At 36.4% G+C, this 144,179-nt stretch overlaps 4 protein-coding genes and 1 long non-coding RNA gene across 5 annotated transcripts; 3 read left to right on the forward strand and 2 right to left on the reverse strand.

Moving 5' to 3' along the window:
- Positions 1-19,133: 19,133 nt before the first annotated feature.
- LOC129281007 (poly(U)-specific endoribonuclease-A-like) lies at positions 19,134-41,848 on the reverse strand. Its single transcript, XM_054916995.2, has 7 exons — positions 41,741-41,848; positions 35,752-35,803; positions 34,599-34,804; positions 33,166-33,278; positions 31,502-31,623; positions 30,001-30,154; positions 19,134-25,702 (listed from the first exon to the last, which is right to left on the reverse strand). The coding sequence occupies exons 2-7, from the start codon at positions 35,766-35,768 to the stop codon at positions 25,442-25,444; spliced, it is 873 nt and encodes a 290-aa protein (XP_054772970.2). The 5' UTR covers positions 35,769-35,803; positions 41,741-41,848; the 3' UTR covers positions 19,134-25,441.
- A 240-nt stretch (positions 41,849-42,088) lies between these two features.
- LOC135157147 (uncharacterized) lies at positions 42,089-46,074 on the forward strand. The gene is made up of 4 exons (XR_010296177.1): positions 42,089-42,173; positions 43,638-43,734; positions 44,129-44,248; positions 44,722-46,074. It is a non-coding gene; the product is annotated as an uncharacterized LOC135157147 (long non-coding RNA).
- Positions 46,075-56,909: 10,835 nt separating this feature from the next.
- LOC129280755 (ethanolaminephosphotransferase 1-like) lies at positions 56,910-92,620 on the forward strand. The gene is made up of 9 exons (XM_064111782.1): positions 56,910-57,131; positions 66,984-67,052; positions 67,747-67,939; positions 68,183-68,451; positions 70,238-70,346; positions 75,218-75,266; positions 76,552-76,732; positions 83,332-83,514; positions 85,528-92,620. Exons 1-9 carry the CDS (start codon positions 57,078-57,080, stop codon positions 85,606-85,608), a joined length of 1,188 nt encoding a protein of 395 aa, XP_063967852.1. The 5' UTR covers positions 56,910-57,077; the 3' UTR covers positions 85,609-92,620.
- Positions 92,621-93,602: 982 nt separating this feature from the next.
- On the forward strand, positions 93,603-98,695 carry LOC135157327 (uncharacterized). Its single transcript, XM_064112502.1, has 2 exons — positions 93,603-94,309; positions 97,124-98,695. Exons 1-2 carry the CDS (start codon positions 94,177-94,179, stop codon positions 97,672-97,674), a joined length of 684 nt encoding a protein of 227 aa, XP_063968572.1. The 5' UTR covers positions 93,603-94,176; the 3' UTR covers positions 97,675-98,695.
- A 7,001-nt stretch (positions 98,696-105,696) lies between these two features.
- On the reverse strand, positions 105,697-120,913 carry LOC129281067 (nuclear inhibitor of protein phosphatase 1-like). Its single transcript, XM_054917057.2, has 7 exons — positions 120,583-120,913; positions 115,626-115,686; positions 114,456-114,609; positions 112,654-112,883; positions 111,061-111,202; positions 109,850-109,914; positions 105,697-107,476 (listed from the first exon to the last, which is right to left on the reverse strand). The coding sequence occupies exons 1-7, from the start codon at positions 120,606-120,608 to the stop codon at positions 107,126-107,128; spliced, it is 1,029 nt and encodes a 342-aa protein (XP_054773032.2). The 5' UTR covers positions 120,609-120,913; the 3' UTR covers positions 105,697-107,125.
- Positions 120,914-144,179: the final 23,266 nt, after the last annotated feature.

The raw sequence follows: 144,179 nt of genomic DNA on the forward strand, positions 1-144,179 counted from the left end.
CACGAGTCATAATCAGGCCCAAAAATGGGCGTTTTATGCTATTTTCAAAGTGCCCCCAATAAGTTCAGTCAACTTTAAAGAAGCTGAAACTCAAGGGATCCCTTCTTCGAATAAATACTAAGCGATACTGGGGAGACAAAAATTTCTAATGAAAGGGTTAATTGACAGGCGTCCATTAAAGCCCCATGCTAATTACGGCACACGAGTCATTATCAGGCCAAAAAAGGGGTGTTTTATGCTATTTTCAAAGTGCCCCCAATAAGTTCAGTCAACTTTATAGAAGCTGAAACTGAAGGGATATCTTCTTCGAATAAATACTAAGCGATACTGGGGAGACAAAAATTTCTAATGAAAGGGTTAATTGACAGGCGTCCATTAAAGACCCATACTAATTACGACACACGAGTCATAATCAGGCCAAAAAAATAGGCGTTTTATGCTATTTTCAAAGTGCCCCCAATAAGTTCAGTCAACTTTAAAGAAGCTGAAACTGAAGGGATCCCTTCTTCGAATAAATACTAAGCGATACTGGGGAGACAAAAATTTCTTTTGAAAGGGTTAATTGACAGGCGTCCATTAAAGACCCATACTAATTACGACACACGAGTCATAATCAGGCCCAAAAATGGGCGTTTTATGCTATTTTCAAAGTGCCCCCAATAAGTTCAGTCAACTTTAAAGAAGCTGAAACTCAAGGGATCCCTTCTTCGAATAAATACTAAGCGATACTGGGGAGACAAAATTTCTTTTGAAAGGGTTAATTGACAGGCGTCCATTAAAGACCCATGCTAATTACGGCACACGAGTCATAATCAGGCCAAAAAGGGGTGTTTTATGCTATTTTCAAAGTGCCCCCAATAAGTTCAGTCAACTTTAAAGAAGCTGAAACTGAAGGGATATCTTCTTCGAATAAATACTAAGCGATACTGGGGAGACAAAAATTTCTAATGAAAGGGTTAATTGACAGGCGTCCATTAAAGCCCCATGCTAATTACGGCACACGAGTCATAATCAGGCCCAAAAAAAAGGGGTGTTTTATGCTATTTTCAAAGTGCCCCCAATAAGTTCAGTCAACTTTATAGAAGCTGAAACTGAAGGGATCCCTTCTTCAAATAAATACTAAGCGATACTGGGGAGACACAAATTTTTAATGAAAGGGTTAATTGACAGGCGTCTATTAAAGACCCATGCTAATTACGGCACACGAGTCATTATCAGGCCAAAAAAGGGGTGTTTTATGCTATTTTCAAAGTGCCCCCAATAAGTTCAGTCAACTTTAAAGAAGCTGAAACTCAAGGGATCCCTTCTTCGAATAAATACTAAGCGATACTGGGGAGACAAAAATTTCTAATGAAAGGGTTAATTGACAGGCGTCCATTAAAGCCCCATGCTAATTACGGCACACGAGTCATAATCAGGCCCAAAAAAAAGGGGTGTTTTATGCTATTTTCAAAGTGCCCCCAATAAGTTCAGTCAACTTTATAGAAGCTGAAACTGAAGGGATCCCTTTTTCGAATAAATACTAAGCGATACTGGGGAGACAAAAATTTTTAATGAAAGGGTTAATTGACAGGCGTCTATTAAAGACCCATGCTAATTACGGCACACGAGTCATTATCAGGCCAAAAAAGGGGTGTTTTATGCTATTTTCAAAGTGCCCCCAATAAGTTCAGTCAACTTTAAAGAAGCTGAAACTCAAGGGATCCCTTCTTCGAATAAATACTAAGCGATACTGGGGAGACAAAAATTTCTAATGAAAGGGTTAATTGACAGGCGTCCATTAAAGCCCCATGCTAATTACGGCACACGAGTCATTATCAGGCCAAAAAAGGGGTGTTTTATGCTATTTTCAAAGTGCCCCCAATAAGTTCAGTCAACTTTAAAGAAGCTGAAACTGAAGGGATCCCTTCTTCGAATAAATACTAAGCGATACTGGGGAGACAAAAATTTCTAATGAAAGGGTTAATTGACAGGCGTCCATTAAAGACCCATACTAATTACGACACACGAGTCATAATCAGGCCAAAAAAATAGGCGTTTTATGCTATTTTCAAAGTGCCCCCAATAAGTTCAGTCAACTTTAAAGAAGCTGAAACTCAAGAGATCCCTTCTTCGAATAAATACTAAGCGATACTGGGGAGACAAAAATTTCTTTTGAAAGGGTTAATTGACAGGCGTCCATTAAAGACCCATACTAATTACGACACACGAGTCATAATCAGGCCCAAAAATGGGCGTTTCATGCTATTTTCAAAGTGCCCCCAATAAGTTCAGTCAACTTTAAAGAAGCTGAAACTCAAGGGATCCCTTCTTCGAATAAATACTAAGCGATACTGGGGAGACAAAAATTTCTTTTGAAAGGGTTAATTGACAGGCGTCCATTAAAGACCCATACTAATTACGACACACGAGTCATAATCAGGCCAAAAAAATAGGCGTTTTATGCTATTTTCAAAGTGCCCCCAATAAGTTCAGTCAACTTTAAAGAAGCTGAAACTCAAGAGATCCCTTCTTCGAATAAATACTAAGCGATACTGGGGAGACAAAAATTTCTTTTGAAAGGGTTAATTGACAGGCGTCCATTAAAGACCCATACTAATTACGACACACGAGTCATAATCAGGCCCAAAAATGGGCGTTTTATGCTATTTTCAAAGTGCCCCCAATAAGTTCAGTCAACTTTAAAGAAGCTGAAACTCAAGGGATCCCTTCTTCGAATAAATACTAAGCGATACTGGGGAGACAAAAATTTCTTTTGAAAGGGTTAATTGACAGGCGTCCATTAAAGACCCATGCTAATTACGGCACACGAGTCATAATCAGGCCAAAAAGGGGTGTTTTATGCTATTTTCAAAGTGCCCCCAATAAGTTCAGTCAACTTTAAAGAAGCTGAAACTGAAGGGATATCTTCTTCGAATAAATACTAAGCGATACTGGGGAGACAAAAATTTCTAATGAAAGGGTTAATTGACAGGCGTCCATTAAAGCCCCATGCTAATTACGGCACACGAGTCATAATCAGGCCCAAAAAAAAAGGGGTGTTTTATGCTATTTTCAAAGTGCCCCCAATAAGTTCAGTCAACTTTATAGAAGCTGAAACTGAAGGGATCCCTTCTTCAAATAAATACTAAGCGATACTGGGGAGACACAAATTTTTAATGAAAGGGTTAATTGATAGGCGTCTATTAAAGACCCATGCTAATTACGGCACACGAGTCATTATCAGGCCAAAAAAGGGGTGTTTTATGCTATTTTCAAAGTGCCCCCAATAAGTTCAGTCAACTTTAAAGAAGCTGAAACTCAAGGGATCCCTTCTTCGAATAAATACTAAGCGATACTGGGGAGACAAAAATTTCTAATGAAAGGGTTAATTGACAGGCGTCCATTAAAGCCCCATGCTAATTACGGCACACGAGTCATTATCAGGCCAAAAAAGGGGTGTTTTATGCTATTTTCAAAGTGCCCCCAATAAGTTCAGTCAACTTTAAAGAAGCTGAAACTGAAGGGATCCCTTCTTCGAATAAATACTAAGCGATACTGGGGAGACAAAAATTTCTAATGAAAGGGTTAATTGACAGGCGTCCATTAAAGCCCCATGCTAATTACGGCACACGAGTCATAATCAGGCCAAAAAAAAAATGGGCGATTTACGCTATTTTCAAAGTGCCCCCAATAAGTTCAGTCAACTTTAAAGAAGCTGAAACTGAAGGGATCCCTTCTTCGAATAAATACTAAGCGATACTGGGGAGACAAAAATTTCTAATGAAAGGGTTATTGACAGGCGTCCGTTAAAGCCCCAGGCTAATAATTATCCAATGTTGATTTTTCCAATCATTTTAGGTACGGGTCTATAGGAGATTGGGTCTAGAGGGGATTCCCGAAATTCTTGGATCCCTCAGTGGCGTACTTCCTATAACATATGAGGAGTGTACGTAGACGGCGGTATTCCACAATGGAGCTACCACGGAAATTACAATGCCAGGAGCAAAATACCACAATCGCGTAAAAAAAACTAAAAAAGGGTATTTTTAATGGAAACGTGAAAAATAATACCATTATGATAATGCAAGGGCGTGTCCGGATTTTCTTCACCCATAAGATTATTTTCCCCGATCTGCCATTCAAAGTTAACTTTGGTTTGTTTCTTTTAAGGTGTTGTCTTAGTAGTGTAATGAGCCAAAAATTTTGAGGGGACTCGAAATGGAATATTGCCTAAATTTGATAAAAAGTTGCGAGCCAACGCAGCGAGAGAGCAAAATTTTGAAATTTTAATCACAAAATCAAAGTTTGTGATAGACTTTCATGTAACATTAATAGGCCTATATTTTTTTACTTACCGGGTATTCCTTTTCTTTTCTCCACATTTTCTGGGGGGGGGGGGGGGGGGCAAAACGCTGATGTCATAAGAGTAATTTCTTAGCTTTGTTCTTAGAAAACAACTTTTAAAAAGATGTAATAATCTCATAGCCCTATTTAAAAAGTGCGAGCACGAAGCGTGAGCTGAACATTTTTTTAACTTCATGTATGTTGTTCTCAAAATTGAATATTCTGGGCAATGTTTGTGAACCTGAAGAACATGCTTATGTAGAAAGATAATTACTGTGAAGCGCAAGCAGACATTATTTGATATGGGTTCTGGCTTGATCGAAAAGGGACCTGTGAAGGACGATTTGCAGTTAGTCACAAGACGATACATATTTCAACTTTTATTTAAAAATTTTGACATTCTGACCTAAAAAATTGACATTCTAAGCACTTTTCGAAATAAACGGTCAATTAGGTAAAAAACTAAAACAATTGATGTGAGCGCGAAAACTTTGTGATTTCAGATCTAAAAAGGGGACACTTTCTTCATGTTTGTTAAATCATGAAAAGGGATGTGTACTTTGGTATCTTCGGGGGGGGGGGGGGGCTCGGCTCTCCTCGCCCCTAAGATCCGCCTATGAAAATTGTGCAACTATACGGGACAATTAAAGTAATGAGTTTACGTTACTTTATTATTACTTATTAGTTTTATTGCAATTACAATCACAAGCATAATCACAATTTTGAAATCAGGTATCAATAATTAGAAGGGATGGTAATTGGGCCTTCCATTATTCATATCATTTTCCTGGGTAGGTCCAATTAATTCGTATTACATACACATTTCAATAGCACATTCTATTCTTTACATTTTTAAAATCTTTTCTTATCTACCAAATAACAGTCAAAGAAAATCCTGCTTTATCCGCATTTACATATTTATCAGTATTATAAGGGTTGAGATTTTAACACATTTCCCCATTGACGGCATATTTTCTTAAATGCTAACAGCCTCAGTTTTACACTAAAATTAATAATCTAACTACGATGCTTTTATCAAAGTATGCAATTTTTTGTGAATTCTATAAACAGATCAATCTTAAATCACGAAGAGTTCCCAAGAGCTAGGCATCCATTCATTGCTTCTTCTTTCACGGCAAAATGTTTCTTCTTCCTGAAGGTATTTCGCCGACAAGCCATGTTCGGTTGTTCGGATGGATGTTTGAATCTGTAATGAAAGGAAAAAAAGATAGCAACTATCAATATTGATATTTCAACAGTTACCAAATAACTTAACAACTCTGAAAGACGAAAAAGACATCTGAATAAGGGTTAAGAGACAACGTCAATTGAAAATAGAAATAAGGGTCTGCGAAAGAGAGACTACACGTCATTACGACGGGGAAATCGCCGTGTGTTCACATCGGCGGAAATTGGACAATCTGTGATATCGCGATATCAAAGTGTCCGCTGAGTCTGTCCGCTCGCTTCAGGTTGGTAAAAAAACTCCTCGAAACAGACGGCTGCCAGCTGTCTAACTCGATTGTACCCCGCACCCGTCCCGTACCCGGCGCGGCACGGCCGGTGTCATAGGTTTTTTGGCCCGGGTACCGGCGGTCCAAAACGGCTAGTTGATTAGTACCGCCAGTACAAAACGACTAGTCGATCAGGCCCCCCGGATCCAAATGACTGGTTGAAATTTTTGCCGAAACGACAGGAGAGCCGCCGTTTGGTTCCGTATTCGTCAGAATGTAGTAAATGTAGTAAATATGGCATACTCGTGATATAGGCCCCGCTCGAGAAAAAAATTGTAATCGATCATACCTCAATATCTAGGTTGCTAACTTCAGCTCACTATATATACTCGTGATATAGGCCCCGCTGCTGTGTTGAATGGCTCAGAATGTCCGTTCGCGGGGCCTGTTTCACGAGTATAATACTATAATCGTTATATAGGCCCCGCACTACGGCACTTCAGGCACTCCAACACAGTAGCGGGGCCTATATCACGAGTATATTATTAAGCTTGCATCCTAAGATAATCGCGAAACTGGCCCCGTCCAATGCGCTTTTCCCAGCATTCGCACGTGTGTGGGGCTCTGATGACGGCTATTAGTATACTCGTTATCGAGGCCCCTTGCACTGTTATATCATGGAAAATAACGTGGTCGTGGGGCTTGTTTCCCCGGCCGGTGGGAATTATCATGGGCGGCGCTGGAGTGGGGGGGGGGGGGGGGGGGGCCTCCAATTTATTTTCCAAATAAACAATTAGGAGACAGAATAATAAAATGTGTATGAATTTACTTCTTCAGAAATACATTTGTCGATACTTATATATTAATACAGTTATTAACTTATTTATTTATCAATCTATTTATATTGATTAATTAATGTATTTTATTCATTTAATTTATTCGTTTTCAGTTTTTTTTTCTTTTGTGATATAGAGAGTCAGAGGTATCATTTATTTCATCTATTTTAATTGATTAATTAATCATTTAATTTATTTGTTTTCAGTTTGTTTTTCTTTTGTGAGATAGAGATCGAGTATAAGAGGTATCATTCGTTTTTAATTATTTTTATGTGTGGAAGTTCACTTATTTCAATCTATTTTAATTGATTAATTATATTGATTAATTAATGTATTTATATTTATTTATTCATTAATCATTTAATTTATTTGTTTTCAGTTTTTTTGTAATGTCCAATGCGCTTGTCCCAGCATTCGCCGTGTGTGGGGCTCGGATGACGGCTATTAGTATACTCGTTATCGAGGCCCCTTACACTTGTTATATCATGGAAAATAGTATAAAAACTCTGCATGACAATGGAGTAGGATGATCCATATGGGCGACTTCTTTTAGGCATGATGTTATCCTTCCAGTTTTCAGAGAAAAATCAACCAGGCCCCTCACAACCTGACGCCGCCCTCGTGTTGCTAATATTTTGCTTTTAAAGATCTGCTCTCTGAATAACTTTTGATAAATCCGTGAATGATTCATTCATTTGCTTTTTTTTTTATAGTGTTTTCGATGTAACGTTAGGCCTATATAGTTATTTTTGTTCCATTATCCATCGTTATTTGTATTTGCTAGTTATTTGATAACCTCGTTTTATTCAGCATTTCATTTGAATTATTTTTTTTTGCGGGGAGGGAGGTGTCATTAATAATCAAATTATATAGATCTTGTATAATTTTCCCCAATCTTTCACTTGACGTACTGCTGCGAATGAATCCATTTATTCATTCATGTATCATAATCTATTTATAATCACCTGGATGTAAGAAGTCAATATACATTTTTTCAAATCGGCTTTCTTCTCTTATTCAATATTGAATCATTCATCTGGCTTCCTGCGTATTATCAATTTGTATTTTTTCATTCCTTTCATAAACCCCCCCCCCGCTTTTCATCCATTTAAGTTCAGAAAAGAAAACGAATAGGCATATTCATTCGGGGAAAATGTATTAATTTTCTTTTGGTCAATTTTATTATTGCTTGAGGGATATCTATATACGCTATAATTAACTTAATCTATATTTTACTGAGACTTATCCCCCTCCCGGCCCCCACAATTGGGGATAGGCCTATCATTATCTATATTATCTAAGTACGTTAAGTACGTTTTCTCTTTTACCTAAACATCAATTTATTAATCTTTTATTTTTTAAAAAGCTTACTAATACCGTTCATTGATATCCCAGTATTTCTTCAGCTAATTACCTATCAACTTAAATTATTTTCTCATCCTGCTTTCATTTTAATCAATCCACTTGAAGATTGTTTGTTACTGTATTTGATGGCATGGTTTTAAAAATGATGGATTTCGATTGTTCGCTGGTATAATGTACATGGTAGTAGGCCTGAAATAACGGCATATCGCATCAACAAATTATTAAAAAAAAACATTTATTGATCGATCGTCATTTCATTAATTCACCATCCAAATATTGCATTTTTTTTCCGCCTATATGGTATTCATTTATTTACTAATTCATACACCCTCCCCCCGATATTATTAAAAGATTTAATAATTTCGGAAAAGTGTCTCAATGTGTTCTTATAATTTATTTTCATGCACGAATTATTCTACTATTTCCTTATCTGTGATATTTTATTTCAGGAGTTTAATGTGTCCCCCAGATCAGAGATTTCGTAGCGGGGGGGGGGGGGGGCGCAAATTTGAGAAGACAGTAATGTTGGTGGCGCATAGGTCTGTCTGGTTGAATGCGTCAGAAAAAAATATACACACAGGTACGGGTTCAGTATTTTTAAAGGGGCGGGGGTACAGCCGTACAGGCCGGTTGGACACATTGCCATTCATGAAATCCCTGGTCGGCCACTCAAAGAGGAAAAGGTAAGTGTTTTTTTTTGTTTGTTTGGGGGGGGGGGGGGGCGTTGTGATATGGAAGTTTATGTACATTTTACTTTAATATTTACCAACAAAATAGGCCTACCATGACTATACGGCCGAACTAAACGAGACCGCTAACTGTGAAAAAAAAATTAATTATAATCCATGTGTTAAAAGCTATATGAATGGAGCACACTAAGTTCTTATTAACCCTAAACAACAAACGTTTATTTAATATTTTAATTACTGAACTGAAAATGGGAAAAGGACTTTACAGTGACGCATGAACAGGATATGAAAGAGGAGCGCGAGCTGATTTTTATTTCACACTTGAAAATAGGATGCGAATGCAATCGAAGTTCGAGATGAATTTTGTTGATATATATCGACACGAAAAGGTTATGTTTTTAAACACTGCTGACATGTAGGAGTGAGAGAGGAGGGGGGGGGGGGCATCTTGTTCAACACTTAACTTTCCTTGTTGAATTTGATCCATTACAAAGGATAATAATGCATTTTAAATGATTTTAGTATAATTGACGTTTTCCTTGAACCGTTGTGTTCTTTGAATTGATGGGAGCATAAAATTATAGGTCTATAATCGATTGTAATTCTTTTTTATTTGGGAGCAATAATTTTTACCAAAATCCCCATCATCTTGGAGCGTAATGTTTTTTCTTCTTTTTTGCCATTTTTTCAAACAAAACCCACAGCACCCCCTACTAAAAATCGTTCCCAGTGCCCTGCTTGATCGTTTATCGAACATGATTTGCGTGGATATTTTTTTATTTCTCTATATTTGAGATTTACATAATTCTTGATTTAATAATCAGATCATGCTTCATAAACTTCTTTGTAAAATTATATTTCTTGAAGACGAAATGATATGACTGTTGTGTTTAAGTGACATTTGTTACCTTGTCAGTTTCGTCTAATAGTTTCTGGAGGGTAAGAAATTAGCTTTATTTGATTAGCATTATATTTAGGATATATAACCAAAATGATATTGCTTGGTCATATTGGATTCATCTGTAAATATCAATATTTTACATCGTTTTACATGTAGTTTAATTACCACTAACATAGTATCCTGTTGCTAGGCGACATCCAACAATTCTATAGGCGCTGTTTTTCATGCAGTTGCATCATACATATACTTAGTTGACAGTGAGGTCACGAATCGTGGCATGTTCTGATATTTTTTATATATATATAAAAACACTAATTTAGAATGAGAAATCAGATAAAGCACAAAAGTTTTTTTAATTTAATTTTTCTGTTTTTTTATATACAAAAACCAAATCACAACACGTTATTCTCGTTGTGATTTCGTTTTTGTGTTTTCAAAATCCCAAACTAAGGGGCTGATTTTCGTTTTCGCTTCTTCATGATTGGAACAGAAAAACAAATTATCCATTAGTACCTTTATTGTGCAGGTTACTGGGCAGGTGAAAGTGACATTACAATTGATCTTAGCAAGTCATTCATTAAATTAATGAGTAGAGTACAATTTAATATAATAAACACTAATTAAAGTGTGAGAATGGAAATATTTGATTAGAGAATAGCGAACTTCTTAACCGACATGCGTGGCAATTAAAAAATATTTTTTCAGCAAACCTTTAAGAATATTTTTTCTAGTTTCTGCTTTAATTATCATCAACTTTACGTCAGGGTATACTGCCCCCTCTCGGGGTAGGCCTATCGTGTCAATTAATAGACAACATTTTTCCCCAAAACAGCACAAACATGAACGAATAAATGAATAAACCAGGAAATGAATAAGTGAAGCAATACGAAGGAGAACTTGAAATAGTAATGTATTAGGCCCCCCCTCTCTCTCGCTCTCTCTCTCTCTCTCTCTCTCTCTCTCTCTCTCTCTCTCTCTCTATATATATATATAAACGTTTCACGTATTGGCTTCAGTGGTATTATAAGGTAACAAAATATAGTTTGTTATATATATAATAATATACGGTATAGAGAGAGAGATCAAATCCATACACAAAAAAGAGAAATTAACGATAATTGTTGGTCTAACATCAAATAAAACAAAAAGTTTAATACAAACAAATACATGAATGAAAAAAATAATTTAAAGGACAAGTCCACCCCAAAAAATTTGATTTGAATAAAAAGAGGAAAATCGAACGATCATAACGCTGAAAATTTCATAAAAATCGGATGCAAAATAAGAAAGTTATAACATTTCGAAGTTTAGTTTAATTCAAAATAATAGATATATATGCACATCCAGGTCGGTATGCAAATGAGGAAACTGATGACGCCACCCACTCACTATTTCTTTAGTATTTTATTAAATGAAATATATTTTCCAATTTTCTACTCATTGTCAATTGAAACAATGATTAATTCCTCCCTGAACATGTGGAATATATGGTTCAGTCACGTTGGCCCTTATTGTAAAATCTGTGAAAATTGAAATATTGTATAATTCAAACAATAAAAAAACAAAAGAAATAGCGAGGGACATCATCAACTGTATCATTTGCAAGCAAATGAGTTGTGCATATCACTGTTTTGTGAAAAATAAGCGAAACTTTAAAATTTCACAACTTTTTTATTTTACATCCGATTTTGATGAAATTTCCAGCGTTATGCGAGTTTGATTTTTCTCTATTCAAATCAACATTTTTCTGGGGTGAACTTGACCTTTAAATAAAATATATATTCCTTTTATGTAACGAAAAAATGAGGTTATAACACCCTTCAACTACGACTTATTAAGAAAAGGTAAACGATTATTTTTAAATTTAGATTGTATATCTATCAGTCTATACTTTCTTCAAATTGTTAAAGTCATTCATGCCTGAATGATCGAGGAATCTTCTGAGGATACCAGGTGAAAGAGTAAATATTCTGAGCTTTACAATGATTGCCGTCATCATTTTGTATCAGTATCCACAAGAACTTACAGAATGAATAAAAATAAATGAAATGTACGAGCCTGTATCAACATAAGACCTAGGCCTACGCACGCCTCTCAGATAACAAAAATATATATATATATATGATAAATAAATATATAGATAATAAATAAATAAATAAATGAACTTCCACACATAAAAAGAATTAAAAACGAATGATACCTCTGACTCTCTATATCACAAAAGAAAAAAAAATAATACAAATAACTTAAATGATTAATGAATAAATATAAATATATTAATCAATTAATATAGATTGATAAATAAATAAATGAACTTCCACACATAAAAATAATTAAAAACGAATGAGACTTCTGACTCTCTATACATCACAAAAGACAAAAAACTGAAAACAAATAAATTAAATGATTAATGAATAAATATAAAAACATTAATTAATCAATATAAATACATTAATCAATCAATTATAATAGATTGATAAATAAATAAATAAATGAACTTCCACACATAAACATTATTAAAAACGAATAATACCTCTGACTCTCTACATCACAAAAGACAAAATAACTGAAAACAAATAAATTAAATGATTAATGTATAAATATAAATACATTATTAATCAATTAAAATAGATTGAAATGAGTGAACTTCCACACAGAAATAATCAAAAACGAATGATACCTCTCACTCTCTATATCACAAAAGAAAAAAAAAACTGAAAACAAATAAATTAGATGATTAATTAATCTATTAAAATAGATTGAAATAAATGATACCTCTGACTCTCTATATCACAAAAGAAAAAAAAATGAAAACAAATAAATTAAATGATGAATAAAATACATTAATTAATCAATAGAAAGAGATTGATAAATAAGTTAATAACTATATTAATATATAAGTAAATTGACAAATAAATTTCTGAAGAAGTAAATACATACACATTTTTATTATTCTCTTTCCTTGTTTATTTGGAAAATAAATTGGAGGCCCTCCCCCCCCCCCCCCTCCAGCGCCGCCCATGATAATTCTCACCGGCCGGGGAAACAAGCCCCACGACCACGTTATTTTCCATGATATAACAGTGCAAGGGGCCTCGATAACGAGTATACTAATAGCCGTCATCAGAGCCCCACACACGTGCGAATGCTGGGAAAAGCGCATTGGACGGGGCCAGTTTCGCGATTATCTTACGTTATGTAGCTAGCCTATACCGGTACCTTTTTTGGGGCACGTGCAGCGCAGCGCTGCACTGCTTGAACAGTTGACATCGGATACGACGCGGCCCGGTAGCGCACTGTACCACGTCTCCTTTTGGAGAAGGGTCTACCCTAACGACGTTATACCGGTATTTGTTTTTAATCTTTTTTATTGTAAAATATGTTTCGTGATTTTGTTTCTCAATGCGAGGATATCTCGCATTGGTTAAAGCAGGCTGGTACTAAAGCGAAGAGATTCCTAACCTTCCTAACACATCAAAATCTATACATCACAAATTATATATTTTTTTAATTAAACAGTCAAAATTTTGCTCGCAGCTTTAAAAAAAAATGCGTTGTACGCCATGTCTGGCCCAAACTTTTGCCTCATTGCGCCACTGGGGTAGATAGTATACTATTTTTTTAATTGTTCTTCATATTTAAGTGCGCTTTTTGCCTTTTTCCCCTGTGACCCTGCACTTTAAATTTGCCCCCCCCCCCCGCCTGATTATTTTCCTCTGTCTTCATATTTCTATATTTTTGGTAAAATATATAGCGTGAGAAATGACTTGCGGACAGAACGTCGCTGGTGTTTCATAATAAAAAAAAAATATTTAAGGTTTTTAAACGGAAAAACAAAGGAGCAGAGTGTGCATGATATTCACTACCTGTACATATACGTAAAGCCTTATTTTGTAACTTAAACAAAATGCCAAGTTTACCTTGAGCTGAATTTCCCCATACACCTATACAGTAACTCAAATATGGCAATATAAGAGAGTTGTATACAGTAAATAATATAGACAATGGCACATTAAACTTTAATTTATACATAATACCAATTGACTTTGAGACTTTCTTTGTTATGAAATCTATATGCGCATCTACGTATATGGTACTTTCGACTTTTTTTTTGGCTCTCAAACGTTGGGAGGCATGAGCCGGGTGTGCCCTCCGCCCCCCTGGATCCGCGCCAAAGCACCCCCTCCCTCGAGCTTAAGGACGTTCCACAGTTATGTTTGTGCGCATTATGATCTGCGCATAGTTTACACTCTGCGCGCTGACGTCACAATGAATGCACAGGTGATTAATTAGCTGCAGGTTTGAGCTGATTTTTCTCATCTTCTGCACTTTAACTGCAGATCCTATGTGTTATTTCATGAAACTAAAAAATTGAATTATTCCATGGACCATTCAAAAAAATTTCTCTACAATTTCAAAATACTTTACTCTGCAGTGCTGCCAAGAATCACGAATATTACCCCGAGTTTGAATAAATGGTAGAGTGGTTTTGATTTTTTCTTCACATAGATACAAAGCATTCGGCGCATTTTTGGTGTTTTAAAAAGCACATTTGCTCTAATAAAAATGCTGATAGTTTAAAAACAAGCACATGAACCCCTACTTTTTAATGTTTGTACCTCTTAGGTATACCTTTCTCTACAACTCTGCAAATTTTTGTGAAAATGACATGGATTTTGAATAAAGTGCAGCATATATTGTACGTTTGTAGTTTGTTACTGAAATTTCACATTTTTTAGATTGGGATTTTGTTATCTTTTACGCCATTTTTAAGAACTTGCCGTGCTGTTAAACTTAAAATTGCAAACAAATAGCACTATAAATATATTCTCCATTCTAATGATACAATTATTAACTCTCTTGCGAAATTTGATGACTTTTTCATGTATTTTGACTGAGTAATAGAGGTTTAAACTCATTGTAGTAATCTTGGGCGGTCTAAAAATGCCAAATTCTTTTGAATGCGCAATTCTTAAGAACATCAATTTGGGTGAACTTTGAAGCTCTGTAGCAAAAAATCAAGCACATGGACCTATGTTAATTTTTGCATATTTCGAATATTAAGGTTCTAAAATATCTATGAGCAAAGTTTGGTGAAAATGACATGGATTTCACTTTAACTGTGGAACGTCCTTAAGGTCAGTTTGGTGGCGCGCCCATGCACGCTATTTTATTACTATTATTATTTCATCTCCCCCTCTTTTCCCCCTTCATTTCCCCCCCTTATTCCCTCTTCCTTCTTTCCTTTTCTCATATACTTTTCCCCACTTTTTGTGATCTCTTCTCCCTACGTTTTTTTCTCTCCCTTTTATTTTCATATAATTATTTCCTCCTTTTTTGACTACCCGGGTCCCGTGCCCCATCCCCCCCCCAAAAAAAAAAATTAAAAAAATATATACGCGCATAGTGTGTGTCTCAATGAGGTGTCACTGAGAGTTCCCTGTGTTTTTGGCAGCCTTATTGTTGGACTTAGTTTTCTTGTATTGATACATTAATTTTGATTTCTACTTGATTACTTTGGGGGTTCGAAGAGCATGCATCAGTGTTTACCCCCCCCCCCCCCATCACCATAGCGCGCCAATCTCATCCTATTTCTTGCTTGTTTATGAAGACCAAGACAAACCAGCAATATTGGTGGATATAAGTTCACACCCCCGAATAGCACAGGCGCACAAAGGGAGCACGCAATGTGAATAGGGCTTCATGTCTCCACAAAGCAGCCGTCCCTGAATGTTTAATTACATGTAATTGGAAGAGTGCTAAAAAATGTATACGACTCCCTAAATAACTTTAGATTCTCAAATCGGCAACTGTATCTGTTCTTTGGGTGTGTTTGACTTGGAGGAGCCAATTGGTTGAAAAGGACTGGAATATCACATTCTTGCTGTAGGGGTGATAATGGTGCATGAACAGCGTATCGGAACAAATCGCCTGGTCGGAACAAATCGACTATGACGATCGCATCACACAACAAAATCCGGTACTAATCGACGGGTACAAGAGCCGTCGATTAGTACCTCCGGCCCTGATCGACTGGCCGGTCCAAATCGCCTATGACACCGGCCGGGTTGGGCTTCACATGCACACATATCGTTCAACTACACGGTCGTGTGTTGCTGCCCTCTACGTTTGAAGATGTAACAGCACGATATGGTGGTCTTAAAATCCAAGATGGCGGTTGGCTAAAGCCGTTGACTGATGATAACGATGTCCAAAAAACCCCAAAATTATCGATGAAATATCATTTCACCGTGAAATAATGCTAATAATGTGAAAGGTGAGGATGTATGCATGCTAAATGGGTTTGTAAAAGGGTCAATCCATATCAAATCAACCGATGCTTGTCACCCGACCCCCTCCGATTTTCTTTAAACTCGCACCAAATGTGCCCCCAAGTGTCTGAGCTGACGGAAAATTCTGGAATATTTTGCCCCAAGGTCAAACGGTTGCTAAGTTACGGCCTCCCTTAGCAACCAATGTCTGGCCAAACAATAAAGTTTAAATAAAATTAGCTATTTTTGATTGACTGCTGGAGCCAAGTTTGATGACGCAGTGTTCTAATTTCTGTAAATTGGAAGAACTTTTTAGTCTTAACACACACAATATAATTTGACATGGATCTGACCAGCCATTATTGCGCACAAGGTCACCGAACATGGTGTTAAGCGTCCAAGTCAATGTTTTTGGGTGCATGTTTGGAGGCACATAACTTCTAAATTCAATTAGCTTAGAACCCAATATTATGCATATTTGAAGACTATGACTTGCTCAACAGACCTACAAAAAATTGGCCCTACCATGCGTGTCAATTTCTTGTAGGGCGCCCTCAAAGTTGGATTTTTTCTAAAAGTTGCCAAGTTCAAGGTCACAAAGCACCCCTCGTCCCATCCAAGTGCGACCCCAATTTCTGTATACTGATAGACATTTACCTATATTTTCATGGGATACTTAACATTTTTTGTGACCGAAATGTTTAATAGCTGGTTTACGCATTCGAAAATGGTCGTAAACACCCCAAAATCGATGTAAAACGACACATACAAGTTTTCAGCACATTTCAAATTAGGATAAATCCAAAATGAAAAGGGAGCAATCACTGGTATTGTCTGTAATGGTAGTCTGTAATGAGTACTAAAAGGATATGCATCACAAATAGTTTGTCTTAATTGCAATGCCCTTGAAAAACACAGCTGAAAATCATCAAAAACAATAAATCGGGTCAATTTTCCGTAATATGATAGGGCGTTAAAATGTGTTTACACCCACTTTCACTTGTTGGTCATTTCAATACTAATGGTGACTTTAAGCTGATAATTGCAAATCATGTTCCTTTCTGGTTCTATTTTAAGCTCCAAATAATATATAAAGTCATATCTTTATCTTTTGACCTTGACATTGATCTAAAAATAGCTATAAATGCCCTAACATTAGCATATTCACAACATGTGAGCTTTACAACACATTTCAAAATTGATTTTCTCACAGACTAAATGCCTGATCATATGGATATTTGCAGTATTGGTAGTCCATAATGAGTACTTGGAAGATTTAGTATTAATTAATTGTTCTTACATGACAATGACCTTGAAAATACAGGTGAAATCCACACAAAAATTCAATAATCCGCCGATATCCCATTATTATAGGTTGTTTACACCCACTTTCACTTGTGTGTCATTTCAATACTAATGGTGACTTTAAGCTGATAATTGCAAATCGTGTTCCTTTCTGGTTCTATTTTAGGCTCCAAATAATACATAAAGTCATATCATATCATTACCACCATCATCAGTTGTCATCATCACCAATCAATCATTACCACCATCATCAATCAGTCGTCATCACCAATCAATCATTACCACCATCATCAATCAGTCATCACCACCAATCAATCATTACCACCATCATCAATCAGTCACCATCACCAATCATTACCACCATCACCAATCATTACCACCATCACCAATCAATCATTACCACCATCATCAATCAGTCATCACCACCAATCAATCATTACCACCATCATCAATCAGTCATCACCAATCAATCATTACCACCATCATCAATCAGTCGATCACCATCACCAATCAATCATTACCACCATCATCAATCAGTCATCATCACCAATCTAATCATTACCATCATCACCAATCAATCATTACCACCATTATCAATCAGTCATCATCACCACCAATCAATCATTACTACCATCATCAATCAGTCATCACCAATCAATCATTACCACCATCACCAATCAATCATCACCAATCAATCATTACCACCATCATCAATCAGTCGTCCTCACCAATCAATCATTACCACCATCATCAATCAGTCGTCATCACCAATCAATCATTACCACCATCATCAATCAGTCGTCATCACCAATCAATCATTACCACCATCATCAATCAGTCATTACCACCATCATCAATCAGTCGTCATCACCAATCAATCATTACCACCATCATCAATCAGTCATCACCAATCAATCATTACCACCATCATCAATCAGTCATCACCAATCAATCATTACCACCATCATCAATCAGTCACCATCATCAATCAGTCATTACCACCATCATCAATCAGTCATCACCAATCAATCATTACCACCATCATCAATCAGTCACCATCACCAATCAATCATTACCACCATCATCAATCAGTCGTCATCACCAATCAATCATTACCACCATCATCAATCAGTCATCACCACCAATCAATCATTACCACCATCATCAATCAGTCACCATCACCAATCATTACCACCATCATCAATCAGTCATCACCAATCAATCATTACCACCATCATCAATCAGTCATCACCACCAATCAATCATTACCACCATCATCAATCAGTCATCACCAATCAATCATTACCACCATCATCAATCAGTCGTCATCACCAATCAATCATTACCACCATCATCAATCAGTCATTACCACCATCATCAATCAGTCGTCATCACCAATCAATCATTACCACCATCATCAATCAGTCATCACCAATCAATCATTACCACCATCATCAATCAGTCATCACCAATCAATCATTACCACCATCATCAATCAGTCACCATCACCAATCAATCATTACCACCATCATCAATCAGTCGTCATCACCAATCAATCATTACCACCATCATCAATCAGTCATCATCACCAATCAAATCATTACCACCATCAATCAGTCATCACCAATCAATCATTACCACCATCATCAATCAATCAGTCATCACCAATCAATCATTACCACCATCATCAATCAGTCATCACCAATCAATCATTACCACCATCATCAATCAGTCATCATCAATCATCACCACCAATCAATCATTATCACCATCAATCAATCATCATCATCAATCAGTCATCATCATCACCAATCAATCAGTCATCATCACCATCAATCAATCATCATCATCAATCATTACCACCACCATCATCACTGCCACCACCACCACTACTATCAACATCAATCAGCATAAGTGTATTACATTTCTTTTTGTAAGATTACTCCATACTCAAGACCAAATGCAGTACTCTAATATCAAAATAGTTCGTATTTCTCAAAAACTTACGTGAAATTTATTAATTACATCATTTCATGATCGAATACCAGACAAGTCATTACATTTTAATAGAAAACTAAATTTCATTTCACAATTTTAAATGTTATTGCATTATATGACTAAACTATACATATAATACCCTGCACCACTATAATATAAAGAAATAAATGACTTCTCTCATTCATCTGCATGTATAAGTTATTTATATCCATTCCCCCCCCTTTGACCATTATAATAATAATAATGATGTGTTTAGAGGTAGATTTGGGCCCTATCATGGAGTGTCTTTGATCCAACAAACCTGTCGTACTCCTTTGTATACGTACGACAGGACCCTGATATTCCAAATCAAAGACCAACAATGCTCAATAGCTGTTTACAAAGACTTCTGGGGCCCGTTGCACAAAAACTTTTTACCTGAGAAAACGCAGGTAGTTTTTACCAGAGTTTTTGCCCTGTGTTAAAGTCAATGGCAGAAATAAGACTAACCTTAGTTTTCGGTTTTTACCAGAGTTTTCTCAGGTACAAAATTTTATGGAACAGGCCCCTGGTGAGATGCATAATTAATGCATGTGACTTAGCATGCCTTAGGTATACATGATGTCGGTACATGCTTGTACTGTGTTCATGTTGCATAGATATACATGTACATGTAGAACCCTGATATAGAGAAACATTATGGCAAGTCTGCACAGTTCCCCTTGTCTGCGCATAAATGCGTATCTGCACGATTCTCGTAAAAGAAGATACGCTACGACCACAGACTATACACATGCAATACATAGAAAGATATTCATTAAAAAATCTGACTCAAAATGGTGGAAAAATAATGAATTTTGGGCATTTCATGTGAAGACCTCAAAATGCAGCTTTTTTCATCAAATCCTGAATCGCGTGCAAAGTGAATGGGTTTCATAACCTTTCATATCTCAAGATAATTTCAAATGCAGGATTTCTGGCAAGTACACATGTGTATATATATAGCCACCTTAGCAGCCTCATTTGAGGTTGCAACTCATTGTTTATCATCATCATATTGCTTCTTTGTTGTAAACAAGTGGAACGCCTCTGGCAGTCTCGCCTGCATTACGCAATTTAATATAGCAGCAGTGCTAACTTTGAAAACTACTATAAAATAATCATTCACAAAAACATCATTCATATAATGACATAATACCACGTTCATTGACCATAAATGACATTTGAACGGAGACTTAAGACTGTCAACTACACCCATGTCTACATTTCATTCACTCTATCCATAAACTTTCAAAGTTAAGATGGCACTTCAACAATTACCCCAACATGGCCTAAGTTTATTGACCTTAACTGACCTTTGACTTGGTTTTGTGACCTGAAACTCACAGGGGATGTTCAGTGATGCTTGATTACTCTTATATCCCAAGTTTTATGAACTAGATCCATAAACTTTCACAATTAGGATGGTAATTTATTTATTTAAAAACGGTTTAATTCAACAAGGGTGTCTATAGCGGCTGAAAAGCCGAATTGCATTACCCTTTACAATCATTTACATAAAAAATACAATCAATATCAAACAAAGAACAACTGAATTTACACAAATTCTACATCTTAAATACACTTATATCACGATATAAATTAAATTAAATAATAAATTGATACTGATAGTACATGCATTTGTTGTAAAATGTAAAAAAAAAATAAAAAATAAAAATCGTACAGATTAATTAAAAATTCACATCTGAATGGCAAGACTCGTTTTTTTCTTTCCCGTAATAACCTGATTAAAAATGTTATAATGAAATAATATGTTTCATCATCTTAAGTTGTTTACTCAAAGCAAAGGACAGAGAGAATTACAATAGGAATTAGAAAGAGGGAAATTGAGCGAAAATAAAAGAGAGAGAAATGAAGGGAAAGAGGGAGAGAGGAAGGAGAAAAGCAACGAGGTGAATTGAGATAGTAAAAAAAAAGACAGATTGTCATAAAGAGAGATTGCGAGTGTACAACAGATGGATACGTTATTAATTGATTGCACTTCCTATATAAAATTTGAGAATTTACAAAACAACGTAACTCCAGTCATGTAAATGAACCTAATGTACAGCTACAGAGGCCTGTGAAATGGATCCTGTAACCAAGGGCAAGACAAAAGGACGTAAAACAGTCTTAACATATGAATTCAACAAATACCCCCAACACGGCCAAAGTTCATTGACCTTTGACCATGGTCATGTGACCTGAAACTCGTACAGGATGTTCAGTGATACTTGATTACTCTTATGTCCAAGTTTTATGAACTAGATCCATAAACTTTCAGAGCTAGGATGGTAATTTAACATATACCCCCAACACGGCCAAAGTTCATTGACCTTAAATGACCATTGACCATGGTCATGTGACCTGAAACTCGCACAGGATATTCAGTGGTACTTGATTAACCTAATGTCCAAGTTTCATGAACTAAATCCATAAATTTTCAAAGTTATGATGGTAATTCAACAAATACCCCCAACTTGGCCAAAGTTCATTGACCCTAAATGACCTTTGACCTTGGTCATGTGACCTGAAACTCAGGCAGGATGTTCACTAATACTTGATTAACCTTATGTCCAAGTTTCATGGACTAGATCCATAAATTTTCAAAGTTATGATAGTAATTCAACAAATACCCCCAACTTGACCAAAGTTCATTGACCCTAAATGACCTTTGACCTTGGTCACGTGACCTGAAACTCGAGCAGGATGTTTACTAATACTTGATTAACCTTATGCCCAAGTTTCATGAACTAGGTTCATATACTTTCTAAGTTATGATGTCATTTCAAAAACTTAACCTTCGGTTAAGATTTTGAAAATAATTTTCCCAACATGGTCTAAGTTCATTGACCCTAAATGACCTTTGACCTTGGCCATGTGACCTGAAACTCAGGCAGGATGTTCAGTAATACTTGATTAACCTTATGTCCAAGTTTCATGAACTAGGTCCATATTCTTTCTAAGTTATGATGTCATTTCAAAAACTTAACCTTAGGTTAAGATTTGATGTTGACGCCGCCGCCGCCGTCGGAAAAGCGGCGCCTATAGTCTCGCTCTGCTATGCAGGCGAGACAAAAACTACACCTACATGATTCCCAAAACTATAATCAGGTAATACAGAAATATATGTATTTGTTTGAAATGCTACAATTACATGTCCATGAATTATTATACATAAAGAGAATACATGTACATCAAATTATCATCAATTTTAATACAAATTTATTTTTTGAATCAGTTGAGATTTGAAAGTTAGAAATGTTTGCATTGGATTTCAGTCACTTATTGAAAATTAATGTACATGATATCAAGAATACAGTCAACAGCTGATTTTTTAGAAAGCTGTTATTAAGTTCTGCATGACTTCATGAGCTGGAATATGAAGTGGAATATAAAGCCTAATGTTTTTTTTTTCAGACACTTTTGTTCACGTATACAGGTCCGACTTTACAACCATTTTTCTGACATGACTCAATGTCCAGTATATACATCTACTCATTATTCCAAAAACTAGTTATTCCAATATATGAATTGAGTCCATTATTATTGTTTTTAAACAGTCATTTGGTCCAATGATATCTTGTCATAAACTATCAATTTCATGAACAGAAAGTCCATTATAATCATGATTGGTAACTGCCCATGAAAGTCATTATAAACTTGTTGAATATCCAGGGGAGGCGATCTTAAAGTAAAATTATCCCTTGGAATAAGTAAAAAAAAAATGTCAGGTCCAAATATCAATATATTTCAAATATTTTTCTGATTTCTCCCCGTGTCACTTTACTCGAAAACTAAGAATATCAATTCAATCACTAAGACCCTATTACACCAAGGTTTGTGATCAATTCTAACAGTATTTCTGATTTGCTACTGGCCAATCTCTTGAACAAGTTGAGATGCAACACTGACCTTCATTGGTCAGTTTTATTTTGGGATCAATCACAAACCAGTGTGTGTTACTAGACCCACATTGCTTTGAAGTCAGAAGCACAATGAACATGGGTCTTAGCATGAAGTTGTGATATTTCAGCATAACTCAATACTAATTATACTACACATTGTTTGAAGACTGTACATTTCTTACTTAGACAATACATTTACTTGAAACTTTGTGCTGTTTATAAATACGGTACTCATTTTTATGAAGATATTGAGCAAAACAGTGTATAATGCCGTTACCAGAGCTTCCAAGTCTCCCGGATCCTGCGGGAGAATACTGGATTGCGATCCAATCTCCCGTTCTCCCGACCCCATGCCAAAATCTCCCGGATAATCAGGATTTTTAGCTGTTAAATTGTAAAATTCATACAAACGACTGTTTAACGAGTCTAGCATGTTCAACTCCCTAACACCCACGTGGAACCTCCTTATCACATTTTCATTTTACCCAGTAACTTCTACCAGTTTTTGTATAATCGTACATTGATTTCCCATGTAAATGAAGATAATTTTACTGAACGACTGGTGAAGTAGTCTAACAAGTCATTTTATTTCCGGGTTGTGCAATGTGTGTGATGAAAACTCTTCAGCGGTACTCCATGCACATGGCCCCCGATGCGCCCCGGCGCGGCTCCAGCCGGCCGCGCTGCGCCAGGAAGCTCCGAGAATTAAAGTTCACGAGCACTGCGAGGGATTTTTCGTAAGCTTGCGTGCGCCTTATTCGAGCTGAAACTGTGGATCAACGATGGGATTAACAAGTGGATTACTTTTACACCTCGACTTTCAATTTCAGGAATAATTTTATTGACAATCCTGAAGAATTAGAAGCAAAGTGGAGATTTTTTCGCCTACTTTCACTTGGGTTGATCGGATTCGAACATTTTCTCTTTCGTGACTGAGCTAGCCTGGCGCTGGCTGGCTGAGCTGTGCGAAGCACGCCCCATCCCGATTCATCCACACTACAATCGCATCGCCAGTGACCATGGAGATCATGGAGATGGAGTCATCCAAGACCAAGACGACAAAATACTTGTCGAAGTATAAAGATAATTTTCAAGCAGAATGGGACCGTGTGACAATTTTCACAGGAATCCCTCAGAGTCAGAGACTTTAAACAGTCCACATACTGTATAAAGCTCATTTACCATGTTTACCACTTCTGCAGCCCCTTCCCCCTCTGGCCAATTAAAGGTATTTTCATGTTGAATGTATTCTTTTATGAATTATTCAAAAAATCTACTGTATTGCCTGAAGTGTATATTTAGTCAATGACAAATCATGAATTCTCTCTAATGTGCATTAATTTTTTAATCTATCAGAATATTTTTTTATCTTTATGGTTTAGACAGCTGTCGGTTACTATCAAATGTTGTTTCTTAATGTGTTTTGCTACCCAAAACTCCCATCCGTGGGACAACGTTCCGCCGCTCCCTCACAAAATCATACCTCCGCGAAATCTACTGGATTCTATCATCCCAATGTTGGCAGCTCTGCGTTACATGGCCAGGACACAGTGTCCATGTAGCATCAGGATACATGCATTTGGTCCAACAATCAAATTATGGCAATTACACTTGATACAATATGCATGTAAAGTACAATTAGTACCGAGTTACGTATGCTGAAATGTCAATTTGTGTCCCAACTTCATGGAAGGACCCACATACATGATAAGATACATATAATATATTTAGTGTAAACCTTAGTCATCCCATCCTAAAGGTTTTATAATTCAAAACAAACATGGCTGCCCATCTTTGACAAAAGGGAGCAGGTGGCAATCAAAATTTGAGTGTCTTTTTCTTTATACTGTCATATTTCAAATTCAAGCTCTTACTCTAGGCAAAGTTTTATACAACAGGGTTCCCAGCTTTTCAAGAAAAATTCCCTGATAATTATTTACACACATTCCCAGTTTCACATGTTTTGTGAAAAATAAGCGAAACTTTAAAATGTCATAACTTTCTTATTTTATATTTGATTTTGATGAAATTTTTAGCGTTATGCTACATGTATGTTGATTTTTCTCTATTTCTCCAATAAACGTTTTTCTTGGGTGGACTTGACCTTTAAAGACATCACTTTATAGGAAGACTGTACAATGAATCAAAATAAAGCAAACTATAGAATGATATCATGCCATACCATCAGGCCAGTCAGTATTCCATGCATGCATGACTACTCAAACTCAACGTAGTATTTATTGACAACTCGGTCGTAATTTCGTATTGCAGTCTGAAATTCATTTAAGAATTCATATGAATTTGTTTCAATGGTTGATATTTACCTGCTTTCTTTTTATCAAACGAGGGCAGCATACATGTTTGCCCTTCTAAACCTGACTCAGAGCTACGGGATACGAACTACCCAATTTATTACCCATGAAGTGAACGACGATCTCAACATCGTAGTCCTCGATCTCCAATTGGTTTGCTCCATTCTTGCCGATGAAGTAGAGTATGGTGTATAGCGCCATCTCAAACTCTGGACTCGTACCGATGAAGGAACTACCCACTGGTTTGACTGTATCCTTCCATTTGAACTGGAGCGTGACCAGCTGAGCGCTGTTATCAGCAACAGCTTTTCCCTTTCCCTATTCACAAAAAAATAATAATAAGATTGGTATTATGGTCGCCTTGACTAATTTTTCTCAATTTGTTCAAATAAGCTTGATGTTAGAATGGTAATTGCTTTTACATGGTTCAATGTACAAAGATATACACTGTATGCAGGGCTCGACACTAGCGCCGGTCCGACGGTCCCAGACCAGTAACAAGTGGAATGCCTCTGGCCGTCTCACCTGCATCACGCGATTCAATATAGCAGCAGTGCTGATTTTGAAAACTACTATAACTCGCACAAGATGTTCAGTGATACTTGGTTACTCTTATTTCCATGTTTTATGAACTAGACCAATACACTTATAGAGATATGATGGCAATTCAACAAATACCCCCAACGTGGCCAAAGTTCTTTGACCTTACATGACCTTTGACCTTGATCATGTGACCTGAAACTCGCACAGGATGTTCAGTGATACTTGATTACTATTATGTCCAAGTTTTATGAACTAGACCAACACACTTATAGAGATATGATGGCAATTCAACAAATACCCCCAACGTGGCCAAAGTTCTTTGACCTTACATGACCTTTGACCTTGATCATGTGACCTGAAACTCGCACAGGATGTTCAGTGATACTTGATTACTATTATGTCCAAGTTTTATGAACTAGACCAACACACTTTCAAATTTATGGCTGTAATTCAACAAATACCCCAATTTGGCCAAAGTTCATTGACCCTAAATGACCTTTGACCTTGATCATGTGACCTGAAACTTGCACAGGATGTTTGATAATACTTGATTACTATTATGTCCAAGTTTCATGAATCAGATCCATAAACTTTCAAAGTTATGATGGTAATTCAACAGATACCCCCAATTCGGCCAAAGTTCATTGACCCTAAATGACCTTTGACCTTGGTCATGTGATGTGAAACTCATGCAGGATGTTCAGTGATACTTGATTAACCTTATGTATAAGTTTCATGAACTAGGTCCATATATTTTCTAAGTTATGATGACATTTCAAAAACTTAACCTTAGGTTAAGATTTTGATGTTGATTCCCCCAACATGGTCTAAGTTCATTGACCCTAAATGACCTTTGACCTTGGTCATGTGACATGAAACTCAGGCAGGATGTTCAGTAATACTTGATTAACCTTATGGCCAAGTTTCATGAACTAGGTCCATATACTTTCTAAGTTATGCTGTCATTTCAAAAACTTAACCTCAGGTTAAGATTTGGTGTTGACGCCGCCGTCGCCGCCGCCGTCGCCGTCGGAAAAGCGGCGCCTATAGTCTCACTCTGCTATGCAGGTGAGACAAAAATCACTGTCGGGCCAGTAGATTTTCAGAAATAGGAAGATTTACTGGTCCGACATGACCAGTAAAAAATATCATTGTCTGGCCAGTAATTTTTCCAAAAATAGCAAGATTTAAGGGTCCGACATGACCAGTAATAAAATCCATTGTTGGGCCAATAACTTTTCCAGAAATGGTCAAATTCACTGCAAACCATTCCCCCCCGTTAAATTCTATCATTCACACACAGAATACACACACTAGAGTAGCATACAGTGTATGTAGCCAGCCACACAACCCACGTGGTAAATTCTCTACTGGCTGCGCGAACGAAGCTTGGCTAAACTCTGGCAGAAATCTCTCACAGAACTGTCAAAATTCACGGTTCATACTCATGAAAGGCTCTTATAATGTCCACATTTCCTAAAAATTGGAGTAACTCTGTCATTTGTAAGCAGTAAAAGGAGAAATTTTCACTTCTGTTTTGGTTCAAACAGATCGGGTTTCGGGTGATATCGTCTGAATACATAATAGCCCCACATATGCATTTATGTGTGTGTTGATACACTTGGTTTCTGACTTTCTTTCGTAGCTATTTTAATTGAGCCAAAAAGAAACTGATAAATTATTTGATAGTTTTAGCTTTCTTCCTCTGTTTTCTTCCTATCTTTCTTTCCTTCTTTCTTTTCAATCTTTCTTTGTTTCTCCCCTCTCTTCTTTCATTTTTTTTGTTACTGTCTTTCTTTTTTAATTTCCCTTTTTTCTTTAATTTGTTCTTTCATTCTTTCTCTCCTTTAAAAAAATATTTTTCTCTTTTTCTTTTCTTTCTTTCTTTCTTTCTTTCTTTCTTTCTTTCTTTCTTTCTTTCTTTCTTTCTTTCTTCGTTCGTTTCTGTCTTGCTTTCTTTTTGTCCTTCATTCCTTCATTTTATTTGGGGAGGGGGAACGAAAGGCTAGAAAAATAAACTTGCGCCTTTTTTTAATGTTTTCTTTATTTTTTGGGACCAGTAGATTTTAGGTTCGGACCAGTAAAAATTGGAAAAACTGGGTATCTACTGGTCCGACATGAATAGGTTTCTTTCTTTCTTCCTCCCTCCCTTCCTTCCTTCCTTCGATCCTTTCTTTCTTCCTTCCTTCCTTCTTTCCTTCCTTTCTTTTTGATATTTTTCTTTCTTTAATTCTTGAGTCCATCCATCCTATATTCATCTCTTCTCTCATTCCTTTCTTTCCTTCCTTCCTTTTACCCTTTTCTTTCCTTAATTGTTACTTTCTTTGTTTCTTTCTTCCTTTATCATTTATTTACCCTTTCTTGTTGTTTTTTATTTCTTCCTTCTTCCAACCCTTTCTCTCTTTCTTACATTCATTCCTTCCTTTCTTCTATCTGTCTTGTTCTTTCCTTTTTCCCTTTGTTAAATCTATCCTTTTACCTTTCCTTTTTTTTTTGACTGCTTGCTTCCTTTCTCTCCTTTATTCTTTCATTCCTTCCTTTCTTTGTCTCTCAGTCTTTCTTTTTTTCTTCCTTTCATCTATTCTTTTACCTTTTTTTTTTATATTGCTTGCTTCTTTCCTCCCTTCCGTCCTTTATTTATTTCTTTCCTTCTATCTATCATTTTACCTTTCCTTTATTCCTTTCTTTCAATCCTTCCTTCCTCTCTTTCTTTCTTTTGTCCTTCTTTCCATCTCTCCTTTTGTCCTTTCTTTTTTATTGCTTCTTCTTTCTTTCCTTTACTACTTACTGGATTTGTTCTTTCTTTCTGTATTGCTTGCTTCATTTCTTTCTTTCTTTCTTTCTTTCTTTCTTTCTTTCTCTCTTTCTTTCTTTTTGTTCCTTCTTTATTCCTTCCTTCCTTTCCTTTAGTTCTTTCTTTTTTTCCTTCCTTCACATCTATCCTTTCTTTACCTTTTCTTCCTTTCTTTCTTCCTTTCTTCCTTCCTTTCTTTCTTTCTTTCTTTCTTTCTTTCTTTCTTTCTTTCTTTCTTTCTTTCTTTCTTTCTTCGTTTCTTTCTTTTTGTCCTTCATTCCTTCATTTTATTTGGGGAGGGGGAACGAAAGGCTAGAAAAATAAACTTGCGCCTTTTTTTTATGTTTTCTTTATTTTTTGGGACCAGTAGATTTTAGGTTCGGACCAGTAAAAATTGGAAAAACTGGGTATCTACTGGTCCGACATGAATAGGTTGGACAAGTAGAAAAAATGGGTTAGTGTGGAGCCCTGCTGTATGTATTTATGGATGGTTTAAAAATTCTATGGTCGCATTGTGTATGTACAGTCGATTTGCCCCCCTCATATTTTTTTTGTTTTAAATTATTTTTTATTGATTTTTTCATTGACATTTAACTCTTTGTGCTCTGGGGCATAAACCCTCAGTGCGGATCATTTTCAAGGAGGGAAACAACGGATTGTTTGAGCGTGAAATGCGAAGTTCGCGCGGTACTGTGTGTGCATTGGTGCAAAATGCGCATGGAAACAGTTAAAACAGCAGTGAAATACAAACTGACAAATGACTTTATAAATAATACATCAAGCCAAGTACCACTAAAATAAATAAATCATAAACATATACATCAATTTCTATCTCAATGAAACTGGTCCATTCACTTTGAATTCACTTAAAGAAACTCAAGAAATACAGAAAATAAAGAAGAAAACCAAATCTGCACATCACACACACAAAAAATATAAATTCTTGTCCTTGTTGATGCATGTATACATCAATATAGTTGCTAAGCAACCCCCTCCCCCCTTGGAGTAAAGCAGATTGGCAGCACTGTGATTCTCCTATCAAAATTATACTAATAATACACATAAAAACTATATTGTTAAGGATTGCAAGCAAGAAGAATGATGGGAACAGTTTCAACACATTTGGACTGCACAAATGTAATGAGTGTACAAATGTAATGAGTGTACAAATGTAATGAGTGCACAAATGTAATGACACAAGAAAAATTGCAGCGTTACAAATGAAAGAAATAGCCCAAAGTGAAAAAAAAATGTCCTACTACTGAAAGACTGTACTTACCCTCCTTCTTGGTCGAATCCAACCAGTGTAGTCAACATTGCCCCTCTTCTCCTCAAGATAGAACTGAATCCAATTATGGAATCCAGTAACTTCCTTATTCTTCGTCTCTCCTACAAATACATGCTCAAAGCCTGAAGAATCGCATTCACCTTTCCTGAAAGCATCAATAAAATGAAAAAATAATATCAATAACTAAATCGACCTTGCTTTATTCTACCATCATTTATTAAGCAGCTGCTTCTTATATTCAATTTCTATATGATTTCAAAATATAGTTCACCTGACCCCGTAGCATAAAAGTTACTATTATGGTAACTTTACCATCCAATGTTAACTACATGTACCATGGTAACGCTAATCAACAGCCAATCAAAATCAAGGATTCCATGGAAGTTACCGCTACCGAGAAGGAGAGAATAAAGAGGGAAAGAGAAAAAGGGGAAAAAGAGTAGTGTTGAGAAAGAGTTTTAGTTAGTTAAATTAAGAAATAAAAGTATTAAAAAAAAACCTTTCATCTAAAATCACATCCATGCAAATTTACAACACACAAGTCTATGCGGTGTTTTAAAACACGTAAAAAAAAAAAGCCAGGTGTTTTAAAACAAGTTACGCGTTTCAAAACATGTTTTAAAACACACCATTTAAAATGTGCCAAACCTGGCATGCCATGATCAGATGACCGTGGTAATAATAATTACTGCCATGTTAATCGCCTAGAAAAATAATGTATTAAATGTACAAAGGTAATTACACCATTATTTTATAATGTCAAAATCTATCATGAAATTATTTTTTGTTTTACATGTACTCAAAATTTTTGCTCGCTCATACCTTTTATACATTTTGCCGTATGCCATGTCTGCCGCTGAAGCATTGTTGGCTCATTGTTCCAAGTATCGAAAGTTTTAAATGCCTTGGCCTTGGGTATTGAAGCCTTGGCCTTCTGTATTAAAGCCTTGGCCTTGGAGGTTTGAGCCTTGACTACAACACTGACATGTTCCAGTCATGTGTAAAGTTGTCCAAAACTTTACGAACAGCTTTATGAAACAAACACCGTAAGGCCAACATTGTAACACATGCAGAGGACTATGAGCCTGTGGTAATGCACATTAATATTGTAGGAACCTTGTAGGGTGACTGAATATTGTTGATTTACTTGATCTACTTATTAGGTTGGCATACCACCATTGTATGATTTTCATAGAGATTCTAAATCTTTACATGATTTTGCTTAGAGTGGAGTTGTACACATTCTTCATGATTGGGGTGAAGAGGGGGAACAGGGGGAAAATGAGAGGCAGGAGGGGAGGGTGAGGCTGAGGAGGAGCAGGGGAAGGTGGATGAGAAGGACAAAGAGGAGAACGAGAAGGGTAAGGAGCGGGGGTGGGAAGGGGATGAGGAGGGGAACAGGGGGAGATGAGGAGAAGTAGGAGGGAAATAGTGAGGAGGAAGAGTAGGAGGGCGAGGGGGAGGAAGGATTAGAAAAGGAAAAGCTACTTACTCCATGCCCTTTGTTCTTCTGTATAGTTTAAACCAGAGGTCATACAAGGCATGCTTGAAATCCCTTACTGTTCCAGATATCTCTCCCTTCTCTAGTAGCACTTTGTATGCATGCTGCATTACCTAATTATCATTGAAAAAAAAACCAAATAAAATACGATATTTAAGAAAAAAATCAACAAAAGGTTGACACAAAACAGTTGATATTGTTGACCCTAATACCACCAGACTGTCTCTAGTCCAGAGGCGGATCTGGGGGGGGGGGGGGGGGGCATATCAGGCCCTTGCCCCCCCCCCTTTTGAGTGCCATAATCAAAAGTTTTAATGTAAATATGCCATTTTTACCAAAATGTGCCCCCCCCCCTTGAAAGTGAGGACTTTTTTTCCTTGTCAAATTTTCATCGGGAAAATGTGCCCCCCCCCCATTGGAAGATCCTGGATCTGCCCCTGTTTACATATACCACACTGATGTGGGGCTATTATGAGCCCCCCCCCCTCCCTCAAGATTTTGTACCCCAACCGTGACTAAAGAAATTGGCATGAAAGCCACTATGTAATTTATATGGCTGCATATCATTTCTTTTAATAGAATTTATTAACAACTGTAAATTTCCATTTTGCATTTACATTAAGACATCAAATAATACATTTGCAATATGCCCAAATGATTCACAGGTAATAAAAAGTACTTTGAAATTAATTTCCCTCTTTGTTTTCTTTCACTTTGATAAATATCTCACAAAACACATGTCCTGTCTAACCCTGTCTTTATTTATTTAAAAATAATTTTCCCTCAAGGAACCCCACTGTGTATTAGATCCATCACACTGTAGAAAATGATAAAAAACACTTGCTCAATTAATTTTACACATACTAAATGACATATTTTTAATTTGGGTGTATGAAGCTGTGAAATATTTTGTAGCATTTCAGTAAATAAATTTAAAAGCCAAATTTGCATAGCTAAATTTCAGTAATCCTTCAATTTTACTTAATATCATTAATTACGCTAAAAATGAGCTGTTAGTCTTTGAATAAAGCCCCAAATCTGCAAACTTTTTGTTTACAGACTCTTATCAAGTGCAAGTTGAAACAAGTGGAGCACCTCTGGCAGTCTTACCTGCATTACACGATTCAATATAGCAGCAGTGCCGACTTTGAAAACTACTATAAAATAATTATTCACAAAATACACCATTCATATATTGATATGATACTATGTTCATTGACCCTAAATGACATTTGACCTTGATCATGTGACCTAAGACTTATCAGTGACACTTGATTATCCTTATAAATGCCCACATTTCATAAAATTTATCCATAAACTTTCAAAGTAATAATAGCAATTCAGCAACAATTACTCCAAACATGGCCAAAGCTCATTGACCTTAAATGACATTTGACTTTGGTCGTGTGACCTGAAACTTGCAGGGGATGTTCAGTGATATTAATTGATTTGTATCATCAACAATAAAATTAATTATATGCCCATAAACAGAATTGACCCCCCCCCCCATTAGGCATCAAAATACATGTGGCTTTTTAGAGTTAAATGGCACTATATGAGAAGTGTGCACAACTTTTCGTTTAAAAAACAAATGGGCCTTATTATATCCTAAATTTATAATACCAAAAGGGTTAAAAAGGGAAATAAAATCTCACCTTTGTTTCCATGATTCTGTCAATAAATATCTGGTTCTCTTTAATTTCTTCACTTGTTTCTTCTTCTGACACTCCTGTCTCGGATGTATAGTTGTCCAAAAGGCTGATAAAAGCTACAAAAAATGTACAGATACAGTGGTGATCAAAAGTTAGTGAACCCCACCAGAAAAATAATATATTTTATGTGTTCAAGTTCTGCCGTGTTTACATATATTGAATTGTAAAGTCAGGTGATTAAATATTACATTAAATAAAGTTTGTTTCTCTGTGCTCGCCGAACATTGTAATGTTGTTGTCTTTATTCAACACTCTGGATGAAGAAGTGCATTTTGTGAAGGGGTTCACTTACATGTACTTTTGAGTACAACTGTATGCATAACATTATACTTCATAAGAATACATGTGCTTGATTCTAATAACACATTACACATAGCTGATTGCTATTTGCTAAAAACTACTAAAAGCATAGGGGAAATAAGAAAAAATAGGGAGGAAACAACTAGAAGGTACATGTACTGTACCTACAATTCATGTTAGAAATTTAGCTAACTGGAAATAATTCAAGCGTTGAATAAGTATCTCTTAAGAGAAACTTTCTGGCCCGAATTCACAAAGGTGGTTTTTAAAACCATCTGTTGAACCCATGGTTTATGTCTAATGCTGTCACAGTGCGCCAAATTGACGCCTGTTGCCGTGTATCCAAGCTATTTTATTCATGAGTTCACTGTTTTGAATTAATGAGTTCACTCTTCAAACAGTGGATTCTTGAATAAAGTAGCATGGATAACCACTGCAACAGCTGTCAATTTGGCGCACTGTGACAAAAGCGTGCATCAGTATTGGGCATTTTCAATATACATGATAAATAAGCATAATTTATACAGGAAATCTGGATAAACCATGGCTTCAACTGATGGTTTTAAAAACCACCTTTGTGAAGTTACTTTGGTATCTCAGGAAGTGCATTCCAAAAAGCAGTGGAGGGGTATCTGACAGTTACCATAGTAATGTTCACTTCTTCTCAGCCAATCAAAATCAAAGAAGATCTGACAACTTGTCAGACAAAAAATTAGATGAAATGCTCCCCAAGTGGCAATTTACCATACTGGAAGAATTTTAAAACAAGTTAAGAGTGTAGTGGTTTCACGGTACAACACATATTCTTTCATGGGCATAAGATGGTCCTGAAAAGGACCACTCAATCTCGATGTTTCGGCAAGTGTATTCTTGACGTCTTCAGGGAAATGACATTCTATCATTTTCCAGAAGACGACAAGAACACATTTGCCGAAACATTGCGTTTGCGTGGTCCTTTTGAGGACCAACATATGCCCATGAAAGAAATCAAAGAATACCGGGTGTACCACTGCACCCTTCTTCTTCACCATGGAAACCTTCAGAAGTTACATTAAAATTAAAACAAGTTCATTTACCTTTAAAGGTTGGTTTCTGTAGTACTCCTTCATCCACTCTGGAAAACAGAGGATCCCTTGCTTGATCAACATTTCCTTTGTTACCGTAGTAAGTATAGCGCTGAAGATCGATCTCGTAGTCTACTCCCGGTTCCAGTCGGTTCTCATCTAGCTCCCACAGCTTGTTACAGATCGCTGACAGCTCAGCATCTGGAGTAAATTCTTGGCTGATTTTGGAGAATAATAGTAATTATATTTCTATCTAGTTAATAATGGCTTTTACGTAGGGCGATATCAATCTACGACTGCTCAACGCGGTTCACAATTATTATTACCCGGTCACTAGATTCATAACTTTTTAGCAGCCTGTTAGGCCTACAACCAAACACAATGACAGTTGTTTCCTACCAATACCCAATTAGCACCTGGGTGAGAGTGGCAAAGTGTGGATTGACAACTTGCCAGAGGATGCTAGGCCATGGTGGGATTCGAACACATGACCCTCTGATTACAAGGCAAAAGTCAGAACCGCCACACCATGGTGTTTCTACAATGCTCATAGCTCCCACAGTTTGTTAAAGACTGCTGACAGCTCAGGATCAGGAATAAATTCTTTGCTGTATTTGAAGAATAGTAATTATATCCCTCTTATGAATATTCATGAGTATTATAGATAAACGATTGGTAAATATTTTTTCTTGATCTGGTTCCAATCAGACCTCAGAAGAGGAAAAAGCTCAAACTAAAGGACTGATTCATTGTCAGTCTTTACTCTTTATCACTTTGAATTTCTGAAGTACAGGTATTTCTTTATTTCATCAGTAAACCAGCGAGGAGGAAATTGGATTTTCTGCATAGCTTTTGAAAATGAAATTTCAAACTCTTTCTCCTTGCTCATATATATATATACATATATATATATTTAAGCATCTTGATTTTCCACGTATTGACAAAAATTAAGACATTAGAAATGCGAAACAAATAACAATATACATGAGGAAAAAAAAGTAAATTTGATGAGAAGAAAGCTCTTCAATGCACAATTAGAGAAATTTTACTTGTTTTCAATATTTGATGTATCATAAAATCATACTGGAATAATAGGCCTATCTGGGAATCTTGGTTTCCATTTTTGCAAGCAGCAATTTCTACAATATATGTAACAGAAACCTACCTTCCTTTGCCGGCCATGTTATTACTAAGTCTGAGTTGGAAAGTGTTGAAATCTGAAAAAGGAAAAAAGAAAGAAAACAGAAATAAAATCATTAATAAACACTTGTTCCTGTGTACATAGGCCTACACAGATAGGAGGGTCACAAGGCTAAATCCAATACACTGTACACTATTCGCAAAAGAGAATTAAGGTATTGACCTGGGGTGGTATTCTGAGTTTTATAATGTATCTCAGATAAAATATTTTTAATCTGTTAAAATCAGTGAGAATTAGATGAAATATAGGCCTAGGCTTAAAATGTCTTCAAATTTGTATTCAAAGGACCATTTTTTCTTCATATCTGTACAAGACACGTTATGAACATGATGAAGCATTATCCAATGAGAAAGGCTGGTTTATAGCACTAACATTTCATCCAACAAATGAAAATTCTTTCCGCCACCAGGAGGTATGGCTAATGTGAGTTTGTGTCTAATGCGCTCTGTATAGCATATCTGCTAGGGCCTATAGTAGGGTAGATACATGTATGATCAAAATTATGGCATGACTGTAAAGTTGTGTATTTGTATGCAATTTTTTTGTTGAAAGTTGTACAATGTAGTATAGGGTGTCTACTTCAAGAATCCGATGGGTGCCACCTGGGCACCCTTGACCAATTTCTTTTATTAATGTCATAGGCCACGCCCACTTTTTCACATACCTCTTGAATATGAATTTCATATTTTATGGAATAAACAAGTCATGTTTGTTATCAAATTAAAGCTAATGAAAAATCAAATGCAAATCTATGGATAACTGGGCATGTTAATTATGCATAGGTCAACTAAAGGTAATTTAAGGTCATAGAAGGTCAAATTGCATTATAAATGTTAAGTAATACAAAATGCAGAACATCTTTTTAAATGTTTTAAATACAAACAAGGTACATGTAGGTATTATATGCAATTTTTGGTAAAAGGTTAAGTTGAGCATACATGTATGTATTAAGCATATGATGGGTGCTACCTTGGTATTTGAGGAATTCTACATGTATTATTCGACGTCATAAACCACACCAACTTTCTTATATTCCTCTTAAGACTTTACCATTGAGCGAAATAACCACATGTTTGGTATCAAATTAAAGCAAATGCAAAGTTAAATAAGGAGATATGAATCACTAGGCATCTAAAACGGGTCCAGTTTAAATAAGGTCACTGAAGATAAGGTCACTTAAGCCAAGGTCATAAAAGGTCAAATTGTGTCTCCAAATATAATACATGCAGAATATGTCTTGTTTGGAATACAAAACAAGTTGGGTATTATATTACGCATTTTTTGCTGAAAGATAAAGTTGACGGTGTGTATATATTAAGAGTATCTTACAGGTACCACATCCTCACCCTTTTTTCTAACATCATAAACAATGCCCACTTTTCACAGACCTATATGTAATTAAGACAGAATGTGGCAGTTTATAGAATAAACCTATCGTGTGTGGTATATAGTTTAAGCTTGTGGCAAGTGAAATGCGACCCGCGCACAATTCGCGTTCACCATTTTGGATTCGGAAGTGAATATGTGTGGGGAACTGGCTTCAAATCACCGATTTTGAGACGTTTACAAGAAAGGGCAATAGTCTGCTTCAAATCACCGATTTTGAGACGTTTACAAGAAAGGGCAATTCTGTGTCTGATAGTAAGTTTCAAAATGGGGAATTTTTCAATAAATAGGCAATAATGCAAAAGGGATGGGGTAATTTCGACAGCCTATCGGAGGGGGTAGGCTTTTATTTGCCAGCACTTTATATGTGGCTGATAAAGCAAAACCTATTCTTTCCTCCCTAAGTGGTTTCAAGGCAGTAAAAGCGGCAGAACTATATATCAGAAACGCCTTTTTGCCTAAATGGGGGCTTCAAAACGGTGAATTTTTCAATAAATATGCAATAATGCAAAAGGGATGGGGTGATTTCAACAGCATCCCGGAGGGGGTAGGCTTTTATTTGCCAGCACTTGTTTATATGTAGCTGATAGAGCAAAGCCTACTCTTTCTTCTCCAAGTCATTGCTTGAAAAAGCCTTGAAAATGAAATTGGCTGTACTATATAGAAGAAACGCCCTTTTGTCTCAATGGGTGATTCAAAATGGTGTAATTTCCAATGAATAAGCAATATACATAATAAAGAGGGGGAGGGGTTGACTTAGACAGCCCCTGGGAGGGGTAGGTTTTGATGTGCCAGCGCTTTTTAATAATATGTAGCTGATAGAGCAAAGCCTACGCTTTCCTCTCCAAGTAATTGCAAGAAAATAAAATTGGCTATATGATATATAGTAGAAATGCCCTTATGCCTCAATGGTTGACACAAAATGGTGAAATATCCAATAAATCGGTAATATACATATTATAGAGGGGGTTGACTTAGACAGCCCCTGAGAGGGCTAGGGTTCGATGTGCCAGCGCTTATTATGTAGCTGGTAGAACAAACCCTACTCTTTTCTCTCTAAGTGGTTTCAAATCAATAAAATGGGGTGTATAACAAAGCACAAACGCTTTCTGGCCTCAATGTTGTGTCCAAAATTGTGAATTTTAAAATAAATTGGCAATATTAAGCAAAGCCCCCCCCCCCCCCCCGAGAGGGGTAGGCTTCGATGTGCCACTTCTTTAGAAGTAGCTGGTAGAACAAAGCCTACTTTTTCCTCTCCAAGTAGTTTCAAAGCAATCAAAGTGGCTGTACTGTATATAGCAGATATGCCTGTTGCCTGAATGGGTGCTCCAAAAACAGTATTTTTTTCCAACAAATAGGCAATATACAACAACATGATATAGCCAAGGGCAGGGGGGTGACTTCGACACCCCCACCCCTATGAGGGTCAGACCTTGATGTGCCAACATTTTTTTTATGTAGCTGATAGAGAAAAGCCTACTCTTAACTCTCCAACTGGTTAAAAAACGGAGATAATTGCATTAAATTTTTAACTATACATTATACATACATGTATTATACATGTTATACGTATTAGTCTATGGAAACGCATACAAAAATTGGCATTTCTGAAAATGAAGTATTCAAGTTTGATACCTTATAATTTTGCTAAAAAGAATGATACAGAGTTGGAATTTCATCCACATAATAATAGTATATCAATAAAGTTTTCTGGAACATTTCAAGGTAATTGAATAATTTTTCTTAGAATTATGTAAAATCATGTATTTGCAAAATTTTCAATATTTGGGAAAAAATGGCAAAAAATGCAGTTTTCTACTTAAAGGAGAATGAAACCCTTGAAACCAGCTGAATCCATATCAAAGAGAAAAATCAAAGGAACACATTGTTCAAAGTTTGAGGAAGATTGAATGAATAATAAGAAAGTTATGAGCATTTGAATATTGAGATCACTAGTGCCATGTAGATCCTCCAAGATCTGTGATATCACACACGTACAACTCCCTCATTACTTTAGTACTTATTTCACTTATATTCTCACTTTTATAGAGTCTATCACAAGGTGAGGTGTTCTCTTTATGAGATGACAAGTACAGAGGTTTCACAACATTATATCATTGATGAATCGTTTGTCATATGATTAGAATGAGCAAAAAGAAATATTTTGGGGTATATTTTCAGTGTCCAAATGGGAGAGTTGTACGTGTGTGACATCACAGATCTTGGTCGCATTGCCAATGGGAGGATCTCCATAGCATTAGTGATCTCGACATTCAAATGCTCATAACTCTTTTATTGCTAGTCCTATTTTACTCAAACTTTTGTTGATCTTATTTTTTTATTTTTCTGCTTTCACAAAAGCTAACTTGCTCCAAGAGTTTCATTCTCCTTTAAAATCTCAGCCAAATGACCTACTTATCCCCTCTAAATAGTACCAAATTGTAGGAAATTTATTTGTCTTTCATATGACACTAATTTTGTGGCAATGGAATGTTTATGTCAAAATCTATGTACGAAAATACGAATGTTCTGAAAATTTGGCGGCCATTTTGAAAAAAGCGCCCTCACGGGTTAATTTTCAGGATACAGCCTGGTTACCTCATATATTCATATTCAGCGTAAAAAACTGGTCTAGATGCACTATATGAAAATTTCTCCTTTTCCGTGTGGCACCTTGCTCAATTATAACCCGGACTATATGGGCTAGAGGCTGTGTGCACATAACAATAGACCCAAACCCCCAAGCCCTGTGCATTCATCCATGCTTGGGTGCACAACTCAGGTCTCAGCATAGCTGCATAGTCAGGCCAGCCAAGGGATATGAACTTCACTTGAGAGTCGACCGGTGCGAGACGAGGACGTCTGTGATTAGAGAATATCTACACAAATCAACCTTTGCTTCGCCCTTTCGCCCTTCGAGTTTTAACTATACATCACGCCAATAGCCATCTACCGCAAGAATACTTCACACCAACATCTTACAAGTTACTTTGGGCCTGCTTTTTAGTTTGATATTCATTTCACCCCATGTCTTACACCAACTTTCGTCTGGTGAGTATCTCTAAATCTAAAGTTTCCTTCTGTTAACCCCCCTTTCCACCCTTTTCCCTCACAGGTGATTTATATACTAATATCCCTAAAATTACCACACTAGTATAGAGCCAGGTGTAAGAGACTAGCTAGAACTGTACGGGGGTAACTCTCATCATGGACCTAATACATGTAGGTCCATGCTCTCATAAGTGCTGCGCTGGCCGCGCCGGCGTGTGGGAGGATTGTTTTGTAAATCGCCTTTCATGGTCTTTATATATAGCTTAGGTCTCCTCAAATTTGCCCAAATTTGCACCCCTAAATGGCGTAATTTTCATAACCAAATTAGCAACCCTTAATGGCGTGAAGAAGGAAAAGGCTACCCTTATCAGCGATTTACGAGCGAATGGTGTTGAAATGCTACCCTTTTTGCCAAAGACGTCGACGCCGCCCGAAAACGGGACCCTTTTTGACGCTTTTTCTGGATGCGGGTGCGTAGCAGGCTATGTGGAGAGTGACCCCCCCGGGGCTGCCGTGTACAGGAAAATTGAAGGCACGGCGCATGCAAATTTGCAACAAACTCCCGCAAATATCATAAGAGGATTTACAGAATCAAGTCCTCCTACGAAACTTACTGAATGATGTGAAGTCTATTCCCCCTAATAGTAATATGATGAATATCCCTCAAATAGCCTGAGGGTTCAGGTAGGTGTAGCGGAGGGTAGTGGTAGTGAATAGTGTAGTCATGGTAGTGGATCCTACACGAACCATCGCCTGAGGGTTCTACTAGCTCACCAATGGGTGCATTACATGCCGCCGTGTACAGGAAAAATTGAAGGCACGACGCATGCAAAATTGCAACACTTCCATGGCCCTTACATGAATTTCAGAAAAGCTTTTTTAGTAATTGGGCCATGCACTATTGGCTTTGTTATAAAATTGTGAATATAAGCCTGATAGATAATTTTGAAAAGTCCGCGAAGTTTGGATACCCTATCATCATATACTAACCTCGCAATACTGTGATTGGGTTCTAACTTACATGTACTTTACTAGACCCCTACTTACTCTAGTCTAGATCTACATGACTTATATTTTTTACACAGTCTTTGCAAGGTTTTCTTTTGACTTTTGACTGTTCTTCCAAGACCAATTAGTTCCACTTCCAGCCATGTTCTTCAGTGATATGATGATAAACATAAGTTCTGATAAAAATTGCAATCAGTGAAAATGACTTGTTACCTCATTCCCTGTCATGTTTGCTGGTATTTCAGCCTGAATTTGAGTCTTGAGTTAGTTTTCCATCCATCCATCATGTGTCCATAGGCTTTGTACACAAACTAAACTAAAGCGTGCACGCCCACGCCATTGCCACGCAAAATTAACACGAGAAGGGAGCTGACATCCTATGTCATTTTTTAAATTTAAACCTATGAATTCTTGATTCTTTGGTCTATCTACCCTGCGTGAATGAAACTAATCATATTTCTTAATTACTTAACCACACTGCCGTATTTACTACATTCGGAATTCTTACCACTTCATCAATTGAAAAAGGACGCTTGAGAGTTGCTTTTCAGTGTAGAGCGGGTCCGCTCGAGCTATGTGATCGCTACGGTACGGTGCTGCTCCGATCAGATATCTCCTACCCAAAGACCTTATAATATATTACTAGACCGAAAGCTGCGTGCGCGTTCAGCACAAAACAAATGAGATTAGGCTCCGCCTACCGCGATCATTTGAAGACAAAAATAAGCCCTCATTGACATTCATGAGCTTAAAGATATTCATAATCCGGCCTTTTCATTGGCTAAGAGCGTCATTAATACGCGATTTCCCCGATTCTTTGTCATCGATACTAGTGGTATCGTGTTACAGAAATAATTATTCATTTGACCTCATTACGTCATCTAATTTATTCATTCTGAAACTTTTCTTTCCACACACAAAATGGACCTACGAACACTCCGGTGAGTACGTATAAATTGATATAACCACATTAATTCAGTGGACTATTTACACATTTCACACTGTATTTTGTGATCTTAGGTTATTTCTTTAACAAATTAGAGAGTTTGCTATCATTCTTCTGTTAAAGGAAAGCAGAATTTGGTCTTTGAAATTGAAGTTAGATTGTCATCGTCGCCCAGTGCAGCCTGTATGTTGCTTGCAGTGTATTTTGTACGGGCTCCTAGCCGGCTGGGAATCGAGAGATAATCGGGCTGGTTTGGTTCACCTCAAACAAGGACCAACCCACGATTGATTAAAACAAGAAGAATGAGGCTTCTTTTTGTACACTGTAACGTTAGATCTACAGGGAGATCTGCATCTATCTTCAGTAGATCGAGACTCAGTCAGGAATAAACTGTGAAGCGGAGTGTGGATGAAAATACGCCTGTCATTGTGTCAGGCCTCACTTTGTTTCAGATATCAAATTTATTTTGCATAACTTCAGGCTTCTGCATTTAGCCCCCACCAAAACTTAAAATTTAACTCTTATTGTTAATGTTATTCATAAATATATAGACTCGGTCTTAGAAATAACATGCTGCTCTGCATGTTTGTCTTATTATCAATACATCTATGACCTAAATCTTCTTAATCCTAGGCCCTACTTTATACTTAGATCTAGGCTACCGTACCGTACTTTACTTTTATTTATTCATTGATGCTATCAAGAGCTAGGCCTACCTAATTAAAATCTAGTCTAACTTATACTTTCCCAACCCTTGATACTTACCCCCAGGGCTTCTGATCTAGGACTAGGTCTGTAATTTAGGCCTAGATCTAGGTCTGGGCCTAAACGATTCCATTTACATGTACGAGTATGACTGTCAGTGGACCAAGGAGTCGGACTAGATCTAGATCTACTCTCGGTCAATAATGGCAATGAACTGAAGTCTTAGCCAGGAATAAAAGTCAAAGTCAGACATCAAAAATTTCTAAACCGATATAGGGTTTAGAACCGAAGCTTTACTTTCTTGGTCTAGATAGATCGAGAGTCCATCGTTAGTCTAGATCTAGACCTAATTTAGATACATGAACGAGACTCAATGCTGTGCGACAGCATTTAGTCTCGTTGGACTAGATCTATACTTTCTTACAAATAGATCTAGACCTAGTGCATGAGATTATGAAATTATGTTAAAATCTAATGAAATAAGATTCGGAAATAAAAAGATCCAGATTTTTTTTTTTGGGGGGGGCAGACATGTGAAAAAATTTAGAGAAACCTAAAATTCAGAAAGCGAGGGCCAGAAGCGACCAATATTACCTAGGGCCGTTAAATGCATTTTCTAAAGTAAAATTGAAGGATGTCATGCAATTCTCTTTTTGATGAAGGTTTTCACATTTCAGCTCTTACCCAAACCCCTCCCCCTATACGGCCATGAAAAAGATCACTTCTTATTATTGTTCTCTCCTTTCACAAACAGGTTGAGTTTGAAGAACAAGAAAAACAGTAGAGGTCTACCTATATGGTTCAAGATGATGATCATAAGTGCATGCATCATTTTGCAGATTCTCATCCAGGTATAAAACTTAAACTAACCCATACAAAATTACAGATACATTACATGCATTGAATGTTAACCATGTTTACATTAAATAAAAATAATCCGAGCCACAAAGAGGTAGGATCTGTAATGAATATAGACACTTCTTAAATATACAGGCTCTCGAGTCTAAAATAGAACCAATGCCAAAAGTTATGTACCTTGGGCAAATTTATAAAATAAGGTCATGTCCTTGATCTACTAGTAATTAAATGGCCTTTTTATTTCCTATTTGTTTATAAACAAAGCAATATCTATTTTTCATATTTTACCAAATTCATTTTATGCATTCTTTAGTGTGATATTCATATTTCATATTTGTAGATTAACGTTTTTTTTTAAATCTTGTTATTTTACATTTTGTCCAATAGGATGATGCAGTTTTACAATTTCCATGGAGGTGATTGATGATGATAAATAATTGGTGAAGTAGGCCTAATAGAACAGCGACTAGACCACAAAGAGAAATACAACCTACAGCAGTTATATGAGTGAGTTAATTAGTGAATATTTTTAATAATGGAGGTTGTTCACATTTTTTTGGCAACAAATAGACCTGCCTTTGAAAAACCCATTTCAATTTTGTTTTTAGATTATAGTTAGTGTCGTTTTTAATCACAGATCAAAATATTCTGTGCAAAAAACATATCAACTTTAATTCTGACTATTTATATAATTTACATATGTTGATTCATATTCATATTTATGAGAAATCTCTGGCATTTTTTCATAGAGTACATGTAGTGATAATGGAGAGTGGTATGTAAACTGCATAGAACAGGTTTAAGTGATATGCTTTATAGAAGTACAAGTTTATAATTAGTAGAAGTAAGATTTCCTGTTATGTGTTGAAGAAACATATATATGTATAGTCTCACTTTTCTTAAAACATTTAAGTTTCATAAATCACGACAATTTTAATTTAAATTCATTGATTTTCTTTCTCTATTTTTTCAATCTGCAGGCCAGGTGTAACAGATGTTTTCATTCAAGAAATTCAACAATTCAACATTGAAGAGTCTGACTTAGGAACCACTTGATGAAGATGGAAAAGGTTTTTTTTTCCAAGTCCAATTTTTCACAAAAAAATAATTATTATCACAACCCCAAATTCATGACGTATGAAATTTCTTGTTGATTTTCATTAAAACTGGTTGCAAAAGGAGAAGCTATAAACATACAAATAGGAGCGGCGGAGTGAAGTTGAAAGTGGGGGGGGGGCATAGGGAAAATGCTGTATTACATGAAATTTTTAAGAAGTTGCGAGCGAGCAAAATTTTGACATTTTTAAAAAGAAAATCTAAAATATTCAGAATGATATATTTCACCCTTTTCTTTCCTTTTCTCTTTTTTTCTTGGTCGTGATTTTTTTTTTTTTTTTTGGGGGGGGGGGGGGGCAAGAGTCCTTCAAGCCCCCCTCCATCTGTACGAAACTGCTTATATACCCCACTCATGAATTATTAAACTTAATGCACAAAGGATTTCCTTCATAAGTATATTATCGAAATGAGAATATTGTTTTCTTGTTTCAAAGGGCAATCGTCATGGTGACCATAAAACGGGTCCTTCTCAGGTGAAAGGGGCACAGAACAAGTTCTTTAGGAGCACTTTTCTTGGGTAAAAGGGGGCAGTGATTCGAGAAAGGGCACTTACAAGAAGGCAAGGGTGCACTCTTTAACACATGAAACGGGCCCTCAGATGAAAGGGCACAGAACACGTTCCGGGGGGGGGGCATTTTTGGGTTAAAAAATTGCATACAAGGAAGAGCACTTGGTAACACCTAAAACAGGTTCTCGTCAGGTGAAAGGGACACAGTACACGTTCGTGAGGGGGCATTTTTCTTGCATAAAAAGGCACTTTTCAGTGCTTCAAGAAGTAGGGGGAACTGTGCCCCCCCCCCCTCCCCAGGATCGCTGCCCCAGCATACAAAAAAATTATTTTGGTTCAAAGTATTAACATACGCTTAAGAAAAAGGTAAAGCTTAATCCTCTGATAATGTAATATTTTTTTATGGCTAATTAATAAAATTCACCACTAACCAGAGAATTCCTTTATGTCTTTCATTTGTGTTCATATAGTATTTGTACAGAGCTAAAATGAAAGGGATTTGGAATTGGCAAAATTGAAAATGAGATGAAGATCGAGAGAGGGAAAGAGTGATGAGAAGTGGGTTGAAAAGAGATGAGAAAGAAATGGAGGGGCACATATGAAGAGATAATTTAGAGGGGGGGGGGTGGTAAGAGAGCTAGAATGTGGGAAGTAGGAACAAAAGGGGTGGAGGAGATTTATGGAAACAAGGAGACAGATAACAAGTGGGAAAAGAAGAAGGAAATATATGAAGAGTTTAGTTGCAAAAGGGGTTAGGACCATTCCGAGAAAAACCAAGTTTTTATTCTCACTTATTGCAATATTCTTATGAGAAACTAAATTGTCATGATGTACAACTCTATCATGTGAACAGTGAACATAAAATTGGGTATAAAAGAAATCTGCCTGTCTTCAATTTTTTCTATATACTTAAAAAAAAAAATCATTGTGTACCTAACCCCTTTTGCAAGTAAATTGAAGTGAATCCAATCTCTTTTGATTAAAAAAGTGATTTTTTTTTTTGCCACTTCCATTCACGTTTTCATTTGAATTTCAAATTTCCTTTGGTATCATCAGAGTGACTGAAAATTTAGAGGTTTAGAGACAGAAAACAATAAAATATATGAAAAATGGACCTAACCCCTTTGACAAATGAGTTCTAACAGAAGAGTTTCTGTTGCAAAAGGGGTTAGGTCCACTCCCAGAAAATAATTTTTTTTTAATTCTCCCACATTGCAATATTCTTATGCGAAACTGAATTTTCATGATACCCTACCATGAGAACATAAAATTGGGTATAAAAGAAATCTACTTGTCTTCATATTTTTGTAGATATTATTTTCCAAAAAAGTCTGTGTGGACCTTACCCCTTTTGCAACTAAACTGAAATGGACCTAACCCCTTTTGAAAAAAAGGTGATTTTCTTTGCCATATTAGTTCAATTTCACTTTTTAATAGGAATTTCAACTTTTCTATGGTATCTTATATAGCTACTAAAAATCTATACATTAAGACATAAAAATCAAGTTTGATGAAAAATGGACCTAACCCCTTTTGAAAATGTGCTCTACATATGAAGGAGAAAGGCGGCACAAAAGAATTTTGAGTGGGAAAATGATTAAATGAAAAAAAAAACAGAGTAAGAAATGCTGGAGAATAAAGGGGACAGGAAACGTATTAAACATGATAAACTGGGGCCCGTTTCATCATGAGTTACATGTATGGTAACTACGATGGTATAACCAACCAATCATAATCAAGGTTACCACGGTAATCACAATAATTGCAATGTTTTTAAATAGCTGTAATTCATTATGAAACGGACGCCAGATGAAGAAAGAACGCACGGGGATCCATGAATATTTTTTTTTTTTGCTTCTCGAAATTTGTTTCTAACAAGAAATGTACTCTTTAAGTGGTGACAGTTATTTTTTTCAGTAACCATAGTCTCAACCAGTGAAAATTACCATCAAATTTTAATAACCATGTTTTGCCCCCACCCCCGCCCCCCCCCAAAAAAAAACTTTTAGGTCAGTACAACAGCCCCTTTGATCTTTCCGCGGCCTCTGCCGGCTATAATTTAGAGTTGAGATTCTTTACATTTGTTAAAAACTAAGATTGCTGTATATCTTAACATGTGACAATTTAGGGATGGCAAAAGAACTAGAGACCTCTTTACCTAATCACGACTTGATCTATTCTTTTCATCTTCCCTTTTGGAATTGGCAAAGGCCTATAAGACGCAATACAAACAATGCTTTGTTTTTAAGTGATATCGATTGTGATATCGATACTTTATAGAGCGCAACGTATCGTCTCAGATTTGCGCTTGCTTGATTCGCTGAATCCTTCGCGTCACGAGCGCGTAACAAAATGAATACATTAATGAATGTGCCAAGTTGACCTTTGTCATTGCGCTGATGTGCGTATTGTCTAATACACGTACAAAACCACAGTTGACGAGGGAGCATCGTACGAAATTAATATTAATGAGGGCTTATTTTAGCTTCTAATGGATTAAACAAAATGGCGGTAGCTTCGGGGGCTTGCTCCTACCTATAAGCTGGCGCGCGGGTACTCTCGATCTCCGGGCCTTGAATTGGCTGTGCATCGCAGGCACAGCTCTGCGATGCGCCGCAGCAGCGCAGCACAGCGAAGGGTGTGGCACATTGCCACGCCTACATGGCGTGGGCGTTGTTATTTTGTCTATGGCCTGGGGCGATCTCTCGTCTAACTTTACGGATATTATGATGATCGTTTTCTGATCGAAGGAAAAAGTAAAAAAAAAGATAAAAAAAAAGTAATGATAAAAAAAAGTAAATGAAAAAAAGGAATTAATCACCGAAAGTATTTCTTTGACATTGGAACAGGGAATTTATAGAGAATCGGTAAAGAGAGAGAGAGAGAGAGAGAGAGAGAGAAAAAAAACCGGGAAAAAAAATCGCTGCCCCCAGGACCCAATTACTGCCCATCCACCCCAAGCAAAAAAAACAGCACTCAAACAGCATTTGTTTTGCACACAAACTTTCTTGTAAACTATAGCTCATATATATATATATAGAGCCTGCATGCCGGCAAAGTTTTAATCCATTTCCGATCCAATTAAGGATGTGCCTGATGGCCTGCCGGCATCGTCATCATCACAACATCATCTTCATCATATCATCATCATCACCATCATCATCATCATCGTCACCATCATTATCACCATTATCATCATCATTATCATCAGAAGCATCATCGTTATCATCATCACCATCAACATCATCATCATTATCATCATCGTCATCACCACCCTGATCCACAGCATTTATATTGCGCCATATATCTGTTAAAACCATTCATAGGCGCTGACATTCATTATCATCATTATGATGATGATGCACAAAAACTTTCTTGTAAACTTTAGCTCATATCTATATAGAGCCTGCATGCCGGCAAAGTTTTAATCCATTTCCGATCCAATTAAGGATGTGCCTGATGGCCTGCCGGCATGTCATCATCACAACATCATCTTCATCATATCATCATCATCACCATCATCATCATCATCGTCACCAGTCATCATTATCACCATTATCATCATCATTATCATCAGAAGCATCATCATTATCATCATCACTATCAACATCATCATCATCATTATCATCATCATCACCACCATGATCCACTAGCATTTATATTGCGCCATATATCTGTTAAAAACATTCATAGGCGCAGACATTCATCATCATTATATGATGATGATGATGATCAGAGTCATAATCATCAACATTATCATCAATCATCATCCCCGTCATCATCCCCGTCATCATCACCACCATCATCACCACCATCATCATCACCACCACCACCATCGGCATAATCCGTTGCCATCATTACCACCACCATCAATAACAAAATCCGTCATCATCATCAACCATCCTCATCAGGCATCATCATCACCTCCACCACCACCACGTACCATCATCATCATACCCTCATAATCATCTTCAGGCACTATCATCATGATCATCATCATCCTCAAGCTATCATCTGCTCAATCATGCATGTCTACTTTCATGTTTCGTATGTTCCAACATAAAAATTATATTATTACCATGGCACATTATTTTCGGCATACATCGTCATGTTTGTATGACTCCCTTATAGTTACAGCAATTTTTTAAGTATTAAATCGGCGGTTATATAATATTCACATTTTTTTTATTCTTGGAGGACAATCATATTTAAATTAACACATTTTTATAATAATGTTGTGTCTAATAAAATACAAAAGAACAAGTGAGGATAATGCCCGTGTTCTTGGGGTGGGGCCTGAGAATCCCAGCTAGGCGAAGGGGGCGCCAAAAAGAGGAAGAAAAGAGAGGAAAAGAAAAGGGGGGGAATGGAGGCAAAGAAGAAGAGAGAGGGGGGAGAAAGAGAGAGAGGGGGGGGGGGAGAAGAAGAAGAGGGAAGGGGCGCCGAATTGATGTACCGGGGGGGGGGGGGCGAATTGAAGTTCAACATAGGGGCACCGCATAGATCTTCAGCCTAAGCGAGGGCACCGAATTGATGTTCCATTTCGGGGCGCCGAAATGAAGATCGACCTTGGGGGTGCCGAATTTATCTTCGACGGGGGGGGGGGGGGGCGTCGCATTGATGTTCGACCTATAGGTGCACCGAATCGATGTTCAACATAGGGAGCACCGAATTGAAGTTCGACATCGGGACGCCGCATTGATCTTCAGCCTAGGGAGGGCGCCGAATTGATGTTCTATACCCGGCGCCGAATTGAAGTTCGACCTGGGGGGGGGGGGGGGCGCCGTATAGATGTTCGATGTAGGGGGCGACGAATTGAAGTTTGACATAGGGGCGCTGCATTGATATTTAGCCTAGGGAGGGGCGCCAAATTGATACTCTACCTATAGGGGCGCCGAATTAAAGTTCAATATAGGGGGCGCCGATTTGATATTCGACCTAGGGGGCGCCGAATTGATGATCGACTTAGGGGGTGGGGCAGCGAATTGATGTTCGATATAGGGGCGCCAATTTGATGTTTGTCCTGGGGCGCCGAATTCATGTTTAACATCGGGGCGTCAAACTCATGTTTGCTCGCATCAAATTTAATGCTTAGTTCGATGCCCATTATGACTACCAAAAGTGCTTAGAAAGTCCAAATTTCAGGTCAAAATATCAAAAATTTCATCTCGCTCTTCACGCTCGCATCAATTGTTTAATTAGTTAGGGGCCATTCCACAGAGAGCAAGACCGCTGAAAGACCTTTCAAAGACCATGAATTTTGGTCGATCTTACAGAGGTCTCTCAATGAACCTACAATGGTCTTTGAGGTCTTACACGAGTCCTGACCAATCTTTCAGCGGTCTTCGTGGTCTTCATGGGCTCCAAAACTTTTTGAAACGGTTCAAAACAGTCTTACAACGGTCTTACAAGAAAATGGTCTTTCAGTGGTCTTTCAGCGGTCTTTCAGCAGTCTTTCGATGAACTTTCAAAGGTCTTAATAGTCTTTCAATGATCTTTCGGCAGTCTCTCAAGATTTTTGCGGAGATCACTGTAAGACTCCTGAGAGATCATTGAAAGATCATTGAAAGACCATTGAAAGACCAGGCAAAGTCCATGGAAAGAATTCTGAAAGATCACTTGTTGCATAAAAGACCTCTGAAAGACCATTGAAAGATCTATGTAAGACTACTCTAAGACCAGTAAGACAAGAAATATCCATCAGTCTTTCAGAGTTCTTTGAGGGGTCTTTCTGAGCCATTCCACAGAGATGACAAATTTTAGTGATCTTGAAGACCGCTGTAAGACCTCATCAATTTTAAGTCTTTCAGTGGTCTTTCAACGGTCTCCGTTCTGTGGAATGGGGGCCTAAGGTGACGATCGATCTTGTTCACGGTTTGCTCCAGTATTCCACTTAACTTTGGGTCGAAATATAAAAATAAAAAATAAAATCAGTTCGCGCTTCGCGCGCATAAAATATTTTGTTAGATACTCATATACTCGAATGTCCAAATTTTTATATCAGAATATAGAACATTTTCAGCTCGCGCTTCGCATCAATTGCTTTAGTTTAGATGACATCCTGTTCATGATTACCAAAAGTGCATAGAATGATGTCCAAATTGTAATTCAGAATATCAATTTTTCAGCCCGCGTTTCGCGCTCGCAGCAATTATTTAGATATAGTGCCATCATGTTCACGATTGCAAAAAGCGCTTAGATCGAATGTCCGATCGGGAAACATATAGATGAAAATAACCCCTTCCCTATATATTGGCGAAAGCTGGATCCCTCTGGTAAAGAAATTACAATTACCGCACATATAATTTTAGTAGTAAGGGCCTAGCACTCTGATGAGAAGTTAAACTAAATTGAAACCCCAAAGTGAAAATTCTTTGCTTTCTGGTCGCATTTATTCTTTTAAAAAATTCATGGATATATTGTTTTTCATGAACACATTAAAAAAGTGGTCTTTGCCCATTTTCACGTCAGTGATTATGAAATAAAATAATTCAACATGCATTTAAGGCATATGACTTGGGGGGGGGGGGGGTGGGATGCGGCCCGCCATTTTCGGAATAGTTCACAGGGGCGCCAAAATTAGGTCGCCCCCGGGTGCAAAGTCCTGGATATGCGCCTTGGGATATGACGTTAATTTGCTCAATGAATATTCATGCACACTCACCAGAACCGTTTCACCGAAATAATGCAAAACTATAACTTTGTCATTCCTTGTCCGAATTTGATCAAATGTTCAGTGTTTTGTTATCTGATTTTTCTTCATCTGCCCATATCATATTCAGCCTGGCGTACCCCTTTAAGGGTTCGGTACACGTACGGACACAGACGATTTACTTGCAACCTAATTAAACCCGAAAAATCTGTCATTATTCTCAGCGGCGTAACAGGGGTCGGTGGCGGGGGGGGGGGGGGGGGGGAAAGCAAGAGCCAAACATTTCCCGGTCATATCATGGTATGAACAGGCGTAATGAGGCGACGATTTTGAAAGGGTCAAATATTGCGTATAGGGCAGAATTTATCTTTTAAAAAAAGTTGCGAGTGAGCGAAGCGAGCGAGCAAATTTTTTGACATTTTTTAATACAAAAATCCAATTTTGTGATAGATTTTTACATGATATCCAGAGAATAATATATTCCCCTCTTCTCTCTTTCCATTCCTTTTTTGTGGTCTGTACGCCACTGTGAACAGAATTCTTTGCGGCTTTAGCTTGAAGAGTACAAAAAACGAGGGGTGCAGTATGGCGCATGTGCTAAAAAGCTGCTTATAACGAGCGAGCGATGCGAGCGAGAATAAAGACATCTTTTCATGAGAATCTAACTTTGAGATATTTTTGACATGATATTCAGTAAATAAAATCATATCCTATACTTTTCTTTTGCCTTTCTTTCCTCCTTTTTTTTGATTTTGGTTGTAGAATTTTTGGGGCCATGGTCCAACCCTTCTGTACTCATAACATACGGCAGTGCTTACGTGGTTAGGGTCCGGAGCGGAGCCCCCGGAACTTCTTGATATCAAAGCCATTTAAACCTCGCAGATTGCCGCTATATTCAATCATAATTATCGCGGGTATATACAAAATATTTATTCAACCCAGTTGCGTAATGAACCAAATATTTTGAGGGGGCAAAACATAGCAATGTGGGAAAATTTGTAAAAAGTCGCCAGCGAGCAAAGCGAGCTGTAAATAAAAAAAATGCCTATTGAAATTAAATTCTAATTATGTGATAGATTTTCCATTATATTCAGCAAATAACACATTTCATTGTTAATTTCCATTCATTTCGTTAACGTTGTCTCCTATAATTTCTTTTATTTCCTCTTGGGTGTGGAACCAAGACCCCCCGCGCCTGTACGCCAGTGATTGAACGTAAAGCTTAATGTAGGAATGGTCCCTATACAGGGGGGAGGGGGCGTTATAGAGCCATTTGAAGGTTATATAGGAAGAGCAGCTACTACGTCTGGGGCAAAGCCCCGGTAGCTTATTTGCATAAAATTTAGCAAGCTTATAGCACAATGTTGTATGCTGTCCATCTTTCTTCCCGCTCTTTATTTTCAATCCTCGGCAGCCCGGTCGTGTTATTATTATTTTCGTTGTCCCTTTTCTTTGTTTTCCAATTTAGCTATTGACTAATTCCATTCTACCTTCGTTTCCCGCTATTGTTTGCCACTTTGTCCTCTTTTAATTTATTTCCCATCATGCTATTGCATTACAAAGGCATATTTCGGAATGATTTGTTCTCTAATTCTCAAATAAATGTTCTTTCTTTAGTTCCTTTTCCCTTTTCCTTTCCTTTTCCTTCTTTCCTCCTTCTCCCTCCCTTTTCTCTTTTTCCCGTTAAAAAAAAAAAAATTTCCCGGTGAAATCATTTTTAGCTCATCGATCCGTACGTGTCATTAGTCTGCTATAACTTCACGCAATTTTAATCAAGCTCATTTTATGATCTACAAATTTTCTCAGAACACGTTTTTATCAGATTTTAGTGTTTTGTTTTATTTCCTCATTTTCAATATTATAATTAATATTGGATAATTAATTGATATACTCCATGAGTAAAAGTAAAAAAAAAGTATATGCCCTATACCGATGCCTTTATGATTTTTCATATCACTATGATAACAATACACGAACATATTTACAAATGTTATTTAAACAAGTATTTTTAGATGCTCATTATAAATTCAAAATGTTAAAAATCAAAAGAAAAAAACAATCAACTCCATGGGTGTCGATCGGTATTCTTGGTTGGGAGGGATGATTGACACAAATGTTCTTGTGGATGGGGATCTTTCAACATTACCCCCACTAAAATCACAAGTTAGGACATTTGGAGTGGTTGATATGCATGGTGTTCTTGCAGTGGCGTACCGTGAGTCACGGCATTGGGGGGGGGGGGGTACCAGCAAAATTTTTGAGTCACTTATACCGTGTTTACACTTAATCGGCATTTGAATCGGCTTTTTCATAGCGTGTAAACGCGAGCAACTTGAATCGGCTCGCGGTTCAGAACCGGCAATTTGCACCACCAAAGTAGTAGGTTCTGAACCGCGAGCCGATGCAGAATCGGCTTTTTTACTACGTGTAAACAGAAAGCCGATTCTGCACCGGCAATTTGTGCGCATTTTATTTACTTTACCATTGTTACCTAATTGTAAGCGCACTGATCCAGCGTTGTCTTTATTATGACGTATATTGTAGGTATGCGTATCATTTTAGGTTTTTGCATCGGCTCGCGGTTCTGAACCGCGAGCTGTAACAACGTGTAAACGCAATCCAAATGCCGATTCTGCATCGGCAATTGGTTCAGAACCAAATGCCGATTAAGTGTAAACACGGTATATGTGAGCGCGCGAAGCGCGCTCAGTTGCCAGGTATACTGACCTAATAGGGACATTTTAAGGACAGTGCCATTAAACCGATATGTATCTCACTGCTCAAATAATGCGAGCGCGAAGCGCGAGCTGAAAATTTTTGATATGCAGACCAAAAAAGGACATTATAAGCAAATTTTTGTAATCATGATACATACCTGTCTCGCTAAACAAACAATGCGAGCGCGAAGCGCGAGCTAAAATTTTTGTAAATATTTACCCCAAACAAGGACATGTTAAGGACTATATTTTAGGAATCCATTAAGAGTATACATATCTCACCATAGTCATCTAATGCGAGTGCTACATCTAAACACATGAAGCACTTTTTGTAGTCATTGTAATCATGATAATACGCATCTCACTCATCAAATATTGCGAGCGCGAAGCGCGAACTGAAAATTTAGGATATTTAGACCTGAAGAGAGGCATTCTAAGGCCTGTTTGTAAGAATTCACTAAGACCATACGATACGTATTTCACTAAACAAATGATGCGATCGAAAATTTTTGATATTCAGATCAGAAAAAGGGACATTTTAAGGACTGCTTTTTAGGAATTCATGAAGAGCAGTCATATCTCACCAATCTACTAGTGCGAACGTAAGCACGGACAGGAAATGTTTTATATTAACACCTTAAAATGGGGCAATCACTTTAAGTAGTCATGAAAAAGAACCATATGTCACTACATAAAACAATAATAAGTCGAAGTGCGAGGAAATATATTTGGTGTATATTGACTTAAAAACGTTAAACAGACAATGCGAGTACCGGGAACAATGAAGAAATCTAGGCCTGAGCAAAATAAAGTTAGGAAAAAATGTTTCTTATGTATTATAACATAACATTATTATAATATAACATTATAATGAACAATAATTTCTTCATTCCCACTACGTTTCTCTTCCTTTCTCCCCTTCCCCGGTTTTTTTTTTTGGCCAGCCGATTGGGGGGCACGTGCCCCCATGCCCCCCCCGTAGTTACGCCACTGTGTTCTTGGAAATTCTTTCATTATTGCAGTGTACTGTACTTATAATTTTTTTTTGAAAATTCAATTTGTATTACAAGTAAGCCTATTCTAAACTCATACGAAAGAAAAAATGACAAAAATTGTCTGGACCATGTACAAAGTGATCTGTTTATTGGACATGATGTATACAACTTCTCTCTTAAATCTAACCCGACTGGCGATATATTTTTTCTTCTTAATGCATGATGATAAAATGCAGATTTGGACAAATTAAGACTATAGCACAAATTACAAACTGTGTGGCTTCTCGTGCACCATCGGGCTTACCGTCATTCCTTAGACGATTTTAACCCTGGATTTCAACATGTTTTAAATGCTTTATAAGTGCATAAAACAAAAACAAACATAAAAACAATCAAAACTCAACTGTCATGTTATGATATTTCTCCAACATTTTCTTGAACCATCAGTGTGTAATATCAGCTAATATATGTGTTAAAATGAAATTTACGTACCGCATGAGTGTGCTCATATAGAATGCAAAACTGTCATCCCTTTCCAAACTCAAAAGAGATTTCTTTTTGCCAAAATAAGAAAGAGCCAATCAAGTTAGTTATTCAAGTCCATAACAATAACAAGAATAACGTGGGGAAAAAAATCCGATGTTCATATCCGAAGATACGCTTTAGAGAGAAATTAATGATTATTCTTTCTGAAACCATTAATTGATTTCACTTATTAAAAATTGTAAAAATATGATCATATATTACCACTGGTGGGATGGAACACCCTATCAACAAAAGTTGTTTGTCGTCGGGGTCCTTTTATGTCATGTGTTAAAAAATATCATATACGTAAACATTTCATTCTTTTTCATCTTGAACCTCCACCCATCTGTTTAAAAGTCCTGGAAAAGAATGTTTTTATTTAATAACAATATACACAAATTGCGAGGGAAACAAACTGATTGATGGCATACTATAATCATCACTATAATCATCATGATCAAACCTTTACATTTTTTCATCATCATTATTATAAATTTTCTACCCTAAATTATTGGGGGGGGGATAATAATACAGGCCACCCCCACTTGAAATATTGGGGGGGGGGATATATCCCCCCATCCACCCCGTGATCGACACCCATGATCAACTCTATGTAGGCTACAATCTACCAAAACAGTGATCTTGCAGACTGCTTGAGTCGACGATATGGCAACCAAAGCCACCGACTGCAAACAAAGTGTTGACGTCCTCTAGCGGTACATACATTACAGGATCAGGAGATATCGCGAGGTCGAGGGCGAGGAAAATTCCGGTAATTTACTTCAAGTTGACATAGTCATAGGCCCTAGATCTAAATCTAGAAATGGCGATCAAATATCTGAACAACGACCATATCAAAGGATTTGATAAATACAAGGTATGTAGAATCATCCCACGCTGGTAATCGTATCTTTAAAATTCAATTTCAGGCTATCCATCTGCAGCTGCCCAACCACTTTTCACGTTCACTAACCTCAGCCAGAGCTCCGGACGGCCCCCGGCCGCCTGCGACGGTGGAGCTCAGCTCAGGGTAGACAGGAATAACCGTCGTTTATGGGGATTTATTCAACAATTTCTGACATTTGCTGTAATCCCCATTCACCGATGGTAGTGTGTTAGTGCGAGCCTGCATGTGTAATCACGTCACCCATTCGGAGGACGGGTTTTGTCCAGATTTTATTTTTTTTTAGATTCTAAATGACATTAGGCCTAGGCCTATAATTAATATTATAATAATAAAATTAATATTATTAGGCCTAGGCCTAGCCTAGGCCCTAATAATTATCTTGAACGAAGGCCCACTATTTTCGTGACGTTAGACTAATCTTTCTTTTGATATACTCTTTGAATTCAAAGAAAATATCGAAAATATACGTTACCGATGAGTTATTCCCCGTTATTCCTTATTTTTCAATTTTCTGCCGGAGAGGAAAAAATGGCAGCCGTGCGTTATTGTTGTCCTTTACGTTCAAAGAGTTGTGCTTTTATCAAGGCTTTCCGATTAAATTTTCGATATCCTGGCCAATCAATGCGATCAAGGCATATCTACAAGCGCAAAGCAGCGGCACAAATCGCGATATATAGCGACTGGTAAATACGTCTGTAAGGATGATGACGTCATCGAAGATGGCAACTTACAATGTACGTTGACCAACGAAAGGATCGAAGATGACAATGTTTCTATCATCATTTGAAAGGAATTAGCGGTAACTGCGGTCTAAGGTACGATAATTCTGAATTTAATTTTTTTTTTTTTGCCCCCCAAAAAAACGTCCCCCCAAAAAAAAGAAGGGAAAAAAGAGAGGAGAAAAGGAAAAACAAAGGAAAGGGAAGAAAGGTAGCTTTGTGGGTTTATCTTTTTATTAATTTTTTTTTTCTCAAAAAATAAACTCCTTCACTCTTGCTCTAAATTTATATAGCAGGCCTTAAATTTCATCATTTTTAGGGCAAAGCCAGTTTGGCCTTGAAATACCTCGTATTTTTTAGGTCACCAAGGCCACAACAAAGGGCACCAAGGCCAAAATCTTTTTCAAAGAAGGGCATCGAAGGCCATTTTTTTTTGGTTTCCTTTTTTTTAGATGTCAAATGTACTTAACCTTGTACAGGATGCTACATATCCTTTTTTTATTTCTAAATAGTTGGAAAATACTTGCCGGAATATATATTTCACTTGCCCCCCAAAAAAATATTTCAAAACAAGATTTTACCAATTAAAAGAAAGAAGTGCTATTCTATGGACATGTACCATTGCCTTTTTCCTCTTTTTAACTTGAATCGATGATGTACCTTGTATTTTTTTTTTCAAAGTGATTTAATCTTGCCGGCCATGACCGAAATTAGTGTGTTGATGTGCTATTTGAATGATTTCCTCTCATATATTTTCATGTACTTTTGTGACCGTGGCACGAAATAAAAAAGGGAATCACTGAAAATAATTATAAAAGAAGAAAGAAAGAAATGAAGAAAGAAAGAAAAATATAAAGAAAGGAAAAAAAAAGAAAAGGAAGGGAGGGTGAACAAATGGGTGAAGTAAAGAATGAAGGAGTCGAAGAAAAGAGATGAATGGAGAAGAAATAAAGAAAAAATTAAGGGGAAAAATGAAGTAAAGAAAATGAAGGAAAAAAGAAAAACAGTGAAAAGAAAGAAAGTTAGAATAAAAGACGGATGAAAGAAATAATAAAGGAAAGAAAAAAAGGTTTCCTTCATTCTTTGAAATAAATAAAAAAGAAAAAAGGAAAGAAAAAAATGAAAGAAAAAATGGAGGATGAATGAAGGAAAGAAAAATGTTTCTTTCATTCTTTGACAAAAAGCAGGGCTCCACACTAACCCTTTTTTTCTACTGGTCCAACCTATTCATGTCGGACCAGTTGATACCCAGTTTTTCAATTTTTTACTGGTCCGAACCTAAAATCTACTGGTCCCAAAAAATAAAGAAAACATTAAAAAAAGGCGTGAGTTTATTTTGCTGTCCTTTCTTGTTACCCCCCCCCCCAAAAAAAATGAAGGAATGAATGAATGAAAGACAAAAAGAAAGAAAGGAAGAAAGAATAAAAGAAAGGAAGGAAGGAAGAAAAAAGCAAAGGTAAAGAAAGGATAGATGTGAAGGAAGGAAAAAAAGAAAGAACTAAAGAAAGAAAGAAGGAAAGGAAGGAAAGAAAGAACAAAAATAAGAAAGAAAGAACAAAAGAAAAAAAGGAAGGAAAGAAAGAAAGAAAAAAAAAAGAAAGAAAGAAAAAAAAAAAAGAAGGAAAGAAATGATGCAAGCAATAAAGAAAGAAAAAAACAAAAGACAGAAAGTAATGAAAAAAGAAAAAGAAAGAAGGAAAGAAGCAATAAAACAAGAAAGAAAGGGTAAAAGGAGAGATGGAAAGAAGGAAAAAAGAAAGAATAAAAGAAACGAAGGAAGAAAAAAGTAAAGAAAAAATGTGAAGGAAGGAAAAAAAAAAAAAGAAGGAAAGGAAGGAAAGAAAGAACAAAAGAAAAAAAGAATGAAGGAAAGAAGGAAAGAAATGAAGCAAGCAATATAGAAAGAAAGAACAAAAGACAAAGTAATGAAAGAAAGAAGGAAAGAAGGAATAAAAAAAGAAAGAAAGGGTAAAAGGAGAGATGGAAAGAAGGAAAACAGAAAGAAAGGATTGAAGAAGGAAGAAATCAAGAAAAGGGAAAATGATAGAAGGAAAAAAGAATGTTGGGAAGGAATAAAGAAGGAAGGAAGCAAGCAAGCAATATTTAAAAAAAAAATGTAAAAGAATAAATGAAAGGAAGAACAAAAATGAAAGACCAAACTTCAAAGAAAGAAAGGAAAGGAAGCAAGCAGTAAATAAAAGGAAGAAAGAAAAGGTAAAAGGATAGATGGAACAAAGGGGAAAAAGAAAGAACAAAAGACAAAGAAGAAAGGAAGGAATGAAAGAGAGAAAGGGCTGAAAGAAGGAATAAAAACAAGAAAGGGTAAAGAAAGGATGGATGGAATGAGGAAAGAAAGAAAGTAACAAAGAATGAAGGAAAGAAAGGGGAAAAGAAGGAAGGAAATGAAGAAAGAAAGAAGAGATAAATGTAGGATGGATGGACTCAAGAATTAAAGAAAGAAGGAAATCAAAAAAGAAAGAAAAAGAAAGAGCATTAGAAATAGAGAAAAATATTAACAGGACAGAAAGAATGAAAGAACGAAAGACAAAGAAAAAGGGAAAATTAAAAAAGAAAGACAGTAAAAGAAGAGAGGGAAGAAACAAAGAAAGATTGAAAAGAAAGAAGGAAAGAAAGATTGAAAGAAAACAAAGGAAGAAAGCTAAAACTATCATCATAAATAAATTATCAGTTTCTTTTTGGCTCAATTAAAATATACTAGTACTAGCTACGAAAGAAACCAAGTGTATCAACACACACACAAATGCATATGTGGGGCTATCATGTATTCAGACGATATCACTCGAAACCCGATCTCTTTGAACTAAAACAGAAGTGAAAATTTCTCCTTTTACTGCTTACAAATGACAGAGTTACCCCAATTTTGGCAAGTTTTTAGGAAATATGAACATTATAAGAGCTTTTCATTAGTGTGAAATGTGAATTTTGACAGTTCTGTGAGAGATTTCTGCCAGAGGTTAGCCAAGCTTCGTTCGTGCAGCCAGTAGGAAATTTACCATGTGGGCTGTGTGGCTGGCTAGCCATGTGTACACTGTATGTTACCCTATTAAAAATTGCATGCGATTCATTCTGTGTGTGTTCTGTGTGTGAATGCCAGATTTTAACGGGAGGAAAATGGTTCGCAATTTGAGTCATGGAATATTTTTCATGTTTATGTTGGACTAGCGAATTTGACAATTTCTGAAAAAGTTACTGGCCCAACAATAGTTTTTATTACTGTTTATGTCGAACCCATAAATCTTGCTATTTTTGGAAAAATTACTGGCCCGACAATTATATTTTTTACTGGTCATGTCGGACCAGTAAATCTTGCTATTTCTGAAAATCGACTGGCCCGACAGTGATTTTTACCGGTCTGGGACCGTCGGACCGGCGCTAGTGTCGAGCCCTGCAAAAAGAAAGAAGAAAAACAAGAAGGGAGGGAGGGAGGGAGGGAGGAAGGAAGGAAGGGAATAGCAAAAAAGGAAAAATAATGAAATAAAGGATGAAAGAGAGGAAGGAGAGAATGAAAAAAGAAAGAAAATAATGGAAGGAGAGAAAGAACAAAAAGAAAAGGGAGAGGAAGGGAAAAGGAAGCAAAGAAAATTTTAAGAAATGAAAGAATGAAGGAAAAAAATTAAATTAAAAAAAGTAGGAAAGTAAGAGAAAGGAAAAAAAGAAAGAAAAAAAAACAATGAGGGACATTTAAAGAAGGAAAGAATTAAGAAAATAAATGAACACAGAAAAAAAGGAAGGAAAGCTAGGAAATAATAAGAAATAAAGATACATGTAGATGGAATGGAAAAGGGAATTCAGAAAAGATAGGATGAAGAAAGAAGGAATGGAAAAAAGAAAGAAAAAGAAAAAAATCAGGAAGGAAGATAAGAAAGAATAAGGGAAAGGAAAAGAAAAGGAATGAAAGGAAGGAAAGAATGAAGCGAAGAGAGAGTGAAAGCAAGAAAAGAATGAAAGTAGAAAAGAAGAAAGAGGGAATGACAGAAAAAATGAAAAGAAAAAAGGAGAGGAAGGGAGCAAAAAAAAATTAGGAAAGAAAGAAGAAAGGAAATAAAAGAAAAGTAAGAAAAGGAAGGATGAAAGAAAAAAAAATGAACAGAGAGAGAGAAAGGATCAGGAAAGAAAGCTAGGAAAGATTTGAAATAAGATAGAAGATAGGATGAAGAAAAAAAGGATAGAAAAGAAAGAAAAATTAACGAAAGAAATGAAGAAAGAATTAAAGAGGAACAAAATTCAAACTTCAAGCAAACAAAACAAATGTAATCATCTAACAAAAATCTTACTGATATTTAAAAAAAAATAATATATTGAAAAATTGTTAGAAAACTAAAGTGTTTTAGAAACGAATAAAATTTCAAAGTTAAACATTGTCAAACTTAAAAATAAGGTGAACATCGCGGTATCACACCTACACAGGCTAGGCATCTCTCTTCCCATTGTCGTGTCTTCTTGTTATCGGTGTGAAGACTCAAAACAAAAGCTGAAACAACTAGACCGATCTAATAATGAAAACTCAATAACTTGCTCCTCCGACTACATCACCAAATCATTAATCTGAGGATCCATATACATGTAATTATAAAAATTTCCTGCCGATTTTGTGATTATTTTGTTGGAAAAACTGTTAATCATGTGAGATTGTTCACTTTCATTCAGAGTTTGCAAATCTCCTCTGATCATGCAAGCCTTCCACACACCACACAGGCAGGCAGGCCAGGCCACGTGCAGCAGCTAGTACATGTACACTGTATGCTAACTTTGCGTGTGTGTGTGTCTGTGTGTAGATCCCAGACAATCACGGAAAGTGGCTTGCAGTTTGAATTGAGGGAAGTTGTTAACTTTGTTTTTTTCTCTCTCTTCTGTATTTTTGCTTGTGAAATATGGGAAAACTGTGTAAACTTTAATCTTACACTGAGAAAGGGCATGACCAGTTTTGAAAAAAGGCATGTCGGCCAGTTAGAAAAAAGGGCACGGCCTTTTTGGCCGTGAATTGATCATTTTTTGTAATGGCATCATGGCCAGTTATAGGTGCATCGACGCCTTGGCCGTCAATGGCCGTCGTTTAATTTGTGCCCTGATATAGATCTATATGAATTTCCTTCCACGCTGTGCGCGGTTAAATGACAATATTGCAGTTCTCCTTTGTTTTCCCTCGCCCTTTCTCTAACCCTGTTTTTCCACCTCAGCTATATGTGTTTCTTGCCAGTTAAAGTTCAAATATATACATTAGGGCATGAAATTAGAGTAAGGATAGGCCGAAGTATATGAAGTTATCTTTTTTTTTAAATTGATCGCGCAAGTTCTGGTCAGGTCGGTTCCGGGCGGGTAAAATCTTTATATCAATTTCTGCCGCCACCTCCATATCGGCAACTTCTCCCGCTTTTCATTTCAGCTCATTACTAAACAACCATACTTTGGGGGCAAACAGGTTCCTAATTTAAAAAGGGGAAGGTATAAAATTTGTGTCGTATTAGATAAAGAAAAAGTACAATATTTTTTATCAAATTCTACTAAACTTCATGTAATTTCCCTGCACATTCATCTCCTTTCCTGTTATGCACTCTCAGTTTGAAATTTTGAATGACACTTAAATTTCTTTATCATTCAAAATGAAGCGCATCAGGATAAGTCACAGAAATTATACATTATCCTGTTTTAAATAATTTCAATAAATCACAGAAGTTTCAACTTTTTGCGCACTATTTTCCTTGTAATGAAGTTCAATAATCTTAGAGGAAAAGCAATTGAATAAGGGCCGATGGGGGTATTATATCTGCATTTGACGAAACGTCCGCCCTTTGAAATTTCAGAGTTTCATTGCTCTGCACGGAAAGGAATATCTTCCTCCCAGCATATATCCTTCTCTCGTGGTTTTGCGAGTTAAGATATGCACTGTCGCTGAATTGTTTGTACCGGGTAATCAAATCTGATCTTTCCAAAGGAAGTATTCAATATAACTTATAGAATACCATTTTATCGGGACCCTTTTCTTTGCAAAAAAAGTTGATAAAATGCTTTAGCTTCCGTGCTTCGCGCGGGGTTAATATTATTTTCATTTCCTCCATTTTATCCCTTTTTTGTGCGTTCACAATCACTTTTGAAAACAAGGTTCAAAATCACAATATAGTCAACTGAATTGGGACTGATACAGGTACTAGAGACAAGAGAGACGGCTTCTTTTCATTTTAATTTATGAAACAGCGACAGCTTCGCGTGGGAGGGGGAAACTCACCCCCTAGGTTCATACGCCTTCATACGCCTAATGCATATAAAGAGATAAAAATTATTTCACTATAAATGGCAAAAATGAGACGTTTCTTACCAGACCGATTTCGTGTAGATCCCTCAAGCCGTTTGTCAACAAAGCAAATACAATAGGCCTGACCCTTGAACTGCTTCGTTATGATATAGATCTACATCCGATTAGCGATGTTACAAAATGCCGTTTTGAAGAACAATTTATAGATGAAATTATTATTTCACAAATACTTAAGTTTAATATGTGATTATAAATAATTAGTATAATACTAATAATTTGCTTTGTTGACAAATGGATCGAGGGATCTACACGAGATCGGTCTGGTTTAAGAAACGTCTAATTTTGGCCATTTATAGTGAAATAATTTTTATCCCTTTACACGCATTAGGCGTATGAAGGTTCATAGATAAATAAAATTCACCTGTACACACCGATTTCACCCTCCAACGTTAACTATGGATTTCCTAGGGAATTTCATCCGGGTGTGTAGGTCTCGCTTATGCGTCTATGGAAAGAGTGTCAAGGCTCCATGATGGACAAGTATATGTCAAAATATTAAAAAAACATTCATGGAGTCCTCAAGGCTAGGTTAGTCCTTAGTGTAATACCTACTACAAGGCTCCACATTAACTTTTTTTGGTGGTGGCCCGTTCGGGCCACCAAAACCATTAAATAATTTTTTTTGGTGGCCCGATATTAAAGTTTGGTGGCCCGAAAAATATAAAGAAACACATTAAAAATTACTAAAACAAACTTCTGAAATATTAATTCTGCAGCCACTACCACTGGCACTAAGTTACTTTCACTTTATCATCTTGTATGTAAACCTTGTTTGCTGTTATTTTACTTTGCTAATTGGCTTGTGGTAAAATATAAATTGTTTCTATCATTGTAAAAATGAAGTGATTGAAAGAGAATAAATGAATGTTATTTTTCGCAGGTTGTGTGGACTTTTTTTTTTAATCTCCGCATAGACACACACTCATAATGGTAAAGTAAATAAATAGTGCATAGCAAACTCAGATAGATGTACAAAACAATGGTCTTTCATTTCTTCCTCTTTGAATCCTAAAACCTAGATTATATGCAGGCCCCAAATCCAGTTTATTTCTGTTTTCTCTTTTGCAGCATATTATAGCAGGAAAAAATCACAGAAAAATATGCTGCAAAATGGGGAAACAAATGAAAATAATTTTCAAAAAGTATATTACAAAAAGAAAACAAAAATAAAAGAAATAAGTGAAATAAAACAAAAGAAAGAAAATGAAGAAAGAAAAAACAAACAGGGGAAAAAAGAAAAGAAAAAATTTAGAGAAAAGAAAAGAAAGTGAAAGAAAATTGAATAAAACAAAATTAATATAAACATGGGGAAAAGGGGAAAATTAAGAAGCCATTACGAATATTTTTAACAGCTTTGGCAACAGTCTATTCTGACTGGAATATAATTAAAAGCCAAGCAAATGATTTTCACTTACCTTCTGGGAATAGCACATTTCTATTTTTATATCCTTTAGTTTGGGTTATATTATTTTCAGTAGAAACATATTTTTTAATCAGGCATATTCAATGGGAAGGGGTATAAATGGTTTAACCACTGTAAAAAAATGAAAGAAAAAAAAAAAGAAAACGGCAAAAGTTATATCTGGAAAAAAAGTGTGAGAAAAGTCCTTCCCAATGATTGCCAAAATTTCGGAAAAATTCACATTTCATATCAATGAAATGCCTTCCCAAAGTATTTACTTTCTCATGAGTGGTTTAAGAAGTCATTTATAAACAAGAAAGAAAGAAACTGTCTGTTTATTTTTGGCTAGAAAAGACACAGCTTCGAAAGAAACCAAGTATCAACATACATACAAATGCACACGTGGGACTGTGATGTACTTGCCTATGTGTTTTTATGTGTATTAATTCATTTGGAAATCGGTCTTTTGTAGTCAAAAGAGAGGTCATAATTCCTCTTCTTAATGTTTGCAAATAATCAGGGTACACCAAATTTTCGTAATATAGACTGTAGAATGTCATTTCATTGGTGTAAAATGTGACTTTGACTCAGATTTTCAAAGTTCTGTAGAAGATTTCTTAGCAGCAACATTTTTTATCGCAGCTCCCGGAGTCTGAATAGGCTGAGATAGATCTAGAGCACAGCTGCATGCAGTGGCTTCATGCAAAGCTCACGCCAGCCGGCCGGCACGGCTGGCTGGATAATAGCTACTGTATGCTATAGCTGTAGGCATAATATGCAAACTTTGTGTGTGTGTATTTGTGTGTAGATCAACAAAAAGGGCGCATGACGAACTGGGTTGCAATTTGAACTGTAGAAAGTTGATATATGCGTGCAAAATCGGAAGAAAAATTGCGCTACTTTGAAAATTATTGGTTGCCCGATTCGGGCCACCAAAACTTGACATTTTATCAATAATGGTTGCCCGAGGTGAATTTCTGGTGGCCCCGGGCCACCGGGCCACCGCTAATGTCGAGCCTTGCCTACTATGTTGTTTAGGAAATCCATCCTGTATAAAAGATGACATTATTATTATTATTATTTAAGAGAGAATACAATTTGGCTTCAGGCTGTTCATCAATTTTTTTTTTATTTATGTTGTTGAGAGAGCATGCATCATTGCATGCAATTATAAAATATCAGACACAGTTCTTTTCATTGACATTGAATATGCATATTTGCATATCAATATGCATTGAATATTAATACCAGTATTGAATTTGAGATGAGGAAAACTGAAATTCTAAAGCTTCTTTACCTTGAGATGTAACGCTGTTTTCTCTCTTTGCTTGTCAATTCAATTGTCATTACTTTTTTTCCTTTCTTCACAGTATAACAGCCTGGATACATCACCAGTAGCTGTGTATGTTATGCATCCATTTTGGAATGCTGTCGTCAAGGTAAGCTCGGATCCTATTTCATCAACAGAGAATTCTTGTACCCCTATTCTTTCAACAGGGCATGCCACTTGTACATTTTACTTGAAATTTGACCAATAGAAAAACTGATAAGTGGGGGCATCGTGCTCTCGTATCTCAATCAGAGGGACGTGGGTTCGAATCCCAGCCATTGCATGTTTTCATTCAGCAAGAAATTTATCCGCTTTGTGAATGGGTGAATGGTGAATGGGTACCCGGCAGGATTAATTCCTTGAAATGCACGAGCTCTGGAAGGCTGCCTAAGCTATAAAAGCTGGGGTAATAATAATAATGCGCCTCAGAATAGATTATTTCTAGATTGATGGCACAATATAAATGCCTATTAATAAATTATATTGGAGTATTAAACTGCCAAAAAAGGAATAATGTTTCTCTTTTTTCAGTCAAAACAATTATATTATCACTGGAACTTCACACATATTATTGTTTTTACTGTCCCTTATTTTTATTGTCCGTATACTATACACAACATGTAGGCCTAATGCCATTCTACTACTTACAGATGATCAGTTGCTTTTTAATTGTTCTCAGCCAGTTTAAAGTTACTTTGGAGGGATAGGCTTTCTGTGTAACTTAGAGTCACGCATAACTCTCTTGCCAAATGCCTCTGTACAATAATAGATCACCTTTATTCTCTGTTCATTACTTTTCTCAGTTATATCCTATGTGGTTAGCTCCAAACCTTCTGACCTTTGTCGGGTTCCTGTTTCAAGTGTACCTGTTCCTGCTTGTAGCCTATTACGACTGGGACTTCTTCAGCAACAACAGGACCAGGACCGATTATCAACCCATCCCTAATTTTGTCTGGTATGTTGCAGCTATCTGCCAGTTCTTAGGACATACATTAGGTGAGAATCAAACTTTTATGAGTGTTAAGAGGTAATTTTATTATTAAAAGCAATAACATGTGATGGGCAGTTCCAGGCTAGAAAAAATCAGCCAGTTTCACAACATAAATTGGCCTGCTTTCCAAACAACCAATGGACTTCTATTTGTTTTATGGTAATAATAAAGTAGTTCTGGACAGTCATGTAAAAAAGGTGCCCAGCCACCCACACACACTCTTACTGTTTGATATTCTCAATCACCAGATGGTACAGATGGCAAGCAAGCTCGGAGAACTGGCTCAAGTACACCACTGGGGGAGCTCTTTGACCATGGAAGTGACAGCATCCTATGTGCTCTCATGCCTATTGGACTCTTCTCAATCTTTGGTAAAGGTTTCGAGGACTTTGGAGGGTCCAGCTGGATATTCTTTGCGACGCAGTGGCATATTATTGGTACATTCTTCATAACACACTGGGAGAAATACCTAACAGGGGTCTTATTCCTTCCATGGAGTTATGACTTCAGTCAAGTGGTAAGACTTTATCCCCCCCCCCCCCCGGGGGCTGTTCTGTTTCGTAGTACGACTGTGGTCACTTTTTTCATTGTTGTAAGTACCATTGGAATACATACATTTTAGTGATTGACTTCTGAGCCTTATTACCATGGTAGTTGCCATAATGGCAAAATGACAATAATAAACAGTTCTTTTGTAGTGTATATATCACATTATGATTATAACGTCTCTATGCGCTTCCAAAGGACTTTGATATTATAACTCCCGCTTTAGCTTGGCATCTGTAATTACTTACAGCGCACACTCATTTCAAGGAATAAGTTCCTGTCAGGTACCCATTTACCTCACTCGGGTTGTTTCAAAGTCCAAAGACTAATCCACTGGGCCACGATGCTCTGCAAAATGACCATAGTTGTGAATCTTAATGAAACAGGTACAGGATGTATGGGTACTGTGCCTTGATATCTCATGTTAGTGAATTATTTGTACTCTCCTGACACTTCCAGGCTACTTGTTGACTCATCACTGACTTCCTTGGTTAATTCCCTTCAATTGTTATTTTCCTATGCCTTTCCCCCTTGTATAATTTTCTTCTTTTTATTCTTCTATTAAAAGCATAATTTGAGAAGTAAACTTCAATTTGTGCGTTCAGTATCGTGAGAGGCCTTTTTGGGATGACCAACTTGCTTTTATCCTATAGACCTACATGTATAACATGCATCATAAGAGAGAATTGAAATATTATGCAACTGAATAATGAATTCCATTTCAAGCACAGGGAAAGATAAGGATTAATCAGTAGATGATAAGTGTGATTCCAGGAAAACTTAAAGGCCTGTTTTCTGAAGTCAGGTTTAACTTAGACCATGGTCTAACTCTGTGCTAAAATTATGGGAAGACAAAAGTGTCAACATTTTTATTAAGTTGTATGTTTCTTATATTTACTGTGCTCTTTCCTGATTTTTCAGTGGTGAAGACAATCATATATTTATACTTCCTGGACAATCATGGATGATTTGAGAGCCAAATGAGCTGAAATATGATATCTCTACTGTTAGTGATTTATGTAACAATTGGCTATCCATACTTAAACCACAACTTTAAACCTGAGTTTAAGTTAAACCTGACTTTAAAATACGGGCCAAAGTGTTTAAATGATATTTGGAGTCACTCTAAGACATATTGATTAATGCAACCCTTTGTAAGACGGGGTCATGGTCGAGCAATTATATCTCAGGATTAATGCAAATCATTACATGGGCACTGCTTGTGCTTTTGTATTTGTAAAATGCACAAATTAATTGTAGAATAACCTCTGACTCTTATATGAATAAATATTAAATAATGAAGAAAGTGAAACCTACATGTAGCACTACACTTTATGTTCTGTACATTTATTAGAGTATAATTCTTGATTACTCAGGCCTTAGTCCCACTTTAACTTACATGTACTAGCCCTGCAAACTTTGCACTTTAGCAAGTAGCTCTTAGCACAATAATATGTCATAATAACCCCTATTTAGCAGAGCAACTGTTGTGTGCTCTGCATTTCAAATATCTTCCTGCTGGGTTAACCCTAGTCCCTCGCAATGGTTAAATGCTGCAAAATATTGATGAATTACTTGCTGCAGGAAATTACTAACCTGGAGGAGGATTTGAACCTCTGATCCTCTGATGAAGCGATGTGATTCCAAACCACTAGAACAATGATGCCTGCCTTTATGTTTTCTTTCTTTCTTTCTTTCTTTCTTTTTTTCTTTCTTTCTTTCTTTTTTTCTTTCTTTCTTTCTATCTATCTTACTAGTTGATTGTTATAGTATATCTGCTGACTGGCATGTTTGGTTTTGAAGTCTGGAAGGTTGTTCTCCCACTCGGAATTCAGTTCAATTATTTCTTTCTTGGTGTATGCTGTGGTAAGTGTGATATACTATATTTATTACAGATTTGAAAGATGCAGTTGAATGTACGGTATGCAGTATCCTGGCCCCGTCTTACAAAGAGTTACGATTGATCCAGTCAACCACAACTATAGACGGCCAGCAACGTCAACATCTAAAATGCATGTTTGTTCAAAATATTTTCTAGATATGAAGTATATTCATACATTCATAGTTTTCTTGAAAATTCAGTGTGCTTCTCCTTGTTTACAAAAGACATTGTGCTAATTTCCTGAAGAAAAAAATATGACGTTGATGGATTTCCATTTACTTGATCGGATCAATCATAACTCTTTATAAAACTGGGCCCTGTAGTCAAAGTAGAGGTTGCAGATCAACCCCAACTCTTACATTTATTGGAAAGCAATGTATCCTGTGCAAATAGTAAAACACCTAAAAAATGCCTCCTATTACTCAGGGTAGGAGCATGTATATAACCAAAACTTGGTAGCTCAATTTATTTTTGAAGGCTCCCAATCATAATAAAAATGCAAGCAAATCTGAAGAAAAACAGCTGCAGTGATCATGCATTCATTGTTAATTCTTGAAGCACTTTAGATATCCCAAAGGATATGACTTTTGTTGGATGCATCCAGTAAGGTCAAAGTAATCAAAAGCTCACAGTAGTTGCATCTGAGAGTACAATTCTCAATGGTTCTCAGTGCGGTTTTAGAGAGAAATCTAACACACTACTTACATGTATGGTAACCTGTGGAAACCACAAGTATTGCACAACCGTGATGTGTGACAAAAAGGGGGTAGAATATGATTTATTTATTTCATTTTGTTTGGGGGGGGGGCATGGGCAAGTACGGTGAGTTGTGTTTGAGATTTGATGTTAATCTTACCCCTCGTCTCTACAGCAAAGCTGTTAGCTGCTGATACTGTCAGACTATTATTAAAAATTATGTTCAGTATTCATGATATGCATGTGCATGAACGGAAAAAATGCCTTGTCTGAAAAGTCTTTGTAGTAATATTGTTTAAAGTTGCATGTATTATCAAGCGTAATATTTCTTTAATGTGATAATGTTACAATTCAACTGTGATCCTTGTCCATAAACAGACCATTGGCTGTAAACAAAAAAAGTTCAAGAAAATTATACTGAAAAGCAGACACTGGTCAATTCTTGATATTTTGTTTCCTTCTACATTCTATACATGTATCTAAACAAAGCATATCCTCGTAAATTGCAATGAATGTAAGGAAATTACTACTTTCCAAAATCAGAGAGGAAAATGTGATATTTTTAATCAGGTCTATCCAAGCACATTTCATCCATGGACCAAGATGATCTTTGAGGAAGATGCAAGATTTCATTACCGACATATTGGATCAATTTTCTTCCCCTCCCCATTGTAAAATCTCTTAACATTCTAATCCCTATTTGCTCTTTTAAATTCCTATTGAGATTTTTCGACTTGGTTGGGTTCAATGAAGGTTCATGATTTGCCATTTTGTTTTTTCATAGGGAATGCCTTATTATAATTTTACTTTAGAATCCATATTGAAGAAATGAAATATATAATTTCAAACAAAATGCTAATAAGAATTTTCACCTTGTAATAAATAATTAATCACAATGTACAGGGTGAAATCAACAAGTTTTTAATCCTCTTTGCAGCTAAACTTTCATTTGCTTACTATTCTCTGATATTTTCTAATATATATTATATTCAAGCCCTTACCCAGGGGGGGTGTGGTTCTGATCAAACCCCTTGAAATTTTCAAAAGCAAGAAAACATGGCAGGAAAAGGAGGGGAGAAGAGAAAAGAGAATGGATCGAAACTCCTAATTAAAAACCATAGATAAGGCACGATAGCTCAGTCGTAAAGCGTGGGTTTTGGATTCTGGTGACCCTGTTTTTATTCCCACTTGGTGCGCTAGTGCCCTCTGCTAAGGCATTTATCCTAATTACCAGGTCCCTCAGTGAGAACCTTAAGCCAGCGGTCCTCTTACAAGCATTCATGCTTTCTTAGCAATCACGTAAAAAAAATCACTAATATTTCAATTGTAGATGGTGTATGTTTTGTGTTGATGATATTTTAGTTTAATTTCTTTCTTTATTATGAACAGAAGAGAACACCTTCCTTTGTTTCTGGTTTATTGTAGTGTGCGGTAAGGTGGTGTCATTCTTTATGCTCGCTTAGCTTTCAGGCCAAATTGATTATTTTCTCCCTTAGAGTATTTATTTAGAATTACTATGTTTTATTAGTTAACATAATTTTAATAAATGTGTGAAAGTGTCATCCTAGGAGAATACTTTATATTATATTTTGGCTTACGTAGCTTGTACTCTTGCATAGTTTCTATGACATTATGTTTGGAGAATAACATGTATGGATGGGCTGCTCACTGTGTGTGGGTCAAGTTTCACAAAGACTTGTTATAGTTACAAATGCATAATAAGTCTACTGTCTGCCAATCAGATTGAATGCTTTCAGTAGCTTTCAACTGTTATTGCAACTTTGTTATAAGAAGTTTTATGAAGCAGGCACCTGTGTTTTGCGATCAGCGAGTAATACTTTATCTTGATATGCAAATAGTTTCATTTTCATCTTAATCTGCTTTTTGTCTTATGGTCGTGGAGTCGCGTGGCTCCTGAGCTGAGGTTCGATGTCGCTTGCTTTATTGGCGTTGTCTTAATAACATGCTGAAGGAAGATTAAGACATGATTTTCATGAATTTTGACCTTTGATCCTTAAAGATAATTTACCTCTAATTTAAAATTGAAATTTTGAAGACGTGCATTGATGGTCTGGATGCCAGGATATATCCCCTGTTTAGTACCAACTCTACATTTGCACATGTACATTTATGCTTTGGTACAACACATACACTTACATTATATATTAAGTGGGGGGGGGGGGGGGAGGTACCTTGAGGGCAAGCCCATCTGTCATTTCAAGTAAATTCAGTTTTGGGGGGCATCACATCTCTGATACACCCACATTTTACAGCTCAAATTGGGCAAAGTTCAAGATTCATTTTTAGATTCTCAATTCAATATTTGTGATTCTCAATTCAAGATCTTGGACTTTATTAAAATTATAGTTCCTTCGACCTTTTGATATTACCACCTAATGCAGGTCATTTACACACTTATTTCTTTGAGAAGCGGGAATGTAATTCAATGAGCCTAAAAGCAGGCTGTTTATGCTTGATGCTTAATTAATTTTTGTTACATGTACCTAATTCCCACCTGCTAAAAATTTGGGAAGAGTTATGCTATTCTTTAAAAAGAGTAACTATTTACCCCTGGCCTAAACTTTTTAAAGTAAAGCATGTGTATGGGTTATTAATACCTTTTTTGCATTTTATTGATTTTGCTCAGTTCGTGCCCGTTTGTTTATAATCTGCTGCTTGTATACATGTATAAATCTTAACTTGCTTTATTACGGTTTCAATTCTGTGGAAAAGGTGCTACATAAATCCAATTTACTTTATGTTATTATTGTCAGTATTATTCTTATTGTTATATATTTAGTATTATTATTATTATTACTGTTATTTTTATTGTAATTATCATTATTATTACTATTATTATTATTGTTATTATTATTGTCCATTAGATAATAAAAAGAAAGGATAGAACTGATGGAAATGTCTCATGAATGAATTTGGAAGATAAATGGTCAATTTCCCTATTTAATCTACTACGAAGTTTGAACTGTATAACAATGTATATACATTATACATGTAGACATGCTCAAAGAGTTTCGACTTGCATATATCAAAGTCATTCACCAGAGTGAACCGAAGACAAAATAAAGTGAAAAAAAGTAGAGGAATCAAAAAAAATAAAGTAGAGTATTCATTCATAACCAGTATGTTTTGATGCGATCTGTTTTTCAGCAATAACAATACTAACAAGCTTTGCTTACTGCAGTGCAAATTGCTCTATGCAGTTAACTGTATGCTTCTGTTATGAATGTCTTTAGCAATCCTTTGGATTTCATTTGAAATACAAAGTTCAAGAGACTTATATGAAGGTAGATGTTTGAATGTTGGCTATGTCGGTTTGAATTTGAACTAACGCTGAACTGGCTGTAATTCATTCCAACTTGTGTATTTCCCCTTTGTAATAGCTTGATATTTTTCATAGATTTATTTCACAATTTTAATATAGGCATCGGTAAGTTTATGATGATAAGTGTTATTTGCTCAACCATATTATTTCAAGACGTTCCTGATTACAGGAAAGCTGTCTCCAAGATGGCATTTGGCATATATTTTTATCTTTCTTTACTTCTGGAATTTGCAATTTGGCTGTTTAATTAAAAACTTATTTTGTGGTTATTGGAGATAAAAGGTGATGGTGCTAGTAAACAAGGCTTGATTTTTTTTAAAAATCAGATGTTAACAATATTTTTAATTGTCCATGATTAAGGGTAGATTTTTAAAAGCGCAATTGAACAAATTTCAAAGCCTAAGTTCAGGAACATGTAGCTCAGTATCTGGAAGAGACATGAGATTTGGGGCCTGTAACACAAAGCTTAGCAATCATCGTAGAGCATTTGTTAAAGATTGATTACATTGACTACAATGTACAATTAATTGTGAAAATCAAGAATACAATTAATTGCTAACCTTTATGTTACAGCATTTCTGGCCCGTGCTCATTTGTTGTCGTTGCTTGTCAAATTTTACTTTAAAAAATGTGCCCCCCTTCCAAAATCTTGGATCTGCCCCTGGATTAGGCAAATGTTGATTTATTACACCTCAGTGGTTGGCTGTTTTTTAATGGAGACAATAAATTGATCATGTCTATGGGTATCAGTGCTACATTATATCAGACTATTCGTTCTACTTAATGTTCACTTTTTCCCCCTTTTCTTTTCTTCAGCTGGTGCAGTAGTCTTTTCATTGCCATACAGTATCTACAATATATCCAGGTAAAGTGATTGTGTGATTTAGAATTAATAGTATGCCACTGAGTTTTATTCCTCCTGATCCCCACCCCCCCCCCAAATAAATGAATTTAAAAAGTGGGAAAAAGAGCATACCTATTTTTACAACTTTCTGAAAAGATTCCATTTCTGCTTTGAATTGTAAGACAAAGATCATTGGTATTTTAGAATGAACAGAATTAAAATTACTGGTCAGTGTAGATATTGACCTTTGCCCTTGCACATGATTTGGTGAGAGCCACTTTGTCAGTCCAAATGAAGGCCCCGTCTTACAAAGGCTTGTGCGATTGATCTGATCAACCATAACTCTGGAAAGCCAGCAACATCAACATCTAAAATGCGTGTTTGTTCAATTATGATGTATATTCATACATGTACATCCATTGTTTTCTTGAAAATTCAGTGTGCTTCTCTTTGTTTTAAAAGGTTGTGCAAATTTCTTGTAGAAACAAAACTAATGACATTGATGGATTTCCATAGAGTTTGTTCTGACAAGTGGTTCTGACTCTCGCCTTTGAAACAGAGGGTCGTGGGTTCGAATCGTAGCCATGGGGTGTTTTCCTTCAGCAGGAAATTTATCCACCCTGTGCTGCACTCGACCCAGGTGAATGGGTACTGGGCAGGAGTAATTTCTTGCATACACTGAGCGCCGGTGATAGCTCCAGCTAAAGCCAGAGTAATAATAGCAAGCGCTTTGTATCCTCTGGCAAAAAGCACTTTATAAATCCAGCTATTATTATTATTATTGTTATTATTATTATTATTATTATTATTATTGTTATTGTTATTGTTATTATTATTACTATCATCATTATTATCAGAACACTTTGTCAGTTGCTTCTTAAAATGCTTCCCTATAGTACATGTAATATGAGTTCTTGACCAATAGCCTTTAAAGGGAGAGTGAGCTGACCAACGCCGTGTGTTGTGTTGTCTCTCCTTGACTGCATGTTATAAATATCTAGTTGTAAAATGCAACTTTTTAGCTAAGTATCAGTTTTACAGAGAAGAAAGTAGCCTATAGTTTTAGTTGTGGAGAGAAACTAATTTTTTTGAGAGGTAAGTAGCTGTTTATAATTATTTTCGATATGAATGTAATGAATACTGAATAAGTGTATTATCATTCCAGTGAGTATATAATACAAGAATACACTGCTCCGAATGTTGCATCATGGGTAATGAACTGGTCAGATATGAGCAGTTGAGGACTTGAGATGGGCCTATTAAGGTCATGACCTTTAAACTGTAACCTCTCATTTCGTATCTACAGGGCATATCAGAATGGAACGGGAAAGAATCGTTCTTTCAGTGAAGCTGTGTCGCCTCTGATCCCAATGATACTCCTCTTATTGATCTCTATATTCTGGGGTTTATACTCACCAACCGACATCTTAGAATACCACACCAGGATATTCCTGCTCACTTTCTCAGCCGTCTTCTCTAACATAACGGTAAGTATAGGCCGTGCTGAGGAGGGATGACGGGCATGTTTTAAAGGTAAAGTCCACCAAAGTAAAATGTTGATTTGAATAAATAGAAAAAAATCCAAGAAGCATAACGCTGAAAATTTAATCAAATCGGATGTATGGCATTTTAAAGTTTCGTTTATTTTTCACAAAACAGTGATATGCACAACTCAGTGACATGCAAATGAGACAGTCGATGATGTCCCTCATTCACTATTTCTTTTGTTTTTTATTGTTTGAATTATACAATATTTCATTTTTTTACAGATTTGACAAATGACCAACTTGATTGAACCATATTGTATTAAACAATGCTAATTCCATATGTTCAGGGAGGAATTAATCGTTGTTTCACATGACAACAAGGAGAAAATTAGAATATTTCATATAATAAAATACTAAAGAAAAAGTGAGTGAGTGATGTCATCAGTTCCCTCATTTGCATACCAACCAGGATGTGCATATAACTATTATGAGAAATTAAGCGAAACTTTAAAATGTCATAACTTTCTTATTGTACATCTGATTTTGATGAAATTTTTATGAGGCGCCGAATGTACCAATATTATATAGAACAATTATTTGTTATATAATCATTATTTATTAAATAATAACTATTATTTATATATAATTTACATTTTATTTGTAAATAACTACTATTATATAAAATATCATTTCTAATTATTTATATATAATTCCAAGTAATACTTCATTATTTGTAAATAATAATAGTTCGACATTCCATTATTTATAAATAATGATTATTTGTTTTTCATTATTTATAAATAATGATTATTTGTTTTTCATTATTTATAAATAATGATTTTTTTTTTTTCATTATTTACAAATAATGATTATTTGTTTTTCATTATTTATAAATAATGATTATTTGTTTTTCATTATTTATAAATAATGATTATTTGTTTTTCATTATTTACAAATAATGATTATTTGTTTTTCATTATTTATAAATAATGATTATTTGTTTTTCATTATTTATAAATAATGATAATTGGTTTTTCATTATTTATAAATAATGATTATTTGTTTTTCATTATTTACAAATAATGATTATTTGTTTTTCATTATTTATAAATAATGATTATTTGTTTTTCATTATTTATAAATAATTTGTTGAGTTTTCCATTATTTATAAATAATGATTATTTGTTAAATAATGAAAACGTCTACTTCATTATTTATAAATAATTTTTTCGAGTGCACCATTATTCTCATTATTTATAAATAATCATTATTTAATGTTCGAGTTTTCCATTATTTATAAATAAAGATTATTTGTTAAATAATGAAATATCTACTTCATTATTTATAAATAATAATTTTGTTTCAATATCCCATTAATCATTATTTATAAACAATTTTTACAGTTTGCCATTATATACAAATAATCATTATTTATATACAAATAACCATTATTTATTAAATAATGCCATTATTTATTAAATAATGCCATTATTTATTAAATAATGGAAAACTCGCTATAACATGCAAATGTGGGACCGCCCATGATATGAATATTCATGATGCGATTTCCTTTTTCGTGATTTTTCTTCACAAATTTTTGTCCATTTCCTCTTCATAATGACATTTCTTGAAGCAATTTTCTAGGGATATGGTCTGATTGTAATATTCTTCATTTTCTATATAACTTCGTCTTCGTAGAAATATAAAAAAGTGTAATTTTATACGATTTTTCCTACAGTTCACAATCCCCATAGGCGCGCGTGTACGGTAGGGACAACCGGTGAATCGACGGAGTGCTCTTCATCGAAATACTACGTTGGTTGGTCCCCGGAAGTGGCGGGCGGAATTTAGCCCGAATCCTCGATGGAAGTCGATCAAGTGCATATGAGCTGAGAGAGTGAAATATCAGTGTACTTGTACAGGCCCTTCTACTTTTTATAAATATTTCTTGTTGCTTTTTTTGTTAAGTTAATTTTTCCTGGTGTAGAGATAAGTTTCAGTTCTAATAATGCACTTCAAATACATTTTGGAGTGTCTGTTTGAGGCGTTTGGGGCGATTTCACCCTGGCCCCAAAATGCTCGCAACGACAATACGGGGGCATGATGACCCCTAAATTTTTAAAAACTTATTTTTCTATTGAAAATTATCACAAAATTCACCAAAAGTGTGCATGAAAGCCTTCGTATTTCACTTTTAAAACTCCAAAAAGTGCCCAAATGACAAGCTTGGTCGCTTCGCTGTGTCGCTTTCAACTTGAGAATAAACGTTTACGCGTCTGCTTCCCCCCCCCCCCTCCTCCGAAAGAAATTATGTATACGGCCATGCTCTAAAGAGCCTGGCACATTGATTTATGTATACTTCATTTTCATTATTTTTATCTCATTATCATCATGGCCTTACGCAGAATTTTTTCCGGGGGGGGGGGGGGGTGGGGGGAGCAGGACGCGCGTAAACTTTTTCATAAAAATCTTGAAAAAGCGAAGCGACCAAGCTTGTCATTTGAGCTTGGTCGCGTCGCTGTCTCGCTTTCAAGATTTTTTTGAGAAACTTTACGCGCGTCCTAGCTGCTCCCCCCCCCCCCCGGTAAAAATTCTGTGTAAGGCCATGATGATAATGTGATAAAAATAATGAAAATGAAAAGTACATATAAATCAATGTGCCGTATGCTCTTTTGAGCATGGCCGTTCACAGAATTTCTTTCGGGGGGTGGGGGCAGACGCGCGCGTAAACGTTCTCAAGTTGAAAGCGAGACAGCGAAGCGACCAAGCTTGTCATTTTGGCTTGGTCCCGTGGCTGTCTCGCTTTCAAGATTTTTTTGAGAAAGTTTACGCGCGTCATGCTCCGGCCCCGGCCCCCCTGGAAAAAATTCTGCGTAAGGCCATGTTGATAATGAGATAAAAATAATGAAAATGAAAGTATACATAAATCAATGTGCCAGGCTCTTTAGAGCATGGCCGTATAAAGAATTTCTTTCGGAGGAGGGGGGGGGGGGGGGAAATATCGAAGCAGACGCGTAAACGTTCTCAAGTTGAATGCGACACAGCGAAGCGACCAAGCTTGTCATTTGGGCACTTTTTGGAGTTTTAAAAGTGAAATACGAAGGCTTTCGTGCACACTTTTGGTGAATTTTGAGATAATTTTCAATAGAAAAATAAGTTTTTAAAAATTTAGGGGTCATCATGCCCCCGTATTGTCGTTGCGAGCATTTTGGGGCCAGGGTGAAATCGCCCCAAACGCCTCAAACAGACACTCCAAAATGTATTTGAAGTGCATTATTAGAACTGAAACTTATCTCTACACCAGGAAAAATTAACTTAACAAAAAAAGCAACAAGAAATATTTATAAAAAGTAGAAGGGCCTGTACAAGTACACTGATATTTCACTCTCTCAGCTCATATGCACTTGATCGACTTCCATCGAGGATTCGGGCTAAATTCCGCCCGCCACTTCCGGGGACCAACCAACGTAGTATTTCGATGAAGAGCACTCCGTCGATTCACCGGTTGTCCCTACCGTACACGCGCGCCTATGGGGATTGTGAACTGTAGGAAAAATCGTATAAAATTACACTTTTTTATATTTCTACGAAGACGAAGTTATATAGAAAATGAAGAATATTACAATCAGACCATATCCCTAGAAAATTGCTTCAAGAAATGTCATTATGAAGAGGAAATGGACAAAAATTTGTGAAGAAAAATCACGAAAAAGGAAATCGCATCATGAATATTCATATCATGGGCGGTCCCACATTTGCATGTTATAGCGAGTTTTCCATTATTTAATAAATAATGGCATTATTTAATAAATAATGGCATTATTTAATAAATAATGGCATTATTTAATAAATAATGGTTATTTGTATATAAATAATGATTATTTGTATATAATGGCAAACTGTAAAAATTGTTTATAAATAATGATTAATGGGATATTGAAACAAAATTATTATTTATAAATAATGAAGTAGATATTTCATTATTTAACAAATAATCTTTATTTATAAATAATGGAAAACTCGAACATTAAATAATGATTATTTATAAATAATGAGAATAATGGTGCACTCGAAAAAATTATTTATAAATAATGAAGTAGACGTTTTCATTATTTAACAAATAATCATTATTTATAAATAATGGAAAACTCAACAAATTATTTATAAATAATGAAAAACAAATAATCATTATTTATAAATAATGAAAAACAAATAATCATTATTTATAAATAATGAAAAACCAATTATCATTATTTATAAATAATGAAAAACAAATAATCATTATTTATAAATAATGAAAAACAAATAATCATTATTTGTAAATAATGAAAAACAAATAATCATTATTTATAAATAATGAAAAACAAATAATCATTATTTGTAAATAATGAAAAACAAATAATCATTATTTATAAATAATGAAAAACCAATTATCATTATTTATAAATAATGAAAAACAAATAATCATTATTTATAAATAATGAAAAACAAATAATCATTATTTGTAAATAATGAAAAACAAATAATCATTATTTATAAATAATGAAAAACAAATAATCATTATTTATAAATAATGAAAAACAAATAATCATTATTTGTAAATAATGAAAAAAAAAAAATCATTATTTATAAATAATGAAAAACAAATAATCATTATTTATAAATAATGAAAAACAAATAATCATTATTTATAAATAATGGAATGTCGAACTATTATTATTTACAAATAATGAAGTATTACTTGGAATTATATATAAATAATTAGAAATGATATTTTATATAATAGTAGTTATTTACAAATAAAATGTAAATTATATATAAATAATAGTTATTATTTAATAAATAATGATTATATAACAAATAATTGTTCTATATAATATTGGTACATTCGGCACCTCATAAATTTTCACTGTTATGCTCGTTGGATTTTTCTCTTTTTATTCAAATCAACTTTTTGTTGGGGTGGACTTGTCCTTTAAGGAGGGCCTTGAGTTTGAGTTTGGTGGTTTCAGGAGGGGACGGCCAAAGAAGACATAGAAGAGGCAAGTGGAGGAGGAGAGTAGGAGGGTTGGGTTGAGCATATAGGATACACTGAATCAGGCAAAGCGGATGGATGGGGTATTAAGGACGCTTGATGCGAGTGCGAGGTGAATCCGGATATGCACGTTCACAGGAAAAATCACGATTTTCTGAGAGCAGATTTGTTATTGGAATCACTGGCAAGATACGCTATAAATTGCTGCCTTTGGAAATAGGTTTTATCCAAAAGCAGCCTTTGAATTTTTAATTCTTAATAAAGATCCAGTGTCTTAGTTGGTTAACAAAAGGAAGGTTGTTTACCCTGCCAGGTATAACTTTCAAACGGCTTTGTGAAACTGTCCCAAGTAAGGATAAGTCAAAAGTTTGAGTAAGGAGGTAATCTATGGAAACATGAAAGGTAGTCACACTGTATTTCCACAGTAAACTGTGTCATCTCTCCATTTTAGCTGTAACTATATAAAATGGCCAAATTAGGTGTAGAGAGGGAACCATGACAATAATAATAATGATAATAATAGTGATATCTTATTGAGCGCACACACCGTCCAGAGATGCTCATGGTGCTAGCAGTCAACAATTCCTTTGGATATAAATATTTTATACATATAAACAAAGTCGACAAAGAAATCTTAAATCACTACAAGTACAGTCTTGCTCCATCACCCACTGTAATTCCCAGCTCCATCCTGGTGGGGCCTGGTGCCCTTGTGCTTGCTGCTCCAATCACCAACAATTTTAGGGGCAATGCCATATCTGTGATAAGCACTCATTGTCATTCCTTTAACCCTAAGAAGACTGGGGGGGCTGAATCAGCCCCCCCTCGACATTTTTCGCGATAAATCCGCCACTCGAAATTTTTTGACTGCGTCGCTCGCTGACTTTTTACTTTTAGGTCTCGCGCAACTTTTGAGACCAAAATTGTGACCCCCGGGTACGCGGTTCCGAAATTACGCAACATTTCGTAAGTGCATGCAGACCCATAATTACTCAAAAACTTGAATTTGTGTACAAATCCAATGCAAATGGTGTTTTTAGCCAAAATTTAAAAACGTATCATTATTTTTCCTTTTACTGCTTAAAATCAATTAATTTTATCTTGTTAATGGTCAAAATAAAGTCCCTGACAATTCATTGAAAAAACATTAAAAAACAAAGAAATACATAAGAATTTTAGAAAACAATAGAATACATAAGAAAATAAATGTGATGTTGAAATTTTTGAAAAATAAATTTGATCAGATGCCTATCTAGTGTATGTTAAACAAAAATTAGCATTTTAGGGGCATTATTTTATTAATTAGAGCAAACTTATGATTTTATGCATACATTAGCATAATTAATGAGCAATGAGATTTTTCGCAGAATTTGATATTATTGTTTTGTAGATAATGCCATGGGTAACGCGCGTGCCAATTTTCGTCGCGATCGCGCGATTGACGGCCGAGATCATAAGGGGGGGCTGAATCAGCCCCCCCCCCCAGTCTTCTTAGGCATCGAAATAGCCCAGTCTATTTAGGGTTAAGATGTCCTTATAATCTCATCATTATCATTCCTTATAGGTGCGATTGATCATCAGTCAGATGTCAGATACGTTAGCCTATGCAAACAACTCTCTAATGATGTTATTTGGTGTGGCAGCTTTTGCAGTCTGTGCTCTAGGTCTAGCAGAGTATGAGGTTCGCATTCTTCATGGTGTGTTTGTCCTCGTACAACTTCTGCATTTCCACTACTTAGTAACAGTGGTAAGTATTAAAATCCACTAATCTGAATCTGTTGCATCCCTGGTCCTGGGCCCTGTCTTACAAAGAGTTGTGAATGACATGATCAATTGCATCTATGGAAAGTCAGCAAAGTCAACATATAAAATGCATGTTTGTTCAAAAACAATTCTCGATATGAATGTATATCCATAAAATTCATTGATTTCTCGACAATGTGGTATGTTCTCCTTTGTTTTCAAAGGACATTTTGCAAATTTCCTGCAGAAAAAAATTATGACACTGATGGATTGTAAGACGGGGCCCTGGTCCTGGGCCCTTTCTTACAAAGAGTAACGATCGATCCAATCAATCTCAACTGTATGGAAATCCATCCATACCATAATTTTTCTCTATTTGAAATTTGCACAATCTCCTTAATAGTAAACAAAGAGAATCACACTGAATCTTCAAGAGAAGGATGAATGTAAATATACATCATATCTAGAATACACTTTGAACAAATTTGCATTTTAGATGTTGACATTGCCATAGTTGTGATTGATTGGATCAATCACAACTCTTTGTAATACAGGGCCCAGATCCACAAGTGGTTATTGATGACCAATAACAAAATTAGAGAGATCAATATTTTTAATACATCTTGGAGTCAAGTCCCACCCGCTTTGCAATTGCCTGAGGGAATATACTAATCATTCCTTTCTTGACAGTATCCCACAGGGCTATTCCACGGTTACCCACGTTACATTTGAAGACACCTTGACTCATACTTGGAGCTGTAACTCCATTATTATTGATAGGAACTAAACATCTCTTTATCACAATATAGTACGCAGTCTGACTATCCTTTGTGTAAAAACAAAAATTGGGAAATTTCATGATGCTCCTGGCAAATCTTTGAAATGTGTCGGTTACTCATGTTACATGATTTGGACATGCATAAAATGAAAAGTGGACATAAGTGAAAAGTGTCCTCATACAAGTCTTTATGAAAGTTCATTATATCAATTTCAAAGAAGTATATTAGGGAGACAAATTTGTATATAATTAAAAAAATAAAGAACACATGGTTTTTACTAGGGGTGCAGATAAAGTGGTTACTCACGTTACGGTTCAGATGGGCTATACAGTACAAAGACACATTGAGCTCATGTCCACCAACCTGTGGAATTGCCCCACAGTTTATTTTTAAATGTTTGAGTGGTCTGTGAACAGATGACATCAAAAGGAAGGCTAGTAGTTGTTGAACTACAATTCGCCTCATCTGTTTTATTTGATATTTTTTAATATCAGACAATTGGACAAATCAAATGTCAAAGCAATATCACCATGTGATACGAATCATAATTGATAGCAATGTTAAATAAAAGTTACAAAATAAATCAGAGTGAATTGTATTAATAGCCCCATATTAGTATTTTATGATATAGAGTACCGAAGTGTGACGCCATGATGTCATGACAATGAACTGGCTGGTTCTGAACTGAGTTGCAGCTGCACGATCATCTATACACATTTGTATTTGCAAAAATGGTGATGTGTGTTGTCCCTGGTTGTTACCATCATTCTGAGAGTCATAGGGCACCGTTTTATAAAGCTGTTCGTAAGTTAAGAGTGACTTTAAGAATGACCTTATGATCCTTTCTTGTGGTAAATGGTATGATAAATTGGCGATGGTTTAGTGCTTAAGAAAGGATCACCAGTTCTTAAAGTCGCTCCTAACTTATGAACAGCTTTATTAAATGACCCCCACTGGTTCATTGTTTAGAACCAGGCTGCCATGACACCATGGCAACTGACGTCATCGCTTCGGTCCTCTATTTGTATAAGGTACATAGGGTTGAAAAGAAATATTAATTTTTGTCAAAGGGTGTAAAGTTCACGCTCGTTGCTGTAGCTGTAACATTAATGAGAGCACAACTTCGGATGAGGCCATTTAGCCGTTATAAACACATTTTAATCATCTCACAACTTGGTACAATTTGGTGTCAAGGCCAATTAATATTGTATAAGTATTTTTCCCATTTTTCTTTCTAGGTTAATCAACTATGTGATCACTTCAACATCTATGCCTTCTCTATCACCTCACGACCTAGGCAGAAGAACCATGTCAAATGATATGAAACAAGGTCTGTGATTGGTCAATACTCAGGTAACAAGGGCTATGTGCAGATCAACAGCCAATCGGAATCCAGCATTCTGTGTTAACCCATCTTTTAATTCTAGTATAATCCCAATTTTCTACAAGCTCTTTGAGTTATCTTGGGCATAGGTCTTAAACACCTGTAATATGATCAAGGTCTCATTCTGTAAGAAAGAATTTCTTTCTATTGCATATCTAAGTATTCTCAACATGTCTGCTTAAATTTGTTCATCGACCCTGTTCTCATCTACTTCCTTGGACTAGTTCAGTGGAAACCAGTTTAAAATGAGGACGTTTGAAGCGGTCTTAGAAGCGATATTAAGTGGTCTGCCAAACCAGTTTGGAAAATCACCCTGCGATGTGATTTTCAAACTGGTTAAAGGACAAGTCCACCCCAACAAAAAATTGACTTGAATAAAAAGAGAAAAATCCAAAAAGCATAACACTGAAAATTTCATCAAAATCGGATGTAAATTAAGAAAATGATGACATTTTAAAGTTTTTCTTAATTTCACAAAACAGTTATATGCACATCCTGGTGGGTATGCAAATGAGGAGACTGATGATGTCATCCACTCACTATTCATTTGTATTTTATTATATGAAATAGGAAATATTCTATTTTTCTCCTCATTATCAAGTGAAACAATGATTAATTCCTCCCTGATCATGTGGAATGAGCATTGTTTAATACTATATGATTCAGTCAAGTTGGTCCTTATTGTCAAATCTATAAAAAATGAAATATTGTATAATTCAAACATTAAAAAACAAAGAAATAGTGTGTGAGGGACATTACTCATTTGAGTTGTGCACATCACTGTTTTGTGAAAAATAAGCAAAACTTTTAAATGTTATAACTTTCTTATTTTTCATCCGATTTTGATGAAATTTTCAGCGTTTTGCTAGTTTTATTTTTCTCTATTTATTCAAATCAACATTTTTCTGGGGTGGACTTGACCTTTAAGTTTAGGTGAGGGCACAACCGTTCATCAGAAAGCGATCCATGCACGGAAGTATGAGAGTGTGTCCATGATGGGTGTGCTACGCAGTACGCACTGTATGTAGATGCCGGTGTGAAACATGCGACCCCATGGAGAGCATTTCCATAGCAACAAGACCACTTTCTGTGATATTGTTCTGGAAACTAGTTTTAAGTAAGTAGATGAGAGTGGGGTCATTGGGACAGTTTAAACACACCAGGGACCCCGTCTTACAAAAGAGTTGTGATTGATTCGATCAATCGCAACTGTAAAGCCTGCAAGGTCAACATCTGAATTACATCTTTGTTCAAAATATCTTCTCGAAATGATGTTTATTCATACATTCCCTGTTTTGTTGTCAATTCAGTATTCTCTTTGTTTTCAAAGGACATTGTGCAAATTTCCCAAATAAAAAAATGTGACATTGATGGATTTCCATATACTTGAGCTTGATCGGATCAATCATAACTCTTTGTAAGATGGGGCCCAGGGACTTGCTCTACAAATTAATATTGATCTCAAATCTTATCTTTGTACATAATGAAATCAATTTCGATTTGTGTGTGATGATTGAATTGATCACAAGTTGTATCTGTGAAATGAGTTTGATTGTGAATTCTTCGTAACTGTAAATTGAGAGCTGAGTTGGTATTCTGAGAGTATTGCATTTTATCTTTAATTATTTTAATTGTCACAGTGATGTGAAATGACTATTGTCATTGGCTTATTGACTTGCATGCTTGTGTATGCACGCAATTTACACATTAAAGAGTTCCCAAGTACATATAAAAATGTACATATGAAAATTACAGTAATGAAGATGAGAAGACGAAATGATTTTCAGAGTGCCAGCCTAGGGTGGCTGTGTAGTGATGTGTTTTAATTTTGCATGAAACTGCTAATAACTGTACATGTGTACCGGCTGCACAGAAATGTTGTTAAAGCTATTAAACAGTACACTAATAGATGCTCTTTGGCAACCAGTAATATCACAGAATTGCCTAATGTACATCTTGGATTAACACTTGACATCACGATCCGAAATATGTGACTCGGCCTGCTGTTAGCGCTCTTTTAACACTAACAACATTTCTGTGCAGTTGGTACTGAATAGGAATGTGGTAAAAGGTATTTACTGTTGTAAAATATTTCAATCATTAATGATTGCTCTAATGGTGCAAAGGATATACTTCACATTGAAGTAATTTTGTCTACATCTTATATTGAATGACATGTTTATGCAATGTAAGTAAATTATGCAATGATTGAGTGATCCCATTTCTTTGCAATTTTGAATTTGATTTACACTCTCTTCTTGGCTTTCATTTGTTCAGGCTACTTTGACCCATGTTCTGAAGTCAGATTTAACTTTATAGACCACCTAATTATTATTACTAGTATTTGCTAAAGTTATGGGGAGCTAAAATTTCAAAAATTCTCTTTACATTGTATATCTCTTATGTTTAGTATTTCGTTTCCTTTTGTTTTCATTATGGAGAAAAATACTTCAGTTATCATTCCCAGACAATTACGAACAATTTGAGTGTCAAATGAGTTAATAAAGTGGATTTGTACTGTTAGGGATGTGTGGCCCAATTGGCCATCCATAGTTAAACCACAACTTAAAACCAGGGTTTAATTTAAACCCGGGTTTAGAATACGGGCCTTCGTATCTGACAAACCCAGCAAGTAGTGAAGGGTGTTGTGGGCATGCACCTGTAATTGAAGCTGTGTCGGTAGGTTACATATTGATGCAGAGGTTCAAGCCCTTGTCTTTCAGATGGTGATGTTAAAGCGCCCTGCCATTGACAAATCATGTGGAAATTGAATCAATACGAAATTTGCAAAAGGCCAATTGACTTGCATAATATAATCCATCCGTCATAAGCGCCCGTCGGACTAATGTGATAAAAGTTTGGACAGCACGAATTTGACTGAACTCGTGATGGTTATTTACTTCGGGTCATCGCAGCTCTCGTTTCCAACGATCCCAATTCTAGACTCATAGCAGGTCTCTTGATTGCTAAACCAAAATAAATAACCTCTGTGAAATTACTTGTTTCAAAGTGAAAACACAGTTTACTTCTGGTTGGTTAGTCTACTAACTATATTAGACCTCCCAGACATGCCGGCGTCTATTACATAACACCCCCAGGCATGCAGCCGAGTGAAAGACTTGAATCCCTTATCTCTGTTCTGAGATTAGCCTTGATTTCCCCATGATTTGTCAATGAAAGGTCACTTTAAAGATTAATTCCAGAGGTAAATAATCATATTTGATTGGTACAAAAAAGTCAATATCACACAATTTTATCATTAGCTATAAGACTGGTGTTGAGGTCCCCTCTACAAAACTTGATATCAGACAAAGAGTTTTTATCAATTTCTAAGAAAGTCTGAAGAATGGTTAGTCACAATCATATTAAATTCCATTCTGATTGTTTGTAATACTTCATACAGAATGATTTGTACTTGATATTAATATGGATGATATTAAAAAAACATACAATTTTTTTTAAATTTTGCATCTAATAAACAGAACGGCTGTATAAAATCAAACATAAGACCTTATGAATGTTTCAGTATATAAGCTGCAGTAATTATCGCAACTGAAAAATGCCAAACTTGTGTTTCAATATAAATGTTCTTTACAAAGTATTATGAAGGCTTCTATGGCACTGTGAGTGTGAGATGTTATTAAGGTATGCATTTATGACATTGTTTTATTGACATACTGCTCCTCATTTCTTGACTCAGTGACATAAATAAGTCCCCTGTTGTGGTCACTATTCTTGCCCATCATCACTTAAAAATGCAGTATGAAATTAGCCACCATTTTCTTCTGATTTCATATTTAAAACAAATTCATTTTACAGATGAGTATGAAGTAAACCATGCACATTCCAAATTTGGTAGGAATCGGTTGAACAGGGACTGAGAAATGACCTCCTGAAAACCCAGTTAACCCCTTTGAAATCAATGTATTATTGGCAGTGTTCTTAATTCTTGGGTCCTTTTGAACCGATATGTCACACTCGTAGGAGATAAGATATTTATAAATCACAAAGGAATGAAAATATATATTTGTAATGACATCATACCTCTCTGTACTCTATTCTGAATAGAATATCAATTGTCTTGCATGTATGATGTTATTGACTACATGTATATGTTGTACAGGTGTTGTGGCTCAGTGGATAAGTCTCTGGACTATGAACCTTGTGGTCAGGGGTTCCAATCCCACCGCAGTACTTGTCCTTTGCCAAGGTGTTAATATCTGCATTTGCCACTCTCCACCCAGAATGTATTGGATAGGATGAAATTCCTGGACTGTTTGAGCACTCGATCGGAGTAGCCGTGCTAAAGCCAGAGTAATAGTATGCAGAGCTTAGAAACTAGTACATGTATTAATATCATTCAAATTCAGTGTATTTTTATGTCATCTGGGGGCCGTTTCACAAAGCTATTAGTAAGTTATGCACAACTGCTGATCCTTTCTTTTCCTTTCTGATATCTGTATGTAGTTTTTGCACCTATTATCGTTCATATTCTAGTGACGATAGCCCTTTTTTACTTTTCAAACTAGCTTTAACTTGATATTAATAATTGATACAGTGTTATATGCCTCGTAGTTGAGTTGTAAACTTACTGAAATGCTCCCCAGGGAGTAGAGAAAGTGCATACAATGTATACGTGCAATGCAGCATGGGTTAACTAGGGTAATAATATACACATTGTTCTGATGTAAAAATTGAATGTTATTATTGTGAAGAAGTTAGTTAGGCTATTAAGTTGGAATGTGCTTTTTGCTGTTTTTATCAGTATTATTTTTTAAAACTCATTGAATGTGACTTTTGTACAACCGTCCAATGGCTCTATATTATTTATAATCATTTAATTTGAAGTGATTCATTGATACTACATGTACATGCAAGTATCACAGTGCAGTTGAGTATGACATATTATTAATATTATTATCATCATAATCATGTTTAGGAATAGGAAGTTGTAGATTTTGTAGCTTTACTGTTAAATGTGACATAATATTTATGTATTGTTTTTTAAATTCTACATTTCATCAGGGGCGATTTCATGCTAGAAATATCAGCCATTTTCACAACATTTTCCAATGTGTTGTCCAAACAAACGAGGGACTTCAATTTGTTTTGTGGTAATGATAAGATACTACTAGGTAGTCATGTCAAAAAATGGCAACCAACAAAAAATGTCATCCATGGGTGTATTAAAGGTGAAGATGTTGCATGTCATATGGGACATTTCCAAGTCCTGTACAACACACAACATATTCACCTTTAATTCACATATATTTTACATTGGTTATCAGTTTTTCACATGGCTTCCAACTATAAGTTTATCCTTGACAGTAAAGAAAATTTCATTGCTCAAACATTCAGCTAAGAGACAAGAAATTGTTGTTAAAATGTCGTGCACTACACACATGGAATCGCCCTTAGGTACACTGATAGAGTCATGTTGATTATCATACATGTTCCTTTGGGTCAAATATCAATCAGAAGTTGGATGAAGTATGTGCTAGATTTGTAAAAAAGAATGTCTTAACTTGTCAAAACTAAATGGAATTGGATTTGTGTACTTTGATATGACTAAATAGTTACATGGTAAATTCATGTAATTATTTAGTCATAAGCTATTCATTATAGTTTTATAGCTTTGAATAAATCTGCAAGTTTAGCCATAGGCCTATCGTGTGAACCTCACTAACGTCAGATGTGTTTGGTATGTTCCAGCAAATAACATTAATATACAATGATTGGTCACTATGTCTATGTATCATTGCCATACATACCATGCAGCTTATATTTTTCATGTTACTATGTTAAACTGAAATTACTGCTTTATCTACATGTATTTTAATTTATGTTTGTGTAATTATGACCAATGGTCAAAGACATCTATTTGTGTTATCCTTTTTAGATGTGTACTTTTTTGTGTATACAGGGGGCGGATCCAGGATAAAAACAAAATTAAAGGGGGGGGGGGGGAAGCCAACCGTCACCACGAAAAGAAAGCCAATCACATTACACACATGGAGCATTTTCCAGTCCTCAAGGAGAGGGGGGGGGGGGGGGTGCATGCTACCCCCCTCTGCCCATATTTGCCTTTTTATGTTAGGATTGCCCTATATGAACAAGATCAACATTCATGATTTTATTTTGTTTGTAAAGCCTTTGCATTGTTTTGATTTGAACTATGATTCCCAAATGAACTAAAGTCATTATGGTGGAGTTTAAATTCACATGTGATCCGAAGGCTAAAAAAAAGACAATCATCTTCATGTGGCTTTATCGTACTTTTAGAATCATAATCTTGTGAAGACTATCTTAAATTTTTTACTTCCCATGTTCTTTATCTGTCATTTGTATAATTTGTTTTTGTATTTTCATATGTGTACATGTTATGTTGCTGTATTTACATACAGAAGAAGAAGAGAAAGAGAGAGAGAGAAGAATGATGTATTCGTGATATTCTTGGCCAATCTGATAAATAACTCCACCTCACCAATTTTTTTTATTGTTTTGGCCTGTTACATGTAAAATGGAAAGTGTTTCATACTTCATTGGAGCTTGGCCGCCATTTTGACTCAATCCATATCATTGAAATCAATTTTACAGATTTGTTTTTAAATCATTTTTGTATTCAGATCATGGAGTCACTGGCCAGCAAGCCCTGATGCAGTGTGCAGCTTACATTTTTTGTTCTTGTTTTGCATGAGTGTGGGGCATAAAGACAAACATTTTTTTTAATGAAATGTAACATTTTCTCTTGAGAATGACTTTATAAACCTTGACTGTTGTCTTTGTACATTCGACTGTTGCACAAATTGGACTACAATTTTTTAAAGTATTGATGCTTACTCGGATTTTACCAAATTGACTGAAAAAGGACTGCATATAATTGTATTAAACTGAATCATTATGCATGATGATCAAATGATATAAATAAAGTTTGTTTGAAGGTCAAACATGCCTGTACTTGGGATCTTTTTTAGGATGTAGAATTGTTCAGAATGTTACATGTAATGAAGGAATAGAAGCTACCCACCCTCTCTATCAAATTTCTCCTATTTTCCAACAGTCTTGTCACTAGTTACTCTGTCACTACCCCAACATTACTCTCCATCCAACTTTTCATTCTCACTTTTTCTCTTTCCTACTTTTCAGATCAGTTCCACCTTCTTCACTCTCTCCACCTTTCTCTCTCATTTCTAAATTTCCTTTTACAGCTTTCCTCCTATGCCCTCCCTCGATTACCTTTACTTTTCTTTCTGCCCTCCATTTCTACGACTCTATCAACCAACACTCCCACTTCTCTCTCTTCATGCTCTGTTCACCCCCCTCTCTCTCTATGACATAACATTGTAGTGTGTGCTCATAGACAAGGGAATTGTTTGGTGTGTGGAGGGAGGAATGGGAGAGTCGAGGAAAGGAATGGGGGAGATAAAAAAAGAATAAAAAAAGGGGGGGGGGGACAGGGGTCGAGGCGGGGCGGGGAGCAGAGAAAAGGAGATGGATTGATTGGTGTAGAGAGAGAGAGGGGGGGGGGGGGAAGAGAAAACGAAATAAAGATGAAAATGACGATGAAGACTTATATATCTGTATCTTGTACCATCACCTGTCAAACGCACATATAGTATATATACTATCAAGTCAATTGTGTTTTATTCCTACTGTCTTTTTTCAAAGCTGCGGTCATGACTACTTAATGCAAGGTCTTCTTACCTCTCCCATATTATACCCGTAAAACTTCACAATTTTCTGATGATGCCATATGGCCAAAATTTGATATTAATGAAATTTTGTGTAGGCCCCCTACATGTGGTTTACTTTTCTTTCATTATGTTTTTGAACGTGAACCAACGCAGGGGCATTGGACTCATTTTAACTGCACCCGTGTATATGAAGCATAAATGAAGACTATGTCACAGACTTTCTCCCAACAAAAGAGAACGAGAGAGAGAGAGAGAGGAGGACACGTTGAAAACTTTTGAAAGCGTTCTCGCTTTTAGTGGGAGAGGTGGAATCGAGTTCACCCGCTTAGAGAACTGGGGCCCGTTGTCGCAAAAGTGTTATGATTAAACGCATGTCAACAAATCAAGCGCAAGTCTCTTATTTCATTGGTTGAAAATCTAGTTGTGTATGGCTTGTTGAGTTGCGATTGATCGTAACTCATCCTGCAACAAGCTTCATGTGTGGAACGCAGTCACACCGTAGAAGCCAAGACCGATCAATATGTATTACATTATTACCAATGACATATCAGCGATTTGGAGTGGGTCAATGTGACAGTACCATCAGAGTCATTGTTATTCTAGCTAGGCTGTAATTTTATTCGAATATTGTACATGCTCTGAATTGCCTCCGACAACGCCTCTCTATATCACATGTTATAAGATAACTTGCATGACTAGTGATAGACGCAATAGAAATTGACTTTAACTCATCCAAATACTGATATTAATATCATCGCATTCAACGATCCAATGAGACGGATCAGGGCAAGCCTGGTTAATCAACGAGAATGACTTTGTATATGAGCATGATGTCGTTGGCGACATGGATATCGGTATTTGTTATGTCTTCTTCGGTCGTGTATGGATGCTTCCCAATGGATACTGGCTCAACATCGTATCCTAACCTTTCCGACGATGAAGGTAAATCATTTGAAATAAATCTTTATTTTTAAAAGTAATATTCTTTAGAAAGAAATGAAGGAATACCTGCTTAAAGTAGTCAGGTTTGTCTTCAATATTTCACACTCTTGCAAATATAAGTCTATGACACAATAACAATAAAAAACTAAGTGGTAGGTTTCCAATTGTTTTGGTCATTTTTATCGTTTTGGTGGAAATCGTTGCTTCCTGTAATTCAGTTTATACTTAGAAATAATCCTGTAGAATTATATATTTGCAATATCCTTCAGCCTTTTTCACATTTAAAATTTGGTACAGATCTCTTTATAAGCAAATGGCAATATAACTCTCGAAAAATCTTTCCACTTTAGTAAGCACCACTTACTTTTGAAAAGTTCGTGAAAAATGATTGGTGCAGAACTTGGAAAAAGCTATATGAATTAAAGTAGACGTTAATGATGAAGAACGCATGGACAATGAAAAGATAGATAGTGGTGACGATGAGTCAGATAGTGATGACGATGAGATAGATAGTGATGACGATGAGATAGATAGTGACGACGATGAGATAGATAGTGGTGACGATGAGATAGATAGTGATAACGATGAGATAGATAGTGATGACGATGAGATAGATAGTGATGACAATGAGATAGATAGTGATGACGATAAGATAGATAGTGATGACGATGAGATAGAAAGTGATGACGATGAGATAGATAATGATGACGATGGGATAGATAGATGACGACGAGATAGATATCGATGACGATGAGATAGACAGTGATGACGATGAGATATATAATGATGACGATGAGAAAGATAGTGATGACGATGAGATAGATATTGGTTACAATGAGATAGATAGTGATGACGATGAGATAGATAGTGATGATGATGAGATAGATAGTGATGACGATGAGATAGATAGTGGTGACGATGAGATAGATAGTGATGACGATGAGATAGATAGTGGTGACGATGAGATAGATAGTGATGACGATGAGATAGATAGTGATGACGATGAGATAGATAGTGATAACGATCAGATAGATAGTGATGACGATGAGATAGATAGTGATAACGATGAGATAGATATTGGTTACAATGAGATAGATAGTGATGACGATGAGATAGATAGTGGTGACGATGAGATAGATAGTGATAACGATCAGATAGATAGTGATGACGATGAGATAGATAGTGATAACGATGAGATAGATATTGGTTACAATGAGATAGATAGTGATGACGATGAGATAGACAGTAATGATGATGAGATAGATAGTGATGACGATGAGATAGATAGTGGTGACGATGAGATAGATAGTGATGACGATGAGATAGATAGTGATGACGATGAGATAGATAGTGATGACGATGAGATAGATAGTGGTGACGATGAGATAGATAGTGATAACGATGAGATAGATAGTGATGACGATGAGATAGATAGTGATAACGATGAGATAGATAGTGATGACGATGAGATAGATAGTGATGACGATGAGATAGATAGTGATGACGATGAGATAGATAGTGATGACGATGAGATAGATAGATGACGATGAGATAGATATCGATAACGATGAGATAAACAGTGATGACGATGAGATATATAATGATGACGATGAGATAGATAGTGATGACGATGAGATAGATATTGGTGACAATGAGATAGATAGTGATGACGATAAGATAGATAGTGGTGACGATGAGATAGATAGTGATGACGATGACATAGATAGTGGTGACGATGAGATATATAGTGGTGACGATGAGATAGATATCGATGATGATGAGATAGATAGTGGGGACGATGAGATAAATAGTGATGACGATGAGATAGATAGTGATGACGATGAGATAGATAGTGATGACGATGAGATAGATATCGATGATGATGAGATAGATAGTGATGACGATGAGATAGATAGTGGTGACGATGAGATAGATAGTGGTGACGATGAGATAGATAGTGATGACGATGACATAGATAGTGGTGACGATGAGATAGATAGTGGTGACGATGAGATAAATAGTGATGACGATGAGATAGATAGTGATGACGATGAGATATATAATGATGATGATGAGATAGATAGTGATGACGATGAGATATATAATGATGACGATGAGATAGATAGTGCTGACGACGAGGTAGACATGACGATAGAATTGTAACGATGGGATAGATAGTGATAACGATGAGATAGATAGTGGTGACGATGAAATATATAATGATGACGATGAGATAGATAGTGATGACGATAAGATAGATAGTGGTGACGACAAGAGAGATATGACGATATGATAGATAGATGACGACGAGATAGATAGTTATGATGATGATATAGATAGTGATGAAGATGAGATAGATAGTGGTGACGATGAGATAGATAGTGATGACGATGAGATAGATAGTGATGATGGTGGGATATATAGTGATGACGATGGGATAGATAGTTATGACGATGGGATATATAGCGATGACGATGGGATAGATTTTAATGACGATGAGATAGATATTGGTGACAACGAGACATATATATTGATGAAATAGATGACGATGGAAAGATAGTGATGGAAATAGGATAGATATGACGATGAGATGAAAATAGATACATGGTGATGATGCGAAATTGATGGCAATATTCCATAGCGTTATTGAGGATTGTAAGTAATGAAGACTGTATATTCTAAATCGGGAGAATTTAGTATAAGACATTATTGTATATAAAGCATCATCAAATTTTGTGTGCCCCTAAACTATGTCATTACCCCATCCATTTTTACCAATAATTTAGACATGCACTTGTTCTTCGTTTCTTTCAGGCGATTTAGGAGAGGTGTGGCAGGGGTCTGTTGATTTTATTGATTACTGGTGCGGGATACCTGAAACATCATACCACGTTGATAGTCAAGACACTAAGCGACGTCAGCTACGGGATATTTCTGAGGACATCGACATCAATAATTACAGACTTGATCACTCGATCGTTCTCTTTCGCAGCAAGAGCTTTGAGTTTGGACCAGGTATCGACCTCGTCTATGATCGAGGAGGTGTTGGAAGAAATGCTGAGGGGTGTCCTGTATCCTGGACGCGCTTTGGGCAGAGCAAATGCACCCTGAAGGAAGCAGAAGAGATGGCTGCAGAACACCAGGCGCAGTATGGCTACCACCTCCTGTGGAATAACTGCCACCATTTCGCAGAATGGTTCCTTCGTAAATTAGTGACCAATCAATGTTCACCCGCCCCGGAATATACAAATAAGGATGATGGTATTGGGAAGATAATGAAAGAGGAAGGGAGTGTGGAAAGTTTTCAAGTAGAGGAAGATATTAAGGAAGACGAGAGCGAAGTAACAGATGGAAATGAGAATTAAAGTAAATAAATGCGATTTTTTATCATTAAATTAAGTTTATTGCTATCCTAAATCATAGAAAATTGATTGTTGAAAAAAATAGTTAATCACTATTATATTATATGATAGAAATGTAGCTTAATGTGAACCCCCCCCCCCCAAAAAAAAACAGTTTTCATGACGTCTGGTTCAACGTGCAACAGAGGAGGGGATTATTGTTAATATGTGAATCGTAGAAAGAAATACATATATATGCCATTGAGCATTGAGGGGGTTAACAGATAGATGATGTTTCTTACCACCCGGGGGTGGTGGGGGCGTTTCATCAAACATTGTTGTTAGTAGGTGGTTTTCTCCGAGAGCTTCGTGAGACGCAATTTCTGTCTCTGCGCTGACTAAATTGTCAGAGCTGACAATTATCGCGCTACAATATTAATGAAACAGCCCCCCGAAGTGCAGTCAATATAGGGGCTCATAAACTGCTATCAGCACTCTATTTTTGTAAGTGTTGCAGGTTTGTTCATGCGATATGGTTATTGAAGAAATTAATTATTACGTGCCAGGGTAGATGAAATGTGTATCGAGTGGTGGCACCAGGATTTTCAGGGGGGGGGGGGGATGAAACGAGACAAAAGAAAAGGCTGGGTAGGAAGGGCAAGGGCGGATACTCAAATTTACAATGTAAGTCATAATTTTCACTTTTTTTTGGAGGGGGTTGGGGCATATCCCTCTGCCATCCAAATTGTTGCCACCTCTGATTGTTTCTGATAATGGCTTAAACCTCTGGCGTAGTTTCAGGACTTCAAAACCGAATAATGGGTACTCACTCAAAGTTTATATAATCAGGGTAGTGAAAGTTTAGAACCCCCACTCCCTCTTCCCTGGTATAATAATGTGAACGGAAAGAATGTATTAAGTATTTCGGAGCCGTATTCATGAAGTACGGAAAGCACTACATATTTTTCCTCTTTTTATAAAGAATATTTCCTGAGCAAACAAGTGAAAGGATATGGGAGAATAATAAATATACCACTCAAACGTCAGCCTTTTTACGCCTCAAGAGTTTTCCTTTGCCTAGAATGATGTTTATGTTAGCACAGTCACACTATGCCCTCAATCCTCATGTTTGCCAGATTTTATGATTTTCTGTTAAAAGAAGAATGAAAATACACGGGAGACAGACAGTCTCAGCTCTGCTAGAATAACATTCGCATTCTTTTGTAATGAATCCCCATTTTCCGCCGAGTTTTACAAAAGTGAAATTCAAGATGAAAAAGAATGATCGAATTATTGTCTTTGAAAAAAACAAAAACACCCACCTACAGTAAACACACACACACCCACCCACACCCTCCCCTACACATGGTTCAGATTTGCATATTTGATTTAACAAAGTAAACATCTGTCAAAATAGCCGTTAAATAAAACGATTAAAACTCGTCCCCTACTCCAACAATGTTAAAAGCGAATTCACATTATTATTATTATTGTCACTACTCCCTTTTGTCACTAATACTACAGGTGATGGTTGTCCCTGCATCTGTTGAAGAAATGACATGAAGAAGTGGAATGAAAATAGAGTGAAGAACCAGGAGCTACTATATCGACGACTTATCGTATACCATGGAGCTTAAAACTCATTGCATATACGAATTTAAATTGACGGCCATGGGATAAAAAGAAAATAGGAAGGTGAAATGTTCATGAAGTTCATGCAACGGCCAGATTAGACCAGGGACCCTTTGCATTAGAGTTGCAATAAAACACAACTCTAAAACTTAATTGCATCATGATTTCCAACCAATCAGAAGTGCTTGTATGGGACTTCCGCTTGATATTTTGACGTACGTTTAGACGAAACACGGGCCGCCTCAGCTCCTTCAAGGTAACATGAGTTTACTTTCACACGGGGCAATGTTTCCTTTACAATAATAATGAAAAGAATCGTTTGAATGGTTCACATCCAGAAGGCTCTTAAGTTCGTTGCTTCAAAGTTCACCCTTTGTCGAAAAAATTCTCCAGCCATTTCACCTTTCCCCCTTTAAGCTCCAATCACAATGTCGTCTACTCCGTCTCTACAATTTTAGTTAGACAGGGTTAGACAGCCGGACTTTTTTTGTCCATCATGTAAAGCGACTAAAAAGTTTGGGAAAAGGAAAGCAAAGTTTAGAAATATAAATGTCTAAACCTTCTTTTTTTATCATCTGATATCGAAGAAATTTAGATCGTTGTGTTTTTTCCCGGGCTTTTCATTCAAATGAACATTTTGTTTGGGTTGACCTCCCCTTAAAGGCAGCAAGAAGAATTTTTCACATCTATTCACAAGGGGCAAACTGACTAACGATTTTTTTTTCTGTGAATGGAAAACTTAAAAAATCAAGCAAATATTATGTTCAATATTTAAATACATCAATTAACATTAAAAATATTAAGTTCGTCGATAAAATAAATACAGTCTGTGCCAACGCTCGTCTTTTTTATCATCCCCGGGGGATGGGGCCAAGAAAAGACAGATAGCAAAGTAAAATATGACCGAATCGTATCTACATTATGAGTTAACTCTCGGACACGTACCATGAAGCTATGTCAGAAAAGATTATGCCTTGTGAAAGGTTTCCTTTTCTCAATATAAGCCTATATATATAAATGTCATAAGGACCCCACTGTATCGTACCTCTCATTGGTGGAAACTTTGTTATCATTGATAACTTCATGTGGTTGGTAATTGAAAATTGTTTTTATGGCAGTTACCGTTAATGTCCGAGTTACCATCATCTCTGTTCAAAATAGTCTCTTAAGCTCCGAAAGAATCTTTTGTAGCGTTCGGTTTCATAAACTAAGATAAGTATTCATAATTCTTTCACTTTCCACGACTTTTGAGAGCAGTAAGTGTCATCTTTTCAACCCTAGTGCACATGTGTAAGAAAAGAGCAAACAACAAATGCATTAGAGGTCAATCTAAAAATATCTATATTAAATGATTTCCCATGTCTTTCATTAAAATATTGACAAATTTCATGACTTCTCTTCACCCTTTTCTTCTGGAAAACGCATTTTCAAATACCTTGGGTAAAACTATCCTTGACCAATGTGAATCAAATAGAGTTCATAAATCAGGAAAAATGATATGTCAACTTAAATGGCATTCTTATATGGCTTGAAATCTACAATAGATCAGGTAGGATGGAAACTGGTTTGGGTTTAGGTTCATTTTTAAGATAACTTTAGTTCTGTTTGTGAAAGTGATTGATGGAGGAAACTGTCTGTGATTGTGATATTTGGTACTCAAGCACAGGTGTTTTGCTGTGAAGCTTTGGAAACATAAAAGTAATAATTGATTCCGTTCTTCTGAAGTTTATGGGCACATGCACACAGATTAGCATGTTTGGGACAAAACCACGATTGCAGGCCTACATGTGACATATTTTTCTGCATAACTTGATTTTTTGCCAAAAACATTACATTCAACACAATGAAACATGGCTTGCCACTTCTATTATTGAACTTTTATTATTTCAATTTTTATTTATTTATTTTTTTACAAAACACAGTTAGACAAATCATTTGATCAACAGTCCCCTGAAAGAATGCATGTGTAAATGCATTTCAGATCTGAACCAGGTGCGGATTGTTTTGGCACAATAGTTGGCCCTCAAAACTATTTTGTTTAATCCTGCTGAAACCGCGCCTGGCCTGAACATACCTATAAACCCAAATACTTCTACAAACTAAAGGAATTTATAGAAAGATAAAGAAACAAACATTGCATTTTACCATGGAAGGCCTCGATAATTACTATATATGTTCATTCCATATCAGTCTCTTGTATCCCTCCCCCATAATTAGTTATGCTGGGTATGTAAAATATATATTGTAATGTAAAGTCTGGAGGACAGCCTAGGTGGTTCCCAGACTACGATAACAATTGACGACAAAGCAATGTAAAAAAAAATCATGTTCAGTGCACCTAAATACAATGGAAGCTGGTGTGTTTCTCAAGTACTAGTGCTAGTGTGCTACAAATTACACAGTTTAACCTAGAAAAACAGAAGAACATCATTTTGGCAACTGCAAGGGAACCAGGGCCCCGTCTTACAAAGAATTACAATTGATCCAATCTTATCTCTATGGAAATCCATCAATGTCATAACTTTTTATACGGGAAATTTGCAAAATGTCCTTTGTAAACAAAGGAGAACACACCAAATTGTCAATAAATCAATGAATTTATGGTAATACATTCATATCTAGAAACGTTTTTGAACAAACATGCATTTTCTACGTTGACTTTGCTGGCTTTCCATAGTTGCGATTGATCAGATCAATCGCAACTATTTGTAAGACTGGCCCCAGATCATGTAACAGTCAAAAGTCATACCACCAATTATACTTTGTGATTAATTACTGGTTCTGTCATCAATCCTATGTCTTTAAGATAATAACAAATTTGCAATGGATAGCTGACTTCATAATAAATAAAAAAGATCTTACAATAAATTGTAATTTGTGATTGATTGCTGGCTCCACAATTAATAGTAAGTATTAGAATCAATTGCAAATTTGCTATGGAATGATGCTCCATTATGGCAATAGAAAACATATATGATTTCTACAGTTATAATAGACAACTGCAAAATATATTTGCAATAATGTATTTGCAATTAATTTGAATAAGGTTTTAGCAACAATTCATTTGCATTCATCCACCCCCAACATTTCAATCATAAAATACATGTAAATGGTACAGCACTTTTGTAGAATCTCAAAACAAATTACATTACCAGTGAAAAAACTGATCATGTTATAAACTTAGTCAATTTATTGGACATGAATACATAGGAGGTTCCATTAAATTTGCTCTGGTGACAATTGCTCCGATGGAATACTTGATCGTTAAAGCCAAACATAAAACCAGAATAGACCCTACTCGTTATCTTTACGTTATTTTGTGTTGTTTATGGTAACTCCCGTAGGAATTCGGCAAGACAGCATTTTGCTGGTAAACACCAAGCTGGTATATAACCAATTACCTAGGAAACATTTTACATATAATGGCTGACCTTATAGACGACAGATATTACTCTCGGGCTTTTTTATCAAAGTAAAGACAATGGCAGAGTGGGGATTTGAACTCACAACCTTGCGATTAGGAGTCCAATGCTCTAACCACTGGACCACACGACCCGTCATTCTGAACCAAACATAACTCTATCCCTATGCCCTCAGTCTGAGATATTAAGACTGGAGCAAATGTGGCCAGAGCAAATGTCATGTCACCCAGCATAGGATAGTAGGATTTGTTTCAAGAGACTGGAATTAATGTTGATCAAGGGAATGCTTCATGAAGAGCTGTTGAATCTGAATAAAAGACAACTTAAGTTCCAGAGGGGTGTTTCAAAGATTTAAGTATGACTTCAGGCTCACTTAAATGCCGACGCGTACATGATATGCAACGCACGATCTGACCATTGCGGTCAAGCCGTTCATACCATACGCAACTTGGTATTTAAGTGTGACTCTAAGTCATACTTAAATCTTTGTGAAATACCCCCCTGAGCATGTAAGATATTTAAATAATACAGTGAAAAGGTAGAGAGGAAGTGCTCATCCCATCAAGTGTAATCTGACCAATACTACATGAGATAACACATGCAAGTGGGTGTCAAGTGTGATATTTAGTCACGCTCACATCATTGTGAATCATCTCCCATATACAGTGATGCTAGAAAGGTAGTAAACCCCAACACACAAAATGGACACCTTGAATGTTGAATGTAGACAACAATGGTACAATGTTCAGCGAGCCCAGAGAAACAAATTTTAGTGAATGTAAAATCTTATCACCTGACTCCATGATGAAATATCTAAAACATGGCAGAACTTGAACACTTTAAATACATGTATGCTCATTTCCGTATAGGGTTCACTAACATTTCAGCACCACTGTAAAGTGCATTTATAGTCGAATAACAAAATTAGGTACAGATAGCAAAATATGATCGCCTATGATAATCTATATCAATTCCTGGGGTGCATTAACCGTAAAAGGACTGGGCTATTTGAGATGTATTGAGGATGGGGGGGGGGGGGGAGGGGGGGGGGGCATGATGGCCTCCCCTTCTGATCTCGGCCGCCATTTGCACAATTGCACCAAAATTTGGCATGCATTCTTTACCACATAAACTACGAGCCAGTATAGAAATAAATTCTGAAAATAATTATTTTGTTATTTATTATAAAATATGCAAATTTATCTATAAAAAATATTTGCACACGAAATTTCACTTCAATTTTTTTTTTCAGATGTAATCTTTGTAATCAAATCTAACGGTTTCCACAAAGAAAACTTGCGAAAGCAAATTTTTCCGTATGTATTTCAAATAAAACCAAAAATTAATTAAGCAGACCAATTAGATCGAAAAATCATCACCCTATTATGAATTTCATCTCCCATAGACTTAGTACACAAAGTATAAAAATGAGCCATTTTCGGCATGACATTGTCTCGTAAAAGTCATGTTGCATTTAAAAAAAATCATGCGAAGCGTTGAGGGGGAAGGGAACATGGCCCCCAGTCCTCATAGGGTTAAGTAGTGTGTAATATCCATTTGCCAAAACACAAATAAAATATGCTCAGAATACCAACCTCATGTGCCTAAGACCTTGACTTGATACTGATGGTCAAGAAAGTACTGGAAATATCACAATATATGTGTAAAAACTAAAATTTAATGTTGAACGCAAGTAAATGCAGTGAGCAATAATTTTATAAGAATTACTCTTTAATAAAGCCATTGCTAATTGTTACTAAATCATAAACAGATTCATGAGGACAACACTTCTTAACATCAAGTCAGACAATGATATGAATAGCACAACACAGCTGTAAATTCAACATCATCAGATGTGCAAAGACGCTATGGAAACAGGCAAGAAATACTTAATCCACATAACGGTGCCAGAAAAATGAATGTGCTTGACTATCAATATCACTATAGAGTACTGAAGTGTGATGTCATCAATTTTCCCTTTTTGCATTTCAGCGTTTTTTATAACATATTTTGGTAGAGCATGATGAAACCCCCCCCCCACAATCCAAATATGGTGGGAATCGGTCCGTGGTGCCCCAAGATATGACCTTATGAATACATACTCTATATAATTAGCCCCATTGAAGTCAATGTATTATTGGCCTGGTTCTAAAAGTTAGCAACCAGGCCAATAATACAATTGACTTCAATGGGGCTAATTATGTATTCATGAGGTCATATCTGAGGCCCCCATGGACCGATTCTCACCAAATTTTGAAGGTGGGGGTTCTTCATAATGCTCTACCAAAATATGGTACCAAAAATGCTGAAATGCAAAAAAAAGTTTTTTTGTGATGTCATCACTTCGGTACTCTATTACATGCAGAGTACCAAAGTGATGATGTCACAGAAAACTTTAATTTAAATTGCTTTCAATTATACCCGCGAAGCGTGGTGAAAAACATCCACAACCAAAATTTGGTGGGAATTAATCCATGGACACCCAAGATGTGGCTGTAGGAATACCAACTTTTGCCGAATTCAAATCAGAGTAAATTGGCCTGGTTTCAAACAATAATGAACCAGGCTATTTCATTCCAATTTCATTCGGGCATGTAAGGATTTGTTTGTCACATCTTGGGGAAAAATGGATAATTCATTCCAAACTGCCTGAGGAGGTTTTCCTCAAGGTCAAACAGATATTAACTGAAAGCCTATAGAGCAGGGAACTGTTTTCTAAAACTGCTTTGGCTACTTTATTTATATTAGAATCGTAATGGACCGTATATGGGCTTCAAAAGCTATACAAATAGTTTTTCAGGGCTTTTGGGGACCAGGGGGGACCAGGTGCGACACAGCTCCTTTGCTCTTCCTGCTTATAAGGTTTTGATTCACAAAATGTATTGGCAGACACAAAAAGATCTAGACTAAGGTGTATAAATCACAAAGTCCCCCTCCTTTCCAACACCATCAAAATTGATAGAAAAAAAGAATCTTTTTGGGTGTACATGTATGACCGTGTAAATTAAACGCTTTCATTTATTTATTCAGCTGGATGATCAACGATGAACAACACCCAAAAAAAGACTGCAACAAAACCGAGAACAATATGAGGGGGAGTTTGAAATTGAATAATCCTCATGAAGTCAAATGTATTCTCAACTCAACCCCAATGAAGGAACACTGCAAAAACTCCGGTGTCGATTTAATACCAGGCCAGAATCTATATATTTTCACACCAGAGAAGTGTTATTAAACAACACCAGTTTTGTTTTGGTCTAACACCAGAAAGGTGTTTATACAACACCAATTAGTATTAAAACAGCATCGGTTTGATTCTAAACTGGTGTTATTTCAAAACTTCTCTGGTGTGGACATACATACTCAGGGCTGGTGTTAAATCAACACCGGAGTTTTGCAGTGAATGTCCTTAAACAGTAAAAATATCTTGCTTGTCAATACTTAATAAGCAATGACCTATTTTTTTTTAAACATAATTTTCAAATGTGTTTGATCCCATAGTTGTTGAACCAACAATTGTTGTCTGAGAACTTGTAATGTCTGACAACCTTGTTTTTTTTAAATTTCAATAGGATAAGAAGCACTCCTATCTACTGTTAAGATAAAACAAAGTTGTCAGATACAAATCAAAGGCCTTTCATGAAATGCTCCCCAATTTGATAGACTTCAACATGCCCCTAATAAAAAAAAAGGTTTACATACATGTATGTCAACTGTTAGAACTTGAGATTGAATGCAGCTAATTCAAAATTGAATTGATTGACTGATGATGCTTTGTACAATATACAAATATTTCACATGATAAAACCTGACAATGCACAATTTCATTTCTAAAGACTTTAGTAGTAGTAATTCTACATAATACAAGCGACAGACAGTCCATTCTCCCATTTCCATTTACATATATTTCTTCCACATGTATATGTGGAAGCGCCGTGGTGTAGCGGTTCTGACTCTCGCCTTGTAATCAGAGGTTCGTGTGTTCGAATCCCACCACGGCCTAGCATCCTTTGGCAAGGCGTCAATCAACACTTTGCCACTCTCCACCCAGCTGTTAAATGGGTATCGCTAGGAAACAATCGTCATTGTGGTTGGTTTAGCAAGTGTGCGCCTAACAGGCTGCTTAAAAATGCTATGAATCCAGTGACCGGGTAATAATAATTGTGAAGCGCTTTGAGCAGTTGTAGATTGATAAAGCGCTATATAAATACCAATTATTATTATATTATTATTATCGGTCTGCTGATGTGGCTATTAAACTCGATACTTGCCGTTGTCTCCTGATGATACTATGCCTGACCACAACCTTCTCTGATGCAGCCTCAACAAGTAAATTTGATAAAATAAACAGACGACTGTCCGTCAAGACATGATGAATTCCATAATATACAAATCAGTCCATTGCTGAGGCTAAATTCTCACTATAACAACAGCGAGGGCGCTTGTTTCTTTCCTGGCCACGCCTCCTTGGCATACTTCTTCTTCTTTGGTCCTACAGGTCCAATATTCACCACAGGTACAGGTGTTGGTGCAATGTTTATGGTCGGCATGGGTGGTGCTTGTTCTACATCTGGAGCTAGATTGAGGGGTTTAAACAGTCCGAGGGTGCTACTTGATCCAAACGGAGTCCTGGATGATGGCGATATTGGTGTGTCCAGGTCGGTGGCAGATGAAGGTAAATCGTCGTATAGATTACGACCGTAGTTAAATCCTTGCATTGTTTTCACCGATGGATCACCTACAAGGCCTGAGGTGTCTTCTATCTTCTTTTTCTATAAAAGGTTAAGATGATTAAGATGAAAAAAAAAGTTTTAATATTTCGTAAAAGTCATTGAAAGAGGTTGCAGTAAACACTGATTTCAAGAGAATGTCCATAAAACCAAGATTAACTGTCACTCTACCATCATAAATCTAGGATGTAGTACAATATACAAACTAAACTTTGTAAAATCATGAATTCTAAGCTGAGAAACGATGATCACCCTGTAGATCAGCAACACCAATAAGCACATGTGAGACGGCGATTTCATGTGATGTCATCGATTTCCTGCCGGCCACTGTGGTGGGCACGCTAAATCACTGCCCACCATGGTTTCGTCGGCTGCGCTTGGCTCAACCCAGGTACTTGCAGGTGAGCTGGCTTTGCGGGCGGCACTCACCTGGGTTTATAGCTTGGCTTTAGTTGTACTGCACATACTGACCAAAGGAAATTCGATGTTACTCAAGAAACAGTATTAGATTTGCTTTATTCATTTTGTACTTCTATGCGAAATCATTGTAAATTTATGTTCAATTGTTGGTTGTGGAAACAGGGCAGGTAGAGACAAAAAATCTTTCTATCAGCTGCCTGCAGAAATTACGCGAGAGGAAAAAAACTCTGGAACTTTCTCAAGTACCACAAAGAAAATGGCTTGCTGCAATTAATAAGAATTTCGAGCAATTAAGTCTTAAGAACATTCATGTGTGCTCAGATGATTTTATTACAGGTAGGAAATCGACATGTGTGACATAATAATTGTGTGCTTATCATAGTAATATGAACAAATTTTTGAAAAAAAAAGCTTAAGTTAGAGCTCGATTAGCCCGAGCTCTCTTCCCGACATGCTAGCTCGCACTGCACATGGCCTACCCCGGACTGCGGCCGAAAGGCCACAGCGCGCCATGATCACCTGCTCCCGGTTGCTGCGGCGTGCTGCAGCGCGGCTGAGGCCAGTATATCCTTGGACATTGAAAATGTCGGGGTAAGTAATCGGCGGTAAAATACTCTGATCATCATTCCACTCCTTTTTGGGAATAGCATAAGGAGGAACACCATTACTGAACATCAATTTTTCCTTGTGTCTCGCTTTCGCTGTGTTATTTAACGATTAGAAGTATTAGAACGTGAAGGTTGCTGTACGTTGTCAGTCGCTATGGTCGATATGTATGCCCTCCAAAATGGTCGCCGCGCAGGTTTGCGAACAAAAGGATGACGTCACTGGAAAAATTGCTATATAATTGGATAAAATATCCAACATTTTAAAATTCCTTGATTGCTTTAATGCTTCCTCCGCAATTACACCTTTCATAACAGAATCCTTTCACAAATATTTTTATCACATACAGACCCTTGGTGGTCATTTTATTGGATTCTGCACAAACTCATTTTGAAATCATTATAACTTGCATTTATCTTCTGGTGGAATGAACTACAAAAATCCCCCCCCCAAGAATTACAATATTACTCCTTTGTCTCCCAAAATCAGAAATCAATATATTCCCATTGTCTAACATAATGAGATGATCAAAGAAATTATCACTGAGAAGCATAGTCTATGCAAGTCAATAAATAGACTGAGACCATTGTTATTGAAAATTAAAATCATTTGACATAAAAAGAAATTAAGTCAGTCATTTGTTTAATTGAATAGAATGTCGAATGACATATTGCAAGGATGTTTACATGGAAATTGACAATATGAGACCACTATGCTAATCATCCACCCACTTTCAGTAATTGTCATAACCTTTAAAGGGGAATGAAACCTTTGGAAAAAGTAGGCTTGTGTCGGAACAGAAAAATCAAAGAATAAGAACAAAGAAAGTTTGAGAAAAATCGGACAAATAATGAAAAAGTTATGAGTATTTGAATATTGCAATCACTAATGCCTTGGAGATCCTCCCATTGGCAATGCGACAAGGATGTGTGATGTCACATGTGAACAACTTTCCCTTTGATGGACTATAAAATACCCTCAAAATGTCTCATTTTGCTTTTTCTTATGGTGATACAAATTCTTTTTCCATGATGTATTCTATAAAAATCTGTATTACATGCCCTCCTATAGAAAGAACACATGATCTACTGATGGATGTGATAAAAGAGGCAGTTTAAGTCAAATATATACTTAAGTAATGGGGAGAGTTGTTCACAAGTGACATCACACATCTTTGTTGCATTGCCAATGTGAGGATCTCCATAGCATTAGTGATTGCAATATTCAAATGCTCATAACTTTCTCATTATTTGTCAGATTTTTCTCAAACTTTCGTTGATCTCTTTCTTTTATTTTTCTGTTTTCACACAAGCTATCTTGTTCAAAAGGTTTCATTCTCCTTTAACAAAATGATTTCTTATAAAAAAGCTTCATAAAAAATAACAATACCTTCATAGGGATGACTGACACAGATACAAGATTCCTGAATCTTCCAATGGAAGGGTCAACATCCTCTGAAAAAAAAAATGTGAGAAAAAATAAAAATTAAAAACATGAATTATCTTGTGTCAACCAGAAAACAAAACAACACCCCCCCAAAAGAACACAGAGGCGGAGAGGCACCTAAATCAATCCCCTCCCCCACCCCTCAAGATTTCTGCAACAAATCCTGCCAAAAAGCATCACAACATTTTTTTTTGAGAGGGGAGGAGTACAAATTTTATGGTACATATGGTCATATCAAAGTAAACAATTTACAATAGTACATTAACAGGCAAAGATGGTTTGTTTTTTTTCTTTCCTTTTCTGTAACCTAATTGATTAAGAGTTCTCTGCAAACCATTTTACATTATTTGTTTTTCTGCAAATCTGATAAAAATCTCTTATATTGGAGTTAATGTAATAGTGCACAGTCGTAAGATAGTAGGCATTGTCGCATGGGGGGGGGGGGGGGGGTTACTGTTATCAATATAGATCTGAACACCATACTACTGCACAGCACTGTGGCACCATATGTGAAAATGTCAATCAAAGTCATACAGTGATCATTCTTTGGCATCAGTTTACATACAACTTTCCACTCAAGCACCAGAATATTATCGGCTCGAATTCACAAAGGTGGTTTTGAAAACCCACGGTTGAATCCATGGTCATGCAGATTTCCTGTATAAATTATGCTTAATTTAGCATGTATCGGGCGCGTGTATAAAAAATGTCCAATGCTGATGCACGCTTTTGTCACAGTGCGCCAAATTGACGTCTGTTACCATGGTTAGATACGCTTTTTTCTTCATGAGTCCATTGTTTGAAGAGTGGACTCATGAATTCAAAACAGTGGACTCATGAATAAAAAGCGTGGATAACCACGGCAACAGGTGTCAATTTGGCGCACTGTGACAAAAGCGTGCATCAGCATTGGACATTTTTTAATATACGTGGTAAAATAAGCAAAATTTATACAGGAAATGGGCATAAACCACTGACTCAACCGTGGGTTTTTAAAACCATGTTTGTGAATCTTGGCCATAGAGTCCCTACCAGAACAATGAGCTAACTGGACTATTTCCTTGCAGTTGATTGTAAAATCAAGTATAAACTATAAAGTCAAAGAATGCAGACAGTGTTTGTTGTATGGCTCCCTTCATTCAAAATGATATTACCTGGATTTATGACCTCGTCTTCTTCACCAAATGAGACGTGCGAATGTCTTCTTTTCCTCTTAGCTCTTTGTGATTCTTGCGCCTCATCAAACCCTATGGCTCCTATCCTCTTGTTATGTGCTGTATTGAATTCAGTTAGGTTCTGAGCTCAACAAAAAAGAGAAAGCAACAATTTAATAATAATATCAAGATTATTTATGTAGCACAGATATCCACCTTGTTAGGTGCTCCCATTCCAAGCTCAGCAACCGATTCCCCTGGTTACAACTTCTTGAGGAATTACTTCCTGCTGGTACCGATTTACCTCACCTGGGTTGAGTACATCGCATTGTTGATTCATTTCTTGCTGAAGAAAATCACGCCATGGCTAGGATTTCAGCTCCTAACCCTGTTTCAAAGTCAGGAGACTAATACACTAGGCCACAATGGGTGATTTCAAGTCCGGTGTTGGCGTTGGTGTTAGTGTTGGAATTGCTTCCCCTAGCTCCAAAACCTATTCTGAGTTTGTAAAACTGATCCAGATCACATTATTGACATCTCAACAACCAATGAGTGACTTTTCAGGACCATCTTCATTTTATGTTTGGTGTTATACTCATGTAAAAATTGACCTAACACCAACACCAAAAGGTCAACACTGAACTTGAAATCACCCAATGCTCCACATTTAAGTTTTCAAGCAATACCTTCCCAACATCCCTTTGAATCTATCATACTACAGCACCAAACCACATTTTGTCACTCTCTATTCAGGTGGGTGTTTCATAAAGCTGTTTATAAGTTACAAGCGACTTTAATCCTAATCCAGCCGGGGGAGGGGTGGGGGGTTGAATTAACCCCCATCAACTTTTTCGTGATTATTCCGCTGCACAAATTTGTTTAACCACGCCGCTCTCTGACTTTTTACTTTGAAGTTTTGCGCATCTTTTGAGACCATATTTAGGATGCCCGGGTATGCGGTTCGATAATTACGCAACATTACGTAAGTGGTTGTCAGTTCCAAAATTGCTCCAAAACGTGATTTTGTGAACAAAGTCAATGCAAATTTAGTTTTCTCACCTTATTCATGAAGATATGATTATTTTTATTTTCATTGACTGAAATTGATTCATTTTAGCATAATTATGCTTTAAAAAGGATCTGCTATAAATCTGGCCTTCAAAACCGAAGAAAAACAAAAAAATACATAAGAAATACATTTTTAAAACCAGGATTTTTTTCATTTGCAATTGTTAGCAATGGTATAAAGAATAGTTACAACCAAAATTAGTATTCTATGAGCTTTTTATATTGAATTACCAGTATAGCAAAAAGTATGATTTATGCATAAAGTAGCATAATTAATTCACATAAATAAATGATGATTTCGGAAAAATTAACCATACAACCGTGTTAATTACATCCCATACTATTATCATGCCAACTTTCACGCCGCAACCGGCACCCCCCACCTGACATAAAATGACATTTTAAATAATTCTTTACATTTAGCTTTAACGTGGGCATGAAGCTCTCTGCCCTCTATTTTAAATAGCACCCCACAAATTTATGGCCTTGCCCCTAAAAAAATATATCAAGTTTGTTGCTACTCACATCAAGTTCATTCTCTTCCTCTGGCAAGCCTAATAAACCGGTAGACATCTCATCCTCGTTCTTATCGAGGACGTCAGCATCGGTTGGTTTCACTCCTACTGATACCGTCTGAGGTTTCTCTCGTAGGATGTAGGATCTTGATGAAGCGCCAAACTTGATGACACTGTCAACAGGAACCTGCTGAGGTTTCTTGACTTCAAGACAGATGGAACCAAGGAACGTCCCATGGGCTACAAAGAATGTTTATACTCATCATTAAACTGCTCTCTAAAACTTCAGAAATGTAGTTTTCTTATATTTTTTGGTATTATATACAGGCCTTGTCATACATGTATGTCATGGTGGTCAATGCATGCAGAGTAGTATGTGCAGCACATTGTATACCGTATAGCCCCATGGATAAATGACATTTTCTTTTATTTGATAAGATATATTTCGCAAATATCCGCAAACCCCAATTTAGAGGAATAAAAGCAATATAGCTATATAAGCTGCTTGCTACTGTGCAACTGGTATCGTTTAATATCCAAGAACCACAACATGATGAAACCTAAATTGGTAAGTTTCAGTAAAATCTCCTTTATAACTCAAATGATTTAAAAGTACTAATTTTAGGAAAAACAAATTACCTGCCCCCAAGAACATATGAATAGACACCAAACCCAGAGTTACTATAGAACCTTGTACAGGAAAGCTACTGCAGATTTTATACCCTGGCATCTAAAAATTAACAAATGTTGAATGGCAGCTCTGTAATTCAGGATACTAGCAATGGGAGCAACCTCATACTGTCTGAAAAATAATTTCTCTTAACCCTCAATCTCCCGGGGTATTTTGATTCTTGTCAATCCCGGGGGGGGGGGGGGGGGGGGGGGGGGCCATTATGGCCCCCCCTTAAGATCTCGGCCGCCGATTGCGCGAGCGACCCAAAAATTTGCACACTGGTAGTGTGCGATGTAATCTACAAGGCTGTATGGTAAAATTTTCCAAAATAATGAGATTTTATATTATATGAATTAATTATGCTAATTTATGCATAAATCATACTTTTTGCTATAATTCACTAAATAAAGCTCCTAGAATGCTAATTTTTGGTAAAAAAATTCTTTGTAGCAATCTTAACAATCGCAATTAAAAAAACTTCGGTTCGGAAATCAATTTCTTATGTATTTTATTGTTTTATGAATTTCTTATGTATTTCTATGTTTTTTTACTTTTTGTTTTTTATTGTTTTTTCAATGGAAATCATTCCAGACTTAGTTCTGATCATAAACAAGGCAAAATTAATTCAGTTTAATCAGTAAAAGTAGAAATAATGATACATTTATGAATTTTGGCTAAATACACAATTTGCATTGGATTTGTACATGAAATCACGTTTATGAGCAATTTTGGGTCTGACATGCACTTACATAATGTTGCGTAATGTCGTAACCGTGTACCCGGGCGTCACAAATTTGGTCTCAAAATTTGCCCGAGACTTGAAAGTAAAAAGTCAGTGAGCGGCGAGGTCAAAAAAATTTGCGCAGCAGATATATCGCGAAAATTGTCAAGGGGGGGGGGGGCCATTATGGCCCCCCCCCCGGGAGAATTAGGTTTAAGGAGTCTTCGCTCTCTCTCAGCTACAAAAGGTTGCCACTTGTGTCATGCTGTGACTCCAAAGTAGAGGATTTTCTGAGCTACCCTTGACAACTTTGAGATGCTAAGTTTACCAGCCAACTGACAGAAGGCAATGACTAATGATTGATATCTATGGTGCTTAATAGAGACATGACAATAGTTAATAGATGAATTTTACTTACTACTTCCTAGATCAACAATAAATGACCTGTTGAGATGTTTGTGCCACAGAAGAGCAGCATGAACACGAGAACATGATGAATGGTCAAGGACAAAGTTGCACACTATCGAGTTCCGACCAAAGAAATAACAGTTCTTCTCATCCACCATCATTTTCTGGAGCGGGGAAAAAAAATTACTCAAAGGTGAAACGAAGGCAAATAAACATATACTCATTCTATCTTTTAACAGAGCAATGCACATCGGAAGACTTTTACTCCAGATAAGATTACCCCACACCTTAGAAAGTACATGTATCTCATATAGTGGAGACCTACCAAGTAATTCTATTCAAGGATCACTTTGCCAGGAAAGTAATTCCTTAAAAGAAAAATTGTTAGTTCGTGTGAAAGTTCTCAGTTATAATATTATAGTTACAGTGGACTGATGTAGTAGTTCGGCCAAACCGGCACAAAAGATTTCTGACCACCACTCATCATGAAAAAACACTGGTTCCATCCACCAATAATTGCAAATGAAAAGTGTTTCAAAACTAACTCGTTGAAAAGAGGAATTGCTCTTGTATTCATTTCCATCTTTTTGCATAATTTACATTAAATATTCTTAAATTTGATAGACATTTATTTTCAAAGATTTGTTCAGATTGTTATTACGTTGATATTCCTTCAATCTTGGCTTTAAGACCACTAACTCAGTCTGATTTTTTTTTGCAATGCCCTGAAATAGCGACCACCACTAAAGTGGGTACTAGCTAGAACACTGTCAGTCATCAATACAAAATGATCCCAGAAACAATTCTGAAAATCTAGAACTCACTATATCTAATTCTCATCCTTTGGACAAGGTTTTTTTCATCTACAGTACCCTTGGATGTGACATTCTTAAAAACCACCTTCTGGTTAGTACGAATACTTCCTTTGAAAAATGAATGAATCTACTGTATTCAATCTTTCCCAAGCTTCATTTAAAAAAAGAGAAAGAAAAAAAAAACCCCAAAACAATACAAAACAAAACAATGAGTACATTTATTGTTCCAAACTTGATAAATAGTGGAATCTCCTTCAACAGAGTGGCCTTGCCCTAAAATCAAACTTATGGCCCAAATATTACACATTAGACTGATGAAGCTGCAAAATACCTGTCACAAGTGTTAATTAATACTACAGACTCACCTCAATCATCTTTCCTTCTTTCATTACATCAAGATGGAGACCAGCGGGAGCTTTACCAGCCCTACAAACACAACATACGAAATAGGAATTATTTGATCTGATGCAAACATCGTTAAACTTAAACAAATGTGTGATTTTCACAGACTAATTACAAAATATTCACATTCATGAACATATAAATCTACAATAGAATACTATATATACATAGCTAAATTTAAAATGCTTTTATCAGTTTTGCAACATGCAATACCTTCAAATAGTCATTGTTGTTGATTATCATTGCTGATGATGGCATTACCTGGAAATATATTTTATCACATTAAAAACCAGTGGTAGATCTACAAGCTTCATTTCATTGTAAACAAATAGTATCCACAGAATAAATGAAAGATTCTACAGCAGCTGGCAATGGGTCCCCTTCACATAAAGGAACAGAAAAATAGACATAGACCCTCTACATGTATTAATAAATTTCTCACTGCAGTTTCAAAGCCATAATCCTTAAACCAAGCCAGAACATAGTTGGGAAAATTTAATTTTTATCTACACATGTATAGGCAGTATGATCTTTGTTTTCTTCAGGTTAGCAAACATGCACATACTTCTGACAGTCCTTTCTCATGTTAAGTCTATTTTCTGTTCATTGTCATGGATAGTGTAGGACACTGGCGTATCCGGGGGAGGGGGGGGGGGGGGGGGCACAGCCGGCCCGTGCCCCCCCTTTTTGAGAGGCACAATTAAAATTTGTAAAGTAAAAATACCGTTGAAACAGAAATGTGCCCCCCCCCCTTTTGTAAGTGAAGACTTTTTTTTTTGCTTGTCAAATTTTTCCTTGGGAAAATGTACCCCCCCTTTCGAAAAATATGTAGGATGGGTGTCCAGACACTTTAAAATTTTGAAGCCTTATTTTTGGGTTTGGATTTATACACAAAAAATATGAATTCAATAGTAGGGTGTGGGATTAATAAAAGTCTCATAACCTGTTAGTAAATGTACCATACATGTACATATGCATGTTTTGCAAACTGTCAGGTTTTTGTGGTATTGATGATGGCAAATCTGAATGAAATGTTCATATTTTACATTTACAATGTACCTCCTATCTAGGATCAAGTGTCAGTATGATTTCAATAAACCCTTCCCGGTCCCCCACTGCTCAACAAAGCCCAATCCAAAACTGCAAACAAAATATCTGCCCTCTACGTGTGGTTGTGTTTCAGCTGAGTGTACAAAAATAATTTTTCCACACAAGAAATACAATAATGTTAGGAAAGTTCATTCATCTGTCCCTGCATGTCTGAGTGCCCATATCGATCGATCGAGTCAATGCAAACATATCAGGTTTCATAATAAGGTCAGATTATTGGAAGACAGCAAGTCGTGAAAAATAGATGGTGAACTGGGAGGAATTGAGGTCAATGAATCTATTTTTAGCACTCTCAATTCCCATAAATTGGTGTCTATCATTGTCTAGTCTAGTATCCCACAGTGGTAGATTATAAGTGAAAAAAAATAGGCATAACGTTAAACAAGGACAATCCCAATTTAGATCAATCAAGACATGATTTGTCTTGGTTTATGAAGATATCGGCCAAATCATAGTTTTGGGAACCACTCGTTGATTTGTACGTATGCGCACTTATAGGGAACCATGTGTGTCACTGAATAGAGCACTGTGGTATGAAATAAACGGCAGTTCCCAATTTCACGATAATGTCATGAAATATAAAGTACCTGAATTTCAATAAGCACTACTGCGCCTCGTTGATTTTCAATAGATGATGCGAGACATTCAGCTCGCTCTCTCACACATGGGACAATATCTGGGTTGACATGATATTGCACAATAACTCTCACATCATCACACTCCCCCCAATCATAATGGATCATCCTAGATGATATATCACACACATTCACACACATTAATTTTCAACATATCATTTATCCATCTTCCTTTTTTACTCAAGCACGTGTTGTGTTGCCAAAACCCATTGACGGAGCCAAAAAGGAGGATAAAACCTAGAATCTTAAGTTTATCATTCTTTTTGGCTCCGTCTATGTGTTTTGGCAACGCGATAACACGCGCTGGAGTAAAAAAGGAAGATAAGCTTGTTAAAATTGTAGTGGATGGATGGATAGCTAACCGTCTAAAAGTGGCAGCGGTTTTGAAATGAAGGGAAAAGAGGGGTTGTTGGAATATAGATTAATTACCATGTGTAATTTCGTTGGAAAAGAGGAGTAAGAACAAAGTTAATTGAATAGTGGATAGCCTAAGTACTGTCTAAAATTAAGGGAAAAGAGAAGTTGATGGAATATACAGCTAGGTTAATTACCGAGCCTAATTTCATTGGAAAAGTCGAGTAAAAAAGAACAATAAACATATAGATTCTAGACAGTTTGAATTGATTTAGATCTAGCTCTAGTGTATGTCTAGACCAAAAGCTTCTTTCTCTGTTAAATTAATTGTTCCGCTGAACTCCGTCGGCTCCACTCACCAATTACAGAGACCGAAGTTCTAACTCGATCTGTACAGGGACTCAATGGCTATATGTTTATGTATTAAGTTCCGATAAACCAGGGAAGTGGGAGTTGTGCGACAGCTGAAGAAAGTCACTGTTTTTGTCCTTTCAAGTTTATTTTTAAGCCTGAGTCGAATCGATTTTAAAATCGGTGTTCGATCCATGTCATCGAGCGCCGGTGCAGATTTTGCCAAATCTGTGCATCGAAAAAAAAAAGATTTGTTTGGTTCACACAATCAATCATCAAAATATCAGTAATGTCCAACTTGACTACTACTTACTTGATTTATATTCCCCCGAAAATGAAACCGATTGTGCAATTATGATGCATATTCACCATTAATTTGAAGTTTATTTCAATGATTTCGATCATTGTTCGAGTCTTACTCGTCTGCTCGTGCCGAGATGATTTATGCACGATGAATTCATGAATGAAAGTCATCGCTTATCAATCATGCATGCGCAGTACTGTGCTTTAATCAAACCAGAAAATTAACACGATCAACGTAAAATAAATCTTGCTTTCATGAACAATGTCTAGTCTATGTCATATAGTTTGGGCTCACAAACTAAACTTTAAAGACAGTAAAGTCTTATGAAAACAAGTACCGGTATTTTGCAGCAACTTGTTGCCAAAGAAAAATACTTGGTGTGCAAAGAGCAATGGCATCCGTCCGTGGCTCCGTGGAGAGTAAGCATACAATATTGATACATTAGTAAATGATTTTCACTGTCGAACGTTAGCCTAAGCCAAGGGCAGGCTTAGGACGGAGCCTCCTGCGCCGCCAAGCCCGGCATTGGAGACCTTTCGTTTTCTGTGAGGAGCCATGTGGACGTACGAGATTAAGGAATTTTAGGAGCGCTGCGCATGCGCGAAGTAATCTGTGACGAGCCTTCTCGTTCACTGCTCAAATCTGTGACTCGTATTTGAGGGTTTTGACGTTCGGTATCATACTCATAGTGCTCGAACGAGCGCTAGTTCGTACATGATGACGTCATCCAAGCTTAGCAAAAATGAATGAAGCCGCATCAACATTCGAGTTTCGTTGATTCAGCAGGGCTGGTAAACTGCAAATTACTGCTTGTTACCAGCTTTTCCATTAGTGTGTCCTGTTTTCAGACACTACATATCCGATAGTAACCCAGAGAGCTCCCGCCCGCGCAGCGGGCGGGAGCCCAGAAGCTTACCGTGTATTTGACCATATTTACCGGACTAGGGTGATTTATGGTCTAAATATTTCTCCAAATGAATTGTGAAAACAGAAAGTATACAATTACCACGATATATGGATGAAGGTCTAACGAGTGGCAGTTTCCTGACATCTGGGCACAGATTGGAACCTCAAAAAAACGAAAAGTTCTCTCCTTCTACCCCCGTTCCGATCGGCCATTTTTGTTAAAAATCGTAACAAAATGGCCGATCGAGACTGGGGTAGAGGAGAGAACTTTTCGTTTTTTTGAGGTCCCAGTCTGTGCCCAGATGTCAGGAAACTGCCACTCGTTAGACCTTCATCCATATAATTGTGGTAATTGTATACTTTCTGTTTTCACAATTCATTTGGAGAAATATTTAGACCATAAATCACCCTAGTCCAGTGAATATGGTCAAATACACGGTAAGCTTCTGGGCTCCCGCCCGCGCAGCGGGCGGGAGCTCTCTGGGTTAATCCGATAGGTAATTGTTGTTCTATTCCCAAACAACTGTGTTTTTTTCGGCTTTTTGCGCAAGAGTGCAAATGTTGCACCCACACGCCCACTGGCACTGGTTCGTAGCGTGATGCTACGCCTGATTCTCCAGCCGAGCATCGGCCCACGGCCCGCTCGCTATCACGCTGGTATATGCTGTGGCCTGGTACGGGTACGTCGACTTAAATCGAAACTGTTTTCATCAATGTACGAACGTGATACTGAACGAGCGGTGTCACCACTTCCGGTGAACTAGGACTACGTTGCAGTCGCAGACAATCGAAAGCTCCTTATTATCTAAATATCCTGCCTGGTTTAAGTCACCACTACATTCACTGGACAGCGACATCGCGATCGTTCATTTCGTCAGTGACTTCTTCATCTATCTCCCATTGACTTTGTACTCATAACACAACGAGCTCAAACACACTGACACACACGAGAAGAGAGATGACTTATTTCAGGATAAGGCCCCACGCCCAATCCCCGGCCCACGCCACCATGCCAATGTTGGAGTCTCCCCTTGTCCGCTGCGAGCTCCCGAGCCGGGGCCGGGCTGCGCCCCGCCCGAAGCGAAGGCAGCCTGAGCGAGCGAGAAACAGGGTTGAAAATCAGCTGCTCCCATACTGTTTTTCATTTAGATCTTAAAAAAAAATCTACGGATCAATTTTCACACGGACCATATCACTGAGAAAATGATAAATAGATCTGTTTTTTACCAAAAACTGAGTAAATAAATAAACAAATCTTACCATGACGGTACCTCGAAATTCGCCATGTTGACGAGCTAAGGATTGCTGCCATCTACGGTCAAGATACGTTTAGGAAGTTTAGGGCGTTGTGGCGTGCGCCTGTAATCCAAGCTGTGGGGAAGTTACAAATTGATGCAGAGGTTCGAGCCCTGGGGAGCGTTTCATCAAGATTTTTGTCCGGCAAGTTGTCAGATCTGACATCTTTCCTTGATTTTGATTGGCTGTGAGGCACTGTTACTATGGTAACTGTCGGATAAAACAGGACTTGTCGGATAAAACGTCCGACAAGTCCTTTCATGAAACGCTCCCCAGGTCACGTCTTTCGGATGGTGACGTTAAAGGTCGGTCCCAGACGTAAATAATCATATCTGATTGATACACGTCTGACAAAACTCAAATACACACACACACACACACACACATTTAGGTTCAGGGCGCGGCACACACCACATGTAGGATCGGGAGAATTAAAGGGGGCTTTATTCAGAATTTTTGGTGGGGAAGGTTTGACAGGCTTATCCGGGGTAAAATTGTGTGCTGATTCCAAAATAGTCAGTCTTATTGACCGTACTCACGACATTTGAGCAATTTTGGCCAATTTTTGAACAAAAATGACAATTTTGACCACTCTTTGGAAAATGGTCCCTTATAACAAAATGCTTTTGTAACCACATCCAATTAAGGTCCATCCTAAGTAAAAATGCACCCAGATTCCAAATAAAGTGGTTTCATTTGCCAATTTGCCAAATCACAATAGAAGTGGTCATTCTTGCCATGTTTTGACCAAAATGACAATTTTCATGATTTTTTGTCCGACATGTGTTACAAATATTGATCAGAACAAAGATTGGATGTCCCGTTTAGAAATCCACATTTATTTTTAAAATGTGCGCTGGATGATAACAATCAACCTCATATAATCTATTCTGAGGAGCATATTTGAGTAGTTCTAGAGCTATAATCATTTATCTTATCGTGTGTGCATGATGTGGTATGCGTGGTATGTAGGTTTCAAATATGATAAGTCAAGGTGACCGTGATACATTGGCGGATCAAGCCGGGCCGGGCCCGATGCCCTCCCCCCCTTGAAAATGAAAAAAAAGGGAAAGAAAGAGAAAAAAAGAAGGGGAAAGAACGGAGGAAAAAAGAAGAAGAAAATAGGAGGGAGACGAGTGAATAAAATAAGGTCAGGGGAATAGCCTGTTCGATGAGATACCCCGGGGGGGGGGGGCACTTACATTGACGAGTGGATACCATGCGCGACCAAAAAAACACGTAAAAAGGATGTCTTTTTCACGATAGGGCACGTTACGTACGTAACGTGATAAGGGTGTCAAAAACACAAAAATAATGAAAAAAGGGTATCTATTTCGCTAGGACAATTACGTGTTTAGGGTCGAATTTGCGGGGATGATAAAACAAAATTAAAATGTTTTATAAAGGATGTCCTTTTTGCCCCAACACTTCGTGTTTAGAGTCCAATTTGCGTGAGGTGTAGAAGGTGGGGTCGTACTTAACCAAATAAGGTAAAGCCGACGACCGAAGGACCCGTAACAATAAAACATTCCTGTACTTGTTTAGGGGTTCATTTCAGGGAATATTTGCAAAGAGTATCGTTTTGTTTCCAATACTTGTTAAGGGGTAGGGTTTCACACGCCAATACTTGTTAAGGGGTGCATTTTCAGAATATGGAAATTACGTGTTTAGGGTGCTTTTCGAGACCCCATGGTCGCGCATGGTATCCACTCGTGAATGGAAGTGGCCCCCCCGGGTGAGATACATAGCTTGCTCAATATGCTGATATGTAGCTTGAAATAAGTATTGAAGTCAATATACATAACATATTTCATCTCGGAAATCGAACTTTCATTATTTTGTTGGATTTACAAATTCATTTTTAAAAAGTGCTCTGTAAAAATGTCAGTTTTATGGTCTGAATATTAAAATTTTGTGCTCGCGCTGAGCGCTCGCAAATTTTGATTTATCAGGTATCTTTTATTTTCGTGTATTCCATAAAATTTTCAAAATATCCCTTATCAGGTCTGATTGTAAAAACGTATCAGCTATCGCTGCACACTCGCATTTTGATTGGTGAGTTATATAATGTCTCAATATTAATTATACAACAAACTATACTTTAAATCCCCTTTTCATGACAGTGTATAAAAAAATTAAGCTCGCAATTTGCGCTCGCTTTAATGGTTTAAATACATTAACTGATGCGTCCTATTTATAATTAAAAAAGTGCTTGAAATGTCAAGTTTTCAGGCCATAATATCATCAGATTTCGCGCCCTCAATATTGAATAGGCATAGATATTAATTTAAGAATTAAATTGCCCTTATGTTTCATCTTGCGCTTAGCAAGAGGAATAGGAAGACAGTCATTCACATGTCCTAAGGATGTCCCGGTCCTATGTCAAAACTCTTTTTTTCAAATCGGAATATCAAATAGTTTAAGCTCGCGCTCGCTTTACGCTCACTTTGATTTTCATGATAAAAGATTATTTAGAATGCCTAGATTCTAGCTAGGTCGAAACACGCGCGCATATGTTTATACAGATACTCAACTTGTTTTCTTAATTTAAATCATTATCCAGTTTCAGACCACAATATCAAAAATTTTCTGCTCGTGCTTTGTGCTCGCATTATTAATGTACGAAGATCTCATATAAATATTGAAAGTAGAACGTTTGATTAAATCATGGAATGCATGTCACCTAACTTTAACAGGAAAAATACTTGTAATTAAAACATTTCTCATCTCTCAAATGTTGTATAACGCTCAAATGATTATAATGCCAGAGAAAGTTGTAAAGCTTTTAACCTCCCTATTGTTTTCTTTTCTTTGGAATGGAAAGATAGATAAAGTAAAGAGAAAGGTTGTTTGTATGCAATATGATCTAGATGGACTCAAAATGGTTGATTTGAATATGTTACTCCAAAGCTTTTTATTGAAATGGATTTTGTATCATTATAATAACAAAGAATCGAAATTTAGTACAACCATTGATAGTTATCTTTCTCAATTTGGAGGATTAGATTTTGTATTACATAGTAACTGTACAGAAAAAGAAATTAAAGTATATGTAGATAAAATATAGATAAAATAAAAATGCCATATTATCATAAGGCAATAATTTACGCCTGGTTGAATTTTAAGCAAACCGTTCAAAATAAATCAGGTTTTCAAAATGTCCAGATCGAGAAGGAAAGTTTGTGGTTTAATTCGAATATAAAAGATCGCAATGGAAATGTATTGTTTTTTAAAAGATGGTTCGATATTGGAATTCTAAAGGTAAAGGACATTATTTCAGATTCCAAACTCAAATCATTAAAGGAAATAGAAGTTTTATTTGAAAAAAAAGTATGCAAGTCTTTTTCAGGAGTATAACATTGTAATGAATGCCATACCGAAAGTTTGGAAAATGAACCGGTTTGAGTTATTTTTTGAGATTCTTCAACCTAAAAATGAAAACATTCTACAGAATATTTTGACGAATGTAATTAGGAAAAGAGGTTCAAAGTTATTTTACACCATTATTTCAAATAACATAAGTATTAAGCCTAAAGCTGAAGAAAGATGGGAAAATATTTTACAAGAAGAAATTGATTGGAAATCTGTATGGTTATTTAATTTACAAACTGTCAAAGAAAATAGAATAGCAGAGTTTAATTATAAGTTATTACATAATCTTTTACCTCATAAATATAATATGTATAAATGGAAGTTAAGGGATAATCCTTTATGTTCACATGACAATGAAATACAAGACAGCGTACATTTATTTGTAACGTGTAAGAAAAAAGACAAAATTTAGTACCATTGTGTATAAAGTTGTAGGCATTAATTTTGATTTTAATGTTGCTACTTTGATAAAAGGATATGAGTTAAAAAATAAAGAGTATAGAATTTTGAATCTTCTTATTATGTATGCAAGGTATGCTATTTATTCAATTTTTATTCGAACAGTAAGTCGGAGTTGTCGATTTCATGAGTTTGGTATACTGTGTTTATTCAAAAGGTTGATTTGTAATCGTATAGAAATAGAGAAGCGTTGTAAAAGGAAAAATTTGTGTATTTTTGAAAACAGTATTGTTGAAGAAAATATTTCATGCTTTGTATGACATTGTTTACATTTTATGTAACTATTTCATGTGATTATGTTACCAATAAAATTATTTTCAAAAGAAAAAAAAAATCCCATATTACTCATTCTTTTCATGATTTACAAAACGTGAATTGAGAGTCCCGTTTTAAGGTCTAAATCTCGATTTTTTTTACGCTCGCGCTTCGCGCTCGCATCAAATAATTAATTGTTTAGTTATATATGTAAACAAATTTTCGGCATCACTCCTATGTGTTTAAGATCGCATGCTCGATCTTCAATGAACATCATAAGTCAGAAAAAATTGGAACCAGTGGGATTCGAACCTGCATCTACTGCTTTCCGGGCAGCGACTTAACCACCAGGCTATTCTTGTTCACGGCTATCACGATGAACTAGAATTCAAATACCCTCAATCCTCTTCTGTTATGATTTTCATTAAAGATCGAGCATGCGATCTTAAACACATAGGAGTAATGCCGAAAATTTATTTATAAATTATGATTTCCTGCTATTAAAGCCTCTTTATTTACTGCTTAGTTATATAGCTATCTTGTTCACGATTACAAAAATTGATTAAATTTTTCCATTCTTTACGTAGAAATGTCAAAAATTTTCAGCTCGCGCTTCACGCTTGCATTATTTGATTGTTGAAATATGTAAAGTCTTCATGGCTAAGTCCAAGCAGTCATTTCATGAATGTTCAATTGTTCTATGAAAACTTGAAAATAAAAGGTAGTATGAGGGACGCTTTAAATATTATTTGATGTATATGTGCGTAACTAAATGGGAGGTTTGGAGGCGCAAGCTCTGAAGTAAAAAAATAAGGAAAAAGAAAAAAAATGAGAGAGAAAGAGAGAGAGAGAGAAAGGGAGAGAGGGAAATTTAAAAGAGAAAAGGAATTCTAACACCGATGCCGGAGAGGAGGGGTAATTGTCCTCGGGGGTAGTTGTCCGGGGGGTAATTGTCCGGGGGGGGGGGGTAATTGTCCGGGGGTAGTTGTCCGGGGGGTAATTGACCGGGGATAATTGTCCGGGGGGTAGTTGTCCGGGGGGGGGGGTAATTGTCCGGGGGGGTAATTGTCCGGTGGGGGTAATTGTCCGGGGGGTAGTTGTCCGGGGGTAATTGTCCAGGGGGTAGTTGTCTGGGGGGTAATTGTCCGGAGGGTAGTTGTCTGGGGGGTAATTGTCTGGGGGTAATTGCCCGGGGGGTAGTTGTCCGGGGGGTAGTTGTCCGGGGGTAGTTGTCCGGGGGGTAATTGTCCTCGGGGGATAGTTGTCCTCAGGGGGTAGTTGTCCGGGGGGTAATTGTCCTGATACGGGTTATCAGAATGGTTCCTGGTTCAACCACAAGTCTTCCAGGATCGACGACTCGTCTATTTATCAGCAAAATTAGGGGCGTATATGCAACCAAACTGTTCACGTCCTTGACGAGAATATTCATTACAACAGGCTCCTATTGGTTGAAAATAAACTGCCTCTCATGTCACAATGGATTAGGGGGTGTGTTCTAAATTACGTCACTACAAAAAAATATCATAATTATTTATTAAAAATTTCGCTGTGTAGGAAATGAGTCAACGAAATATATGTACAAGGTAGAGTGAAGCTTGGTTGACCTACATATACCGGTGCATTTTCTATGTCATTGAAATCTATTCAGTCTGATTTAAATTTCGTATTACGTTTATTCCTCTTCTTATTATTGCTATAGAACGAATAAATCTGAATTCGAAATCACTTCCAATGAATATCAATATGGCCTTCATGGTCACTAATTTATTATCGGCTTTGCACAAAGAATATTAATTATATTAATCTGTAGTTTGGGCTTTTAAAAAGTTCAGTTTTTCTTAGCTCAAATTAATACACAATATTATAATTACACAAGGGGGTTCATAACATCTGTGTATAAATATCTCTTCTTCTTCGTCTTCTACTTCTTTGTTTTAGTTTCCTTTTCCTTCTGGACGGGTCAATATACGACCAAAAATAGCCTTACCCGGAACAAATTGCAACAAGTGATTTTTCAATGGTATTTTGTACTATTTGACCTCAGGAATAACATATTAAAAATCTACCAAAATCCGCAACCGGGAAAGTGGTTATTTTCAAGATGGCGTCCAAGATAGCCGCCATTCACTGAAAATTGATACAACTGACACATTATCCACCCTAGAATCATATTTCGGTTCATATTCCATGGTCTGGGGGTACAAAAATTGATTTAGGCTAGAATGAATTATAAGCCCTCCAGTGTACCAGGCAAATCCAAGATGGCGCCCAAAATGGCTGCCGTAGGCTGAAAATCCACAATTCATCCAAATTGTTTTTTATCCAATGCTTCTAAGGGTGAAATAGTACATTGAAACAAGTTACAAGACAGCCAGTGGTCTGGTGTGTCCAAAAATCCAATATGGCTTCCAAAAATGGAGTTTAAAATTGCTGTTGCTACTTAAAAAAACCCGCCATAGTTTGCTCAATGTCCATAAATATGATTTTTGTGTCTATACCATGGTTAAATGGGTCAAATAATACATTGGGACAAGTTACAAGGAAAGTCAGTGGTCTGGTATGTGCAAAAATCCTCGATGGATTCTAAAAATTGATTCTGAAATGGCTGCTAATACTTAAAAGCGGACAAAGCTCATTTTATTTTGGCCTGGCATATGTGATTTTGATGTCTAAACCACTGGTTTCAAGGGTCAAATAAAATATTAGGATAAGTTACAAGGACAGTCAATGGTCTGGTTTGTCCAAAAATCGAAGATGGCGTCCAAAAATTGGTCTAAAAAATATGCTGCTGATACTTAAAGCGGACAAAGCTCATTTCATATCGGCCTGGAAATGTGATTTTGGTGTCTAAACCACTAGTTTCAAGGATCAATGAATACATTAGAGCAAGTTACAAGGACATTCAGTGGCCTGGTCGGTCACAAAATCTAAGTTGGCTTCCAAAAATTGATTCTAAATTGACTGCTGCTACTTACAGCAGACATAGCTTATTTCATATCGGCATGGGAGATGCGATTTTGGTGTCTAAATCACTGGTTTAAGGGCCAAAATGATACATTAGGACAGGTATTAAGGCCAGTCAGTGGTCTCGTATGACCAAAAATCCAATACGGGCTTCCAAAACTTGATTATAAAATGGCTGTTGATACTTAAAAGTGGCATAGCTCATTTTAAATCCGCCTGTGAGATATGATTTCGGTGTCTAAACTATGGTTTCAATGGTCAAATTATATATTAGGACAAGACAATGGCAGTCAGTGGTCTATTTTGTCCAAAAATACAAGATGGCTTCCAAAAATGGAGTAAAAAATGTCTGATGTTACTTATAAAAGGACATAGTTTGTTTAATATCTGTCTGGGGAATATGAGTTTGTTGGTAAAAGCATGGTTTAAAAGGGTCAAGTAATACACTAGGGTAAGTTACAAGATCAGTCTGTTGTCTGTATGTAAAAAAATCAAAGATTACTTCAAAAAATGGGGTCTTAAATGACTGCTGTTACTTAAAAGTGGATGTAGAACATTATAAATACACCTTTGGGATATTATTTTGGTGTCTACACTAGGGTTTCAAGGGCCAAACAATACTTTGGGACTGGTTACCATGATATGAAGCTATCCATTTTGCCTTAAAATCCAACTTGGCTTAAAAAATAGGTTCTAAAGTGACTACTGTTACATGAAATATCTACCTGTTAGAAATAATCTTGGTGCCTACACTTAAATGCATGGGGACAAGTTATCGTATTGTTTTATGAGTTGGTTACAGCACCCATTTTGGTGAAATTTTAGAATCCATCATGGATTCTTTGAAAAAATGGAATACTAACCATCCTTGTTACTTGTCCGAATGTATTATTTGACCCTTCATACCACAATTTGGACACCAACATTATGCCTTGCAGATGAATATTGTAGAACTCTGACCACTATTTAATGATATGAGTCGTTTTGGATTTTTAAAAAACCACTCTTGTGCTTTAGGCAAACTGGACAACTGCATGTCAATGTAACCAGTCCAAACGTATTATTTTAACCATGAAACCATAGTGTGGACACCAAAATCATATATCCTAGGTGGATTTTAAATGAACTGTGTCCATTTTTAAAGTAACAACAGTCATTTTAGACTTCGATTTTTGGAAGCTTTTTTAGATTTTCGACATACTGGACCACTGACTGTCCTTGTAACTAATTTTCTGCCTTTTGAGACCAAGATATAGGCAACAAAATCATATGCCCTTGACGAATAAAACATGAACTATGTCCATTTTTAGATACCATCACGGCTTATTGATACTATTTTTTTAAGCCACTGTGGACTTTTGGACATACCTGACCACCAATCGACCTTGTAACTTATCCCAATTTATTATTTGACCCTTTTAACCATGGTATAGGCACAGCAATCATATTTCCGGATATTGAACAAACTATGTTGGGTTTTTTTAAGTAGCAACAGCATTTTTACTCCATTTTTGGAAGCCATCTTGGTTTTTTTTAACATACCGGACCACTGACTGTCCTTGTAACTTGTCCCAATGTATTATTTGATAATTGAAACCATGGTCTAGACACCAAAATCATATCTCTCAGGTGGATGTGATATGAGCTATGTCCATTTTAAGGATTAACAGCCATTCTAAACTCAATTTTTGGAAGCCATCTTGTATTTTTGGGCACACAGGACCACTGGCTATCATTGTAACTTATCCGAAGTACTACTTCATCATTAAAACAATCGAATGGAAACCAAATTAAAGCCACTTAAGTAAGTATTAGATGAATTGTGGATTTCTTAGACTACAGCAGTCATTTTGGGCGCCATCTTGGATTTTCCTGGTACCCTGGAGTGCTAATATTCACTCTAACTTGTATAAATAAATTCGTTTACCCATTGGACCATGGAATATGAACCAAAATAGAATTCTAGGGTGGATAATGAGTGAGTTATATCCATTTTTAGTGAATGGCAGCCATCTTGGACGCCATCTTGAACATAACCACTTTCCCGGATGCAGATTTTGGTAGATTTTTAATATGTTATTCCTGAGGTCAAATAGTAAAAAATACCGTTGAAAAATCATTTTTTTTGCAATTTGTTCCGGGTCAAACCATATATTGACCCGTCTATTCTTCTTCTTTTAAAAGTTTATTTGGTTCACAAACTTTAATTCAGTCGTCTTGCTTTAAAGTAGTACAGTTCGCATAGAAATGAGAAGTAGGCCTACCGAATATAAAATGATTTATCCAATTTAGATTTTACTTCAGGTTATTTCATGTAGGTATGGATTTGTTAAATGATTTTATTCTAGTTTGATTATCCTGAATTATAAGGATCCAATTTATAAACAAATGAGTCAAAGAAATACAAGGGAAAATGCCGCTACTATGATTGACTTCCCAAAATCGGTAGATTTTTTATTATTTTCTTTGAAATCTGAAATCTATTCGGTCTGATTTTAATTTCGTATTTGTTTTATTATTCTTGTTGTTATAGAACGAATAAATCTGCATTCGAAATCACTTCCAATGAATATCCTGATGGCCTCCATGGTCACTATTTCAAACACCGGTTTGCACAAAGAATATTAATTATATTAATCCGTAGTTTTTGGCTTTTTAAACGTTCAGTTTTTCTTAGCTCAAATTTACACAATATTATAATTACACAAGGGGGTTCATAAACATCTGTGTATAAATAACTCTTCTTCTTCGTCTTCTACTTCTTCGTTTTAGTTTCCTTTTCCTTCTTCTTCTTTTAAAAGTTTTATTTGGTGCATAACTTTATTTCAGTCGTCTTGCTTTAAAGTAGTACAATTCGCATAGAAATGAGAAGTAGGCCTCCCGAATATAAAATTATTTATCCAATTTAGATTTTACTTCAGGTTATTTCATGTAGGTATGGATTTGTGAAATTATCTTATTCTAGTTTGATTATCCTGAATTATAAGGATCCAACTTATAAACAAATGAGTCAAAGAAATGCAAGGGAAAATGCCGCTTCTATGATAGACCTCCAAAAATCGGTAAATTTTGTATTTCTTTGAAATCTATTAGGTCTGATTTTAATTTCGTATATTAGTTTTATTATTATTATTGCTATAGAACGAATAAATCTGCATTCGAAATCACTTCCAATGAATATCAATATGGCCTTCATGGTCACTAATTTATTATCGGCTTTGCACAAAGAATATTAATTATATTAATCCGTAGTTTTTGGCTTTTTAAAAGTTCAGTTTTTCTTAGCTCAAATTAATACACAATATTATAATTACACAAGAGGGTTCATAACATCTGTGTATAAATATCTCTTCTTCTTCGTCTTCTACTTCTTCGTTTTAGTCTCATTTTCTTTGTATAACAGGGGCCGCGGAAGCAGGGGGGGGGGGGGAGGGGGCTTCAGGCCCCCATTTTTTCCCCAAAACCTTGTACAAAAACGAAAAAATGACCATATGATTGTGATTTTTTGCTTGGTCAGTCCCCCAACTTTGAAAACCGTTCCGCGGCCCCTGTATAAATATCTCTTCTCCTTCGTCTTCTTCTTGTTTTCGTCTCCTTCTTCTTCTTCTTCTTATGTTTTTTAGTTTTATTTGTTTTATTTTAGTCGTCTTGCTTTAAAATAGTACAGTTTGCATGAAAATGAGAAGTAGGCCAGTCAGTCCGCAAGCCCCTGTGTTAATGAGCAAATGAGCAAGATTTATCCAAGTCCTCTCGTGGCTGAATTCATGTCCCTGCAAAATCTCGTGAATTGTGAGACTTTCTTTCTCAAAGAATTTAACCACTTTCTCCTTGAGTAATATTGATTATTTTTGTACCATGGGTAAGATTAAATGTTACTCTTTTATATTGGTCATTTCTTTTGAATGAAATATTTTGACAAATAAGTACATTTTTTACCTGAAAAGATGCATCAAACTGAATTTTCTTCCTCTGTTTTCACTTGCAAATTGTGCAACATTTTGTGTTTTAGGCACCAACATTATTTATATCATCAGAAAGCTCAAACTCTATACTTTCTTACAATGTCACTCTTGATATGTGGCATCTTTTAGATGAGTCAGCAGCCAGCTTTTTCCATCAAGATGCAAGACGAGATTTCTGAAATTTCTGTGTAACATAAAATCCAGAGTTCTGATTGGCTGAATACTGTTTTCAAAACAAACAGGCGCGGGTAATTTGAAGAGATTACTACATGGTGAGTGTGACCTTGCAGAGGCCCAGTGTGGGGAACATTGGAATTTGCGCGGGTGTGTGGTTTCTATGACCAATCAGAGCGCAGTATTCTTGTTTTTGAGCTGCAAAATGTACTTGGCCTATGAAAAGCTGGCTGCTGACCCATCTAAAATACATCTTCTTATAAAAAATTATATCATATTAAAGCTTAGATCTTCAGCTTTATCATGATTTAAAAATCGTTTGTGCCCAAACAGAAATTAAGTGTGAAAACAACAACTTTTGTTGCATGAAAAAAATATTTTGTTTCATGTTTTAGATCAAAAGTTTTTCCTATATTACAACATTCTTTTAAAAATCCAAACACATGACCTAAAAGAATAATTCTTCTTCTTTACAAAGATACCAAAAACATGAAATTTGGTCAATATTAAGAGCGGCAATGGCCGAATAAAAAGAGGTGTTTTGGTTGGCAGTTTATAATCACTCGCGTCGCGTGCGGGTTCGTAATCACTCGCGTTTTGAATTTTTGGCGATTTTTTTTATTTCGGTGCGATTTTTTTTTAACGGTGTCTTCAATGGGACAGACTTGCAGGGAAAATAAAATTAAATTGAAATTCGAGTTTCGTTTTAAGCCGGCAATTAAGTGCCAAATAAAATGTACTCGAATACTGTTTTAACATAACAAACAAGCAAATCAGCCATGTGGCTCAACTAACTTAGAATAAATCCGGACTTCTACTGTGTCTTATACGAGGACTCCGAGTCGGAACTTGCCATATCTGCCACATCGATATTACATCGTATCATTCCCATATGCGGACATGCCTGCATGCAATGGCCCCAAGGCGGCCGGATCCGGCCGCGGTCGGACAAGACGTGCATCGGTAGCATGGAGCAAGCTAACGTGAGTCGAGCTGAGTTAGATCCCACGTTATATATGAGGCGCCGATTGTACCAATATTATATAGAACAATTATTTGTTATAAAATCATTATTCATTAAATAATAACTATTATTTATATATAATTTACATTCTATTTGTAAATAATTACTATTATATAAAATAACATTTCTAATTATTTATATATGATTCCAAGTAATACTTCATTACTTGTAAATAATAATAGTTCGACATTCCATTATTTATAAATAATGATTATTTGTTTTTCATTATCTATAAATAATAATTTTTGTGTTTCATTATTTATAAATAATGACACTGCATACTTCATTATTTATGAATAATTGCAATTCGTTTTTTTATTATTTATGAATAAGTTTGTCGAGTTTTCTATTATTTGTAAATGATAATTATCTATTAACAATGCCAGTGCACATTTCTTTATTTATAAATAATTTGTTGAGTTTCCCATTATTTATAAATAATGAAAATTCATCGTGTTTCATTATTTATAAATAACATTTTTATTTGAATATCCCATTATTTATAAATAATCATTATTTATAAACGATTTTTACAGTTTGCCATTATATACAAATAATCGTTATTCATATACAAATAACCATTATTTATAAATAATGAAAAACAAATAATAATTATTTATAAATAATGAAAAACAAATAATCATTATTTATAAATAATGAAAAACAAATTATCATTATTCATAAATAATGAAAAACAAATTATCATTATTCATAGATAATGAAAAAAAAACAATCATTATTTACAAATAATTTAAAAGAAATAATCATTATTTATAAATAATGAAAAACAAACAATCAGTATTTATAAATAATGAAAAAAAAAATCATTATTTACGAATAATGAAAAACAAATAATCAGTATTTATAAATAATGAAAACAAATAATCATTATTTATAAATAATAGAATGTCGAACTATTATTATTTACAAATAATGAAGTATTACTTGGAATTATATATAAATAATTAGAAATGTTATTTTATATAATAGTAATTATTCACAAATAGAATGTAAATTATACATAAATAATACTTATTATTTAATGAATAATGATTATGTAACAAATAATTGTTCTATATAATATTGGTACAATCAGCGCCTCATATGTAACGTGGGATCTAACTCAGCTCGACTCACGTTAGCTTGCTCCATGCTACCGATGCACGTCGTGTCCGACCGCGGCCGGGTCCGGCCGCCTTGGGGCCATTGCATGCAGGCATGTCCGCATATGGGAATGATATGATGTAATATCGATGTGGCAGATATGGCAAGTTCCGACTCGGAGTCCTCGTATAAGACACAGTAGAAGTCCGGATCTATTCTAAGTTAGTTGAGCCACATGGCTGATTTGCTTGTTTGTTATGTTAAAACAGTAGTCGAGTACATCTTATTTAAGGCACTTGCCGGCTTAAAACGAAACTCGAATTTCAATTTCATTTTATTTTCCCAGCGTGTTTGTCCCATTGAAGACACCGTTAGAAAAAAAATCGCACCGAAATGAAAAAAAAAAATCGCTAAAAAATAAGAAACGCGTGTGATTACCAACGCGACGCGAGTGATTACGAACGCGAGTGAATATAATAAGCCTTTTGGTTCGCACCAAGCTCATTAACTATGCAAAAACCCTCTAGTCATGAATATCACTTGGATAAAAGAAGCTATTTTTTCAGGGCTTGCTGACTGACTGTAGGCCTACCGAAGAGAATTGATTCATGCAATTCAGATTTCACTTCAGGTTGTTTTATGTAGGTATAGATTTTTGATATTTTTTTTTAGTTTGAAAATCCCGAAATATAATGGTCCAAGTAATAAAGAAAGGAGTTAAGGAAATACAAGGGGAATTGCTGCTTTTATGATTGACCTCCAAAAATCGATGCATTTTATATTTTGTTAAAGTCCTTTCGGTCTGATTTCAATTTCATGTTAGGTTTATTTTTATAATGATAGTACGAATAAATCTCCACTCGTCAATGGAAGTGGCCCCCCATGGGCATTAGAGGCAGGACGAAATATGTGCAATGGCAGAGCCGATACCCGGGGGGGGGGGGGGGCACTTGACCAAAACAAATGGTAGGTGTGTGCCGCGGGCGAGACAAAAACCGGGGGCCTTGGAGCGGACTTATTGTAAAAAGGAGGGTCCTCGGAACGGACTTCGGAACTACAAACGCTTGTGAAAACGGACATATGTGTATGCAGCTAGCCAAGAGGCCCGGGCGCGGGGTGCGCTCGCGCAGAGGCGATGGTCGGACAGCGCTCAGCGGCCGCTTTTAACCAAAATTGCAGCTCATTGTGGCGGATCAATGCGACCGGAACGGCGTAACGAAAAATATGCGAAGCTTTGAAGCGGATTTCTTAGTTATTTTTCTTATTAAGATGAAAATGCCCTGGAACGGAAATTTGAGTGAAAAAAGGTGGTCCCTCCGCGGCACATACCCACTATGCATTATATACTGAGTGCCCCCCCCCCCCGGGGCCGATACACACTATCCTTCCGCTCACCAATGACTCTTCGTATTTATGTATTTACTAATACTCGATAAAAACAGTTACTAAAATGGCTCCAATAGCTACAATAACTTAATTAGCTTTCGCCTATCCCGAATTTGATGAAGACGGACAAGACCGGTTGGCGATTGGGCCACTTCCTAGATGCGATTGTAGATTTTTATCATTTATTTCGTCTTTATTCAACAGGGTAGCCCCATCAGTAGTTACAATACTGTTATACTAGGAGGCCCTGCATAACATAAAATACACATAAATATACATGAAAAACATCCGAAGGTGATATGAAAAATCAGTACAAAATGATATAATATTGGGATATTACTTGTTAACGAGCAATAATAGAAAACAAATATTTACAACATAATTCATAACTACAATAAATGTTCACTTTGGTTAAGTTATGGTCAACGAATATAAGAAACAAAAACAGTTCATTTTAGGCTAGCAAGAAAATAAAGTGTAAGAAAATAAAAGACATTTGGTAGGAGCAAATCCGGTCTAAACTAGTCATATATTTTCCTGATCGATATGCATAACTTTAAGTCAGTCAGACGGCGCACTAGTACAAAAAGTGGAGCTCTTCAACACCCTCATCTGATCCCTCCCCTCGCTGTTGGTCGCACGGGCCTAATCACAACTGGCAGGCCATAGATATTCATTCGAGCCAACCCATTGCTCAATTTTTAAATTTGATATTGCTGATTGACAAAAATGAATGAATATGACTGACAATCTAACACTGATTCTAGGGAGGGTATCTACTGAACTTACTTATTCCAAATTGGAAAGATATATCACCCCTATGGAACTATATCTATACTTGCGGAAGAATTAGGGTCATTTTACTCTCTCAAGTGATGAATTTGGTCCCGGCAGGTGTAGTCTTCATAAATGCTGATTTATTTCTAAAATGAGCCGGTCGAGGTACCCTTTTCTGGTCAGATATGAAATGTCAGACATTTATCCTATCCACTGGTAGTAAACATTCAACCCTCGAATTTCCTCCTTATTTTTATGAATTCTTTTTAAGTGCCACTTTAACACACGAGTCTATGGGAAATGAATAAGGCCTGTGAGCCCTATTATAGCAAGACTATAGGCCTATTACAAGGGGTATTCCCTAGTGGATGAAACACCAGCCCAAACTCTTCAGTAGCAAATTATTTTCAATAGTATGCATGTTTCAGCCATCAAGAGGTCCAAAAACTGAACTTAATGGTTATGTGCAAGGCTACAGAGGGGGTATATCAGGTAACAAATTGTGATTAGTAGATCATCTGTGTTTGTATACCGAGGCTAGGCTGTTTTGTAGGCTAACGTTAGTCTCTGCGTTGCTTGTTTTCGTGTGTTCTTGTATACCAACGAGCACTGCTGTATTCGTGTATATATAGCACCCATTACAGGATACTAAACATTAGATAGGCTTTGATCAATTGCAATTGTGAAATTAGTTCATGGGAAAGGGATGGAGAACAGAGAACTTAAGAATTTGACTGAATAGTGGTGGATTCAAGAGGGAAGGGGGGGGGATAGAGAAAAGCATGGTAAGTATGTCTGGGGGGGGGTGGCTGAGAATGAGTGCTACTGCTATCTTGTTCTAACTTTTACTTATTTCTAGCCAGACTAGCCCCCATTTCTTTAGAATACAAGCCATCTAACACCCCTCTCTCACTCTTTCTCTCTTACACCCCTTGTCATAGGAAGATGTGAATGTATAGTATGCTTGTATGTTAATTCTCATTTCTTTTTATTGTTATCTCATTTAACTCATGTGAATCTGGTATTTATAATTGTGGGCAGTTCTTGCATCCAGATATGCACACTATGCATATCTACAATTTTGCATTATAGGATGTTGGGCCCTACATTGCATCCATTGTTGAGCTACATATAGGCAGGTAGGATGTGTGTAAATCCATAGGGCACTACACATTAGGAGTAACATTAAAATTGGTCATTACATAACACATCTGTATATTTCATGCATTTCTTTGTGATAAAGTGAGTGTACAAATGTTAAAGAAAAGCCAGGAAGGTAAAAAAAAAAAAAAACTTCATGTGCCATATGATACAGGTCGCACGGGCCTAATCACACCTGGCAGGCCATAGATATTCATTCGAGCCAACCCATTGCTCAATTTTTAAATTTGATATTGCTGATTGACAAAAATGAATGAATATGACTGACAATCTAACACTGATTCTAGGGAGGGTACCTACTGAACTTACTTTTTCCAAATTGGAAAGATATATCACCACTATGGAACTATATATACTGGCGGAAGAATTAGGGTCATTTTACTCTCTCAAGTGATGAATTTGGTCCCGACAGGTGTAGTCTTCATAAATGCTGGTTTATTTTTAAAATGAGCCGTTCGAGGTACCCTTTTCTGGTCAGATATGGAATGTCAGACATTTATCCTATCCACTGGTAGTAAACATTCAACCCTCGAATTTCCTCCTTATTTTTTATGAATTCTTTTTAAGTGCCACTTTAACACACGAGTCTATGGGAAATGAATTAGGCCTGTGAGCCCTGTTGTCTCCATCTTCCATGCATGCTGTGATTGCGGTCATGCATAGACCGACATGCAACGCATGTATGCACCACAGACAAGACTAAGTTAGTGTGTAAATCTATACCGTAGCGTTAATCCATGCAAAGCACACGCCGTGGCACATGCGTGCTCGACCTGACTGCATTTGTACATACATAGACCATGGAGCTAGCTCTATGCATAGACCTATTTAAAATGATTTTCTGATCAAATTTCCTATCTGATTATGAAAAGGCCAGAAATGAAAACTCACGGCCAAGATTTCTATTTTACGGCCAGAATACGGCCAAATTTCTTTCACGGCCAAACTACTTTTTTCACGTCACGGCCAGATTTCTGGAATCTGGCCAGAAAAAAGGCCAAATGCCAACCCTGGTCACTTTGGCTTCCTTCCATTCAGCGGGTACGGGTCCTGTTTCTAAGGAGATGTTAAATAATCGGGCCAAGTGATCATAGATGACCGGTGCCGCTATCCTTAAGAGCCTAACATTTACACTATCTATACCAATTGCCTTCTTTACATAAAGTTCATTGTCTGAATCTATCTCATCAAAATGAAAGGCATTCTTAATATTTACATGAGACATGTATGAATCAATAATAGCATTCTTTGGCTGTGCATGGTCAAACGTCTGCGAGACCCCAAAACAGCAGAACAATCTGTTTAATTTGTTTGCTAACTGAACTGGTTCACAAACATGGTCTCCATCAATTTTTAGTATATTTGTTGTTACATGGGTTTTACCTCCTGATAAGCCTTTCAAAATCTTCCAAAGTTGAGCAGAATTACTCTTATGTTCTAGAATATTTCTTACATAGTAGTCTTTCTTCAAAGTATATTATTGACATAGTTTCTACACGATCGATAATGGTTCCAGTGTACAGGTAAGCCACTACGCTGTGCTTTACTTTTCAATTTATCTCGTTGATGGGACAGGGTAACATACTCATCATTCACCCACGGTGTTTTCACACCTCTAACTCTCTTTGTATTAACGGGAGCATTAATATCACAAATTTCCATAAATTCTTTTTTCCAGAAACATCACGATTCATTCAAACCCTGAACATTTAGGTGCCTTTCTAAATGAGAGTTCTGAATTTGTTGTATGAAGCGTTGACTATGAAATCGTTCAAAAGAACGAAATGTAAGAATCTTAGGATCTAGCCTTGGTCTAAATAGTTTTCGTACAATATTAACTAGATTGTGATCACTGAGGCCCCCAGACAGGACACGACTTTCATTGACATCGTTTGGGGTATTTTGTAAGAACAAGATCAATTAGGCTAGTGCTGTTTTCTGTAACTCTGGTGGCATGCTCGACTACCTGTTTCAAATTGTTGGTATTACAAAGTTGGCGAATAAACCGAGAACTAGATTTACAGTACATGTCATAATTAAAATCACCTAGTATGTAGACCTTTCTTCCTTTAGAGGTTGCTTGAGTAACATATTCTTCGATATGCTTTTGATATATCACATTTGAACTAGGAGGACGGTAGTAAGTTCCAACAAGAATGGTTGTGGATTGGGGTAATTTGAGTTCAATCCAGAGCGATTCTAAACCATTCATCTCCAAGTCCAACCTACGTGTATAAGCCAATGATTCAGATATATATATACGGCAACGCCACCCCCGTGACGATTACGGTCAAGTCTCCCTACAGTAAAACCTTGAAGATGTAGTTCTGAATCAGAAACCGTAGCATCTAATAGTGTCTCAGAAAAAGTCAGAATATCAAAAGGCTTCATTTTCAATTTCTCCTTTAAGTGGTCAATCTTACCAAGCAAACTATGAATATTAAGATGCCCTATCCTAAGACCCTTGGTATTTAAGGTAATTGGGTAGCTTGTTTCGTGCATGTCATTATGTTGATTTGTGAAATCATAATCCTTGAGTTCTCGGCAAGTGATACAGGACCAGTGATTTAGAAAGGGGGTCCCATAGTGCGAGAGGGGTATATTGATGTACTTAAGGTGCCATCTGCGATTACAGGAACTACAGAAAACATCTTTTTGTTGAGTTCTGAAGGCATTTGAGCATCCGGGACACTCGAACTCTCTAGCTGCATTAACGGCATAATGTTCACGAAGATCCTGTTGAACAGCCTCACTTCCAGAGACAGGAGAAACTGAAGAGTCCAAAGGTAACGGAAAAGTGGACTTTGTCTTCGCGCATCCACGTATACCTCTCCTTGTCTTCCTCTTACGTGCAATGCCAAGATCTGTTATTTTTCTCCAAACGTTTAATGGAAGCCGACATTGTGATTTATTTCTTCATACTCTTCACTCCAATCTTGATCGATACTTACCGGTAAAATCCGTATCTATGCATGTAAATGACAAACCATGGATGAACTGTAATATGAAGTCATTAATTTTGCAAAGGCAAAAATCTTGGCATGCTCGTAACCAAATCCTTTGGCGGTATTTAAGAAATAAAGTAATAAAATAGATTAGGGTTGCTAAGAAAGAGTTTTACAATAAAAGAGTACGCAACCTTAAAACTCAGAATCCTGCTAACTGGTATCGACAAATTAAGTATCTGACAAATGGTCCTCAAAATCTAGCACCAATTAGTATTCCGGGTCTGTTAACGGATGTTCCAAATAATTATAAAGAAACTGCCAATCGTATAAATGACAATTTTTTACAAATTGCTTCAAACTTACCTAGGTTGAGTAAACAACTTTTACCGTGTTTCTTACCGGCGCCCTCTATGTGCCCTATTGTTCAGCCGTACGAAATATATAAACTACTGTGTAAACTAAAATTACAAAAATCAAGTATCTCCAATGATTTACCAGTCCGCATTATTCGAGAGTTTGCAGTTGAATTGAGTACTCCGTTGGCTGATATCTTAAACTCATCTTTCCATCTAGGTGTTTTTCCTCAAATGTGGAAGTATGCTGAGATCATTCCTGTTCCTAAGTCTTCCCCACCAACAATCAACGAGTTAAGACCAATTACATTAACATCATTCTTTGCGAAGATTGCGGAAACCTTTATTGCAAAATGGCTTTGGGAAGATGTTTCGAACAAAATTGATCAAAATCAGTACGGAAACAGAAAAGGAATTTCTACATGTCACTATTTGATTGGGTTGTTACATGCATTATTTAGGAATGCTGATAAACCTAAGTCAATATCAACAGTCATACTGACGGATTTTTCGAAAGCTTTCGATCGGATAAATCACAATATTCTTATTACTAAATTATGTGAAATGCATGTTCGACCTTGTGTTATATCTTTGGTAGTAGATTTCTTAAGTAATCGTCAACAAACTGTGAAGTATAGGGGCCAGTTATCGAAATCAAAATGCAGTGTCACGGGTGTACCTCAGGGTACCAAACTTGGTCCCATTTTATTTTTGATAATGATAAATGATGCCTGTAGTGATAGCATTTTGTCATAGTTTGAATATGTAGATGACTTAACCATGGTAGAGTGTAGAATGAATAACCAAACTTCACAAATACAAACTGAAATTGAATTACTCGAATCATGGACTTCTCGAAATGGTATTGAACTCAATGCATCAAAATGCTCTACAATGCCAATTTCATTTTCAAAACAACCTCTTCAACCGCAAGTGATCTATATAAATAACACCCAATTGCAATGTGTAACCACGGTGAAAATTGTAGGAATAACAATTTAGAATGATTTAAAGTGGAATGCTCGATCGATCATGTAACCGAAATAATGAAAAAGAGCAATAAAAAGTTATACATGCTAAGAAGATTGAAAGCTTACAATCTACCTGAATGTGATTTGTTAACAGTGTATATAGGGTATGTAAGACCAGTCCTAGAGTATTGTGTACCTCTATTTGCCCCTTCTCTTACTTTGAAACAAATAAAAGTTATTGAAACTGTCCAGAACAGAGCATGCAATATTATTGCAAGATAATATTGGGAACCAAGTATCTATCTATGACATGGCTCTAAATACCTTAAATTTGACATCACTTGAAAGTCGAAGAGTAAAACTTTCCACAGATTTCGCTTTAAAGTTAGAAATGAATCAATTGTACAAAAACTGGTTACCTCCACTGAAAACAAACACTTTCAATTTACGACATATGAATAAATATAAGGAGATTCCATGTAAAACAAAAAGATTTCAGAACAGTGCTCTTCCAAGTCTGACAAGATTATTAAATAAGTACCATGATAAACAAGTTTGAAATTTGTGTAATGAATGTGCAATATTGTATTATCTATCATTTTATTTTTTTAATCCATTTTAACTCATTTTTTTAGCTGCACATATGTAATTTTAATTTGTATATTCATTGTTTATCTTAGTAATTTTGATTATTGTTATATATTGGCATTGTGTAAACATGTACAATTCAGTCTGTGACTGCCAATCATGTTTTTTGCAATAAACCTGAATTGAATTGAATTGAATTGGGTTGTGTTCAGATGTATTTAATAACACTTATGCAAGAATGCTAGGTCATAAACGATTCGATCATTATGATGTTGCGGGACTGGTGTAAGACTAATCGCAGATTCATTGCGATCGTGAAATTCATTCGGACCTGGGTTTGGGTTAACATCCCCAGCTTGAAGTAGCTGTGAATGAAAGGTTGCTTGAGAGTTGGGGTAATAGCTCATCCTTATTCCACAATATTTGTGGAACTTTTTCAATTCAGGTATATGCGATATATGTGTGAAGGAATGCACCACTTCTCCATAACTGTTCACATTGCAAAGAACCACTATCAACACCAAATCCCAATGGCGGCGGAAGCCCCAAAAATTAGGGGGGGACTAGCAAAAAATTTTGACAAGCAAAAAAAAAAAAAAGGTTATCAACCAAAATTTTAGGGGGGGACCAACAAAAAAATTTGTCAAGCAAAAAAAAAAAAAAAAAAAAAGGTTATCAACTAAAATTTTAGGGGGGATCGTCCCCCCCCCACCTCAAATTAAGGGGGGACATGTCCCCCCTGTCCCCCCCCCGCTTCGCCATATCCATTGTCAGTGGTCAGTCCTGTTATTTCAAACAATTAGATGGTCAGAGTACAAGTTCATAGATGAGTGATTTTCTATTGGTAATACCTCACGTGCCGTGATATATCATGGCTTCCTGTAATGTCCTGTAGTATATGTATACTCGAAATGTATAATAAAAGTATGTTCATCAAAAACAAATTAGGGTGCTCGAAGTCAGTCCTATATCATCCTAAGGTGGTAGGAAATCACCTTGTTTAGTCTATACCGTTCATAATCACTAGGAACATAATCATAAACATCACAATTACAAGAGCACAAATCTGAGGAGCTACATGTTGGCGCTTCACTCTATCAATTATTGCAAAATCCGAGAAGTCCTTTCCGCTCGCAACCAAGATCACTGGACGAGGCAATATAGAAGCTGCCCTGAACAAGCTGAATGCGGAGGCGTTCTTAATGACAAAGGGCGAAAGGCGGGAATACCAGCAAGCCATGTATACAGCCGTGCTGAAACCCGAGATGGCTACGGAGTCCTTGTCCGTACTGGAAAACCCTTCTGGAAAGTCAGAATATGAAAAGGCTCATTCAAGACCTTCTTCTGGAAATGGAATCAGAAGACCGTGAAAGGGTGGTGCAGAATACAGCGCCTAAGGGAGCTGGACCACAGGGCCACCGAGAAAATCACAGCTGCTAACATTTTGGAGAACCAGGCCAGTTGTCTAAGAAGTTTACGCATCTTAGGAAGGAGAAACCCGCTGAGCAGACAAATGAGAGTCAATGACACAGTTCAAACTGGACATTCCGTGGAAAATTGTCCAAAATAAAATGTTCATGTCACCATTAATTATCACCTCTGAATCCAATAAGGAGAACCATCTAGAAGTCAGTAAAGAAGAGACAAGGAGCACTAAACGACTTACTGGTAGAGCAATCCCGGGAAGACAATTCCATAGCGCTGGAATGACACAGGCCTGATGGACAAAGGAGTCACAAATGTGGAGCCATAAGGTCAGATCACTTTGGCGGGCGTACCGAAGCGGTCACAGAACCAGTTGGCTGAGACTGTGCAGGATGTTCCAGTTGAATGTCTGGAATCGGTGCCAAGATCGTTTGAGAACTTCGTTAGTGTCTCATCTGAGAGCCGATCGCTTGAGAAAGATGATCATGTCCGGCAAGACAGCATGGAGCGTGAAACGGAAGAGGTACGACCATCCAAACAAGACAGGAGATATCTAGACCAGATGAACAGCGATGGAGGAGGCGACAGAGATCACAAACGGTTCGCATGAACAGGCGCCAGGGTGTTGATCTGGAAAC

This window comes from Lytechinus pictus, chromosome 17, assembly GCF_037042905.1.
Source record: "Lytechinus pictus isolate F3 Inbred chromosome 17, Lp3.0, whole genome shotgun sequence".
In the NCBI taxonomy this organism is placed as follows: domain Eukaryota; kingdom Metazoa; phylum Echinodermata; class Echinoidea; order Temnopleuroida; family Toxopneustidae; genus Lytechinus; species Lytechinus pictus.

Bases quoted from the DNA above. Each gene is read 5' to 3' on its own strand.
- LOC129280755 (XM_064111782.1), top strand. From the start codon at position 57,078: ATGGCGATCAAATATCTGAACAACGACCATATCAAAGGATTTGATAAA. The intron at 70,347-75,217 runs GTAAGTGTGATA...TCTTTTCTTCAG, and splicing joins CTTTCTTGGTGTATGCTGTG to CTGGTGCAGTAGTCTTTTCA. The intron at 75,267-76,551 runs GTAAAGTGATTG...TCGTATCTACAG, and splicing joins AGTATCTACAATATATCCAG to GGCATATCAGAATGGAACGG.
- LOC129281067 (XM_054917057.2), bottom strand. From the start codon at position 120,608: ATGGCGAATTTCGAGGTACCGTCATG. The intron at 115,687-120,582 runs GTAAGATTTGTT...TTGTGTTTGTAG, and splicing joins AATTTCGAGGTACCGTCATG to GGCTGGTAAAGCTCCCGCTG. The intron at 111,203-112,653 runs GTGAGTAGCAAC...TGTTGAGCTCAG, and splicing joins AGGAAGAGAATGAACTTGAT to AACCTAACTGAATTCAATAC.
- LOC135157327 (XM_064112502.1), top strand. From the start codon at position 94,177: ATGACTTTGTATATGAGCATGATGTCGTTGGCGACATGGATATCGGTA. The intron at 94,310-97,123 runs GTAAATCATTTG...CGTTTCTTTCAG, and splicing joins TAACCTTTCCGACGATGAAG to GCGATTTAGGAGAGGTGTGG.
- LOC129281007 (XM_054916995.2), bottom strand. The intron at 30,155-31,501 runs GTAAGTAGCTTT...TGATGCTTTCAG, and splicing joins AGAAGAACAAAGGGCATGGA to GAAAGGTGAATGCGATTCTT. The intron at 25,703-30,000 runs GTAAGTACAGTC...TTTTGTGAATAG, and splicing joins GGATTCGACCAAGAAGGAGG to GGAAAGGGAAAAGCTGTTGC.